Here is a 144179-nt window from a genome sequence, read left to right as displayed (position 1 = left end):
ATTTTTACAATAATTATTTTGTGCTACATTTGTATGCACATTCTAAACCTTTACCCGCTTTTATGTGTTTTTCAAAATTTTCAATTTATAAAGTACAATTGTAACTGTCGGTCGGCCATGCACATTGGAAATTATATAAAAAAGGTAAATTTCCTTAGCTATACTAAATAGAGTTAAATTCCCAATAATAGTATCAACAAATTTACATAATGTATAATAGGTAAGCCTGTAATCATGATAGTATTAGAACCGGTTCTCGGCCATGCTGAAAAATTATGTCTAGCACGTAGTAGGGTTGGGCCGGATATCCGGTGAGGCCGGATATCCGGCCGGATATCCGGCCATTTTCAATATCCGGCCGGATACCGGATATTGAAACTATCCGGCCGGATATCCGGCTATAACTTTTTTTATATTTTACACCAAAAATCTCTGCTGTTTAAAATTTTAAATGGCTATAATTTTCTTATTATTGAAGATAGAAGAACATTTTTTGAATATGTTTATCTTTATGCAAATTTCATTATATGAAATCTCAAAAGTTTATTAATAAATATTTTTTGTTACTTTAATATCTGGTAATTTAGCCGGTTATCCGGCCGGATATCCGGTAATTTGGCCGGATAACCGGATATTTGCCGGATATCCGGCGTTGGCCGGATATCCGGCCGGATACCGGATACCGGATATCCGGCATTTAAAATCAGCCGGATATCCGGTATCCGGTATCCGGCCAAAAAAGTATCCGGCCCAACCCTAGCACGTAGTATATCAAGTTTTCTTCAAATATAATACGATGCGAGAAATAACTATTATCTTATATCTAAATAAATAGAAAAGAGAAGGAGAAGTGAGAGAGAGAGAGTGAGAGAGAGAGAGAGAGAGGGAGAGAGAGAGAGAGAGAGAGAGAGAGAGAGAGAGAGAGAGAGAGAGAAAGAGAGATTATGTATATGATATGGTAAGATTTGGAAACCTTAATTACCTAAGATTAAATGCAATGTCAAGAAAACAAGGATCATACTCTACATATGAGTAAGAAAGAAAGAAAATAGGAAAAAGTTTCAAATGAGGTAAAAACAGGCGGGAGGTCAACAGATAAAAATTCGAGGTCCGTCTGAAACAAACGCCCCCCAACCTAGTTAGTTATTATGAGGGCACGATCATTTAACAAAGTTCAGATGCTTGTCTTAATAGTGTTTGTATTTGATATTTTTTTAGCTTTGCAGGGTTAGGCAATGGACTACGCAGGGTTATAGCCCAGGGGCCGGAAATAAGAGATAAGATAATCTGAAAATAAGACGAAACACCCCTTATGAGGTGATGTCAACAAACCGATAATACCCATCCATTCTTTTTTTTTTTGTAAAGTATTTTATGTCTTTGGTAAATGAAAATTGTTGATAACAGGTTGATAAGTGATGAAGCATAAAATAATATATATCCAGATTTTTAACAATCTTGCTTAATTACTGACTTTCCATAATTTATAACTTATTGCCATATCACTGTATCCCTTAAAAAGCATACTTGGATATATTTCATTGATTTAAATGCAAGGTGGAAGGAAGGAGATTTTGCATATAACAGAGTTTTACAATATATAACTAGATGGAGTTTTAAACAAGGAATACATCTAATGTGCTCATATTTTGATTTGCTACAGAAGATCTAATTACAAAAGATCCAACTCTATGAAAGATCTGACTCTAAAAAAGATCTAATTCTACAAAAGACCTAACTTACAAAAGATCTAGCAATAAAAAATTTAATTTTACAAGGTCTAATGTTACAAAAGATCTAACCATACAAAAGACCTTATGTAGCATCAGACCTTTTGTAAATTAGGCCTTATGTTATTAGATCTTTTGTAGCAACGCCGTTTTAATTCCTTATCTTAAAAAGAATAAGCACTAAGCAGTCTTTGATTTTTATTGATAAAAGTGAAGCAAATAAGGAAACAGGTTGTTCTGTTGTAATAATATTTATGAATAAAAAGAATATATTAGTTGACCGATAATTTAGAAGAAAAAAAGATACATCAAATAATGTAATTATTTATGAGGAACAATAGGAAAAATAAAGTATAAATCTAAGAAGCCTAAAACTCTATTTTTGTAAAGCATATTTTGTCAGATCAGATTATTGCACTTTAACTAAACTTTTTTTACTCTTTAATCCCTTTAAAATTATACTGTTTGTAGACTGCTTAGCCAATCAATAACTTTAGTATGTCCGTCTGAATATTCTAACAGGCAATCACACTTAGTTCGTCAATACAACAAAAAATAAATTTAGAGCACAAAGTCGATAGGAAAAAAAATTCTATGCTTATGACAATTTAATAAAAATAAGAACCTAGTAAAAGTGTCTGACTCTGATTATGACGTAAAAAAATTAGCCAATGATAAAATAAAATACAGTGTATACTGGCCTCTAATTGGCTAATTTTTTTTACGTCATAATCAGAGTCAGACATTATTACTAGGTTCAAAAATAAAATAAATTTATCATGATGTAGTTATATATTAGTCCTTTTACATATTCTGGTAAGATTAAACCTTTGCAGTTGCACCTTAATTGAAAAAGAAATTCCATTTGGCATGACGTAAGTATTTCATCAATACTGATCTTGCAATGAAAACCTTTCATTTCAACGGAGTTTAGTGAATATAAATCTTCATTACAGGTGCAAAAAGTACAATCTAATCTAAAATTAAAGCTCAAAATCTCAAACAAGGTACTGCAACTACCAATTTTAAGGAGGTGAGTTGCTTTAATGCCTGCTGTTGATGAATATAACCCTATCTAGTGGTTGATATAAAATGTAAGCTACAGATTGGCAAAGCATAGAATGGCAGCTGTGCCGTAAATGTAAAAACAGTTGATCTCTTATATATCTTTATCAAATGGTATCTTATCTCCTGTAAAAAGTTCTAGATGCATTAAAATAAACATCTTAAAACTAGAGAGGGTGAGGGGGGGGGGGGCGTTCACCCACCATATAATTTTAGGTGTAAAAAAGAGGTTGAAATTATTCTGATTTCTATGATAAATATTAAAATTGATTTAAACTTATATGAAGATTTAAAAAAAACCTGATCGGTCTAGTAATTAAAAAATCTTTTAGTACAGATAGACTCAGACACAAATTGAGACATCCTACCTCTTTTATGAAAGGATATATATTCAATGCTATAACTGGGTTACAATCGTGTTTTTACAATAAGAGAGAAAACAATATCAAACTTTTACACATCCAATAAATTTTTAGATATATTGTTCCAACTTTGTAACTCTACAAATATAACTTCCCTTATTTGCTAGCTATGATTTAGGTGTAACCTTTAAATAAGATGTAATCTGTATAGATTATGAGCCTATAGTGTTGTTTAAGTAACAACATGAGACTATGATTATGCTCTTATTAGTAGCTGTGTTTAATGCCCTAGGAAAATGGGGATATATGTCACCGCTTTTGGCCTACCTATTCTATTACGTCATAAGGGAAAGAGAAAGGGAGGGGGGAAATAAATCACCCAGAAAATAGATGGGGTATAAGGTATTTCCTGGCGTCAGTGGAATAGGTAGGCCAAAAGCAGTGACATCTATCCCCATTTTGCTAGGGCCCTATGGATAGCTACCTTTTATTACTAGAAGAGTGTTTCATAAGGGAGGGAGGTTACATCGGACTGTAAATTACGCTAGTACCCGAATTTTGATAAAAAAAAAAAACTTTTGGACACTATTATTGAATTTTGATTGGTTCCTATTAATAAGTGTAAAACTATTCAACCAACAGCTTTTATCAATTGATTCGGTTTATAATCATTGGGGATGTATAATGTATATTTAATTATCGTCCATTGTCTTTTCACTTAGGATCCCTGGTGTTTTATAATAAATATTAGATTTTAGGTGTATAGTCCCTTTCGTGGCAACGCCTCTTAAGAGGCGTTTCTTCGTATTTTAACAGAAATTTTTCTCCTATTTCTAGCACCTGCGGGGAGCTCTAATCTTGCAGGGCCAATTGCATAACCCTGCGGGGCATTCACCTAACCTAACCTAAAATAAACTCTAAAAAGCTACTATGAAATTACGTCAAATCGCCACTTAAGAGGCGTTGCCACGAAAGTAGTAATACTATGAACGTGACATACAAGTTATATAACTTTTAGACATTAGTTTTCTCTGGTGGAAACATTATTTCCTTTATATGATCATGAACATTGCTGTCCTTGTTACTTTTGTAAATTGTATAAATGTTACAATCAGTATAAAAATATAGAAAAGATAAACAAACAACAAAACTTTATCTTGCAAATTTTGGCGTTATATGTTGTCTTGGAAAGAGGAAGGAAAAAGAAAGAGAGAGGGAGAGAGAGAGAGAGAGAGAGAGAGAGAGAGAGAGAGAGAGAGAGAGAGAGAGAGAGAGAGAGAGAGAGAGAGAGAGAGAAAGAGATAGAGAGAGAGAGAGAGAGAGAGAATGAGAGAGAGAGAGAGAGAGAGAGAGAGAAAGAGAGAGAGAGAGAGAAAGAAAGAGAGAGATGGAAAGAAAGGAAGAAAAAAGAGAGAGAAAGACAAAAAATTAAGGATAAAAGCGAACCAAAAGAACAAGAAAAAAAGTTAAGGGAAAAAAAGAGATATAGAGTGCTCGAGAAAGAGAGTACTGAGTATAAGAGAAAGAGCGAAAGAAAATAAAAGAGAGAAAGAGGAAGTGAACGAGATAATTCAAATAATATATATTTTTACAGATGAATAACAAAAATTATAGGAAAGGTCATGGGGAAAAAGATGTGAAAATCTGGGTAAAAAATATACTTATTTACACAAACAAATTAATATTACCTTGTTGTAGCTCCACTTTCTAATGAAAATAAATGCTCTTGTTTTATTTGTGTGTCCCGATTATGTGAACATTATTGCCCCCAGGGGTAATCTTATTCAATCAAAAGTATTGATATTAAACCAATAATATGTAGTACGGTTCGGAATCCGCCTTTTTTCATACTTCTCAGTTAAGCCACATCTGTTTAATTTCAAGGGCTGCCGTACAGGGAAATAGAGGGATAAGACAACTGCTGATAAATTTATGTATATCCTCAACAATGATAAACAAAATTAACCTTTCTGTAGAGTAAAATTAGTGGTTGAAACGTTCGTACACTCAACTTAATTAACCTACTAATCATAGTTTATTTAAGTCACAAAAGTTGTTAAGGCAACGAGTAAGAAAACGTTATTTTAAAACTTTAGGGACTAGTGCATTAAACAGTCTATTGTCCACTCTCTCTCTGGCAGCCGAGCTATTAAAAAAAAATTCATATTGAAACTGGGTATAAAAGTTTAGTTCCTTGATCTTGAAATGATATAAAGAACTCAAATAAGCTTATCTATAATACAAAGTAGCTTAATGCCTGTCCGTCTGTTTGTCCATTCCTAAAGATCTCGGTAACCACTCAACCGATCGGATTCTACTCTTCGGGGAATATACCTACTGGTCCTGTGGTGGTTTAAGCCTAACCCCCCAAAAAATAAAAAAATCCCTTCCCATTTTTTTATAATTATTTGAAATTGGTGGTGGCAGCTACACTAATACTTTTTTTAAATTCTCTCTTGGGGCAAAGTCTCTAGAGGCTTGGGTCGAAGCCGCTAGTAAAGATATAAATGTTGTCAAAAGACCTATTTTTGCATAATCGTTTCTTACTATTATTTAGTAAATAGTGTGTCCAGTAAGATTTATAAAATGACTAGAACTACAGCTATACTTTTTTTGAAAATGTTTTAGGGTTCGTGTAGCTTATCGTTGTACAAATCTCTGTAATTTTTTTTGGGAAAGGTTACAGTCTAATCTTAAATCTAACAATTTAATAACAAGATATTTTATTTTTGAATGCTTTTTAGAAATTACATAACACACTCTTCAAAGAACAGGAAATTTGACGTGCATACGTAATATAATATTAAACAAAATAGCTAAATAAGCCAAATTTAACTTAATCTGTCATTGTCATGTGTTAGAGGGTTTAAAGGTTCGATAATTGAATAACAAGGACATTTATTTCCAAAAAGCAGTCCAGCATATATGATATAGACACACATTTTATTACATATACAAACCTAAATAAAATCAAACACTCAACCAATAGGATTTTATGGTCAAATATACTTAAGGGAATCAAAACACAAAAGGTAAATTTTAGCTTCAAATAAATATCTATTAGGAAAGTTTTTTATAGTGCCTTTAAAAAATTACTTCATACTGGCCTATCATTGTATAGTATGTATGACGTCATTTTTTTAAAGGCACTCTAAAGAGCTTCATTTAACTAGAAAAAGCATACCTTTATGTTCTCAGTTTAGATGAGAAGGTATGCCTGCCCATATAGATAATGGGACTGACGTTCATGCAGCATTTCTTAGTTATTGAGTAACAGCATTAAAGAAATGAAAACTTAAAACTCGTTTACTTAAAGTAACCATAATATTGAAAGATTTTATGTTTATGTCATAATGATTTTTTATATGGTTTATGGATCATGTTGATCTTGTGGCATAATGTTGATACAAAGAAACATTCAAAAACGGCAAAAACTTTTGCTTCTAAATAACATGTTTGTATAAACGTTACAGGAAATTGATTTGAAAGTAAATCTTTATTTTGGGATATTTATGGACGAACAATATTCTTAACTAAAGACAGGCAATTTCCCCCAATGTGCCTGGTCAAGCACTTAAAATACCCCCCCTTTCTACTTTTGAAATAAATCGAAAATAAGAAATGGGATGGTTTTTAGTTTGTTTGTCTATTATTTTAGGTTCTATTGGGTAGAAGTTAGTCCTGCAGGAAATGGGCACCATAGGTATAAGCCCCGCAGGGGTAAGGGATATGTCAAAAACTACCCCTCCCCCAACTCTTATTTTCAATGAATTTAAAAAGGGGTGCGGGGGGTTAAAGATCAATGGGCACTTTGAGTAAGTACTAGATCTAAACCGTAATAATAAAACATGTCTAGCAAAATTCCTTCAAAATTATCATCAGAAATGTTTTTTATAGAATACCTTTCTTCTAGTTGACTTAGGTCTTCAATCCCAATAAAACAGAATCCTATATCTTTTTTTTATTTTCCAAAATTAAAAGTGATTAAACATTTAAAGTAATTATAAATATGGAAACCATGCTTCTTAATACAAAATTAATTAAAATAGTGATTGTACATTAAATTGGCATCCCTGTTTGAAGTCTCATATTTGGTAACTACGATTCTCAATTCAAATGGCAACCAGTTCTAAACCCTATCAAATATTTTGACACGAAACCAATATTAAAAGTGGTTAAACAATTAAAGTTCTGAATACAAGAGTCAACCAGATGTGCTGAATTTTAATTTCCAAATGTGTACGCAGTTTCCGCGGTGTTTCCTCATCCTCATCTTAATATTTACTACTAGCTAAAAAAGCTTCAAACTTTCAAAATTTTGAACGTATAAACAATGTTTAAATAATGTTTAAAATTTTGATTTTTTTTGGAAGTTTGAAGCTTTTTTTGCTAGTAGTAAAAATTTAGATAGGATGAGGAAACACCGCGGAAACTGCGTCACATTTGGAAATTAAAATTCAGCACATCGTCAACCATAATTCTAAACCCTATTAATTGATTTGACAAAAAAAAATAATATTACTGTTGAATCCATTTTTATAGAAGCAGAAATAAAATCTATGATTACGGTTTTGACCCTCTAAAAAACGTAATCTACCATTCCACTTTCCTCTCTCTTGGTAATGATATCATCAACGCCGATACGATTTTTGAAATGTACCATTCCACTTTCAATAGAGGCAAAACTGGAATGGTACATTTCTGTTTACATATCAGCGTATTCATAAACATTGATTTCCTTATTTAAATCGACATAATAGTAATGGCATATTCTAGTTATTATTCTTATTTTACATAAAAAATTTAATTATAAATAGTATTTTATACATTCCTACGATTACGTAATTTAAAAATAGTATGTACGATTTCAATTATGTCAATGTTGAAAGTATAAACCACCATTTCAGTTTCGCGTCTCTTGAAAGTGGAATGGTACACTTCAAAAATCGCATCGGCATTGATGATATCATCACCAAGAGAGGCAAAATTGGATTGGTAGATTACAAAAATCATATCGGCGTTGATGATATCATCACCAAGAGAGGGGAAAGTTGAATGGTAGATTACTTTTTTTAGAGAGTCAAAACCGTAATCATCGATTATATTACTGCTTCTATAAAAATGGATTCAACTCCCTACCTGTATTATTATAATAAATTTGTCATCTGGAAATTCCGATTTTAAATACAAATGGCAACTCTGGTTCTAAACCCTATTGAATGTTTTGACACAAAACCAATACATATCTCTTCAACATGGAAAATCCATCTGAAAACAGTTTTTTAATAGCATCTATCTTTTTTCTCGGAAAATCCACGAGATTTATGACACTTGAATTGATCCTTATAAAAGTAAAAGGAAGTATGTCTGTATTTGGTAAAGAATCTCGTTAACCGCTGAACTGATAAGATTTCCATTCGAATAAAAGCTTATTTGTGGTCCCAGGAAAAGATTATAACTTTTTTTAAAAGGGGAAGAATACCTCCAAAGAGAAATCATCTAGTGAAACATGGCCCCTTTCAAAGAAAATTGTCTTTACTTTTTATTTTAAAAACTAAAATTAAAAGTGAAATGAGTGACTTACCCCTTTGCCATTTTCCTCAAGTACCCCTAAAAATCCACTAGTACTAAAAGAATTGCTGTATAATATGCCAACATCCATAAAAGCGAAGATCATTTTTGTAAGGGTGATAATATCACCCCTAGAGATAGTTTACTACCCTACCCTCACCCCCCCCCCCCCCATAAAAATTCTGAAACTGAAAGAAATTGAATTTGTTTCCTGAAAACATCAATAAAGAAATAAAAAGTTACCTAAAGTAAAGTTTATGTTTTAAATACTGGTCCAACTCCTATTTTTGATATAAAGTGAAAATATCTACAGTAAATAGAGCTGATATAATTGATATCTTAGAATAGATGAATGATTCTGTGATGGGACATTATGTATTCACAAGAATATAGCTTAAAACCATGGTGGGACAACAAATAGGGACATATTGCTTGAAAACAGATCCAGATGTTTAGTTTCAAATAGAATTTGTTTAGTAAAGTACACTGTAACCCACGGCAATAACTTATTTAGCGTTCCTGCTTGCTGTTGAGGAGGTGTCAGTTTCGATTCTGGACCACAATGCGTTATTCTAGGGAAGTACTGCTTCTATATCTGTGGTTACACAAGGGTGGGATTCCTTGGCACACAAACAGTCGCAACTAATTACCCTGCACATATAGGACTTTTAGACAAAGGTCGCACAATCATAGGGTTTGTTGTCTGTTTAATTTTACTTCACCTAATATCCTTTGGTTTGTGTAAGAGTATCTCAGAAGATTCTCTGAGTCATCTAGATTAACACTTAAAATCGAAATGGAACCCCGCTCAATGAGGTGAGATAAGAAAAGTTGTATTGTAGAGAAAAAATAAAAAATGAAAAAATTATCTATGATATAAAGTTTATTGTTTATCCCATACCGCACAAGAAATAGGAGTATTGAAGCTTACGGGCTTTAGACTGTTTTATAATATTATTCATGCATTTTGTATAAAAAAACTGATGGAACGGTATTAGGTCAACAAATAACTTAGGAGTGAAAAGATGGGTTGATTATCTGAGGGTAATCACTCCCCCACCTTTCCATGTCCTTGTTTTGGCACTGTATTTCAAAGGAGTTTTGATCTTGTCTGTTGTAAATTTTATCCATTCACAAAATAGCTAAATAACATAGTTAGGTTAGTTTAAGTTTTACTATCAACGATCTAATATAGCTTGTGTAGGTAATAACCACGCAGTGGTTAAACTAACGCTAGGTTTAGGCTTCCTATAGTAGGGGCTAGGGGCATAATAACAGTTTTTCAGTACACTCTAATGTAGAGTAAGGTTTGTTTTTGTCTATTGTAAAGATCTCGGAAATTGATGGTCCAAATTGGTTATACTTTTAAGGTAATCTTTAAAAGTTTCTTGAATGGTTTTAAGCTATTCTCCTGATCTAGGAGAATAGTGAAATTATATTGACAGGCCAACAAATAATTCTTATAGTATTGCCTCGCTGCTATTAATTGATACGCTTGACTACTCATAGATGCAAATGATTTCTTATGGAATTTCCATATTTTTTAGTTTATGCCATTAGATGAGTAAATCGCCTGGGTTTTCCTTCTAGAGTTAAGAATATGGATATATATCATAGAAAACGTCAAGAAAACATAGACCTACACGACGTCCGCTGGAGGAATGGATATAGACTATATGGATATTGTGACAAGTGAATATTTGTCGTCATTATAGGATGATATTATAGTCATAAATTATTGGTCAATACGTTCCTCCATGGTCAGGGGAGGAGTTGGAGTGAGTCATAGGTTATATTAGCCATCTGGGAGAAATATTTTAACATGGCTGAGAGGATCTCTCAAAATGATAAGCTACTGCTTATAATGGTTGTGAAATAAAGATCTGGTTGTCTGCGATTAAAAAAAAAAAGTTATATATACAATATAACTATATATAATATATATACTGATTGGCATTAGAAAAAGGGACCCATTAATGAAATAGCGTCTTATTTTCTAGTTCAAATCAAATTTTTTTAACATCCTTTTGGATTTTTTGAATATTTGTCACAAATTTTGCAATTTATAATTTCAAATGAAGTTACATAAAACAGTTAGTAATATACAGGTCTTTATAAAAGTAATATCTCATTTTATAAATTATTAATGTTTTTCCGTCTGAATCTTAAGATCTCAATAACTACTGAACTGATTGGGTTCTCTTTTTCAGGCAAGCATGGATAGGTCCTGTGATAGCTTTAGGCTACTTAATTTTCAAATATAAGTCTTTGGATGGTTTCAAGCTATTTCATAGCCCTTCTGTTCCTTATAATACAGGGCACCTAGATGCTAGGGGCATAGCTTTAAGTAAACAAGGATGACAACATCCATAAAAGCGAAGCACTGAAACGGTAGGACAAACGGACATTAACACTTGAAAAGTGTTATAACTGAATAATCCGAATATAAATGTATAAGAGTCGATGCAAAATTGTAAGTAAATTTGTTGAAAAACTGCTTGATACAGGATAATGTTTATGGACATACTTACATTTTTAGGACTTGATTATAGAGTTACTTCGCTTATAACATTGTACTTTATTGTCCCAGGAATCAATATACCAAAATTAAGATCAATCGGATGATTAGATCACATAAAAATTTGTTGTTAAAAAAGTAAAAAAATCAACATGTTTAAAATTGACGTACGGAGATTTTGGTAATGATTATAGAGTTGCTACGCTTTATAAATCGTACCTAAATACTAAAGGAATCACCATGCAAAGTTTGAAATTGATAGGACAATTCTAACATGCCTAAACTAACGAAAAAAGCTACCCGTTAAGGACGTACGGACGGACCGACCCTAATTATAGAAAAGCTTCGCTTTTAAAAAGAGATAGGATGTGTTTGGTCTCAAATATCTGTCTAACCGCCCGACTATTATGACATAATCTTTCAAAAACTTAGTTTTTTTTATAATCATTAGAATGAGAAATTATTTTTATTTATTATATGAAATAATTTCAGAAATCTTATACAATGAGAAACTTAAGCTTTGCAAGGTAAATTTGATTCTTTGATATAATCCGATATAATAAGACAATGAAAAGTAAGTTTTTGTATAAACATAATAAATAAATTATTTACTTAAATCTATTGGTTAAAAAGTTTCGACACTACTACATTGTTTGTAAGTAAATTTTGGGAACCAGAAAAATTTGCAGTCCAATTCCTCTTCTCTGGTATAGTTTAGATAATTATCATTAATTTTAAAAATTTAAATTCAGCATTATTTTGTGTGTTTTGATAAGCGAAACAATGCCAGCAAAATTCTTGGGGCTAGCATATGAAGCAAAGCCGTTTAATGATGAAATAAATGCAGCACAAGCCGCGGGACCTATCAACATTACTTCTGGAGTAGTAAGTTTTTTTTACTCTTAAGAGTGATTTCATTTAGTTTGATCTTATGTGTTTTGATATGCAAAACAATGACAGCCAAATTCTTGGAGCTGCAGGCAGAGCCATTAGGTATAAAGGATGTTACAACACCAACACCACCATTAATTGGCGGGGGTTCTAACAACAGTACTTCTGGAGTTGTAAGTTTTTTTTGTAAAGTAGAGAAGCTGATATAAGAGCGATTATGTCTGTCTGTCTGTTTGTATTGCTTCCCTTTATTTTATTTGTCCTGTTGCTCCGTTCTAAAATTGGCCTACTTAATTGTTTTAGCTTATTTTTAAAATATTTTCCCTATATCAGCTTCCAGACTATAAAAGGGTTTCATGATCGGGCAAAGGCATTATTAATTCAATATGTGATTGAATGCGGAAAATAGCTTAATAATAAATATAGAATAAAGCGCAGTTTACACATATATTATAGCCTGAAACCGTCCATAAAACTATTCAAAGTGACGTTTCATAGTAGTAATATTTTAGGATATCATATCTAAATTAATTTCACTATATGCAAAATTTTCAAAAATTTAAAAATCATTTTTTGTTCAGGTTGGATCTTCAACATTTTCTGGGTAACTTTTATTATACAATCACTGTTTTGTCTAAAATCAGCACAGCTTTTTTAGTTCAATTATAGAGCTTTAATAAAAGTTTACATAAAAAGTAGTTACGGTGCAAAAGACGGCAGATTTTAAATAAAATGATTAAACTAACTAATGCAAATATATTATATATTTTTCTCTTTTTTCTCTTACCTGCCATAAAAGATAGGCGGCTGAAATTTTTCATTAAGATTTTCCTTACAACTAATTTGGTTCATTTTTGTGTAAAACTTGTTTTGTGCAGTAACTAAAGGAAAGTGGATAAAAAGAGAGAGAGGCGGGGCTTTTGCCTTTTTTGGGCAAAGTTCCTAAAGCATGAACGCAACCTCACTAATTTCTTGACTTTTTTAGGACCTGTATGACAAACTGTGAAGACATCAAGGGAAAGTGAGTATTTCAAAATTAGTAATTATACAAGGTTCCAGGGATGACAGTATGAATCAGTATAAGATTAATATGGCATTATTTTGATCAAACTCTTAAATCCGAAATTGGTGAAAATTTGGATTAAAGCTCGGACTAATCCAAAATCGGTATCCGTTTCAGATAAATCTGACAATATTGTAACAATACGAACAGAATCATTTCTAATCCGATTTTCTGGAAAGTGCCTCGAATTGCCATCCCTACTAGGTTTATTACATTAAGTGACCTTTGAATTGGATCATTTTTGAGTATAGAAAAGGTGCTTTCCCTCCTAGAGGACACAAACCCTCTCCACTTTACTTTTAAAATAAATTTAAAATAAGAGGGGGGGGGGTATAATTTTGTTTCTTTTTGTCTAAATTTTACGTGATACACAGACCATTATTCTTAAGGTTTAGTCCTTTAGTTTTGTGTTATTTGACCCCAAATAAATTTTGATACACTACTTATTAGCTATACAATAATACATGTTCTTTTTCCTAGTTGTTGTAAATTGACAAGAAAAGGAAGATTTTTGAGATGTTTACCTCCATGTTTTAAATTAACACCTTCTTTCAACTAACAAGTTAATTTAAACTTGTTGAAAGACAAAATTAAAAAAAATGCTTTGTTTTATAAAGCTTTTTTTACATTATAGTGTAACGATATGTGTTTTTATCATTTATTTCTATACCAATAAAATATTATTATATTTTTATTTGTTGTTTTATCATAAATTCAAAAGAGTTATTGCTAAGTCTTTGTCTATTCTTTAGGCGTTCGACAGCAGTTAGATCCATTAGGATATTTTTTTTTATACAAATTTACCACTGTACTACTAGAGGAAAGTACTGGCCCATAAATGTGAGGACTAAAGTGGCAACCTAAACTGACAACAAAATTTTCCCTGTCATAATATGCACAATGCACAGCACATATATTATATCCATTATCATGCACTACAATATTGGGAATGGTAATCACCCCTTTACCCCCCTCCCTTGGACGTCCCTAATTTCGGTACTAACCCCCCTCCACTTCTTGTGCTGTAATTATTATTGCTTATTGGAACATTGTACATTGGTAAATTACTAAAATTCTAATGTAAATTTGAAAAAAATATGTATTCTCAAGTTTCAATTGAAACTATTACGTCTACAAAATCATTTATGATGTCAAATTCATATCTCACATTGCTACATACAGAGGCAACTAATAGTGCCTAATAAAAATGACGTCATACAACTAGGGTTGGGCCGGATACCGGATATACGGCTGATTTCAAATGCCGGATATCCGGTATCCGGCAAATATTCGGTTATCCGGCCAAATTACCGGATATCCGGCCGGATAACCGGCCAAATTACCAGATATTAAAGTAGCAAAAAAATAATTTCTTCATAAACTGTTGTTTTATTATATAAAACTAGCGGCTTCGCCCCTAGCCTCTAGGGGCTCTGCCTCAAGAGGTGATCAAAAAAAAATTAAGATGAAATTCGTAAAAGGACCAAGGAAATCTCCTGCAAAAAAAAGGACCAAGGAAATCTTCTGCAATAATAAAAAAAAATGGGGGGGGGGGTGATTTTTTTGTTTTTGGGGGGGTTGGGGATCACAGGACCAGTAGGTATAATCCCTGAAAAGTAGAGCCCAATCGGTTCAGCGGTTACTGAGATCTTAAGCTTCAGACGGACAGACAGACGGACAGACATCGTTCTACTTTGTATTAAAGATAAAGCATAAAACTTAAAAATTAAGTAACTATTAAATGATGTTTCTTCTTAGCAAATAATCTAATGAACTCTTACTACCCTCAATCTGTAATATTAACCCCTAACGGTTGAAGGATGGGCGGGGAGGTTGCGTTGAACGCCCGCTCCTTCCCCCTCTCTGTTTTTTTCTATCCCATTTTCTGTGTATAAAAGGTAGAGGGCTATAATTGAGTGACTTTCAAAAATGGGTATGACACATAACTGAGAGTTGGGATTTTTTAATACCTCCTTCCTGGTGGGCACAGGATGCCAGCAAACCTAGTAAGGTCATTCAGGTAAAAAGTAAATATTTTTGAAGTAAATTATTTTTTACTTTAAGAAAACATTTCATGTTATCTAATACTAAAATATCTTATAGTCGTACATCCTCATATGAAATAAAGGTGTTTAAGTTAATTTCAGATTCCAGGTATAATCCTGCAAGTCCTGAACCTCCAGGTCTCCAGAAATCTTTAATCGGTTCATGTGACCGCAATTATTGACTTGAAGACTTCAAATTTTAAACTTTTTATATATCTTTATGACATATTACAATTTGATAAAATTTGCTGTTTATCTGCCAACCGTCGGTTTGCGGCTGGTAGCTGCAAAGTACTGCTGCCATTGCCAAAATTTATAATTTGAGATTTCTAATATAAAATATACATAAAGATAAACATATTCAAAAAACATTGTTCTTCTAGCTTCAGTAATAAGTAAATTACAGCCAGTAAATTAGATTATATTGCCGGATATCCGGCCGGATAGTTTCAATATCCGGTATCCGGCCGGATATTGAAGTGGCCGGATATCCGGCCACACCGGATATCCGGCCCAACCCTACATACAACACAGATGGCCAATGATAGGTCAGTATACATTTTAATTGACCGATGGTAAAATGTAGACCGGCCTATAATTGATCATTTGTATTGTATGACATGACTTCATTTTATGATTTTTTATTAGACATCAGCTGCTTCCTATTCATATTTATAATCAATTTGAATTAAAGTTCGATATACCTCAAAGTACATAGTCAAGCACAGAAATCCCCCCAAGACTGTTTTGATTAAAAAATTAAATTGAAAACTAGAGGGATGGGGGGTATTTTTCTGTTGTTCTTTATGCTAAGTTCGGTTAGGTTATATTGATAAGTGTATGGACGCAGGAGTATGGCACCGCAGGTATAAACCCTGCAGGCATAGCTCCTTAACCCTTAACAGTCGGGCCCCTTGCCGCACCTTAATCAGTCGGGGGGGGGGGGGGGGGGGCGTTCAACGCCCCCCTCATTATCTCAGTTCCTATTAGAGCTAGAGGGCTAAAAATTTTTGTGCAAGTCCCCTGTGTTATGGTGAATTTCCGACCTTAAGTAAGTCAAGGTCAATTTCCGCTTCCTTCACCCTTTTATTTAACAACCTTTGTTTTTAGGTCCTTTTTTACTTAAAAATTTCAAACGGCTGTAATTTTTTTATTTTTAAAGCTAGAAGAAAAATTTTTTTGCAGAAAATGTTTATTTTATTTAAATTTTATATTTGAAATATCAAAACATAAGTTTCAGCGGCCGCAGCTGTGCTTGGCAGCTGCCAGCCGCCGCAGTCGGCGGGAAAACTGCGGCGGATCTTTATGAAATTTTAATACATTATGTAGACATGTAAGAAAAGCTTAAGTTTAAAATTTGAAGTCAAAAATTGCGGCCACAGGAACATTTTAAAGATTTCTGGAGACCTGGAGGATCAGGACCTGCAGGATCATACCTGGAACCTAAAATTGACTTGAACACCTGTATTTAATATGAGGATGTACTACTAGAGGATATTTTAGTATTTTGGTAAGATAAAATGCTTTGTTTAAATCAAAAACAAAGTTTTGTTCTTTACCTGGATGACCCTGCCAGGTTTGCTGGCATCCTGTGCCCGCCAGGATGGAGATATTCAAAAAATTCCAACTCTCAGTTATGTGTCATACCTATACTTAAAAAGTCATGCAGTTTGGGCTCTTTATCTTTCACACACAGAAAATGAGATAGAAAAAACCGGATGGGGGGGCGTTCAACGCCCCCCCCCCCCCGACCGTTAAGGGTTAAGCAGGAAAAAGTAATGCATTTTTAACGCAGAGAAGAACATGTATGCTTTTTATTTTATTTAAAGATAAAAAAAGAAAAGTTATGATAAATATTGACTTATTACTACAATATGTTTACTCATTGCATCTATGAATAATGTTTTTAAAGATAAAATATGTCAATAAATATTACAGCATAAAGTTTTAGTTTTATCTATTTTCGCTTTAATTTTAACAGGACATCCTTTGAGAAGCGCAGCTTCTCGGCAAGGAAGGTGTCTGTAAGTCCGTTTGTTCTTCCCAGTACTTTATATTTTTAAATCATCTTATTTGCAACACTACCTTGATTATCATGCAGGACTCTTTACAAAAATGAGTACATACAATCTTAATATGATCTTATTACTTTAAGAAGTAAATGTTCTACTGCATCGACTCTCCATTTTAGGGAATTTTTACATAGGTACTTGAATGGTTTGGGCTGTTTTATTTTTAGATTTAAGACTTTTTTGGTTTTACTTTTTAACTGTTACTCCTAACCTTTTTGCACACATATACCCTAGAAGAAAAGGGCGAAACCGCATAGCATGTAATATTTACATAAAACTAGACTTTTCATGTATTTCTATAGATATGTGTTCTTATTTCACCCAAAGATATAGCTGCTTAACAGGTGGACATGACTGTCCTTGTCTGTATATAGCTTAAACCATGTTACTAATGAAAGTATTATTTCTTCTCTATAACTAGGTTCGTTCTTATGTCCACCTAAATTAGGACCACTGGCCAATAGACTAATTTTAAGGCCGCCTCTTTATGATAGACTAGCGTCTAGGGGAACTTGAGGCGGGGGGAGTTAAATTTCATAACTATTTTTTTAGATTTTATTTCAGATTTAAGAAAAAAATTTTGACGTGGAAATTTTTATTTTTTTTGGAGGGTATTTTTTTCTAGGGGTGATTTCTCTTGAGAGGGTGATGGTACCCTCCCCAAAAATAATTATAAACCTTCCCAGGACCAATGAGAAGCTACCCTGTAAAGGAGAACCTGATTGGTTCAGCGGTTAGCGATATCCTTTGGTCCAGACAAACAGAAAGACATCCTGTTACTTTATTATGGTAAGGATAGTCAAATATAATTCTTACAATATTTTCAGTGAGTGTAGCGAAGTATCTTGCTAACCACTAACACAAAATAGTTATCCTTTAATTTAGAGTTTTTTATAGGTCTAGGGAAGGTTTAATGTACCTAATAATGGAAATCGCCCCAAGAAAAAAAATATATTTACATTTTTCTTTTTGGAACTTATATTGACAGATATATATTTGTCTTTTTGACATAAATCCGTGTAAAATCTTCAACTTAAAATTTAAGAGTTTTTGACTAAATTTTGTTTAAATTCCTTTTTTCATGAATTTGTGAGTTTCACCTTTATGTATGTTATCATTATTGTTGCATTTTTTAGCTTGATTAATATTTTCTTGCTAAAAATATCTGCCTAAGCTCTCTTATCTATATATTTACACTTAAAACGAAAAATAGTTTAGTTTTTGGGATTAAAAAGTAGTTTAAAATTAGTTGTACTTATAATGTTGAAGTTAATTGTTTTAGCTGCCACCCTTGTAAGTATTTTAGAATTTAAATATTTTATAGGATTTAAAGATTGTATACAAATATCTCTAACCAAAACACAAAAATGTATATGTCTTACTGAAAGAAAAAAAATTATCTTGCAAATAAAAAGCAGTTTGCCATAAAGTACCTTTGTGGGCACAGTCCCACTTATTTTGATATAAATTGAAAACAAGAAAGGATGATAGGGGGTAGTTCTGCTTTTGTTATGACATGTTAGGTTAGACCCTGAAGGGTAAGAACCATTTATTAAATATAAAGAAGAAAAACCTGCCTCCCCCCCCCCCCCCACCCCAGTTCTTTTACAGAAAAAAAGGATGCTTCTGAGCTGAAAAAGACAAACATCGGATCATGGAAAGAAAACGAAGTTTCGTGTTTCATCATATTTTCACAATATCTATTTCTATTCTATTTCTAGCACCTGCGGAGGGCTCTGACCCTGCGGGGCAAGCATTAAAACTTAGCAAACCTAACCTGACCTAAAATAACCTTTCAAAAACTACTGTGAAAATGCGATGAAACCCGCAACCCGCAACATCTTTTCTATTAGGACTAATTTTCATGAATATGAAATATAAATTTTAAATTTTGTTGAACTATTGAACTTTTTCTGAATATTTGGTTTACACAGGCTTGCATGGTGGACGGTCATGGCAGACTGATGCAGCCTCCTAGCAGAGCCTCACAGTGGAGGATGGGATTTGACAACCCCAAAGATTATAATGATAACCAGGGATTCTGTGGCGGCAAAGATGTAAGTTTATATCGTGGCTCGGCATCGTCGCTCTCTTGAGTTTAAATTTCCTGCTGCCAAGCTCTGGTAATTATGAAATTCTTTTAGATTTTTGAATTATGCCACCAATTAGAAGATTTCAGAAGAGGGGTTTTTAAGGACGTCCAAGGGGGGGGGGGTAAAGTGGTGATTACCCTTCCCCCCTATTTAAAATTTACCCCAACCCCGGGGGTAGGCACCCCCAACCATTCAGGAGGGGGTATTTACCCTTCCCCCCCAAATTTTTTTTTGGTGGAAATACCCTCTCAAAATAAATATTCCTTAACAAAAGAAATTTTAGCTCGCTTCGCGCGCATTTTTACTACTAAATATTTCATAATTTTCAAATTATTTTAAATTTTGTAAATTTTTTTTGGGGGGAGGGTAAAAAAATTTACCCCTGCCAACAAATTTCAGGAGGGGTAATTACCTTAACCCCCCCCCAAAAAAAAAAAAAAAAAAAACGTGGACGCCGGGTGGGGTTTTACACACACCCCTGACAAAGTTAATGTGGAAGGATATAGTATTCTCCCCACTCTAAACAAAGAAGAGTAAAGTATTATAATTGGCATGTATATTATATGAAGATGAAAAAATCACTAAACCTACTAGTTGTTTTCTTATTATAGTGTTTGACACATATACATATTTGTTTTAGCACCAGCATCTGGAAATGGATGGAAAGTGTGGCATTTGTGGGGATCCTTATGATGGACCCTGGGACCATCAGGTAAAAAAGGATTTGAATTAAGAGATTTGCTTTGAAAATTAAAATGAGCAAAATGTAGATTTTAAACTCCTTTATTGCAAGATATTTACATACAATATTATTTGTGATAGCCTTTTTTACATTAGGTAAGTTTAGGTAAATAAGCTTTCAAAAAGACCTGCAGAGCTATAAACCTGCAGCCTGCAAGTTTAAGAGCAAAAAAATCTCATGGTATATGTTTTGTTTACCCCATCCTCTTTGAACCTACTGGATTAACGGCCCGACCAATAAAAGCGGGGGAAATTGCAACCTAAATTTACAACAAATTTTCTCCTGTTATACCATCCACGTATATTCTATATCCATTAATAGAATGCATTTTTAGGCTCCTGGGGGCATATATGCAAACGGAAATATTGTTGGTGAATACACACAGGTATTGTTGATAAATATACTTCGATCCCCGAGAGTAAGAGAGATTGATAATCCCTGCTTTCTTACTCCCCAAAACTATAATTAATAAAAGTCAGAACTTTTTGAAGTATTAGTTTATTGTCCATAGTAAATTGCATACTTTGTTTAAATCAATCAATAATAAATATATTTTGATCATATTGTTAAGGGCAAATATTATGGGTTAGTGCGTTTTTCTTCTATGTGTGTCTCGCTGTTTGTGGTTATTCGTTTCCTACTTTTATCCCACTAGCCATGGCGCTCCGAGTATCAAGGGGCTCTAAATTTGATGGGGGAGTAAGAGTGAGAAGAAAAAAAATTATAATACCCAAAAACACCCTTCCGTAAATTGGACAACCTAATTGATTCAGCGCTTAGTCATATTTTAATGAACAAAGAACAACCTTATCTTATTATAAAAAACAAAAAAATCAGCCGCCATTTAAAAAAAAATATTTAAAATAGTGGTGGAGTGGGGGATCTCCAGGTAATAAAAGATGTAATTATACCTCTTTGGGGAAAAAAGCCCCTAGAGGCTATGGGCAAAGTCGCTAGTATTATATAAAGTAATAAGTTTTTTGGGTTAATTTCAAGATATTAATTTCTACTGAACTGACTGGAATCACTATTTTTGGTAAACTTCACATAGGTTCAGTGATGGATTTAGGCTATTTCATTTTCAGATTTAAGTCTTGGGACCGTTCTAAGAAATTTTTCTAGCTTCTTTGAATTTAGGGCCCCTAAAATGGTAGAGTCCCAGTCACTAGTGATTTATACTTTTGTTATCAGGGATCATGGATAGATGTTGCTGTGGATATAACCACCAATCATTTGTTATCAGGGATCATGGATAGATGTTGCTGTGGATATAACCACCAATCATTTGTTATCAGGGATCATGGATAGATGTTGCTGTGGATATAACCACCAATCATTTTGTTATCAGGGATCATGGATAGATGTTGCTGTGGATATAACCACCAATCATTTTGTTATCAGGGATCATGGATAGATGTTGCTGTGGATATAACCACCAATCATTTTGTTATCAGGGATCATTGATAGATGTTGCTGTGGATATAACCACCAATCATTTTGTTATCAGGGATCATGGATAGATGTTGCTGTGGATATAACCACCAATCATTTTGTTATCAGGGATCATGGATAGATGTTGCTGTGGATATAACCACCAATCATTTTGTTATCAGGGATCATTGATAGACGTTGCTGTGGATATAACCACCAATCATTTGTTATCAGGGATCATGGATAGATGTTGCTGTGGATATAACCACCAATCATTTTGTTATCAGGGATCATGGATAGATGTTGCTGTGGATATAACCACCAATCATTTGTTATCAGGGATCATGGATAGATGTTGCTGTGGATATAACCACCAATCATTTTGTTATCAGGGATCATGGATAGATGTTGCTGTGGATATAACCACCAATCATTTTGTTATCAGGGATCATTGATAGACGTTGCTGTGGATATAACCACCAATCATTTGTTATCAGGGATCATGGATAGATGTTGCTGTGGATATAACCACCAATCATTTTGTTATCAGGGATCTTGGATAGATATTGCTGTGGATATAACCACTTATCATTTTGTTATCAGGGATCATGGATAGATGTTGCTTTGGATATAACCACCAATAATTTGTTATCAGGGATCATGGATAGATGTTGCAGTGGATATAACCACCAATCATTTTGTTATCAGGGATCATGGATAGATGTTGCTGTGGATATAACCACCAATCATTTTGTTATCAGGGATCATGGATAGATGTTGCTGTGGATATAACCACCAATCATTTTGTTATCAGGGATCATGGATAGATGTTGCAGTGGATATAACCACCAATCATTTTGTTATCAGGGATCATGGATAGATGTTGCTGTGGATATAACCACCAATCATTTGGGATACTTCATGTTTAGAATCTGTCCTAATAATGATATTACACAGGCAAATAAAAACATGTTGTTGTTGTTTTTTATCAATCCTTATATAAAAGTAACAGGATGTCTATCCGTCTATTTGTTCCACTGGATATCACCTAAAAACAAAGGTTGTTAAATAAAAGGGTGAAGGAAGCGGAAATTGACTTTGACCTACTTAAAGTCGGAAATCCATTATCAAACAGGAGACTTGCACAAAACGCCCCCCCCCCCCCTCCCGATTAAGGTCCGGCAAGGGGCCCGACCGTTATGGGTTAAAAACGAAGTTTTTTTTTACATCTAGAGTTTGTCCGAGAGTTCACCTGTAGGTCCCTAACTAAACTATTGATCCATAATTCATGCATGTTTGAACTAACATTTCTAAAGCAATAGCCACTCTATAATCATTCTATTATAACTTCTTATATGCTTTCCTTAAAAATACAAAAGAAACCTTAAAAATAACAAACTTGATTATTAAAACTACATGTTTTTTTTATTTGAATAAAAGGACCCGGAACAAGATTGCTTTGATAAGTGAGTAATTTTATTTTTTAAATTTGATAAAAACTCTATAAATTTTCCATATCAAACCAATAGTATTTTTTCTTTACAAGAAAATCTCTTTATGTCATTTATATATTTTTAAATACAGATTGAGATATGAAAAAGTATACAACTGGTGTAAAAACAAACATTTTTTATAAAATAAAAGAGAAATGATTCTTATTTGAATTTATTGAAAATAAATGTTGGATTTTCACTTTTATATATCTTTTAATAGAGGCTATTCAAACAAATTAAATTGTAAATCATTTGTAAGCATTTGTAAAAGAAAATGAAAGTCTCTATATGTCTTTTATGCTTAAAAATAAGGAAATATATGACCAAAAAGGAAGAAACGTTGAAAAGTATACTAACTACTCTGATAAAAATGGCATGTTCCCTTAAAGTACCAGTTGAGCACTAAACCTCCCCCCCCCCTTATTTAAAAAAAAATTGAAAATAAGGGAAGTGATCTATTTTATGTATTTGTTAGTTTATTACCTTGGGTCAGGTTAGGTTAGATTATATTGGTTACTGGGAAGCCCCGAAGGGTTAGAGAACCAACCTCATTTGCAATTAATTTTAAAAGTGTGGGAAAGGTGGATGTTTTAAGTGCTCATCAGTCACTTTAAGGGAAAGCACACAAAGATTTTGCTGAGAGAATGTTCAGGAATACTTTATACTACAGAAAGATATGCTATGTACAGACTGTAACGGACTTTTGAACGAACAAACATATAAACTATAGAGGAGCTTTGTTAAAAAAAAAAATTCAATTTTTATTATAAAATTAACTGTTTTATTTTTCAGCCATGTTCTACAAACAGATTCAGGATCTGATAAATTTTACGTTACTGAATGGAGAAGGTACCATATTTTACCCTATTCTGGGAGGCGCCTGAAAAAAATATTTGTCCAGAGGGGGAAGGAAGGGGGGGGGGGGAGTTGGGTGATTTATCATAAAAGTTAGGGTTTATTATGTCTTTTAATTGACTGTAATATTAAGCTAAGTTATAGCATAAAATACAAATTATTTAAAGTTACATAATTTTTACATTTTTAAGACCAATTAAATACATTCTTAGAGATTTTGGGTAAATTAATTTAGTAATGTAGGGCATTCTCCTCTTTAATACCAATGTCCAAAGACCACTAAAATTACACAAAAAACGTGATTTGTCTTAGCAATCCAAATTAATATCCATTTGACACTTGATTTTAAGATCTTTTATAAAAGAGGGTTAGTATCCGGTTTGATTCTGTTTTTTTAGAGGGTATTGGAATACAAGTGTAGAGCTACCTATGGATATGGTGTGTGAGCAATGCATCCTGCAGTGGACCTATACTGCTGGCAATGACTGGGGTACCTGTGACAATGGAACTGAAGCCCTTGGCTGTGGCCCCCAGGTATTAGGTTTAGGTTTAAGGTATATTTATTAGCATAATATATGCATATTTAGGTAGTCAAAATATTTTTCAGAAAAAAAAATAATTTTTACTTTTAATTTTATAACAAATTGAAGTACACAGTTATTTGTTTATCATTTCACTTTAATGGAAGGTAGCAAAAAACAATTTTAAAAAATAAAGCTTTTGTTTCTTATGCTTATTTTAGTTTAGGTTAGCAGATTTAGTTATCATTGCAGGGGCTAGAACCATTTTTTGTTCAAAAAGTATCTTACAAAGTTTAATTAAAACGAACAAGCTAATATTGTTTGATTCACTTCGACAAGAGAATACTGAAGATGGGTAATTTATGAAACTGAAATAAGAGTTGACCAATTGTAATCAGGAGAAGATAGTTTATTTTATTTTTCATTGAACCAATTCTTTAAATAACTTAACTAATACATATTTCAGGAGACTTTCCGCGCCTGTGCTGACATTAAGATAACAAGTGATCTGCCTGTTAAATTTGATCATCATGATGATAACCTAAATGATCAAACAGATTCCCATCAACTTAGATTCAAAAAGCTTATCTAAATACATATTTTAGCTAAATATCCAAATTATATATTTAAAATTTAACTCTAATTTATTTGAAAGAAATATTTAATAAATGTAGAAAATATTTCTTTTTTTGAAAAGCTATTCTTTACGAATTTTAATTTTATAAATTCATCTTTTTTTATTTCATCCGTCACCGTAATTTTACTAAATATTCTTATATAAATGACACTTTATAAATAGGGTATGTCCGTCCGACCCTTCATTTGTCTTAATGTTATCCTGTCACAACTTAAAAGTACTTCACATAAGGTTTCGTGATTTTTATTTATCCTTATAATAAAGTAACAAGATGTGTGTCTGTGTGTTTGTACCGAAGGTTCTCTGTAACCACTGAACCGATCGGGTTCTCCTTAACAGGGTAGCTTCTCATAGGTCCCAGGAAGGTTTATCACTATTTTCTTGAGGGGTGGGACACCCCCAACCCCCCCAAAAATGAAAAATCCCCCCCCCCCAAAAAAAAAACTTTTTCTTTTAAAATCTAAAATAAGAAATTGGGTTATCAAATTCCACCCTCCTTTTCTCAAGTGCCCCTAGAGGCCTCTAGGGGCGTAGCCGCTAGTATGCTTTAATTGCATTTAATTTAATTTTTACTTCTAATTTTTAACTTTTAACAGTTTACTGTTATTTTTTGCATCCAAACTACTGCAAACTTCCAATGCTGCGCTACCTATTGATAAGAAATGTAAAACTATTACATAACCTAGCAAGACATTGTTAAATATAAAATATACCTCAGCCAGTTTGTCAATACTTTTACTTCAGTGGCGTATACTCAGGATACTGGTGATACTAAATAAGATTTTTATTGAGTCCATTGAGTCAAAAGCGAAGATTTTTTTAGATTGCATTGCTGTTTGTCCATTTTAAACACTTCTACATCAATATTTTACATGAAAGAACTACCTATTGATTTGATTTTTGAAATGAATATTACTTAGCAACTTAATGTGTAACAAAAAAAATGTAAATTATAGGTATTTAATGCCATGATTGATAATAACATGAAAGCACGAAGAACAATCATGTTTACGTTCTCAAGTTTAAAAAAATTATGTTTCCCTTCTAAAATGTTGGACGGTTCCCTTAGACGTTACCAAATATTTATTGGTTAAGTTTTCAAATAAAATAAGATGTTATGTCGATTCTACTATGAGTTAACAGTGGGGTTCAATACATCTTACTCATGGTCTGTATAGCCATGATTTTTTGTGTCTTTTTCTTCTTTGTCCCTCAATTTAGCAGCATATATCCCTCTTTTTTTCTGACATACAAAAAAAAGACTAACTTAAAGTCGAAAAAATATTTTAGCTCTATTTCATTGAATATTTGAAGGAGAGTTAAATTTTAGGTTACTTTAGACATAATTGATCACTCTCTCGTATTTACTTTTCGCCTCAATTATCCTCAATTCTCTAATTTTGATTTTAATAACGTTTTATTATTTGTTGGCCTATCAAATTTAGAGACTTTTATTGAATTTTGTTTGGTTGGTTCATTCAAGTTTCAATCTTTAATTTTAACCTTAAAAAGTGGTAATTTTGTGTATCATCATTGAGTATGTGAAGTGGGGACAAACCTTGCTCGTAGGTTTGTGCCGTGTATCCCGTCATGAATCGAACCAGGGCTCTAACCTGGCCCTAATACTAATTTACCGGCCATTGTTTTTCTCTATGTATTAACCCTTTAGATCCCTGTTAAAAACACAATCAGAAAATCAGTTATAAATAAGCTGCTCTACTATTTTTTTTGGTAAAATTACTTTTAAATTAAGAAAGACAGTCTTTAAAAATTATAAAAGGAGTATTGGAAAAAGTTATTGTTTATATAAATTCAAAGATTTTAATAAGAAAAAGTTTATTGGTGCGACTATCTAACATCCAATTCACCAATTATTTTTTCATAGAACCATTTTTGTACTCTGATATAAAAATTTACATCTTCTTAAAACTGCGTCTGATTATTCATTTAGAGTTATCTGAAAAAAAAGAGTGAGACAGATAGATTTTCAAAGGAAGAAATCTATAAAAGTTTTCAGTGTAAATAATTTGATGCTGAATAAAATTTCTCAAAATTCTTGGCGGAGTTTAGACGAAATTTAAAATCATTATATCAGGGGAAATTGGATAGTTATATGTGTTCCCGACTGAACTATCTCTGTGGGGCTTTTTTAACCCTAACTTATCTTGCGCTTTTAGCGGACTATGGAATATTGTCTCTAGATCTAAGGGGGGTGGGGGGGGGGGGGACAAACTCCACTTTCAATTTCAGATTTAAGAACAAAAAAACATTTATTTTTTTTGCGGGGGAGGTAATTTTCAGGACCTATGAGAACATACGCTACATTGTAAAGGAGAACAATATCGGTTTAGCTTTTAGCAAGATCCTGTTACTTTTATATAAGAGTCCTCTAGGGGCACTCGTGGCGGAGGAAGCTTGAATTTAATAACCATTTTTTTTATTTTATATTTTATTTTAGATTTTCACTTTAAGTTTCAAAAAGAAAATTAGAGGGTGAAGATAACCTCTCAAAAAAATAGTTATAAACCTTCCTGGACCTGTGAGAAGCTACCCTGTAATGGAGAACCCGATCGGTTCAGCGGTTAGCGAGAACCTTCGGTACAGACAAACAGACATCCTGTTAATTTATTATAAGGATTACAAAACGTAAATATTTAATTTTTGACAAATGTATAAATTTCTTTTTCTGTGAGTAATAATATTCATTGGTAGAAATGGGACAGCATTAAATTTCAATCTTTATTTGAATCGGCTCATTTTACATTTAAAGCTAGAGACAGCAATTACTTTATATTACAAACAAGGGTGACAACATCAATAAAAGCAAAGCTCTAACATTAGAAAGTAGGACTAACAATAATAAACATTTGCAGGACAGAACTTGAGAATCATAATACTAAATTATGAGTCTAAAAAAATGTATGTAAATTTGTTGCAAAATGCAGCATTTTTTAAATGGACCTACGGACTTTCTGGCAGGGACGTAAAAGGTGGGAGGGGGCGTAAAGAGTTAATAACACCCCCCCCCCCCTTAAAAAAAGCTCGGAAATCCATAATTTCTGGTTAAAATCATAGAGATTTTTAATGCTTTGCTGAACGTTATATGAGTAATCACGCAAAGTTTGAAACCTAAAGGACAATTATAATATGCCTTAATAAACAGTATATATCCGTTTAGTACGGACAGACTTCGATTTTAAAGGGACTGTGAACGTAATTTTTTCTCATCTTAATATCAAATCTTGACATTATCTCATTCATAATATCTCACAGATAGAGCAAAACGTGCTTTTGTTTGCTTAAAAAACGGCTTTTTCCGACGATTTTTATAAGGTAAAGGGAAAGGAAAAAATTTTCCGTATTATTTAAAATGTGCATTAAATTGCTTTTTTGTCCCATTATAGCTAAAATTAAACTTTTTCACAGAGTTCCTGATTTTTCCTAACGGTTAAGCTGACTTTTAACATAATCCTTGCTTTAAACTTATGTATAGTTACTTAGAAATTGATAAAATAAGCAATATTTTTTATTGAAAACCAAATACAATAACAAAGCTAGAAACAGGTTTTTTAATTAGTATCCAATTAACTTTATATGGCCCATCTCTCGCCCACCTTTATTTACAAATTTGTAAATAATAAAGACGCAATATTTCTTTATAAACAGTCTGATAAAAGTGTAAACTAATTCTCCAAAGTGAGTTATTTATTGTCCAACACAATAAAAAAGGATATTATTATTTTAAATAACCTATGAGATTCAACCCTTTGTAGACAGTGAGTTATTTTTTTTTGTCAATAATACGAATTTAAAATAGGTCTTTATTAACTAATTACTACGTTATAAAAACTAATTGGCAATTTTATATCATAAAACAAATCCTTAACAGTAAGTAAATTGTTTCAACTATATATGACAAGTTAAATATCCCTACAAACATTATAAGAAACAAAAACGTTCAGATTTTCCCTGTTTTTTCCTTTTTCCCTCCCAAAATACCATAAAATCAAGGCATTATTCCTGGATGTTTTTGTTAATAGGACGTTTTTAGTTGATCAGTGTAGTGAAATGTGCTTAGAAAATGTTAAGATTTGATAATCAGATGAGAAATTTTTACGTTCACACTCCCTTTAACTAGTTTTGTAATATATTTACAGCCAATTTTCATATAAACAATGAAGGTTTAGTATTCACTACAAAAAGGATTTGAAACTTGGATTGATTGTTTATTATATACTAGTTGCTTTGCCCCAAGAGGTAATAAAAAAAAATAAATAAAAAATTGGAGCTGCAATTACTAATTTCGAACTGATTAAAAAAATTTAGATTTTTTTTTTGGTGTGTCCCATCCCCCAAGAAAATAGCCAAAAACCACCACAGGACCAGTAGTTATATTCCCCGAAGAGTAAAATCCAATCAGTTCAGTGGTTACCGAGATCTTAAGGGACAGACGGACGGACAGACATCATTCTACTTTGTATTATAGATTACATTTTGTTTAACAACACCCTTATTTATATTTTGTTAAAAGCGAAGCTTTTCAATGATTACTTTAGTTCCGTCCGTCCATCCGGGAAAGTTAGCTATTTTCGTTAATTTAAACAGGTTAGGATTGTCCTGTTAATTTCAAACTTTGCATGATGATTCCTATAACAATTGAGTATGATTAAGAAAGAGTAGCAGCTCTATGATTGATACCAGAAAGTTTTACGTCTATTTAAAAATGCTGAATCTTTTACTTTAAAAACAAATTTAAATTTTACAATTGCCGTATTCATCTGATTTTTGGAATACGGATTTACTTAAAATTTAGTTTAGGCTTATGCATTAATATTCTGCTTATTCAGTTCTGACATTCTACAATTGTTAATGTTCGTTTCTCTTACCGTTTCAGAGATTCACTTTTATGGATGCTATCATCCTTGTTAATGTATGGATAGAGTTTGGGAACAATTTGAAATAAGTACTCTTCACTGCATTTCACTATGTGTCTGTATGCAGGTGAGACATACCTTTCACATGTTATTTTCCCTCTCGCAAAAAGGTGTTTTATTTTTGCAAAAAGCTAAATAAAATGTGTGTGTAATGCTTTGAGACAAGCTGATATACTTTGCCATATTAATTTGCGAAAGTCTGAAAATATTTAAAACAGTTTATAGAATTAGAAAGTGACGATTTCACCCTAATTTATGCATCTCTTGCAAGTTACTGGATATGAAAAATTAACTTAAATAAAAGCCCGCGCAAATTAATAAATCTTGCATTGTTTAAAGTTACTTTACATTGTGCTTTAAATCTCATTTCTTCACATTTCCTGATAAATGATAAATTATAATGTACATATTGTCCAACAAGAAAAGGGCAAATAAAAAATAAAATTGTACTTTTCACAAGATGCCTGTAGAGATTTAAGATAAGGGTAGTAGTTTTTTTTCTATATAAAACCAATCTCCTCTCCTCTTACTGGATGAACGAACTAACCAATAAATGAACTCCATATCAGCAACCTAAATTTTCCCTTTTCTACATAACCACGTGATATTGATCATTTTGTGAGAGGCAGCACTTTGCATGGTATGTATAATAATTAGTGCATTGATACTTGTCTCTGAATATTGTACAAGAGCTAATTGCATAATTTCAAGATGTGACACTGTTGTACTGAAATTGTTAGTGTTATTAACAATTTCAACAATTGGAAACAAAAATGCTCGGTCCCGCTACAAAAGACATTTATTTAGAGTCATAAAAAGGTTTCGTGATTTTCTAATGTGTATCATATCATTTTCTTCCCCTTCTGTGTCTTTAAATGACCACAAAACATCTGCTCCATGACACATTTTGTCTGTTTCTCCATGCATGAGTTTTGTGCTTCATCACTTATGAATGTTGTCATCCTTGTTCAAAATGACTTTTTGTATTTCATAAGATCAAACAAAAAAGTACGAAAATTTTGATCTTTAATCTGCTCTTTTAGTATTCGCTTTTATAGATGGTTTTTTCTATAAAAAAAGAACATATTTTATAAGGTAATCATTTATTAATTTTTGCAATATAACCATTTTTCCCACAAGCATATACACATCTGGGGGTTAAACTCAAACAGTTCACATAAGAATCTACCTAAAATTAAAAAGAAATGAATTAGTCTTCAATCACTGCAGATTGTTCAAAAATATCGGCAAATTAAATCTGGCAGCTGAGTATGTTCTAGACCCTTAGCTGCGGTTTTATTTATTAAGGCAACCTATGATGTTATAACTATTACCGCGGTTGCTGTTTTGGATTGTTTAAAAAATGCGGTTCTTTTTCTACTTTGGTGGTTTTTAAACCTGCTAAGTATTTTCAAAAAAAACCTAGGCGAAAACAACTTAAATGGCATGTCCTAAATGAAAGAAAAAGTGAACTGTAATAAAGATGATAGACAGAGGGGTAACTTATGTTGTAATACTAATTTTACTTTAATTATTTTTATGAAAAAAAGACTTACTTTCACTGATTTAGTTAAAGAATAAACACCATCTTCTCCTCTTTTCTAATAATACAAGGTGAAATTAGTTAAGAGGAGGGTAGGTTTCTGGTAGAATCCGTAAAGGTGTATGTTTTAAGGCTTAAAAATAGTAGTAGAACGATAATATTCACTCAATATGTATATTTCTTATTGAAAAGAACAATAGACAATTTTTTTTTTCAAAGTTCACATAAATTTTTATTGTTCTACCACTGATTTTAACTTATAACACAAAACCTTTACGGATTCTACCTGAAACCTACCCCTCTCTTTTATAAAAGAGGAAGTATGTCAGTGTGTCTGTCTGAAGAAAATTTATCTTGGGACCTACAAATGTAGGTTAGTAAGATGTATGAATATCTGTCTGTCCCTAATAAAAGATTAACATATGGACTAAGTTTCTTAATTGCATGAAATTTAAACAGGGTGTCTTCCTTATCTTTTGGGTTAGTGTTTCGTCAATTTTCCCATAGAAATAGTTCACTGAAAATAAATCTCCCCACGACAATTATGTAAATAGCTCTCTAAAACATAAAAACCATTTTACCAAAAGTAAATGGAATATGCTAGGGTTAAACAAAAATTAATATAAAGTGTATCTTGCTGTACTTATAATTGTCATCAAAATTTAATTTCAATAAATAAAAAACTTACCCAAAAGTTGACTTTTGCATCCCATCCCGCAGTTATCAGTGTTTTATCTGAAGGGTCCATACTTATACAGTTAACTATCATATCATGGTCCTGAACATATAAAGATGACTCAAGCTAAAATAAATCTAAATTACGGTATATTTAACCAATGGCCGATAAATTGTTGTACATCCCCAATGATGAAACACAAAATCACACCTTCTGTAGATTGAAATTAGTGGTTGAAATGTTTGAACATTCAACCCAACTCTGTAGGGGAGACCTACATTTAAAGATGAGTAAAAAATACTATTACACGTACGTTATGCTTTCTTGCCCCAAAGAAAAAAAACATAGATGAAAAGAACACTAATACCAATTTTTCCTCATAGAGGTCGTTGACAATTATACCTAGCACAGGAATATCTGGAGCCACTTGCTGAATTTAAATCTTGTGATTTTTGAAGTTCTTTGATACTGAAACTCACTTACTTTTAATGTTTGTATCTTGGTTCTTTCATTACCATCCTTATTACTCCATATATCTACCTAAACATGAATAAAATGCTTTATTAGCATCGATTTTGCTTTATTTTTAAGACGAATTCATAAGTGTGCTATGTACCTGCATTCCATTCCTGTTTACAATGGCAATTTTTGAATCATCCTTGTTGGCGACTACGGGGCATCTTCCAGCTAGATTACCTACATAAAAAATATCCTTTTCTAACAGCAGGGATATGAAAATTATCTCTACCAAAAAAGTTTCACTGCTTGATAAGGTTCATTGTTTTGGGTGAGGGCATAGAATAACTCTCCCAAGAAAAATGAACCCTGTTAAAAGTACACTCGTCCTTACAACTTTTTATAATCTTTATCGATCTAGTTTTTAAAAAATATTAGCTTTATTCGGGAGGGGGGGGGGGGTACTTAAAAATATTAAAACACCGTAAGTTTTGTAAACAATTTCCCTAATTATACTTAGGTTGTATTACTTTCAGGGATCCCCCGTCCTACAAATAACTTTGATCTCCATAAAGAAAAAGGTAATTTTGTTTATCATTATTAGAAGTGTACCTAAAAATAATAATTTTACCTTTTACTTGCACACATCGAGCCTCAAGACTGGCTTTCTAAAGTAATAAAATTTTAAATATAATTTTGGACCATAAAAAAGTATCCAATTAATTTTTTTATTGTAAAACTAAGCTGAATGCATTAAAAAGTCACTCTATAATTGTTAATTTTAATTTCATTGCGCTCTGTTTTTATGAATGTCTAAGTAAAGCTATATGCAATTTAATCTTTATTTATTGAAAAAAATATTTTAAGACTATACCTGGGGTAAAGAAGCAATAACAATATCATTATCCCTTCCAGAATATATCAGGCTTTCATCTTCATTAACGTATAAACACCAAATTTCTAAACAAAACAAGTCATGTGACAGCCAAAGTGTATGTACCAGGGCTCAGGTACCATGCATTAAGCATCGATTAATCCAATAATTACAAATACAATTTTTTGCCGGCTAACATGTGGCTCCTAAGAGCTGGCAAGTAGTTTTGTAGACATTAGATCTGTTCATGAAAATACCCTTTTTCGAATTTCAATCTTCTGCTAACCTAAAAAGTTACTTTGGGGGCCTAGAAATATTTGTACAAAATTTCAGCTCTCTATCTCTACTGGCGACCTAGCGCCAGGCATGTAAAATATCAACAGATAACGGTAGCACGGCGGTTTTAACAATATCTCAGTAATGTGCAGGTTTTCAGCTCTTCTGCATATTTCAATTTAAACACATAAGGCCAAAGATATTTTATCCAAAAAATCTTTTGTTATTGTCCCTTTTTTTCACTGTATATAGTTACAACTTATTAAGATATTATTCTCAGTTAAAAAAAAATTGGCGCTTCCAGCACCAAAACAGGCAGTTAAACTTCTGAACCCCTACTTAACCCCGGACAGACCCCCCCTCTATCTTGGCTCCTGTTACAGATAGAGACGTAAAACTTTTTTCTGGTTGTTCATGTGTATTTTTAGAGAATTACTTTTTCTAGTCATAGCGGTCAGACCGCTCCTTATCCGCTTTTTAGCGTCCAGTCGCTAAATATTAAAACAGCTGTAGAGCGGCCAATTTTAAAGCTAAGAAAACCAAATTTTATGACAAACTATTATTTTTTATAATAAAAAAATACCTTTTCTGACCATCGCCGAAAAACGACAAATAACGGAAACCGCCAATTTTGGCGGTAAAACAGCAGTTGGCGGCGCTAAATAATATTTTTATCTGTTTATAGTTAAAACTTATTAAGATATTATTCTCAGTTTAAAAAAAAATTGGCGCTTCCAGCACCCAAACCGGCAAAAACAGGCAGTTAAACTTCTGTATCCCTACATAACCCCATAACAGACCCCCCTCTATCTCGGCTCCTGTTACAGATAGAGACGTAAAACTTTTTTCTGTTGGTTCATGTGTATTTTTAGAGAAAATTACTTTTTCTAGTCATAGCGGTCAGACTGCTCCTTATCCGCTTTTTAGCAGCCAGCCGCTAAATATTAAAAAAGCTGTAGAGCGGCCAATTTTAAAGCTAGGAAAACCAAATTTTATGAGGAGCAATTATTTTTCATAACAAAAAAATGCTTTTTCTGACCATTGCCAAATAAGGACAAATAACGGAAACCGCCAATTTCGGCGGTAAAACGGCGGTTGGCGGCGCTAGTTTTATCTGTTTATGATCACAATAAAGACTACATACAAAAATTGGCTGGTCTAGAGCTGTTTTAGAATTCCACTACTGGCAGCTTAAAAACGGCAAAACTACAGGTAGGAAATAAAAAATCAGTTAAAAATCGGTCAAGGAGTGGCCAAACGGTCATGGCCTTACTATTTACGGAAGTTTATTATTACTCAAGAATTAATATATATTTATAAAAAAATTTAATTGATTTGAAGCTTACATGGACTGCCGCCACTGGCTGCGGTCAGCTGGAAACAACAGCTGATTTTAAAAAAAATTTAATATGTCATGTAGGCATGTAAGATAAGCTTAATTTTACAATTTTAAGTCCATTAGTAAAAAATAAATACACTGGAGCCATTCAAAGTTATTTGAAGACTAGGAGGATTATATCCTGCTGGATCATACCTGGACACCTAATTTTCATCTTATTTTTTACTAAGGTTGATTAAATATTACAAAAGTAATTACAAGAGAGTTGTCCTTACTTCTGATCTTAGAGCTTTGTCTTTATGGATGTTGTCATCCTATTTTTTGTCTGTATTTAATCACTTATTAATGTTGTCATCATTGTCATATTATTTGATAAAAATATTAATGCTTTAAAAATAAAATTTATAGAGAAGATCATCTTGATGTTTTTAATAATTAGATTTGTATATTTTGATTTTGTTGTTAACCCTTTGTAGACAAATTGATAATATTTCTAAATGTTATTTTTTTTTAATTGTCTGCGTCTGGCATCTGACTAAAATAAAAATCTATTACATTAGTTTAAACAATTAACTGTCTTGACCCTTTCCAGACCTTAATCAGCCAATTTTTGTATGTAGTCTTTTATTGTGATCATAAACAGATAAAAATATTAATTGGCGCCGCCAACCACCATTTTACCGCCGAAATTGGCGGTTTCCGTTATTTGTCGTTTTTTGGCGATGGTCAGAAAAAGCATTTTTTTTGTTATGAAAAATAATTGCTAGTCATAAAATTTGGTTTTCCTAGCTTTAAAATTGGCCGCTCTACAGCTTTTTTTTAACTGACAATAATATCTTAATAAGTTGTAACTATAAACAGATAAAAATATTATTTAGCGCCGCCAACCGCTGTTTTACCGCCAAAATTGGCGGTTTCCGTTATTTGTCGTTTTTCGGCGATGGTCAAAAAAGGTATTTTTTTATTATAAAAAATAATAGTTTGTCATAAAATTTGGGTTTCTTAGCTTTAAAATTGGCCGTTAAAAAATAATAGTTTGTCATAAAATTTGGTTTTCTTAGCTTTAAAATTGGCCGTTTTACCGCCAAAATTGGCGGTTTCCGTTATTTGTCGTTTTTCGGCAATGGTCAAAAAAGGTATTTTTTTATTATAAAAAATAATAGTTTGTCATAAAATTTGGTTTTCTTAGCTTTAAAATTGGCCACTCTACAGCTGTTTTAATATTTAGCGGCTGGACGCTAAAAAGCGGATAAGGAGCGGTCTGACCGCTATGACTAGAAAAAGTAATTCTCTAAATTTACACATGAACACCCAGAAAAAAGTTTTACATCTCTATCTGTAACAGGAGCCGAGATAGAGGGGGGGTCTGTCAGGGGGTTAAGTAGGGGTTCAGAAGTTTAACTGCCTGTTTTTGCCGGTTTTGGTGCTGGAAGCGCCAATTTTTTTTTAACTGAGAATAATATCTTAATAAGTTGTAACTATATACAGTGAAAAAAGGGACAAAAAAAGATATTTTTTAGGCCTTTTCAAAAGGCAGTTTTGAAATCCCGTTATTTCAAAAAAAAAATTAAAATGCTTAGAGAATGGCTTGGAAGGTGAATTTAGGTGTTCTGCATATTTCAACTTAAACACATAAGGCCTAAGATATGACATCCCAAAAATCTTTTGTCAAAGTCTACTCTACACCTAGCGCTGGCGATTTCATTTTTCACAGGTATAAAATGCATGATTTTAGAAAACTGACTGGCGCTAGGTCTAGAGTAGACTTTAACAAAAGATTTTTTGGATAAAATATCTTTGGCCTTATGTGTTTAAATTGAAATATGCATAAGAGCTGAAAACCTGCACATTACTGAGATATTGTTAAAACCGCCGTGCTACCGTTATCTGTTGATATTTTACATGCCTGGCGCTAGGTCGCCAGTAGAGATAGAGAGCTGAAATTTTGTACATATATTTCTAGGCCCCTAAAGTAACTTTTTAGGTTAGCAGAAGATTGAAATTCGAAAAAGGGTATTTTCATGAAAAGATCTAGTAGACATCTATTCAATTTGTAAATTTTGCATCTGTAGCTGCAAGCTACACCAATATTATAATAAAAAAAATAGCGGTTAAAACAATCAAATCTAAACTTAGAAACTATTAAGTAGGCATAAAAAAGTATTTTACAATTTACCTGTAAAATATTCTTGTTTTAATTCTAATTTTAAATCTGCAGTCCACCTAAACATATAAACTTTAACTTTAAATTTTTTTTGTCACTTCAATAGAAAAAAAACTCTATCCATTGCAGGTTTTCGTCTATTTTTTGAGAAGTGTGTAAACCTACCAAAAAGAAATATCAAATACAAATATTTACATTTTTTCTTCAGTACTTTGTGAAGATGATTTAAGTCCCTCCACAGATTATGACGTCATACGATAGAATAGCCAATGAGAGGCCAGCATAAATTTTACCATTGGTGTATACTGGCTTCTTATTGGCTATTCTATCGTATGACGTCATAATCTGTGGAGGGACTTTAATCATCTTCGTACTTTTTACATCCACCACCCCCTTCCTTCCCTAAAAAAATGCTAGTTTTAAAAACATTAATACTCAACTTAACAGATCCTATTGACTTATGCATAGTTTTTAAATATACTGACCTCCTAATAATATATATCCTTATTTCTCGTATTCATTTAAATCCGGTGGATAGGAACCGGTTCTCATCCATACGAAAAAACTATGTCTAGCATCGTATTATATCCAGTTTTCTACGAATATAGAAATGTACAATCATAAGATTAAAACCAGTTTTTTTAGCCCGCGCCTTCGGCATCTCGGGGCTAAAAAAACTAGTTTTAATCTTATAATTGTACATTCTATATCCGCGGAAAGCCGTTTATAATACGATGAAAGAAATAACTGTTACTTACCTACAAATAGAACCTAATTCATCGCCAGCATATAAATGATCCCCTCTCCAAAATAATTTCCTAAACAGAAAATAATCCTTTTAGTTATGGCACGGATCAATTAAAGGGTAAACACATAAACCAGCATTTTTCTAATTTCTAAACAAATGGGCATACAAACGTCAATTTTAAAGATTAAAGAAGGTGTATCAACTTTTTTTTTATAGCTAGCCGGTTCTTTCAGTAAGTAGTAGATGTAAAATTTTTCATAGAATTCAGATATGCAATCGGTTTTTTTGTAGACCTCTTATTTTTTAAGTAATTTAAGTTTTTTAAAAAAATAATTAAGTCGGTTTTAAGGTACTAAAACGCAACAAAATAAAAGAAGAAAATGGCCAGTAAGAACAAAAATAGTAAGATCTTTAATTTGACACCTTACTTTTAAAATTCTGTTGAGTAATTATTGAAAAAATCTATTTTTTTAACCTCGGTTTAATAAAAACTTTAGACCTGAATATTTTCTCAAACAGACATAAAAAACATGGGTTCATATATACCTTTAGAATCAGAAAAATATTACGAATCCATTGTAAGCAAAATTGAAAAAAAGTAAAAAAATATAAAAATTAAAAAATGGCCAATTGTATTTTTTGTTCTGGCAAAACTATCGTCTTCCCTTTTTTACCCCCTCTTTACCCCCTCTATACCCCCTTCCCATTTTTATACTCAATTCAAAAGTTAAGACGTTGCCTGTACAATATAATATTTTCATATAATTCCTTTTTTTGTAGTTTATATACTATATTGTAAACTTTTTTTTTCAATTTTGCTTACAATGGATTCGTAATATTTTTCTGATTCTAAAGGTATATATGAACCCATATTTTTTTACTTGTGAAATGATAAAATTGAGTTCAAAGTTTTTATTCTCGTGGGTTTAAAAAAATCGATTTTTTCAATAATTACCTGACAGAATTGAAAAAGTAAGGTGTCAAATTAAAGATCTTACTATTTTTGTTCATAATGGCCATTTTCTTCCTTTTTTTTGTTGCATTTTAGTACCTTAAAATCGACTTAATTTTTTTTTTAAACTTAAATTACTTAAAAAATAAGAGGTCTACAAAAAAACCGATTGCATATCTGAATTCTATGAAAAATTTTACATCTACTACTTACTAAAAGGACCGGCTAGCTATAAAAAAAAAAGTTGATACAACTTCTTTTAAAAAATTGGTAAGCAAAATAGGTAAATGACTATTAGATTATTCAATAAAATCGCCGCTAGTCTCAATTACAGACTCTACCCGCCCCCTGAAGCGCTCAAAGGCCCTGGTCCCCATGTCAATGTCAAACCTAACAAATTTCTTCTTGATAGTGGCAATGAGTGAGGTTAAGTTTATTATAGGTCTCAGACTTTTGTCTGTTTATGGGGAGGAATAAAATTTTAGAAGAAATTTACTTTTTCATTTTGAATCTAAAATATGAGGTGTATAGGTCTACCTCCCTGAAAATTAGTTATTACCATGGAAAAGATTTTCTAATCATCCATACAAGTGATTACCTGACATTAGCAGGTGAGTCCTCTAAACTACCAACCTCTCCAACTCCTGGCAAACCTTGTCCCTTTCCAGATGGACCCTAGAATAATGATGATAGTAGAAAGAAAGTAGTTGGTAAAGTAGGCAGGGATCTAAAGGGATAAGACAATAACCGATAAATTGATTTACATCCCAAATGATAATATTCAGAACTGCCAATTATACCATTTGTACAACCAATAATTAAAATTCAATAAAGGTACCAACGAATTAGAAAATGATTTTATAAAACTTTGGAGACCGCTGAATGTCCCCTCCATCCCTGGTAATAGGATCAAAAACAAAAGGAAAATTAAAATCGAGGTAAACTTAAGGAAATATGAAAAAACGTAAAATTAAGTCAAAATTACTTTTGAAAAACACCAGCATAGTTATCAGAGAAAACATATATATGTAAAGCTTTGGATAAATTTGACTCTTTCTTAATAATCTATGGCACTTATACAATAAAAAAACAAACCGTTTGAGTAGCTGAATTTATTAATTGGGCATGTTTTGATTGCAAATCTATTCTCCATTGTAATATCTGACCATCTAATGAACAGCTGTATATGTCTAAATACAAGAATATTAATAGTCATAAGCTTATAAGATGTTTCTGAATATTTTTTGATCCTTTAGCCTCAGTGAAATGTCGTCGTTTGCAAACAATTATCAAAAAAAGAACTTAAGCTTTGAAATTTAATGATAGTGCAGTAAAACATTTTTTTAGATTTAAAAATGAAGAGTACACTGTAATCCTAAATTCCTAATATAAATACTCGTACGGGTTTTATCTAAATCTTTAGATTTTAATAAATAAAGAAATAGTTATTACAGAAGAATAATTACACTAAAGATTGTAAAATTACTACAGTAATATATTACCTCCATTATTAGGATTAACAGCTAGGTCATATACAACTTGCTCATGAGCTTTCCAACTGAAGACTGCGTTTAGATCTACAGTATACACCTAAAGGTATATAAACAAGGATGACAACATCCATAAAAGCGAAGCACTGAATCGGTAGGACAAACGGACATTAACACTTGTATGGTATCTGAACTGAATAATCAGAATTTAAAAGTATTAGAGTCGAAGCAAAATTGTAAGTAAAATTGTTGAAAAAAACTAATGTTTATGGACATACTTACACTTTTGGACTTGATTATAGAGTTGCTTCGCTTATAATATTGTTCGTTGTTGTCCCAGGAATCAATATACCAAAAATCAGATCAAACGGATAATTAGAACACTTGAAAATTTGTTGTTAAAAAAGTAGAAAAATCAACATTTTAAAATGAATGTACGGACATTCTGGTAATGATTATAGAGTTGCTACGCTTTCTAAATCGTGCCCAACTACTACAGGAATCATCATGCAAAGTTTGAAATCGATAGGACAATTCTAACATGCCTAAATTAACGAATAAAAGCTATCTATCTCGGACGGACGTACGGACGGACGGACGTACGGACGGACGTACGGACGGACGGACGGACCGACCCTAATTATAGAAAAGCTTCGCTTTTAAAAATTTGAAGAAAGACATATCTTAAATGGAACCCAATTTTACAAATGAGATACCCTTTTTTCGAAAAACAAGGATTTCCCTTTTTTTTAGCGAAACTTGTCTATAATTAGGATATGTCCGTCCGTCCGTACCGGATAGCTCTTATCATCAATTTAAGTATGTTGTAATTGAATTCAAACTTTGTCAGAATGACCGTTCGTCTATTTAAAACATGTTGATTTGTCACTTGTTTGACAACAATTTTTTATGTGATATAATTATTCTATTTATCCGGTTTTTGGAATACTAATTCTTAGGACAAGAAAGTACAACATAAGAGCATAGCATCTCATTATCTAGTCATAACTGTCATTAATGGTGCCTGTTTTTTAAACAATGTTATACTTTTTTACTCGTACTTTGTATCTTACCGACTTATATAACAGTGCAGTGTTATGCATCCTTTTTAACATCTCTAGTACGATACAGTGGGATATAGACACTAACATAAGTTTACCTTTATATGACCATGGTCGCCTCCAGTGTAAATATATCCATTATGAAAAACACAGCTTATAATATCACAAGTGTGTAGCTCTTCTGTGCAGATTTTATCTAACATTTTACTTCAAATCTTAAATAATTTTGTCTCTCTTTTACTTGTGCGGTGATTACTTTATTTTGTTTACTTGAACTTGTTGTAAACTTAGATATTATAGAAAGAATTTATTATATGTTTTTGGCTTTTTTTATGGAGATTAAAGACAAATTATCCTGAAAGGCTTATAACATTTTAATATTTTTTTGGCAAAACCATAAGTTTTACCAGCTTGTTAACATTATTTTAGTTATTACTTTACAGTTTGACTTTTTCATAGCAGTCAATATAAAATTTAAAAGATATTCATATATGAAAATTTATTCATTACTCACATAATAACAAATTATCTTGTGTTAAAAAGAAATAATAAAAAAATATCCAATTTTAGATAACTTCACATTCAAATAACTTAAGATATTTGGGCCTTAAAATAATGATTTGTCTCGCCTAGAAAATGTAAACACATAACAAGAAAATACTACTAAAACATTCTCGATTCTTTCATTTTATACCCAGAGACACTAATAGATATAACAGAATAGATATACATTGGGCTTACTGTATACTAATATATGATCACATATCTCTTTAATATTTTTATTAAGCAAAGATAAATCTGAACTTAATTTGAAGTTATGGAAGTATTAAAGATATTTTTATAAAAGATGTAGGATGTATATTTTGTTTCTGTTTTTCTATTATTTGTCCATTGGACTGATTAATCCTTCTATCGGCTTCATTATTTTTTTTTATTATTTTACACGCCCCCCTGCCCCCCCCCCCCCCTGTTAAATATAATTATTTTAATTATATTGTTAAAGTATTTGGAATCAAATCGTAAATCTATTTTTAATATCTATTCTCAAAACTAAAAGCACTTTCGTCTTTTCTAGTTATTTCTTAAGGAATATAACTGCACATTAAGATACTAACTAAATAATAGAGTCTAATGTAATCTCACTTCAAATAACATCTGAAGACCCGAGTAATCCATATGGGCAGCGCGCCAATTTTTTCTATAGATTTTGCTTACGTTATTTCATTTTCATAATAAGTTCGAGATTTTTCCTCTGCTTTCGATTTGCTTCTAAAATTTATCTAATTATTATATACAACAGGCTAAATGTATTTAATATAAAATATCCAGGGTAGGCAGCCGCGCGTCAGCCGCCTCTAAGCCTCAGAGAATTGTCAACCTTTTACAATTTTAAAATTCAGTTGGAAGTCGAAACCTGACCCAACCATGACAATCCCTCTTTTGAAAAAAAAGTTTTTATAGCATCCAAACGGTTTAACTTGAGGTTGGTCGCGACTGACGTGCGGTTGTCGATTCCCTAAAAAAGTACATGGGCGTCATCTTAGAATTTTATTTCAATTTTGATTTCTCTTTGGAGGTTATAAATAGATGCCCTGTAAAGGAGAACAATATCGGTGGTTGGCGAGATCCTTCAATACAGACAGAAAGACATCATTTTACTTTTATATAAAGAAGATAAAATTCTACATGTGTCTAAATATTACATTTAAATCATTTAGTTAAGCAACATAATTTTTTCTATGCAAAAATGAGAAAAGGATAGGTGGGGTGTTATCCCCCCCCCCCCCTTTCCATTCTCACCAGATTGTCTTAGACAAACATCATAATTTTATGGAGAGTTCATTCCTTCCATTGCATAAAAATAAAATAAACGGAATACACTATTTCTTCTTTTTTTCTCGAAAAAAATCACGAAACCTATTGTTCATTTAATAAATTATCACTCCTGACATTTCAGTGCAGCTATTCTTTGAATAGAACAGCGTTTATCATTCGTCTTGATTGATGGGACGTATCTCTCCCTTTTATCTTAGCCTCTGATATAGATAGAGGCCTAAAAAAGTTTATGTGTTTCCCTGTCTTATAAAAAAAAACCATTTTAACACTTTATACGAAGAGGTAAGGAATATGAAAATAACCTAAAACCATTCCAAGACTTAAATCTAAAAAATTAGATAGCCTAAAACTATGTAAGAACCCGGGTAAAGCTTCTATAAAATTGAGTAGTCTATAAGTTTAGCATTTATCGTAATCTTAAGCTACAGACAAAAAGGGTTGTGGGGAAAAAGGTGGGTCCGGCTTTCTGGCATATCTCAAATTTGGCGAACTTAAAACTTTGCAACGCCTAGATAGAAATTATTTTTTTCTATTTAGAATATTTACATTCTATATTTAAATGCACTAAAAATTATTAAAGGATTATTATTTTGTATATCAAAAACATTAATTTGATTTTAAAAATTAGCGGTTGTATCGGAGACAACTTCGCAGGAAACTAAATAACATTCGTGTTACATCTAGGATTACTTTAGAGTTTAAGTTTTAGTAGCGAATTTACTCTATGTTTAACCCTAAACAGTCGTTACCCTTTCTGGACCTTAATAGGTTTGGGGGGGGGGGGGCGTTGAAGTTCCCCCCTATTAAACAAACATCGTGTTATTTTCTTATGAGGATGGCTAAATATTCTTTTTAAAAGCAAAGCTTTTCTATAATTAGGGTCGGTCCGTCCGTCCGTCCGTAACGGATAGCTTTTTTCGTTAATTTAGGCATGTTAGAATTGTCCTATCAATTTCAAATTTTGAATGGTAATTCCTTTAATAGTTAGGTACGATTTAGAAAGCGTAGCAACTCTATAACCATTACCAAAATGTCCGTACGTCCATTTTAAACATGTTGATTTTTTTACTTTTTTAACAACATTTTTTTTGTGATCTAATCATCCGATTGATCTGATTTTTGGTGTATTAATTCCTGGGACAACAAACTATAATGTTATAAGCGAAGCAACTCTATAATCAAGTCCTAAAAATATAAGTATGTCCATAAACATTATCCTGTATTAAGCAGTTTTTTAACAAATTAAATGTTGACAAAGAATTTTAGCCTTCTATCTTAAATGGCAGCTTAGAAAATCACATTTTCCCAAAAGTATTATTGTGTGACAGACTGATGGACTGATGGACAGACTGACAGACAGATGGACAGACATCTCAATATCTCTAAAATTAAGCTCAGAGCCTAAAGTTTTAATGTTTGTGGGGTCTTTTGCTCAACTAGCTCCTAAAAGGAAATTCCCAATATGAATTCTGTATTGATTACTTAGTACGGTTATGTTAAGAAAGTTTTCTGCAAAAAATCATCCCAATATTTCTAAAAATAAGCTCAGAACTTAATTTTTTAGTGTTTGGGGGTCTTATGCTCCACTAGCCCCTAGAAGGAAAGTCTCAAAATGAAATCTGTAATGATTACTTAATTGGTTATGTTAAGAAAGTTTTCTGGAAAAAAAATCATCTCAATATCTTTAAAAATAAGCTCAGATTTAAAATGTTAGTGTTTGGGGGGTCTTTTGCTCCAATAGCCTCTAGAGGGAAAGTTCCAAAATGAAATCTATAATGATTACTTAGTACGGTTATGTTAAAAGGTTTACTACAAAAAAAATCATCTCAATATCTTTAAAAATAAGCTCAGAACCTAAATTTCAGTGTTTTGGGGTCTTTTGCTCCACTAGCCCCTAGAAGGAATGTTCTAAAATGAAATCTGTAATGATTACTTAGTTTGGTTATGTTAAAAAAGTTTTCTGAAAAAAAAATCATATCAATATCTTTAAAAATAAGCTTAGAACTAAAATTTCTACTGTTTGGGAGTCTTTTGCTCCACTAGCCCCTAGAGGGAAAGTCTCAAAATGAAATCTGTAATGTTTACTTAGTTTGGTTATGTTAAAAAAGTTTTCTGGAAAAAAAAATCATCTCAATATCTCTAAAAATAAGCTCAGAACCTAAATTTTTAGTGTTTGGGGGGTTCTTTTGCCACACTAGCCCCAAGAGGGAAAGTCACAAAATTAAATTTTTAAAGTTTTATGGGTAGATCCAGCCATGTAAGAGAGCTTACAAAAAGAATTAGGTTGATAACTAGAAAAACAAGCCAGGGCAAAATTTGCTATTGAATTTCATTTCCTATAAGAGTACTAACTTCCCCCCTCCCCCCTTATTTCATTTTTTTTGCCAGCCGCTAAATATTAAAACTGCTTTAGAGCGGCCAATTCTAAAGCTATGATAACCAAATTTTAGGATGAACTCTTAGTTTACATAACAAAAAAATATTTTTCTGACCATCGCCGAAAAACGGCAAATAACGGAAACCGCCATTTTCGGCGTTTACGGCGGTTGCCGACGCCAATTAAGTTTTTTATATGTTTATGATTACAGTAATAGACTACATACAAAATTGGCTGGTCTATAGCTGTTTTGCTCCACTAGCCCCTAGAGGGAAAGTCCCAGGATGAAATCTGTAAGTGTACAAACTCCCACCTTAAATTTTTTTATGGAATATGGATATGATTATACATGAATTATAATAAAATTAACAAAATTTACCTATTATTGCCCTTTGGCGCATATCTTATTACAGACTTCCTCATTTGGCAACATCCATATAAGAAAACCTCTGAAATGTAGGACAAACGAACATAAACACTTGTAGCGTATCAGAACTTAATAAGAAGAATACTAAACACAGGTCTAAAAAAAATTTGAAGTAAAGTAAATTTGTTGCAATCTTCTTTAATACAGGAGAATTTTTAAGGACATTTTCAACTTATTTATAGAGATCATTTGCTTATAACAATGTACCTTGTTGTAATAGGAATCAGAATCCCAAAAATTTGCTGAATAAATAAAAAATCATCATGTTTTAGATGTACTTTCTAGTAACAATTATAAAGTTGCTACAATTCAAAAACCATACTTAATTATTATAGGAATCATTATACAAAGTTTGAAATTAATAGGACAATTCTAACCTGTTTAATTTAACCAGAAGAGCTAACTCTGCCAGAATAATAAACTTACATACAGACAGACAGACTTTAATTATATAAAAGCTTTGCTTTTAAAAAGCTGATATGAATTTACTCACTAACAGAATAATACTGATTAATTTTCCAATATTTTTCTCAACCAGAGTACACTTGAACAGAATATATTTGTTTTATTTTTGAATCTTTAACCATTTGAGGGTGAGGAGAAAGTTGAATGGCAGGAAAATGTTGGCAAATAAACTAATTTTTAAAAGCAAATCTACACTGCAACTCACTTTGTTTTTTCTCCCTGTTAATCTATCACTCTGTTTGAAATCCTATAAGGAAAATACCTAAAAAATATAAAAAATTAAAAATAAATGTAGTAAAAAAGTTACATTAACCCTTTACAGTCGGGCCCCTTGCCGCACCTTAATTGGTCAGGGGGGGGGGGCGTTCAACGCCCCCCTTATTATCTCAGTTCCTGTCAGAGCTAGAGGGCTAATTTTTTTTGTGCAAGTCCCCTGTTTGATAATGAATTTCCGACCTTTTATAAGTCTAAGTCAATTTTCGCTTCCTTCACCCTTTTATTTAACAACCTTTGTTTTTAGGTCTTTTTTTACTTAAAAATTTCAAACGGCTGTAATTTTCTTATTTTTGAAGCTAGAAGAAAATTTTTTTTCCAGAAAATGTTTATCTTTATGTAAATTTTACATTAGAAATATCAAAATATAAATTTCTGCGGCCGCAGCTGTACTTGGCAGCTGCAAGCCGTTGCAGTCGGCGGTCGGCGGAAAAACGGCGGATCTTCATGAAATTTTAATATGTAATGTAGACATGTAAGAAAAGCATAAGTTTAAAATTTGAAGTCTCTAAGTAAACAATTGCGGCCACAGGAGCCTTTTAAAGATTTCTGGAGACCTGCTCTTTACCTGGATGACCCTGCCAGGTTTGCTGGCATCCTGTGCCCGCAAGGATGGAGATATTCAAAAAATTCCAACTCTCAGTTATGTGTCATACCCATACTTAAAAAGTCACGCAGTTTGGGCTCTTTATCTTTCACACACAGAAAATGAGATAGAAAAAACAGGATGGAAAAAATGAAAAATGAGATAGAAAAAACAGGATAGAAAAAAAACGCCCCCACCCCCAGACCGTTAAGGGTTGACAGACATCTAAATTATTGATAAAATTCGCCAACAATTTCAAGATCCATATTTCAACTCCATTTATCCCTGCAAACATAATTTACATTGATGCGAATACATTCAAACACATGCGACGCATGTGAATTAATTGATACTTTATCTAAAGTCGCTTGTAATAAAAGATTTAAATATTCTATGTATATAAAATACATTAATATACAGATTTTTTCTTGTTTAAATTTTAATTATTGGTGGTGTTTAAACCACTTTTTTGAACAACGCCCCCATAAAACGTTTCCATGTATAAATTGAAGAAAAGTACTTTAAGCTATTAAGTACATTGATAAAGTATTTTTTTTCTTCATAGTATTTAAATTAATTTTTGAAACAAACTTAGAAAAAAAGCTTTTGAGATTTTAATAATCATTAATTAATTCTTTAAAAAAAAAATTAATTTAAATATCTGAAAATTTGCCGTTAGTTCTTAGTTGGTATAAAATAAAATAATTTAGAGTAGCGGGGCTACTCTATTACTATTAATATTACAGAAATTTTAAATGAGTAGTAAGTAAATATCATAATATTAGCACCAGTTTTGTTAGCTCAGGCATTTGGAACCTTGTTTTCACTTATTATCCACGGAAAGATGTCTATAATACGATGTGGTAAATTACTCAGCTAAATTTATTTAGGATCTACAATATTTTGATATACATGATACAAAATATATTTTTTTTATTTAATGAAAAAAATATATTTCTTTTATTTCATGAAAAAAACATTTTCTACTTTTCATCCCTTTTGTCCTTGTTAACTTTGTACAGCAGAGAAAGAGTGGGCAATGACAATAGTCCCCAAAGCTTTAAATAACGTTTTCTTATTTATTAGCTTAACAATTTTGGGGATTGAGTCAATTTGAATTGGTTGCATCAACACTTTTGTTCACACTTTTTAACCACAAATTTTAATCTACATAAGGGGTTATTCTAAGTATCATCATCGGGGATGTATATTAATTTATCAGCCATTGTCTTATCCCTTTAGATCCATTACACTCACTACTGTATACCCCTTCTAATTTAATTTGCTTTTGTGTATTGATAAAACAATATGCTTACGTGATAATATGCGGAAATGACCGCACACCGTTGAATTGGTCTTTTCCCCCCCAACTAATTTGTTTCACTACGCCTCCCACTGTATAAAAGTAGTCAGTAAATAAGAACGATAAATCATGAGATATTTGATCATGCACCTCATGCGTGGACCCACCATATTCCCCACAACCACAAAAAGCACTTACTACTTTTTATAATAGGATGAAAACCTTATGTTTCTCAAGGAATTTAAACGGACAAACCAACAAATACGTATTATGAAGAATGGTATTGCTCCTAAAAATAAGTTTTATTAATTTGACTGAAATTTCATTTAATCCAGTTTAATCTTTTCTAGTGGACAACAGTTGGATTATAACCAGGGATATATCCATAGGACAATGGGCGATAAATTATTCTTCTCCTGAAATATATAAATATCATTCTAATAAAGTGGGTTTGTAAAAAGTTAAAAGCTTTTATATAGTGATTGTAATCTTTGAACGCTTTTAACGTTAATATCACATCACTGTTGATCGCTTTAGTAACATTTCTATAATTCGAAATATTCGTCTGTCCATCTGTCTGATTTTTGTACTTTGTTGCTAATGGCTCTTGTTATCCTTGTTGACATTCCTGTTTATTTCTACGTTACCCCTTTCTTTTCGATTTTTAAATTATCTTTAACCTCGTTTACCCTTTTTTGTGTTTGTCTGTCCTACTGTTTTGTAATGCTCGGGTGGTATATTGTCTATATACAAAGTAAAATGATGTCGTCCGTCTGTCTGTCTGTCTGTCCGTCCTTCTGTCGCGAAGCCGCAAAATTTTATATAAAGAATTAAAAAATATTGGTCTATTTTTCTGTTTACTCATTTTTCTTTCTCTAACTCCCTCAATAATTGACCGTACATTTTGATTTGAATTTAGAATAGCTTCGCTAATATTGGACGTAGCCGGCCTTTGATATCTTTCCCATATCATCCACATTTCCTTTTTAATTTTTTCTTTTATACATTAGCATGTTGTTTTGACCAGTCTTATTGTGTATGCAACCGGAGAGAGAGGGGGAAATGGGGTGTTTATTATACAAGTCCCCAAAGTTTTATAATAACTTTTTCATATTCGTTAGCTTAACAACTTTTTGGACTTTGGTGAGTTTTAATTGGTTACTTCATTAAGTTGAGTGTTTAACGTTTTGCCCACTTATTTTAATCAACAGAAGGGATAATTTTGTGTATCATCATTAAGGATGTACATGAATTATCTGCCATTGTATTGTATACCTTTATATCCCTGGTATATAAGGTTAAGATTACAATTTACATGTAGTGTAAAAAGAGTTTGCCTCAAAGCACTAAAGTGGGCTGAACTTTTGAGTACAATAAATACAATTAATTAAAACTTTTTAAAGCCAAGCTTATTTAAAAGCTCTTATTGTTAATTTTATAATGTTAGAATTATCAATTTCAAACCTGACACTATGATACCTTTAAAAATCTAAGACTATCTAGCAATTAAAATGCTCAATAATCAAATATTGGAGCTTCGTAAATGTTCAAAAAGCTTTTATCTTACTTTGGTTTAAAGATTTTTTTAAAAATTAAGGTTTTCATGTGTTTTCCTATGTTACTTTAAGCGATACTAGTGGCTACACCTCTAGCAGCATCTATAGACAGTGGACACTTAAGGTGGGGTAAAGTTTCCCCCCCCCCCCTCCAATTTTCATTTTGAGTTTTAAAATGAAAAAAGTAGGAGGGTGAAGATATCTTCTCCCAAAACAGATAAAAAACCTTCCTGGATCTATAAGAAGCTTCACTGTATATGAGAACTTTATTTGTTCAGCGGTTAGCGATATTTTTTAGATGTCTGAATACTTGCTTCGCTACTTATAAACATAATTGTCCTATTTAGTTACACGATATCTGCGCTACAAATCTTACAGCGTACAGATATATCAATACAGCGCACGTATATTTGATAAAAACAGATTCTTTTTGAATGTACCATCACAAATAAAGGAATAGTCTTTCTCGTATTCATTCGAATCCGGTGGATAGGAACCGGTTCTCATCCATACGAAAAAAACTATGTCTAGCATCGTATTATAAACCGCTTTCTACGAATATAAAAATGTACAATCATAAGATTAAAACCAGTTTTTTTAGCCCGTGCCTTTGGTACCTCGGGGCTAAAAAAATGGTTTTAATCTTATGATTGTACATTCTATATCTGCGAAAAGCTGTTTATAATACGATGCGAGAAATAACTATTCCAGTATGGCTTAGAAACCGATTAATATCCGTTGGATTAGGACTGGTTCTCATCCAAACTGCCAAACTGTAAAGTTATGTCTAGTATCGTATTATACCCTTTCGTATCTCGGAGCTAAAAAAATTGTTTAATCCTATGATAGTACATATTTATATCATCAGAAATCTGTTTATAATACGATTAATGACTATTCCATTATGGGCTCGAAACCGCTTAACATCCGCTTAATTAGAACCGGTTCTTCGCTCAACTGAAAAATCATATATAGCCCGGAAAATTGTTTATGATACGCTGGAATAAAAAAAAACTATTCTATCATCATTTTATTGTAGTGATTTTACTTCAGACAGACACAGAAACTTTGCAACAGATTTTAATGGACGATTTGCGATCCACGAGCACTCTTGTAAATTCAACATTCTTTAAAATTTTCTATTCATATGTAAATCTTCCAAGAATGCCTAATTTTTGTGTTTATCAACAACCTTTTAAACCCTAAAAAGTAGCAATGTTTTTTGTCCCTAGCTGCCTGCAGCTATGGAATTTGATCAAAAGTGTGGCAAAAAAGTAATCATTGTAGTATATGGATTGATAGGGCTTTTAGCTTTGCTACTTTTTGTCTCGTATTTGATTTAATGTATTGTTTCTTTTCTTATCAAAACGAATCAATGTTTTATTTATTCAAATTGCTTATTTAATATCAACAAGTGACTATAATATTTTTACTATAACATGGCGTTTTGATAGATGCAGGTGTTGTTATTAACCATATAATTACAATTTAAATACATCCCCAACGATGCTAAACAAAATTACTCCTTTTTAGATAACAAAAATGTCTAAGAAAAATTTGATTCTGATTATTTGAAAGTTAAAAATGTATCTTAAATTGTATGTATTATCCAAAGTGTATTAATTTATTTAAACTTAATATATTCATGTTAATGATATTTTATAAATAAAAGCTTTTGTGTGTTATCGCTTCCACATATAATCACATCTGCAAATGTAGTAATTAGCTGAAATTGCAAAGATTTGGAGTTTTAATAGGATAAGAGTCAAGCAAAGATATATACAATATACATATATATAATAATTGTGCTGTATTAATAGTTCTAGGGCTCGTTAAAAATGTGATCATTATGTCGTAAGTGAAGACACGAGATAAACTTATTCTGTTAGATTCAATGACCTTTTAAGTGATTGGCATCACATTAGTTAATTATTAGACAAATTATTTGTAGAATAGATATAAAACATGTTTGTCTGTCGGTGTGTGAGTGTGGCCGTAGGAATTGACAGATCTAGTCCGATTCGATTCTCCTAAATCTATGTCCCATGGAGGTTATTATTAGATCTAACTAAAGAACAACTTGTGGGTTTCACTGATAGTGCATAGTCGAGCACAGAAACCATCGTCTCCTATTTTGAAATTAAATAAAAGTAAGTGTAGATGGAGGGGCGGGGGGTAGTTTTTCATTTGTTAGTTCTCCTTTAGTTTAGGTTATATTAGGTACAACGTAGCCCCACAGGGTTAGATCACTGCAGGTATAGGCACGGGGTTATGGACTCCTATAGAGAAAAAAATTAATATCCCCTTATTTTTAATACATAAAAAATACGGGTGGGGGAACAGCAACAACACATTATTTGCATCTTGAGAAAATATTGTCTTATTACCGTTGTGTTTATGAATTAACTTTAAGGATTACTCTAATATAACTCTATGTAGTAACCAAAGTCTTATTTCTTCTTCCCCTTAGGGAATTTTAACTCCCCATGTAACATACTCATTTATTTCACAGATATGAGGGATATGTCGTCTTAAATTTACTCAACTGTTCATTAAGTTAAAATTTCACAACCTAAAAGGAAAATTCATAAATAAAACCTAAAACCAACTAAGGACCTATGTGAGGCCTCCCTTAAAAAGAGAATTTAATCAGCACATTGGTTAGCGATATCGTTACGGTTAGGGGACAAGTTTATTCAAGTTTCTTTTTATACAAACCTTTTAAAATTGGACTTAAAGTTGATTTTTTCATGTAAAATAATTTAACTTGTGATTGCTATTTACAAAAATAATATATCCTTTTTCCGTGAGGCGCGTATCATTTACGTAAATGGTCGTAAGCAACATATTTAACAGTTAGGGAGTTGAATCCATATTTATAGAAGCAAGAATATAATCTATGATTATGGTTTTGACCCTCTAAAACTGTAATCTACCTTTCCACTTTCCCCTCTCTTGGTAAAGATATCTTCAACGCCGATACGATTTTTGAAATGTAAGATTCTACTTTCCCCTCTCTTGGTGAAGATATCTTCAACACCGATACGATTTTTGACATTTAAGATTCTACTTTCCCCTCTCTTGGTGAAGATATCTTCACCAAGAGAGGGGAAAGTGGAAGGGTAGATTGCAGTTTTAGAGGGTCCAAACCATAATCATAGATTATATTTCTGCTTCTATAAAAATCGATTCAACTCCCTAACTATTTAAGTAGATGGATTATTTTCACGGATACAAGGAAAGCACAATAGAAGATTAAATATATTGATTAATTTAAAATTTACTATCGCATTTAAAATAAAAGTTGAGTTTTTCCATTGAGATTTCGCTAATCAATGAACTAAATGAGTTTTACAATAGAGGAAAGTAGCACACAGGTTTTAGGATAGTTTTAGGCAAATTTTTTTCTAGATATAAGAAGGTTTAAGATATTTTCTGGCCCTCTCATATTCTCGTTCAAACACAGAGCCCCTAAATGCTATTGGCAAAGTCAAGTTCATATCTCTACTTAAATTTCCTCTCTATTTTTATCGTAGCGGCTACGCCCCTAGAGGCCTCTATGGGCACATGAGGAGGGGAGAGTTGAATTTGATAACACATTTTTTTATTAAAAAGACTTTTTTTTTGGGGGGGGGAGGGGGAGATTTTATTTCTAGGGGCGATTGCTCTTGGGATTTCTCCCTGAAAATAGTTATAAACCATCCAAGGACTTATGAGAAGCTAACCTGTAAATTAGAACCATATTAGTTCAGAGGTTCAGTGCAAGATTCTTCGATATCAACAGAAAAACAGACAGATACACAAACATCCTTTTACTTTATTATAAGGATTCAATAAGGTGTTAAGTTAAAATTTATGAGCTATTGACCTATCATTGTATCCCAGGGTAATATACACATTCAAGCAACAAAATTTCCACCTCATAAATGGTAAAACTCAGGGGGGAAGGGAGGGAACATTGGACTATAAATTAAATTCGTCTTCAAAGTTTTAAAACACCTGCTCTTATTCGATGACTCTAAAATTTGGTACTTTTCAAAATTTTGATTGGATTGAATAAACTAGCAAAACGGAGATGGGCGATTCAGTGCTCTGTAGGCACTTTAAGGGAAAGAACACTTGAGATAAAGACATATTCAAGTTATATGATCCTGTCAAAAATGTCAACATTCTGCCTCCATTCGATAATTGTCGACAAAATTTCAGTAATAAAAGTATCATCATTGATCCTTAATAGCGACTGTAATAAGCAGTGGACATGCTGACATATTATTGAAAAAGACATAATGCTATTCTAGTGACATTTTAATCTTGACATATACAGAAGACACTGAAGGTGTACAAAATCAATCCAGATTTCTAAATATGTTTAGGCCAGCAAATGAAAGATCGTGTTTATGAACCAACCCACAATATTTTTAATCCTGTTAAATTAAAGTAGTACGCTTTTTTATTCCAGAAGTTAGCGAAGGATCTTGCTAACCTCTGGACTAATATGGGTTTCCTCTACAGTGAAGATTCTTAAAGGTCTCAAGATGGTTTTAAGCTATTTTATTTTTGTAAAAAAAAGTCTGGTTATGGTTTACCGTTTAAGGCTATGTTTCTGTCCTTTCATAACCCTTCGAAAATAGAGCCACAGCCGCTTGTGAATAATAAGATATTCTTTTAAAAAAAGAATTATTGCGTTGAAACTTATTTGGGTGGTGAAACTTATTCGGTGTGACATGACTTGTAATTTACAATACTTTCATATCTTTAAATGCGAAGTTTTTCTGCATTTTTGCCTGGGAGTCTGAACGGATAGCTTTAATTATTTCATGTTATATTCATCCATTAAGAATTCCGTAAAAAGTTACATATAATCTGAAGGAAATAAAATCTCAAATTTTTGTATGACTATTATAGTAACTTGACAAAAGCGCTTTTACTTTTTGTGTGGTAATGTTCGATAATCATAATTAATGGCGTGCAAAAAAAAATTTAAGGGGCATGTGACTTTTATAATAAATAACTTCTTGGCCTTTAAAGGGGCATTTATACCTCTACAAGAAGGACACACAGGAAGGACAAACAGGAGGGTATATTCACCTCTTACTTTACTTTGTCAGGGGTAGTAGCACACAGACAACGGAGGCGAGCAGACGTCTTCATGTTTTTCCTGTGAAGATTGATTTTTTTTTCAATCTTACCCTTACAGTCAGCTTATTGCAAACATGGGTTGAAAATGTATGGGTACCCAAACCAATTCGTGTGTTGTGAACATTTACCATCAAACAAAAAAATCTGCAATATACAACAAAAACAGTGAAGCCACCTTTTTTTGGCCTGCAAAAAAAATTCCTTCAAATAAAGCTTGTAAAATGATATTATCATCCCTCTGCCTCCTTTCATCCCCAAGATACAAGATGACCCAAGTTAACCGCTGCGCTGTACAACACACCAAACATTCACAATGGGAATTTCTAGGAACTAAACAAATTATGCTGAGGATACAGATTTGTTGGTTGCTACTCATTATTTATCCTCTCGCTACTACTCAGGCTATTGGTGTCTGCCATTAATTAAAATGAGTAAAAGGCATCCTTTATTGGATGTATTGCGTCGGGCTGCAGACGACATGTTATCGTTTCTGGCATCTTCAATTTTAATTTTCCGCCAAAATAGTATGACAGATGAAAACAGCATTGTACAAACTGTAAATAGAAACAATAGCAAAGCAATGGTTTATACATCTTCAATTAATGTTTCAATTTAGTGAAAAATTTCTGTCTAAGATATTGAGTAGAAACTGTAACAAACTGCAAAGTATAAAGATATCTGTGTATCTAATTATTATCAATCTATGTAACACTCCTAACAGTTGAATATTATTGATGTTTTATCATTATTGTTGTGTTTATATTATTCACCTGTTCTATCTATTTGCATTATATGTGCTATCATGTTTTTAACTATATTATAACATTGTGTCCACAGTTTGTCCACTGTGAGTTTCTATCTATAGACAATGAGAACGTTATTAAATGACATATATCATTAACTTTTAACATGTATGTATAACTTCTCGGCGTTACTAACCCCTTAGCTATTTAATATTTGGTGTTGTATTAAATAACTATTAATTATTGCACAGTAATTTTATGTTTATGTAGAATGTTCATGATTTTTATTTTAATATGTATGATATTTTTTGCAAAAGTTGAAATATATCATTTTAAAACAAAACTTTGTCAGGGGTCAGCCATTTCTAACTATATGCACCCCGGAATAAGGTATAGCCAACAAGCGAAACAAATTTGAAAGGATATTTTGGAGGCAGATAAAAAGGTAGTCAATTCTACTATGTGTCGCCCCCCAGCGACAACTGAACATCGAATTAATTTGTTGTAGATTAGCTTTTCAACTAAAAATATGAAAAATAAATACATTAAAGAATAATTATAAAACTACATTAAATACATAATTTATTCAAATAATCATCAAAAGTTACACATAATTATAATAATGAAAAAATAATAATGGCAAAGTGTTAAGTTTTATGTAAGAGGTATGGACTAATTACATAACATGATGTTTATTACAAAATTTGTAGCAGCCGCGCCCCTTGGGGCATCTAAAAAAACTTTAAAGATGGGATAAGAGCCACAATTCTAAATTTAGTTTTTAAAAGTTTTAAAAAATTCTATGGCTGTTTTATATTGAGAAGGTGGAAGTGCCCTTCTTTAAAATAGATAAAACTCTTCCCAAGATCTTTGAGTAGATTCACTTTAAAGGAGAACCATATTGATCCAGCGACACACCGACGAACAATGAGACAAACAGATATACATCATATTACTTTTATACAAGGATTAAGTCACATAATATGAATAAATGATAAATATAAATAAATAAAAACCCTCAGTACATTATTGTTGTAGTTTATGAAGTAAAATAACGAAGCTCAAAGGGTGGGGATATAAAAAGTAATATGTTATAACATTTGTAAAATTATTTTAGATGCATAACATAATAATAATCTAACTACAATTTTCTTCTTTACTTTTACAAACTCGAATATTTTAATTAGTTATTTTACATAGTTTATAAATACAAATAAATTAGGTAAATTATAACTGTATTCTGTATCAATAAATAAAGGGGTTTTACAGTGATGTTATTAAAATCATTTTAAATTATGTTGGGGTGTGCAAAGGTATTTTTAAGGGAGCGTGGGTTTCTTGTAACGTATATCACTTTTTCACTTTTTTTTTATTTTCATTTTTGCTTAGTATATCACTATTTCACTTGATCAAACAATATTTGTATTCAAATAACAGCAAAGCCTTGAATTTTGAACATAATTTTAATTCCTCAATGGTAAGCATTAACAATTTGAACATTTTATTTGTATTTTTGTAATACAAGTGTAATATGTTGGTATGTCTGTACTTATCTAGAATGGGTTTTGAATGGTAAAGGCATGACGAAACCAAAAATGACTAGAAAACACTTTTCATTTGAATAATATTTAAAATATACTAAGTTTAGTTTTACTTGAAGCTATTTTACTATTAAAATAAATTGTTTATTATTATTGGATAAAATGTTCAAATTTTTAGTGGTTAACAATTATGTGCCTTTAATTTTACATTAAACTTGTATTGTATATACTTTAACTGTGTTTTATTTTATTGGGGTATTGTCTATTTGTGTTTGTATGTATGTTTGTAAACCCGCTATATACATATTAATTTAAATACTTTACATTGATTTTCATAAAATAAATTATAATAACATATGCTTCGCTCCTAGCATCTAGGGGGAGGAAGGGCAGTAACAAAGCCTAAAACCATCCATAGACTTGAAAATAATTAACGACTTTAGATAATGTTATTCTAAAACTACTTTTAAATGTAATAATAATGCCCTTTCCCATACAAAATATTATAATTTAATCAAGGAATAAGAATTTGTATCATATTTTTGATGGTTTTAATGTAATTGTTATTGAATTGTTATTAATTGTTGGATCATCATCTTTCCGTTTTCATATCTTTCATTTCATGAACTTCAACCTAAAATAAATCTTTCATTTAAATCTTATAGTAAAGTAACTGGATGTCTGTCTGTCTGTACTGAAGTATCCAGCAAACCGCTGCACCGATATGGTTCTTCTTGACAGGTAGAACGCGTAGCCACTAGTATGTATTAAAACAAGGATGACAAAATCTGTAATAGCGAAGCTTATTATTGAAAAGCATAGGGCCATTTCCTCACTAGTATCAGGGGCTATTAACCGCCAAGTTTGATGGCATCTTGATGGCGGAATGGTGAAATCCCAAATTACTACATGTGTTTACTAACTTCAAGAAATCAATTAGATACAGCCATCAACCCCCCCCCCCCCCCCCCCACCACAACATTGTTTAATCATATTTAATCAAATATCAAGTTTTAAATATGTATAGTGTAATTGTAACGACTCTAAGAAGTAAAGATATATATACCTTTTCAATTTGTTTTGCTGTCTCAACGAACAAATTCTCCCGCGACTGGTTACTCTCCAGCACCGCAATCCGCAGCTTGTCCCGCGACTGCATCCGTTTGGCGGCCTCGTGCGGGTGCAGGGCATTGTTGTTATTCTCGATACCTCCCTCTCCGGCCTCTGCATCGCTCTCCGTTCCGTTGGGGTCGTTGGAGGACTGGGTGCGCAGCCGACGGTTGTAGTTGCTGTACGTTCGCATCACTGCTTTGGGCGAGTCAGGCACTTCCAGCTCATTTGACATAGCCCTGAAATATTATAGATAGATAGACATATTATATAGGTCTATAGATAGATAGATAGAAATGTTAAAAATCTACACAACGGCAAAATCCGTGGTACTTCTAATGTATGTAGTTCGCAATTAACAAAGCACCAAATTCTGTACAATGAATTGACTGCTATTGTTATAACATGATAAATAGTTTAATTTAATGTATTAGTTATTTATACAACATACATAGATAGATATGTTTTATATTTCCTTATGTAGTTGCACAACCTTATAAGTCAAGCTTTTCATTTCAAATGACAAATTTAATTAAATATATAAAAGTTGTCATTTCATATTTTTATCGAAATTTAATATAAAATTGCCTACAGTACAGTTTATCTTTGATTAATTAAATTAGCTGCAAATTACAGCACTATAATATCATATCATACCAAATTTTATGGATTGCCTTTATAAAGTTAAGTAGCAAAGCTAGTCGTTAGTTCATTTTCTCTGTACGTTTTTGTATGTCAGTTCGTAACGGTATGGATTTTCTCGGATGTGGTAGATTTCTGATTTTGTTAAGAAACTCCCTACCAAAGATCATCTGAATACAATTTACTTGGTCCGTTGGTCTTGCTACAGAAGACAAATATATCTTATTATATGCTATTTGTCTATATCGAAGGATCTAACTAACCGCTGAACCGACATGGTTTTCCTTAACTGTGAAGCTTCTTATAGGTTCCAGTAAAGGTATTTAACTATTTTGGAAAACAATTTCTCCACTCTCCCGATAAAAAATTATTCATAAAATCTTTCTCTCTTCTTTTTTTATACTGAACATCTACTCTATAACTCACTTTGACCTTCCATTAAATTTTGTTCCTCGCTACGTATTTATATTTTCATCCTTGTTTCAGCAATAATTCCTGTGATCCATTTGAAAATTTGGTTTGCTATATTTGTGATGGCCAGGCAAAATATAAGAGAATATTTTTGCTACATTGTGCTCTTGGATAAAACTTTTCTATAAAGTAGTAGGTTTTCTTGTTTCTTTGTTTAATAGGATTTTACTAACTTATTTAATAATAAGCTTCACATTGCCCTAGAGATGGTTTTAGGCTATTTAATTTATAGTTTAAAGAGTTAGAAAGGTATCATCTTAATCAGTTAGATATTTCATTTTATATTACAAATTCAGTGACCCAAAAAAAAATCCAAAAATAATTAAATTTGATGTAAAATTTTACATTGTATGTAATTAATTTTATTGTTATAGAGCTAATTTATGAACATTTCATGTTGCCAAATAATATTGAAAATCAACAGACTATTGACCTTGTGGTCAAAGCAACCGTTACAGGACTCGGCAGCTGCAGTTTACATTTTTAAAGTATATGCGACAACATCAATTGCTGTGTTAGGCTTAAAGTTGCACATTTATTTAATAATTTAATAATCTATAATACAAAGTAGAATGATGTCTGCCTGCCCGTCCGTCTGTCTGTCTGTCCGTCTGTCCCTTAAGATCTCGGTAACCACTAAACCGATCGGATTCTACTCTACAGGGAATATACCTACTGGTCCTGTGGTGGTTTTAGGCTATTTTCTTGGGGGGGTGGGACACCCCCAACCCCCCAAAAAACAAAAATCCCCCCATAATTTTTATTTAAATTATTTAAAATAGTGGTGGAGTTGGGGTTTTCCAGGTAATAAAAGATGTAATACCTCTTGGGGCAAAGCCCCTAGAGGCTAGGGGCGAAGCCACTAGTAATTTACGATTAAAAATAAAATAACATCACGATAATTCCTAATTTGACCAAAATTGCAACCAATATCAAATTTGCAGATCGTGATTTTATCCGTAACCAAAATTTGCATCGAACAATAAAGTATTAAATTAATTTGCCTCCCCTCCCCTTTATCTCTCTCTCTCTTACCTCTCTCATTATCTGTCTTTCTCTCTTTCTCTTCTTAATACCTTCCCCTTCCTGCGTTCTTGTCTTTTAAAGATTTTTTTTAACACAATTAAGAAACGGAGGGGGTGTTACTTTGTCAGCGTTTTATTATAACGACTTAACTTTTTAAATAGCAAAAAATCTAATTTATTGAAAACGAAAAAAATATCTTTAAATTAAACTATTGGTAGCATTATTTTAGGCATTTTTTGCCCTTGTCTTTATAATCGGTGTCTTAACGTGCAATAATGCTTATATTTGGTAGATTTTAAAAATATTCTCCAAACCTTCTATCCGTATTGCTCCTTGTGTTGCCTTGTAGGCCTAATAATAATCTATGTGGTATTGTTTTACACTTTTTGCTAATTTAGCCACTCTGTAAATAATTTTATTTTGTTATATTTTGATTAAATTGCAATATCTTATTTAAAACTAAATAATTATTATACCTATAGTTAAAACAAAATAAAAGGTTTAAAATCAAATCAATCTTTGGTATTATACTCTTAGAAATATTCTTTTTTATTTTAAAAATTTGTATAACCCTCCCTTCCACCTCCCGACATAACTATGAACTCTGGCCGCGGCGCTCGGCACCCTTGCCTGCCTAGCCGCAGCGCTCGGCTCCCTAGCCTAAAACCTAACCTAACCTAAAATAGTTGTTCTGTCGGGGGGGGGGGGGGTAGGGGGTAAAGGATGAAGGATGAAGATGATTAAAGTCCATCCACAGATTATGACGTCATGCGATAGAATAACCAATGAGAGGCCAGCATAGATTTCACCATTGGTCAATTACAATTACAGTGTATACTGGCCTCTCATTGGCTATTCTATCGTATGACGTCATAATCTGTGTTATCTGTGTTGGAAATGTGTTATCTTGTTTTGACCATATTTCAAGATTTGAGAATGTAATAAGGATTAAAATAATCTTGTACCAATTAAAATACCAAGCCAAAATAAATTATAAAATTACAGGCAAGGTTCTAAATGAAGACCAACAAGTACAGTTAAGTTCAAATGCAGCAATGACACAAGCTTAATTTATAGACAATAATTATCTATCTACTTTATTTATTAATTTCAACTATATAAAAGTTAAAAATTGTATTCTTTGGCATTACTTATTAGTAAATAATTGTCAATTTAACTTTGTGTGATAGCTATTATCCCCTTTCTATGTCTTTCTTTTTTGGCTTGCTATTGCTGCACTACTCATAGAGGCTTTTTATAATTATAATCTCTCGTGATTAAAGTCATTGAGATTATCTTTCTTTATCTAACAAAAAAAATGTTTCAAATATGCTTCAATCCTATCTTATATTTATAAAGGAAAGCAAGACCGAAACGATCATGAATGCGTAAATGTATAAATTTAAAAGAGAGACAGACAGATAGAATAGAATTTTAAAAAGTATGTTTCAACTTTTACATAATAACTATTATATACAGTATACACTGATATGGTCTAAGAAACTATTCAACTATTTCCAAATTTAAGAAATAAGAAAATACCAAAGATCTTAAGGAATTAAACGATGTACCATAAAGAATTAAAAATATTACTCCTTCTGTTTATTAAAGTTGTTGGCGGAAAAGTTTGGACACTGCCGGTTTGTACAACTAAGTTTTTTGAAGCCAAAGAATAAGAGAATGTGTTTTTGAAAGCCTGAAGATCAGTATCATTAACAATCCAATGTCCCCTCCCTCCCTTAAAAATACGGAATGAGAATGATTTTCACAAAGCTTAATGAAGTCTTAGAAGAATGAAATCATTTTCTGTGAATGATAATTCTTGTGTGAGAATTATTAACACTTTATTCACTTCTATGTTTTGTTTTATACAAGAAGAGGGGGGGGGGGGGGTGGTATAGAAATCTGTAAAATACAATAACAAATTCGTCCATAAGTAGTTCAATAAAGTAAACCAAGCAATAATTTTGGTGTATTTATTGATGTAATTATTTTAAAGTTCCTGCAGTTTGTGAGATTTTCCGCTACAGATATATTACCATGCAAAATCAAAATTAGATATAGTTTTAACAAATTTGGTCTTGTTCTCATAACGATCACAAGAAAGTTCAAAATTTATGGTAGCTGCACATCTTACTAAGAATCATACTCGTAACAAGGTGGACAACATAAAAAAGTAGCGAAGCACAAAAAAATCATAAGACGAGTGATTTATAGAACAAAAAATAAGAGAAAAAAATATTTTAATAATCACAAAACCTTTACAAGTGCTTATATATATATATCTTAATGCATGACAGTCAGACTAAAGGACTGTGTAAACAACTATGTAGGCTATGATTATTTTCATATCGTATCTTCAGAGAAATTCTGCCTTCTATCTTGAATAGTAGCTGCGAAAATCAGATACTCTCCATAGCGTTACGGACTGACAGACGAACAAACAAAGCAAATAATTGCAACACATAAAATGGTCAAATACATGCAAGACCAACCAACCAACAATTTAAAAATAAAGAATGTCCCTAAGGTCTTGTACATATTTTCATTATCATTCCGTTGCCGATGTGAAGAACTTTTCTTGTTAAATTAATCATTCTTTTTGCCAGTAATATTTAAATATATTTGAATAGCCATGATTAATGATATCAAATAAATCTTGGAACTTTCCTTAAACATCACTTGGAACACTTTTGACCAACCCCCTTCTTTATATTTAAATATTTTTATTTTTTTAAAGGTTAGGTTTGGTTTAATTAGTTTTAGAAAATCCATAAAGGGCTAATGGTACGCATTGTTTAAGCATATAAAAAGTGTTTTAAAAATCGCTACAAATAAGAAATAGGGATAATAAAATGGCCGTTTATCCATTTAAAGGATTGATCCAAAATCTCATAAAGCATTTCAATGACTACATAAATAAAAAGCTATTGGTTTAGCTGTTTTTTTTTCTTTAAGTGATAACATCACAATTGCAATAGACAACCAACCCTTTGATTTTACTACTGAAAGTATTAATATTCTCCGAAAGTTAGATTCAAATTGGTCCAGTGGTTAGCAGTAACCTAAGCAGACGGAAATACAGAAGGACAAACAGACGGACAGAAAGACGGATATAAATTTGGATAAAAAGACAGTAGGTCGGACAAAAAGACAAACAGAAAGACGGAGAGACGGACATACATATGGATAAAAAGACTGTAGGTCGGACAAACAGACAAACAGAAAGACGGAGGGACGGACATACATATGGATAAAAAGACAGTAGGTCGGACAAACAGAAAGACGAAGAGACGGACATACATATGGATAAAAAGACTGTAGGTCGGACAAACAAAAAGACGGAAAGACGGACATACATATGGATAAAAAGACTGTAGGTCGGACAAACAGACAAACAGAAAGACGGAGGGACGGACATACATATGGATAAAAAGACTGTAGGTCGGACAAACAGAAAGACGGAGAGACGGACATACATATGGATAAAAAGACTGTAGGTCGGACAAACAGAAAGACGGAGAGACGGACATACAATACATATGGACAAAAAGACTTACGGTCGGACAAACAGACACACAGAAAGATGGAGAGACGTCGTTCTACTTTATAAAAAAAGTTGTGTAAAAACTCATCAAACCAAGATATAAATCTCTATTCTTAATCTTTGGTATTCGTGTGCCGTAAAGATAGTTGAAGAAATATTATAATGAATCATTGCACAGACATTTACAAGGCGTTTATTTATCATTCAAGCGGATTAATCTTACAGCATATGTCGAGTTTTTAATCTTTAATCAATATAAATTAATGGTGGCAACATATTTGATAATTATTTCGAATAAAGCTAATATCAATTTAATAATAGGAAGAAAAATTAAATTAAATATAATAAAGGTGCTTTCACTTATAATCATGAATAGACTACTGACCCCCACCCCCTTTCCTCTCTAGATTATTTTCAATCTAGCCTTTACGGGGAAGGGAAGGGCTTTTTTTTTACATATTTTATTTGGTTTAGACATGCCCATGGGTGTTTTAATTTATACGCAGTCTTCGCGTAATATCAATAGTTACAAGCACAAAGCAAAATTAGTTTTTAAGAACAAAACTTTATTTTGCAAATTCATTTTCTTTAAGTAAACGTAAAATAATGTAAACCCTAATTTAAGTTGAAATGATTTGTATGAGTAGACACTGAACTATTGTGGGGGTTTTATCCTTTACGCAACAAGATTAATTTTTTATCAAAACCAAAAGGATAGATCATTATATCGTCATAGTTATTAACTACCTAAATTTAAAATAACTTCAATAAAATAAAAAGAATCAAACTGTCTTAAAAACATAAAATCTTTTTAGTTACGCTTTTGTATAAATTGCACCCTAAAACATAAACAATAATCGAATGATAACTTGCTAATTTTATGCAGACATTACACAAATTCTATAATGCATTTAAAGAATTCCAAACTCTGGTTGTTTCCCTTAAATTGGCTAGTCGAGCACAGACCTCACACCTGATATTTTATAATAAATAAAAGACCCGCAGGTATTAGTCAATAACAAAAATATCCCTTCCAACTTATTTTTAAAAATGGAGGGTGAGGGGGAAGGTTTCGTATGACTTTTAATTTTAATATTAAAAAACTTGCAAAAAATTCAAAAGTATAACATTTTTGCGGTAAGGATAGGGCACCTCTCCTTGTGGTCGTGTCCGCCCATTTCATGCTAAAATAATTGGCAGAGCCAGTCAGGGCCTGTGTGCAAAAAACGCCTGGGCACATTTTCATAAAAGTCACTGAAAAAAGGCGTATTCAACCACTTTTCAGTTTGGGGTCTTTAATCATCACCCTAGTTAATCTTTTGTGCTGTTATTATGTCAACAAAAGAGCGAAAAGAGCAGTAGTACAATTCTAATAACAATATTGCACAGCAGCACTTGATAATATGTCAGTTATGAACACCTTAACTAAATACCATAAACGACATAAAGCATTATGAACACAATGTTTAGAGGTTTAGCTGGGAATTTTGTATTTGTCTATCTAATTCTGTTATTTAATAAAAAGCTTCATCTTGGAATTAGTAATGTTAAAGTCAGCTAAAATTCTGAAGAAAAATGTTTAGAATTGCAAAGCTTCTCTATCATTAACGTTATTTATCCATCGTCCAGTCCGTCAGTCAGCTCAATTTTGCTATACTTCTGACCAATAAACACATATTCATTGACTTAATGTCCGCCTTCTGTCTATTGTAATAAGTAATTTTTTGCAGTATGAGTTTCGTTAAATGTGTAAATATGGACATTGTTATCCTTGTTTATTTAAAAAACGTTAAAAACTATTTTTGAAGAACAATCTATTAAGATATATAACGGTGTAAATGGCTTCAGTTTTCTTGATGAATACTATTTAAAGCATAAAATATTGCTATATATTTAAGCTTATTTTGATAAAGCCTCATCATTTGCCAAAAAACTACAGCGTGCTTATACCTAAATACGCCTACATTATTATAATTAATCGGGGATCTTAAGGGATAAGACAATGGAACATAAATTGATATACATATCCATTAATACACAAAATTATCCTTTCTACTTAAACTTATTGGTAAAAAAGTTTGGACCCTATCAGTAGATATAAATCAATCAAAATTTAATGAAAATACTGGAAGTTTTGCAACCAACAAATAAGAAAACGTGGTTTTAAATTTTACTGAAACAATTGCAATGATAAAATATTGTATATAAATTAAGCGAACTTATGTAGAAAAGATTAAAAACTTTTATATTTATGCATAATTCTATTATCTATGACGTTGGCAGGCATACTCGTATTCATAATTCACAATATTCACCAGATGATAAAGTGATGAAAATACCAGAAAAAAAAATATATGTTCGGAAATTTTACAGTAATAACTGTCAGGTAAACTATGGAAAGACAATACAAATTTAACTATTGAATAAGTAAATCTAACATAGCTAGACAGATATGTGTGTGTGTATGTGTTGTATTATCTCTGAAACTGAAGACTGATTTAGAGGCAAAAACCATAGAGAATACCATCTTCTTTTGAATCCGTCAATGACAATTTCCTGGCATTACGTCAAGTGTATTCTGTTAAAAGTATTAAGTTTTGGACTCGAACTAAAAACCCTCATGATTAAAAGAAGCTCTATTTTATCTCTACTATTTGAGCATGCAGTTTCCTCAGTGTCTAGTTTTATTAAAAAAGGAAACGCCCTTTTTGCTGCAGATATTTATGATTTGCTGAAAAATATTTTAAGTTTTAAAAATGATTTTAAAACTATCATTGAAAAGTTCAATACAAAATTTTTATGTAACTGCTAGTCTAAGCATATGACACAATTAAACTTAAAAATTGAATTAGCTGAGTGAATTTTTAATTGTCATTGTAAGATCTTTTAAGAAGCTAGTCTTTGGAAGGTTTTAGGCTATTTGTGGGGTACGAGTGAAGGACCAGATCAATTAAACTAAGGAACGTGGTACTTAAAAATATCCGCACATTAAAACATTTGCAAAAAATATGATCGAAAGTTTTTTATCAAAAAATGATATATCTACCTAATTTTTTTTTAATTTTGGAAAAAAATAGCTCAAAATGCAACAATTCTATGAAAAATCATATTGAATTGGTAAAAAGCAGTCCAGACGTATCAATACGTATTTCGTTCACGGTCATAACTTTTCAGGAAAAAAGACAAAACATATATAATTTTTTCTTTTACATAAAAAACCAGGACAAAATCAGTAAGCTAGAGATTTGTTTGCCGAACAGCTTCTATTTAACTTAAACTTTCATTTATTTGGTTATTTTATGATGATGTTTCTTAATTTAGTTTCCAAATACTTTAAAAACTTCATTATCTTTATCCCAAAAACTGCATAATATAAAAATGTAAACTATCAACATTTTAAATTAAAATCTTCTTTGCCCTCCCTGTAAATATATAAAATCATATGACTAAAAAGCATTTTAATAATATAGCAAGCTTAATGTTATTTCATATTTAAAGTTTAATAAATGTTTTTGGCATACATGAATATATATTTAGTAATTATTTCTGCAATATAAACATTCTGTAGGTTTAGACGATTAGTAATAAATGATTGAACATTTAAAACTTCTGAACAAGTAAAAAATAATATTTTGTCTTTAAGTTTAATCAAAATAATTAGATGATTATTCAAACTTCTATATCTGATAGTACAAATAGAAAAAAATTTCAGCTTTTTAGTAAAATATTTATGTAAATTTTATTTGCAATTTCTAATTGTGCACATTGCCATTTATTAGCACTAACTGACAACTGCACAAATTTTACATGGAAATGGATAGAGAGTTCAGTAATTTAAACTTAAAATGAATACACATATGGATTGGTTGTTTGTAGAATTTTTCACGTTTTCTTTCAAAGTGCCTAGTCGAACTCCGCACCCCCTCTAACTTATATTGAAACAAATATTTTTATTTATTTTAACTGTAGGCTATGATAAAAAGGAAAATGGGTTGAGTGCAGGTATAGCCAACCACACGCAGGAGTTATGTTTAGGGAAAAAAATACAATTCCTTCCTTATTTCTAATTTATTTAAGAGGTGGGGTTCTGTACTATACTCGATAATCATTAATTCAAAAGTTTAAAAAAAAATTGCATCCCTTTATCCTTATACTAAAGTAACAGGATGTTTGTCTGTGTGTCTGTCTGTGTGTCTGTTTGTGTGTCTGTCTGTGTGTCTGTAACGAAGGATCTTGCTAACCGCTGAACCGATCGGGTTCTCCTTAACAGGGTAGCTTCTCATAGGTCCCGGGAAGGTTTATAACTATTTTCTTAGGGGTTGGGACACCCTTAACCCCCCCAAAAAGGAAAAATCCCCCCCCCCCAAAAAAAATAATCAATTTTTTTAACTAAAATTAAAAATAAGGGGGGGGGGGCACCCCCCCTAAAAAAAATTTTCGCCCCCCCCCCAAATTTTTTTTTTATTTTTTCTTTTAAAATCTAACATAAGAAATTGAATTATTAAATTCGACTCTCTCCTCCTCAAGTGCCCCTAGAGGCCTCTAGGGGCGTAGCCGCTAGTTTCTGATATTTTAGCAAGTGCAGCAATAAATGCAACCAACTGATATGCAAAACTTTTAGAGGGATAAATGGTATATAGTAAATCAATTAGTTAAGTTAATTATTATGATATACTTGTCTATATCAGTAACATGTAATCTAATAATAAGTGTTATAGTTTCTTAATAACCAATTTAAAGGCTTGTATTAGGCTTTAAAAAAAATTCAACTTTGAAACTTAACGAATACATATTCACTGATATAAATAAATGAGTAGAATAAGTAAATAAAAATGCATTGAAATGCCCCACTGATCAAACTAGTTACTATTAACACAATGCCTTTATGTGCTCATTTAAAAAACCAACTGTAGATTTAATATTGCACTAAACTGATTGAGCCATGCATCATTGCATAAGGCAAAGTATATATGTAATGTGATAAGACGGGCAAGAATGAAAAAAATCAGAGCCCAATAATAATATTTCTTCTACTCACCCATTATTTGAAATAAAAAATAACTTCTTACTACAATTGTCAGTTGGACAAACAGACAACTTTATTGAGTTTCTTTGATTAAGAAAATGTATAATCCGCCGGGAAGTAGGTGACATTCAACGGTAAATTATAAAATCTTTTTTCATTAGTTCAAGATCCGAGTATCAAAACTTTTCAACCACTAATTTTAAGCTTCTAAAGGGGTAATTTAACATATCAATATATCGTCCATTGCTTTATCCATTAAACTCCCTGAAATAAATCTACTAATCTGATAATATCCAAGGTTATTAACATCTCAACGATAAAGAGCAATAAATTGTTCAATAAATCATATGGATAGATAAATCTTTTAGCTTTATATTTTAATTTTTTTTGTTTGACGGTTAAGATCTTGCAAACCGCTGAGCTGATTGAGTTCTCAATTTAGGCAAAGCTTCAAATAGTTAGGGGAGGGGGGGGGGGGTTGCTTTGAGGCTATTTTAATGTCGTTTTTTCCATAGTTACTTGTATATAATAAAGCAACAAGAAAACTGTATAAGCAAAATGTTATAAGCAGAGAATTCTATAATCTTTGAAAATTTAAGGAATTATTGGAATAGCTGATTGGCTAAAAAGTTAATTGCTCCAACTGTTAATCTAGAAATTGGGCCCATGTCAGGGTGGGCTTCAACTCCGGGATCAAGGTATAGTTTGTTTATCAAGCTCAGTGTTTTATTCAATTTTCTCTGATAAAAGTCAAGCATCTATTTGTCTCATTTCTGGATTTGTCAGAAAATTACATAATAACAAAGAAACCGACGGAGACCAAGGAAGTCTAAGCTTTTTATTTTTGAAGAGTAAAACTTCAATGTAAAGGACATTTGTTTTCCCCAAAAATTTCACCCTGAAAATAATTGGAGGGGTGGGTGGGAGTATTAACATTGAACACCCTAATCTTTTTCTGGAGGGTTAATTAAAATCCAACATTTTGTGTAAAAATTAAAAAAAGAGTAGGTACATTAAGTCGGTAAATAGATATTGGCCAATACATTAAGCTGCACCCCATCCTTCTGTAGTGGCCAGACAGGTTTTAGGCTAGTTGCTCTCCTTCTAAATAAATATTTCTTGTTTAAGATGCAAACTAATTGCTAATGTTGATATTTAGTTATTGTATAGCAATGTAAAGTAGTATAAGTTGCTGCTTTAATAGTGACTCGTAATACACTTTGTCTATCCGAATGTTGTCACAGGACTCATATCCAGCTTCACTGCACTCTCAACAATCCGTTACTACCGAAGGCAGAACAGAGCTGGATCTTTAAATAATTTCGCGCGGGGTGGTTTAAATCACCATTGAAATGATTTAAAGATCCAGCTCTGTAAAAATTTTCCTATCCAATATCTCCCTGAAAAAGTGGTCAACAAAAAAAGTGCATTTAAAAATCGGGATCTCCATCAGTCGATATGTTTCTTTGAATTATCCAGAGATAATGGAATGGATAAATAAAAAAAATATTTGAATTACAGAATGATTTTAAAATAAAATTACTTCATTTTAGTAATTACAGTTTAGAAAATTAAATTTGTTCGAAAATCCCCCCCCCCAAAAAAAAAAAATATTTTTTACATATTTTTTAAGTAGTTCATATTTACTTTGGACATTGAACTTAATTAAAATTGTAACCTAAGTTTAAAAATACGTTATCCGTTATCTTACTCGTTTGCTAAAAATTTTGTTACACTTTTATTGAATTTTGATTGGTTGGTAGCAGTGTCCTATTTTTTAACCAATAATTTTGATCATCGGAAGGAGAAATTCACATTATCCTCATTTGGAATGTATACCAATTTATCATTCATTGTCTTATCCCTTAATATCCCTAGTTTATTATACATTTTTATATTGCTTTCCAATTCAACGAATCTCAATTTTCATTTAGAGTGGGGAGTGAGAAGGGGGGGCGGGGATTTTAAAATGGGGCAACAGCCGTAGTAGACGTTGACTAGATTAAGATGGAGGTTAAGATATTTGAAAAGGTCACAAGATTAGGCATTTATGATTCAGAACAAAACAAGAACGAATGTTGCACAGGAAAACAAACAAATTATTTAAAACCAACGGCTGCTCACTTAGCCTCAAAGGCCTCTGTATTTGAACGGGTAAAAAGAGCAGAAAAATATCGTGTAACCATCCAAAGACTTAAATCGAAAAAAAAAAAATTGCGTAAAAGCTTTCACTCATAATCATGAATAGACTACTGACCCCCACCCCCTTTCCTCTCTAGATTATTTTCAATTTAGCCTTTACGGGGAAGGGAAGGAGCTCTAATGCTGCAAGGTCAGAGATTACTACCCCTACAGGGATCTGTTAATCTAATACAACCCAAAAATACTTTACATATTTTTGGGGGTTTATACAATATACATGCAAAGCCAATGGGTGTTTTAATTTAAACACAGTCTTCGCGTAATATCAATAGTTACAAGCACAAAGCAAAATTAGTTTTTATGGACAAAACTTTATTTTGCAAATTCATTTTCTTTAAGTAAACGTAAAATAATGTAAACCCTAATTTAAGTTGAAATGATTTGTATGAGTAGACACTGAACTATTGTGGGGGTTTTATCCTTTACGCAACAAGATAAATTTTTTATCAAATCCAAAAAAGGATAGATTATTATATTATATTATATTATATATATTTCATAGTTATTAACTACCTAAATTTAAAATAACTTCAACAAAATAAGAAGAATCAAACTGTCTGAAAAATATAAAATCTTTTTAGTTAGGCTTTTGTATAAATTATCCACTAAAACATAAACAATAATCAAATAATGATAACTTGCTAATTTTATGCAGACATTACACAAATTCTATAATGCATTTAAAGAATTCCAAACTCTGGTTGTTTCCCTTAAATTAGCTAGTCGAGCACACACCTCCCACCTGATATTTTAGAACAAATAAAAGGGTGGTTAGTGTTATTTATTAACCCACAAGGTAAAGGTACCTCATGTATAAGCCATGTAGAAATATGGCAACCCGCAGGTGTTTGTCAATAACAAAAATACCCCTTCCAACTATTTAAAAATTATTTTTTTTAAATGGAGGGTGAGGGGGGGGGATTCGTATGACTTAGAAAATTTTAATATTTAAATACTTGCAAAAATTTAAAAGTATAACATTTTTGCGGAAAGGATAGGGCACCTCTCCTTGTGGTCGTGTCCGCCCATTTCATGCTAAAATAATTGGCAGAGCCAGTCAGGGCCTGTGTGCAAAAAACGCCTGGGCACATTTTCATAAAAGTCACTGAAAAAAGGCGTATTCAACCACTTTTCAGTTTGGGGTCTTTAATCATCTCCCTAGTTAATCTTTTGTGCTGTTATTTTGTCAACAAAAGAGCGAAACTTAGCAGTAATACAATTTTAATAACAATGTTGCACATCAGAACTTGATAATATGTCAGTTATGATCACCTGAACTAAATACCATAAACGACATAAAGCATTATGAACACAATGTTTAAAGGTTTAGCTGGGAATTTTGTATTTGTCTATCTAGTTCTATTATTTAAAAAATAGCTACATCTTGGAAAATGTTATTAATAGCAAAGCTTCTCTATAACTCACTTTGTCTGTCCATCAGTCAGTCCGTCAGACAGCTCAATTTGGTATTCTGACCAATGAACATATATTCAATAACTCATTGTCCGCCTTCTGTCTATTGTAATAAGTATTTTTTTGCAGTATGAGTTTCGTTAAATGTGTAAATATGGACATTGTTATCCTTGTTTATTTAAAAAAGATAAAAACTCTTTTTGAAGAACAATCTATTTAGATATATAACGGTGTAAATGGCTTCAGTTTTCTTGATGAATATTATTTAAAGCATAAATTATTGCTATATATTTAAGCTTATTTTGATAAAGCCTCATCATTTGCCAAAAAACTACAGCTTGCTTATACCTAAATACGCCTACATTATTATAATTAATCGGGGATCTTAAGGGATAAGACAATGGAACATAAATTGATATACATATCCATTAATACACAAAATTATCCTTTCTACTTAAACTTATTGGTAAAAAAGTTTGGACCCTATCAGTAGATATAAATCAATCAAAATTTAATGAAAATACTGGAAGTTTTGCAACCAACAAATAAGAAAACGTGGTTTTAAATTTTACTGAAACAATTGCAATGATAAAATATTGTATATAAATTAAGCGAACTTATGTAGAAAAGATTAAAAACTTTTATATTTATGCATAATTCTATTATCTATGACGTTGGCAGGCATACTCGTGTTCATAATTCACAATATTCACCAGATGATAAAGTGATGAAAATACCAGAAAAAAAAATATATGTTCGGAAATTTTACAGTAATAACTGTCAGGTAAACTATGGAAAGACAATACAAATTTAACTATTGAATAAGTAAATCTAACATAGCTAGACAGATATGTGTGTGTGTATGTGTTGTATTATCTCTGAAACTGAAGACTGATTTAGAGGCAAAAACCATAGAGAATACCATCTTCTTTTGAATCCGTCAATGACAATTTACTGGCATTACGTCAAGTGTATTCTGTTAAAAGTATTAAGTTTTGGACTCGAACTAAAAACCCTCATGATTAAAAGAAGCTCTATTTTATCTCTACTATTTGAGCATGCAGTTTCCTCAGTGTCTAGTTTTATTAAAAAAGGAAACGCCCTTTTTGCTGCAGATATTTATGATTTGCTGAAAAATATTTTAAGTTTTAAAAATGATTTTAAAACTATCATTGAAAAGTTCAATACAAAATTTTTATGTAACTGCTAGTCTAAGCATATGACACAATTAAACTTAAAAATTGAATTAGCTGAGTGAATTTTTAATTGTCATTGTAAGATCTTTTAAGAAGCTAGTCTTTGGAAGGTTTTAGGCTATTTGTGGGGTACGAGTGAAGGACCAGATCAATTAAACTAAGGAATGTGGTACTTAAAAATATCCGCACATTAAAACATTTGCAAAAAATATGATCGAAAGTTTTTTATCAAAAAATGATATATCTACCTAATTTTTTTTTAATTTTGGAAAAAAATAGCTCAAAATGCAACAATTCTATGAAAAATCATATTGAATTGGTAAAAAGCAGTCCAGACGTATCAATACGTATTTCGTTCACGGTCATAACTTTTCAGGAAAAAAGACAAAACATATATAATTTTTTCTTTTACATAAAAAACCAGGACAAAATCAGTAAGCTAGAGATTTGTTTGCCGAACAGCTTCTATTTAACTTAAGATTTCATTTATTTTGTTATTTTATGATGATGTTTCTTAAATTTGTTTCCAAATACTTTAAGAACTTCATTATCTTTATCCCAATAACTGCATAATATAAAAATGTAAACTATCAACATTTTAAATTAAAATCTTCTTTGCCATCCCTGTAAAGATATAATATTATATGACTAAAAAGCATGTTAATAAAATAGCAAGCTTAATGTTATTTCATATTTAAAGTTTAATAAATGTTTTTGGCATAAATGAATAGATATTTAGTAATTATTTCTGCAATATAAACATTCTGTAGGTTTAGACGATTAGTAATAAATTATTATACATTTAAAACTTCTGAACAAGTAAAAACTAATATTTTGTCTTTAAGTTTAATCAAAATAATTAGATGATTATTCCAACTTCTGTATCTGATAGTACAGATAGAAAAAAAATTCAGCTTTTTAGTAAAATATTTATGTAAATTTTATTTGCAATTTCTAATTGTGCACATTGCCATTTATTAGCACTAACTGACAACTGCAAATTTTACATGGAAATGGATAGTGTTCAGTAATTTAAACTTAAAATGAATACACCTATGGATTGGTTGTTTGTAAAATTTGTCACGTTTTCTTTCAAAGTGCTTAGTCGAACTCCGCACCCCCTCTAACTTATATTAAAACAAATATTTTTATTTATTTTAACTGTAGGCTATGATAAAAAGGGAAATGGTTGAGTGCAGGTATAGCCAACCACACGCAGGAGTTATGTTTAGGGAAAAAAATACAATTCCTTCCTTATTTCCAATTTATTTAAGTGGTGGGGTTCTGCACTATACTCGATAATCATTTTGATGAAAAGCACTTTATAACACATTAATTCAAAAGTTTAAAAAAAAATTGCATCCCTATATTTCTGATATTTTAGCAAGTGCAGCAATAGATGCAACCAACTGATATGCAAAACTTTTAGAGGGATAAATGGTATATAGTAAATCTATTTCAGTTTAGTTAATTATTATGATATACTTGTCTATATCAGTAACATGTTATCTAATATAAATAAGTGTTTTTGTTTCTTAATAACTAATTTAAAGGCTTGTATTTAGCTTTATAAAAGAATTCAACTTTGAAACTTAACGAATATATATTCACTGATATAAATAAATGAGTAGAATAAGTTAATAAAAATGCATTGAAATGCCCCACTGATCAAACTAGTTACTATTAACACAATGCCTTTATGTGCTCATTTAAAAAACCAACTGTAGATTTAATATTGCACTAAACTGATTGGGCCATGCATCATTGCATAAGGCAAAGTATATATGTAATGTGATAAGACGGGCAAGAATGAAAAAAATCAGAGCTCAATAATAATATCTCTTCTACTCACCCATTATTTGAAATAAAAAAATAACTTCTTACTACAATTGTCAGTTGGACAAACAGACAAATTTATTGAGTTTCTTTTATTAAGAAAATGTATAATCCACCGGGAAGTATGTGACATTCAACGGTAAATTATAAAATCTTTTTTCATTAGTTCAATATCCGAATATCAAAAATTTTCAACCACTAATTTAAAGCTTCTAAAGGGGTAATTTAACATATCAATATACCGTCCATTGCCTTATCCATTAAACTCCATGACAATAAATCTACGAATCTGATAATATCCAAGGTTATTAACATCTCAATGATAAAGAGCAATAAATTGTTCAATAAATCATGTAGATAGATAGATCTTTTTCTTTCTGTTAGCTTTATATTTTAATTTTTTTTGTTTGACGGTTAAGATCTTGCAAACCGCTGAGCCGATTGAGTTCTCAATTTAAGCAAAGCTTCAAATAGTTAGGGGAGGGGGGGGGGTGCTTTGAGGCTATTTTAATGTCGTTTTTCCCATAGTTACAGAGGCGCGGCCGCTTGTATAATATATACTAAAGCAACAAGAAAACTGTAACAGGAAAATGTTATAACAAGATAATTCTATAAACTATGAAAATTGAAGGAATTATTGGAATAGCTTATTGGCTAAAAAGTTAATTGCTCCAACTGTTAATCTAGAAATTGGGCCCATGTCAGGGTGGGCTTCAACTCAGGGATCGAGGTATAGTTTCTTTATCAAGTTCAGTGTTTTATTTAATATTTTCTGATTCAAGTCAAGCATCTATTCATCTCATTTCTGGATTTGTCAGAAAGTTACATGATAATAAAGAAACCGACGGAGACCAAGGAAGTCTAAGCTTTTTATTTTTGAAGAGTAAAACTTCAATGTAAGGGACATTTGCTTCCTCCCCAAAAGTTTCACCCCGAGGATGAAATTAATTGGAGGGGTTGGGGGGGGGGGGGGGAGGATTGACATTAAGCACCCTTAACATTTTCTTGAGAATTAATTAAAATCTTACATTTTGTGTAAAAATTAAAAAAAAAGAGTAGGTACATTAAGTCGGTAAATGGAAATTGGCCAATACATTAAGCTGCACCCCATCCTTCTGTAGTGGCCAGACAGGTTTTAGGCTAGTTGCTCTCCTTCTAAATAGATATTTCTTGTTTAAGATGCAAACTAATTGCTAATGTTGATATTTAGTTATTGTATAAGAAATAAAAAGTAGTACAAGTTGCAGCTTTAATAGTGACTCGTATTATAATTTGTCTATCCGAACGCTGCCACAGGACTAATATCCAGCTTCACTATACTTCCTCTCAACAATCCATTACTACCGAAGGCAGAACTGTAATAGTTTTCCTATCCAATATCTCCCTGAAAAAGTGGTCAACAAAAAAAGTGCATTTAAAAATTTGGATCTCCATCAGTCGATATGTTTCTTTGAATTCTCCAGAGATATTGGAATGGATAAATATAAAAAAAATATTTAAATTACAGAATGATTTTATAATAGAATTACTTCATTTTAGTAATTACAGTTTAGAAAATTAAATTTGTTTGAAAATCCACCCCCCCCCTAAAAAAAAGATATTTTTTACATAATTTTTAAGCAAATTATATTTACTTTGGACATTGAACTTTAATTAAAATTCTGACCTAAGTTTAAAAATACGTTATCTTACTCGTTGGCTCAAAATTTTTGGACACTTTTATTGAATTTTGATTGGTTGGTAGCAGTGTCCTATTTTTTAACCAATAATTTTGATCATCGGAAGGAGAAATTCACATTATCCTCATTTGGGATGTATACCAATTTATCGTCCATTGTCTTATCCCTTAATATCCCTAGTTTATTATACATTTTTATATTGCTTTCCAATTCAACGAATCTCAATTTTCATTAAGAGTGGGGAGTGAGAAGGGGGGGGGGGGATTTTAAAATGGGGCAACAGCCGTAGTAGACGTTGACTAGATTGAGATGGAGGTTAAGATATTTGAAAAGGTCACAAGATTAGGCATTTATGATTCAGATCAAAACAAGAACAATTTTGTCTGAATCTTTCACACTTAGCGGTTGCGCAATTAGTCTCAAGGGCCTCTGTATTTGAACGAGTAAAAAGAGCGGAAAATATCGTCAAACCATCCCAAGACTATAATCGAAAAATAAAATTGCCTAAAAACAACCCCGTACTTATGTGAAGCTTCTTTAAAACGGAGAACCCAAACGGTTTAGTGGTTAGTGAGATCTTAAGGTAAAGACAAAATACCGTACAATTTTATAATATGAAATTCATGCATTTAAAAAAGTTTACAGAAGTAAAAGAAGTATCGATCGAGCAATGGATTACAATTTTAACTCAAGATTTGCAAACAAAAATTGTGTCATCAATTATAGGCCAATGGAGTATTACTTGCTGATACCAAATCAAAGTGTAGTTTTGCAACGAATAATATAGAGGGGGCGAAGGGGGATGTGGTAGTATTGTAAATTTGGCATATTTTCTAAGTTGCCAAATTTTTGAGAGAAAAATTCTTTTGATTGCAAATTGCCGGTCAATTTTTATATACCCTAAAATCTAAATATTTGTTAGAGTTCTATAGAGTTCAAACTATTTATTCCTTAGTAATCACTTGCAGGCGAATACAAAGTAGCTACGTATAACAACATCCATAACGAACTTTAACACTTGCAGAGTGTCTGAACTGAATATCCAGAATATGAAAATTGTAAGTAAATTTGTTCCAAATCTTCAAATCTTCAAAATCAGATGAATTGGATAATTTTAACAGACAGAAAATTGTTGTTAAAAAAAGTAAAAAGTTTTAAATACTTTCTTTATACGATTATTATCTTGATACGCTTTCTAAATAATACCTAACATAATCATAATGCAAAGTTTGAAATTGATAGGACAATTCTAACATGCCTAAATAAAACGGACAGGAACGACCTTAATTATAGAAAAGCCTCGCTCTTGAAAATAGGTTATTGGTAACCCTGAAGTGAGCACTATGTAGTTATGATCAAGTGAGGTTACTTCAAGATGGATTATATATCGGTGGTAAAACTAAATTGCTTCACAACAATTTTAACTTCATACATTTAATGTGTAGTCAAATTATCACCGACAACGAACACTGATAACTTGTACATTTTGTAGGAAAATATTAGGCGTATTTATTCAATGTGTCTGCAGATTATTACCCCCCATTTGTTTAAAAGCATTAGATGTTATTAATATTTATAAAGCCAATTAGCGAATGTGAGATGATAATTAAATCTTTGGTTGACGCAATGTCTAAATAGTTCTATTGTATCAAAGGTGCAAATGTTAATGTAGTGAGTGAAAGAAAAGTTCACGAACAACTCATAACTAACATTCATATTAGTAACTCAATAGCATGGCGGCCTATTCTAAAACAAATTTAAGAGAGTGACAGGTTTCAAGCTTTTAAGTCGGTGTGACTTAAACCCTTTTTCGTAATATTTTTAATCCTTTTCATAGCACCTTATATTTAAATTAAACAAATCATTTATTTTTTGTGATTTCTATTTCATTAAAGTGTCAAATGTACAAATTGGGCATTGCTGACAGAACGACCAATACAAATGGCTACTTTCTTTATTCCTCCCGTTTTGCTACCCACCTCCACATGTGACATATCTCGTTTTTATTTATTTTGCCAAAAAGTTTCGTTGTTTTGGGACATTATCTTTCTGCTTTTAAAATTTTTTTTTTATGAATTAACCCCAGAGATTTATATGTGAATAAGACTACTTTATTTTATAGAATTACTATTGATTTTATCTATTTAATTTTATTTATTTAATCTTAATATAAACTACTAAAAAACTTCTTTGAAAACGTTGCATTTTAATGCCTTATACATGGAAGGTTAAAAAGCGCAAACCATAACAAATTTAGGTCATACAATTTATCTTTTTAGGTTACAGTATTTATCTATCCATTTATATAACAGAGGGGAGGTCATGTAATTTATCAAATAAAACTGTATACATACACCTAAGATAAATAGAAACATTAAATTATAATTTAAAATACGTGTACAATAGTGGAGTGCACAGGACTTTGCCATTGGAGAGAGGAGTATTATTTTATATTCAGGAGGGTGGACAATGACATCCTCCTCTGTACCTCTAAACTGTATTTAAGAATTTGGACGCCCTAGTTAAGTGCAAAGTTTAGGAAGAAAATACAGAAATTAAATTTCCCCTAATATTAGCTTACAGTATGGTTTCTCAGGAAGGAACTAGACAGTTTAAAGTTTATTACATTAGTCCCTAAAGTTTTATGATAACGTTTTATTATTTGCAAGCTTTAGAACTTTTAAGACTTTTATTGAATTTTGATAATTTGTTCACTAAGTTTAGTGTCAAAACGTTTAAACCACTAATTGTAATCTTGAAACAGACTGGGTAATTTTGTGTATAAACATTGGGGATGTACATTAATTCATCGACCATTGTCTTGTACCTTGAGAAAACTAATAATTTCTACACGTCACTGATCCTGTTATTAATTAAAATAATTAAAGCATATAACTTACTTTGTAACATTGTGCATTTGATCCGCTATTCCCTTGAGCCCAACTCTAACAAGTTTCTTTCTGTCCTTGCCTTTAGACAATCTCATACACAGTTTCCTAAATAAAAAAGTTAACAGAAAAAGATATGCCTATTGTAGTAAAAATGCTAACTGTCCTTTCATTTACAGACTGCAACATACGAATAGAAATTGAAAAAATCTTAATAAAAGCTGCTAAAATTTTAGAAATTTTATACAATGACAAACAGACGCTACTTCGAAACAACAAAGTTATCATATTGGCGAAGATACAGATATACAGACAAACGGACAGACATATATCCATATATTCTATACACAAAACCTAAATATTTGATATAATTGTATATAGTATGTTTCTTCTTTTTTAATTTATCTTATAACATCGGCTTTCCAATACACAAATTATTTTTTTTTGTATTATAAAAAAACTGCCTCAGAGACCCAACTAAGCGAACAGCTTCTAGTTCTTATACATCCCCCCCCCCCCCCCATTCATATTGTAAATGGACCCCTCTGAGGTAAAATACAAATTTCAACCTGAAATTTAAAGCATCACGATTCAAGTCTTTTATCATTTACTAGCGGCTTCGCCCCTAGCCTCTAGGGGCTTTGCCCTAAGAGGTGATAAAAAAAAAATCAAGGCGAAATTCGTAAAAGGACCAGGGAAATCTTCAGCAAAAAAAAAGAACCAAGGAAATCTTCTGCAAAAAAAAAGGACCAAGGAAATGTTCTGCAAAAAAAAAGATCAAGGAAATGTTCTGCAAAAAAAAGGACCAAGGAAATGTTCTGCAAAAAAAAATGACCAAGGAAATGTTCTGCAAAAAAAATGGGGGGGGACTTTTTGTTTTTTCGGGGGTTGGGGTTGTCCCACCCCCAAAGAAAATAGCCTAATACCACCACAGGACCAGTATGTATATTCCCTGAAGAGTAGAATCCGATCGGTTCAGTGGTTACCGAGATCTTAAGCTTCAGATGGACGGACGGACGGACAGATAGACAGACAGACAGACATCAAGCTACTTTGTATTATAGATTTAAATTAGTCACACATTTTAAACAAAGTTGAATAAAAACATACATTTTTTTGAATAAATCTAAACAGATCACAACAGGTTAAATTGTTGGATTTGTATTAATTTTTTTTACAATGGAGAATCCTTTTAATATCTAAAATGTTAGGGTTAAAGTATGAATAATCTTTTCAGATGAATTTCATATAAAAATTACAGTTCTATAACAGGTCTGGTAAACAAAAATTCTGAAGTGTTGCAATTATTTAAACAAACTCTAATCCCAGGCGTAGACTGAATTTAAATTGACAGTTGTGCTCAGGGCTCGGCAGCCGCGCCTCAGCCGCCTCTAAGGCTCAGTGAAATAAACCTTTATAAAAATCAGCCTGAAAGACTAACCCAAATATAGCAATTAAATATATTTTTTTTAAAAATGTCAAAGCTTCCAAACAGGTATAAATTGAGGCTTAGTTGCGGCTGCCAAGCCGTAGTTTTGGTTATATTAATAAATACTTTGACCTTTTCTTAAATACAAGTTTATGAGGAGTACCATGTTGGGTGATAAATTTAAATACATCCACATTGATGATTAACAAAATTGCCCCTTTTGTGAATTAAGAAGATTGGTTAAAATGTGTGGACATTACTAGTTGGGTATCAATCAATTAATATCCTACAGTGTGTTTTTTTATGAGAACTTGTTTGAAAGCAATTTTACCCCACTTATAGTTATCAGAATTTAATGATTAACGGCTTATTTTCTTCGTTCTTTATAACCATTTTTAAAACATCAAAAAAATACCCTTTGCAAGAAAAAAATTGGATTTTCAGTAGTCCACTTTGGGGGGCCAGTACTCCCTCCCTGGTTGAGATATGGCTATCAAACTTTAATATGTTCTAGTACATGTCCCCAAAAGTATCTGAATCAATTTTTAATTCTGTATCTCAACTTTGAAGCGTTTTGCAGCCATTCTTGCAAAGGGTAGAAGATTTGAGCATGAGAAAAATGCGCTAAAAACATTTTTAGATGTTGACACCTAGGTTTTGATCTTTTAATTTTACTCTACTTTTTTAATAAAAACTGAAATACTTTTTTGATGTTCTATAAATGGTTATAAAAAACGAAGAAAATAAGCCATTAATCATTAAATTCTGATAACTATAAGTGGGGTAAAATTGCTTTAAAAAAAGTTCTCATAAAAAAACACACTGTATAAAGGTACTCATAATACATTATTAAACTTTGGGTACAAGTGTAAATTGCAGTCCAATGATATCTTCCTTAGGCTTTTTTAAGCGCATCAGAGATAAAGATATAAGTGACAAGAAATTAATTGTACTACTGGGATAAGTTTGTAGAAAAGAGAATAAGGATTGAATGACATATTTAAAGACAAAAAATGGTTTAAATTAGCCGTGATCCCTCCTCCTCCCAGGCAAAATTCAGGAAGGTATATGCAATATACATCCTAGGTGCCGAACCCTACAAACTCTATGATACACCCTCCTAGGTAGCTAAGAAAGGTGTCAAGTGAAAAAAGTTACAAAAAAGTCCATCACCAAGAATCACTCAACTAAATTGTAAGTAGTTAAAATGAGATTCAGGATATGCATTTAATTTAGTTAGCATCTTGAATGTGTGCTTGCATGTTAGCATAAAAAGACAATTGGGGTAGAAATTAATTCATCCTCAATTGCTTCATTATCATTATCCCAATATCTCTGATTTAAAATAAAATTATGTGATGCGCAACTTTGTCTAATTGAATTTAATATTTGCGATGACTGTGCAATATAATTGAGAATAGAAGATTAGAAAAATTGGATATAGAATACATGGATATTGTGAGGGATAAAATATTTCTCCCAGCTGGCTAATATAACGATACTCCACCCAACCTCCCCTTTTATGACTTTTCCCTATACCCTTTCCTGACAACGGAGGAATATATTGACCTATACCTTAGGACTATACTAGCAACCTAAGTTGACTACAAAAATTCCCTTGTCACAATATTCACATATATGTATATTCTTAGAAAAAATAACGCTTTTCAAATAACTTATGGCTTCGTCTCTGCACTTCAATAGCTCTGGTATGACTTAAGAATATAAATACCTGAACACAAGTCCTACCACAATCATGAGTATGAGAGATACAATAACTAGGATGGTATGATAAGAATATAAATACCTGAACACAAGTCCAACCACAATCATGAGTATGAGAGATACAATAACTAGGATGGTATCACTGTGCATCAGATGGTACATCTTGTCAGAGGGAGAGTCTTCATCATTTACCTGAAAAAAAAGAAAATCATTATATTGGTATTGTTAAGTCCAATAGTTATTCGAATTGAATTTTAAAGATATTATATAGAACTATTTGCTTCACCACTAGCCGCTAGGAAGGGAGGTAGGGTGTCATTACAATAACCCAAAATCACCCCTAGATATTCATAAAACTTCTCTTAAAAGTACAACCAATTTAGACCTGTATTTTCTGAAATCTTTAGCTTGAGACAAAAAAAAAACCTTTTTATTTTATGGATTCACCCCTAGTCTCTAGGGGCTTCGTCTCAATATGTTACAGCAAAGTTGCAACACATTTTACCCTTTATTGTAGTTTTTTTTGGGTGGGGGGACTAGTATGTACATAGTCATACATACCTTGAGAAGAACTAAGTTGTCGGTCTAGCGGTTACAGAGATTTTAAGCTTCAGACAGACAAACATTGTATACAAAATTGTGTAAAAATAATCCAATTGAAAAAAATAATTTAAAATGTAATTAAAGAATATAATTACAATTTCGAACAAAAATAAAACTAGCATTGTCCACCGTCTTTTTAAAAGTTTTCCCTTGTTTTTCAGCAACTATACGCTTTTGCTTCCCACCTTTATATAAGTTTAATTATTGTACAGGGATACATAATTATTCTTAATTGCTTTGTAAATTACTTCATTTTGTCACTCTTTGTCCTCTCAATAACACTCTATAACTCCAGTATGTCCGTACGTCAATATTAATCTCCCCAGTCAGAGTCGAGAGGTTTAGAATATCCCCCATCCTCCAAATTTTCTATTTCCTTTTATTTTATTTATAATTTAAATCTAAATCAAAATGTCCTTTTGTTTCTAGTTATATAATTCTAAAAATAAAATCTTTTTCCTATTTCTTAAGATGCTAAAGAAGTACAATTATATGGCCGCTTTGAAGTCAGTAAGACGATGCTAACTGCCTTTCCCAACGTTTTTTGATAGAGCTTTTAGGACAGTCAGACATACCCAAATTGTAGAAAAGTTCATCTTTTAAAGCAATATATTTTACTTTGGCCAGTCACCCAGTGTTTATGTTTTAAAATAAAATATATTCAATCAAGATTACAAAATTACTACAGTAATTATTTTTTTTATGTTTGTCCTTGCAATGTGTTTGAATTCATAACTTTTACTGTAGTAGACAACAATGTACTTTTCATTATAAAATATAAAAGATGATCTTTTTTTTGAAAACACCAAACTTAATATGTAAAATTTGTTTTGCTTCTTTCAAAACATAAAAATCAGTTAATCAACAAAAAGATTGACATTTAAAAACTCAAAAGAATTTGGTAAAAAAATTGTCGTATTCCTTAATGTGTCTGTTGAGCTATGAAACCCCCTATCTACTTTATTTCTGAAACAAATTAAATAAAAAAGGAGAACAGGGATGGTTTTCGTTTATTTGTTAATTACTTTAGGTTTGGAAATGTTACATTGGTAACTCGGTATCCCTTAACCCTTAACAGTCGGGCCCCTTTGCCGCACCTTAATCGGTCGGGGGGGGGGGGGGGGGTCGTTTAAAGCCCCCCCCCCTATTATCTCTGTTCCTATTAGAGCTAGAGGGCTAAATTTTTTTGTGCAAGTCCCCAGTTTGATAATAAATTTCCGACCTTTTATAAATCAAAGTCAATTTTCGCTTCCTTCACCCTTTTATTGAACTACCTTTGTTTTTAGGTCCCTTTTTACTTACAAATTTTAAACGGCTGTAATTTTTTTATTTTTGAAGCTAGAAGAACATTTTTTTCTAGAAAATGTTTATCTTTATGTAAATTCTATATTATAAATATTAAAATATAAATTTTAGCGGCCGCAGCTGTACTTGTACCGTTAAGGGTTAAGGGTTAGGTCACTCTAGGAGTAAGATTCGTAAACATAAGAAATAAACGGAAAAAAAGGGGGGAGGAGTCAGTGCTTAAAAGGCACTTTGAGGAAAAGCACCCAAAAAAAAGGATAGATATTTTCTATCAATGTAACGCAGAGAAGAAAATTGAGTAGCGCACGAATTATTGAAAGATTTCATTAATTTGTTGGCTCTGTGCCAAATTTTATTATTTGATATTTAAAAAGCTGTATACGTTGTCAAAATTATATAGCTTTAAAGTGTAGTCAATAATAATGAAGATAGGACAGCAATAAGCAAAAGGCTTTGCTTCTAAAAATAATCTTATCCAAGATTTTAAGAGTACTTATCCTATTAAATAAAGTATTAAGATTCTTTATCTGAAGCTTTCATTGCATTTCCAAGGGACCTAGGATGGTATTAGGCTATTATGTTTTTAGATTTAGGCCTTCGGATGGAATTTGTTTTTTGTCCCCCTTAAAAGATAGCGCCCCTAGAGTTTTTAATAAGGCTACAACATTATCATATCAACTATCTATCTATCTTGAATGAAAAAATATGATCTTATCTAACGGTAAAGGACAAATGAAGTCAACTTATAGTAAAACAAAATGTAGTTGATTGGCCGTAAAATAGGCTTACTTCTTAATCCTCTAAAATGCTTAGATAGCTCTTTATCTGTTGTGTATGTATTTTACTTAGTAGTGCAGCTATTCTATTTACGTTTGTTCAACAGTCATATTTATAGGAACAATTATAGCAGAACCAATTTCATAAAACTAATAATAACCCAATACCCTAATTTACTAATTTACTATAAGTTTAGCATAGATCTTGGGATGGTTTTTGGCTATTTTTCTGGCACATGCGTTTCCTTCAGATTCACAGCCACTAGGGACGCAGCCGCTAGTTACAACATAAACACTTTCTGTAAGTCCCTTTCGCCCAGGTTTCTTGGAGAAGCCCTTAGTTATGAAGTAAACACGCTATAAATTCTTTTCTATGGTTACTTTCGATGCTTTAGACAAGTCCAAATAAATTTGTACTTGTTATACTGAGGCAAACAATATCGTATCACTAATGTACTGTGAATATTATCAGTAATTTAAATCGCGCAATTTATTTTATTTTATCTTTATTAGTTGATAGTAAAACAGATATACAAAGACAATACTCAGCTGTATCAAACGTTTTAAAAACTGTATCCAAAATAAAGAATTTGTAATTATTCTTCAATTAGAATACCTTACCCTTTAATTGCGGGATTCTTCTCCAATTTTTAGTGATTATCTGGACAATCCAGGTCATCATCCGCTTGTAATGGGATGCGATACTCTATCACCCAAGAATAATAGATTAAGTAACATCCATCAGACAACCAAACCTTTGATTGCACGACCTTTGTCTGAGAAGTCGTAACTGTACATGGTAACTAGTTCCGCTTGTTTAAGGGCCAAGGCATCCCCCCTACTCGAGCTATTTATGTCGCGAAACTATCAACTCCCCGAAGGAAGCTCTACGTGTTGTGCCACGGTGTTAATAACAGATAGAAGGAGAAATAAATACTTTAAACAAAAACTATTAAAATTTAATAAATTGTTAATTTTAATAAAACGATGTCATTCTTGTAATCGTTAATGTTATTTGTTAATTTTTTGTATTGCCTAAAAAGTAATATTTATTAATAAATGATAGAGGGAGCAGTTAAATTAGCACTTAATCTAGAATTGCGTTAGCACGATTAATATCTACTATGAGTTACTTAATGCCATAGACACTTAAAAAAAATATGCTGCTATACAATATTATTTTTTTCTACTTCTTATTCAACAATTCTTGTCAATAAATTTGCAAGAAAATTAAATTAAGTAATGTATTTTTAAGTATAAATATTTTTTAAAAATTTATTTTTTCGGTTAAACCAATCTGAATGTCTTACAAGTCCAAAAACACTTTTAGGCAGACCGACAAACAGGATGTGTAGTAGAGTAGCTTTGCTACTAAAAATAACAGGGCATTATGACTTAAGCCATAAAATATATTCTTAATTGGTCCAACACAGAAATAAACCTTTTTTTTTGGCCATAAAGATACATTAAATGTTGAGCGAGAGAGAGAGAGAGAGAGAGAGAGATATGGGCTGAGGAGATAAACATCAAGCCAATGACAGAAAGCTTTAGTTCAGTGTAAAATATACTCTTCCCAACCTATCCGGCCAGTTGAACTTAAAACTATTAAGTTGACATATAATGGTTGATATTATGTCAACGAAATTTTATAAAGGAATTCAGTGTCATTTTTATTACAATTACATAAACATAAGATCTGTTTGTCGGATATTTTTGTATACATCATGTCCAATCTGAATCCAAACTACTAGTCACAAAGTTTAACTAGTAAGATTATAAACAGTGAACAATATAATAGAATAAAGTTAAGGTAATTAAGAAAGAATATTAAGCATTGTTCTAATAGTTAATGATATTAAGTCTAATTTTTGGTCATTTAAACAGGGAGATAGGAGACAAAAATTAATTCATCCTACCTACCAAAGTCATTAAGCCCATTACCCCCTTCCATCCCCTCCACTCCTACAATAACAAACTAACCAGTAAATGAGGTCAATGTTAGCAACCTAAATTGACAAAAAAATCTATATCCATTACCTTAGTGAGTGAGATACTTAAATTCATCACCACTTACTAAGACAGAAAATAACAGAGGGAGAGCGTATAATATACACTGGGCTGTTGATTATACAAGTCGCGAAAGGTTTATAATAACGTTAACTTATTCGTTGCCTTACAAGTTTGGGGACTTTTAATGAATTTTGTTGGTTGGTTTATTAAATTGAGGTGCATAAGTTTCAACCACTAATTGTAATCTACAGAAGGAATAATTTTGTGTAATAACATTAGGGATGTACATGAATTAGTCGACCATTGTCTTATCCCTTTAGATCCCTATAAAATAATACCCTTTTCATATAGTGACTCCGCTACTCCAAAAGCAGGGGAAACATTTAGTAATATTTTATAGGGACAAAAACAATATTTCACGATAACCATAATTTATGAGACACCAGCGTCTTAAATCTCGGGGATATAGGGATAGATTAATGGGCTTAAACTTCATTTTACTCGTGCAGTACCCTAGCGGCGACTCCCCTTGGATCCAGGGGCGTCCAAGCTTTTTTTTTTTTGGGGGGGGAATGAAAAAATTTTTGGGGGTGCCTACGGCACTTCCAAATTCGTTTGAGGAGGGGGGGGGGGGGGTAATCCTCACTTTAACCCCCCCCCCCCCCCTTAGACGTCTATGCTTGGATCTATTGGTTAGAAAAATATTTTTGATCATATCAAATTAGCCTAAAACCATCAAAGAACCTATGTAAAGCTTTCGTAAAAAAAAGATAACCCAATTGGATCAGTAATTAGTAAGATCTTTAGAAAATAAGCTTTATAAAATAGAATATATAAGGTTGAGATGATGTTTGATCGTTCAAAACAAATTTAATTTTACTGGCCTCTCCCTCACTGATTTAGTGTACAGAAAATACAGAATGACTTTTTTTCTGGAAAAAACATAGAAGTTTTTTTTTAGATTCGAAGCTACTCTATGTGTTTGGTTGTTAACAAATTGTTCAAATATAGTTGTTAAAACGTAAGCTCCATAAAACAATAGACTAATGGATTAAAAACACAACACAAGTTGCTACTTTCAGAAATTATTAATCTTAAAGAATTTTAGATACAAAAAAAGACTTTTAAAAAAATTTAAATTATATTTTTCTTTAACTTTTTGTAAAAATATTCTATCTCTTTCTCCTCTTCTTTTTTTTCATTCTTACATCAATTAGACTTTATTTAGATTTTAAAAATCTAAAATCTTTTTTAAACTGAAGTATACTGTATATACAGAACACAGACAGAAACTCACACACACACACACACACACACACACACACAGACTGACAGACCGCTTGTTACTTTATCTGTGTGTATGTAGACTGTATAACTACTACTACAAAATTGCTTGACATTTAAGACCAGTCTATTGAGAGGATGTTTATTCATACTCGCAAATGTATTAAAATAGCTAATAGTAAAAATAACCTCAAATTATTTTCAAGGGGGTACTTTACGCTAGGATTAGATTTAGAGGTTATCATATTTATATGTATACATAGATTATTATATTTGTGGTTCGGATACCTTTTATTTTTAATGATCTCAAAAAAAGTCTTTTTTTTGCAAGTGTGATAAAACACCTATTGAGATTTAGTACAGAAGAATTTTATTTAGAATTGTTGCAGTTACTACATTCTGTATAAACACAGGAATGTTATTGTTGGGGGTACTTTAAGAAAATAAAAACAATATATAATTGGCTATTTGCTATTTTTCTGACTAGCAGCTAACTGGCCCATAACTTGTTTAAATGTAGTTTTGAAAACAAAAAGGGGTGATTTCTCTTGGGAGGGTGGTGGTACCCTCCGCCAAAATAGTTTTAAACCTTCCAAGGTCTTTCATGTAAAGGAGAACCAAATCGGTTCAGTGGTTAACGAGGACCTTCGGTAAACACAGTCAGACAGACAGACAGAAACACAGAGATCCTTTTACTATATTATACGGATAATCATATAAAAGTGAAATCATAGATTTTCATAGATCCTGTAAAACGAAATGTTTTATAAATTTTTGAACATTCTAGAAAATTTATATACATGGTATCAGTAAGAACAGTTGGATGTTTCTAAATGTTTAAGAAATAAATGCAGTGCTAACATCTTTCATTTGAGTTGAATTTTTCCTTTTTTGTATGTATTTTGAAACAAATATATTAATATATATCTACTATATAAAAATTGCTTAATGATATACCTAAATATATATCCAAAATAGATATGCCAGACTTTAGAGTTAAATGAACTTTACAAATTAAAAATAGAAATAATAACAAAAGCTACCTTAGAAAACAGGAATAAGGAGATATTAGTATGGAAAAAAATGAATTAAAGCTATAATGTTGTTAGATATGGTTATCTGCCAACCCCTACAAAAATTGAATGGGTGTCTGTTTGAGTGTCGACCGATAGGGTTGTCTTTTACAGTAAAGCCTCGTACTGGTATATGGATTGTGCATAGCTATTTAGGGGGAAATCTCCACCAGACAAAATAACCAAAAAATATAATTTCTAATTTTCAAGTCTAAAATTTGAAGTGGATGGTCGACAACCCCCCTCTCCCCCCCCCCCCCCCTGTAATTGGTAAGCTATTATCCTTACACCCCTGATGAGCATAACTAAACATAACTAAGCATGCATTTTTTAATAGTTTTAAATATGGATAAAGACATGGAAAACCGTTAATTTTTAATAAACGTTTGATTCTGATTTTGGAATTATTTTGATGTTTGTAAGTATTTAGAAGATTTAAAAATATGATAGGTTATAGAAGGGTTTCTATATTAGAGTAAAACACTAAAGGGAGAAAGGGTTAAAAAACTATATCTCCCCATCGCAATCGTCTTGTGCAACCTTCCTATTGGATCATTGAAAATCAACCAATGGTATCGCTTATATTAACACAGCTAAGTAGCAGAAAATTATTTAGAAGCAGACGAAAGAGGTCTTTGAAAATGAAGGGAGGTAGTTGTCTGTATACAAATCTATACTATAGATCTGTTGTTTCTATTCTCCCATTCGATTTAATTTCATAATTTTTACCTTCATATCACCCTACAAACAAGTTTTTTACATCGCCCATAACATTTAACCAACAATTTTGTAAATAATTTTCAGAATATATGTGAGTGTTTTGAGAGATAGTTATGTTTATGCTAATGGTTTCAGAGAACTCTTTATGTTCTTTTGTTCAACAATTATATTCAGAAATAAATTTCAACACGAAAAAGAAATAAAATTTACTACTAAATGAATAAAAGTCTAAGATATCTTGATAATGAACTTTTTTAACTTTTTTATCGTTTGATACATAATAAATGGTATGCAAAAAAATCGGAGCTTCTTAAAATTAAAATTGCGTGGCTTGTGTAAATAGTAGAAACAAGTTCATAATAATTCTAAGGATATACATATCATTCTTCTGCTTTTAACACAAGCCGCGCAATATTAACTTTAAAAAGTTCCCCATTTTTTGCACACCCTTTATTTTGGATCCTTGGAGGACTAGGAGAAACAGAATCATACCTGGAACTTGTATTTGGCTACACTTATGATTTTTTTATTTTTTGGAAAAAATATAAAATAATTACGGTTACAATGAAGTTAATTGTTTTTAGTTGAAGAGTATTGTCTCTCTTATTTAATTGTGAACTAGTTTCTCTGTGTATAATTTGAGAGTAATGCATCTCACAGAGATTACATCTCTCTGCCGGTTAGCATAGTAGACGAAAACTTATAGAACTGTCAACAGGAGCTGCGTGCATAGAATATTTCAAAAACATGAGGTAAAGTATAACAACGAATTTAAATAGAGGTAGATAATAAATGTTGAGGAATGGTATAGAATTATAAGATATTACAGGTATAGTCCCTTTCGTGGCTACGCCTCTTACGGAGCGTTTCGTAGTATTTTCACAATGTCCTTTGCTAGTTTATTTTAGGTTAGGTTAGGTTTTATTATGTTAGGTGATTGCCACGCAGGTCTAAAATACGAATAAACGCCTCTTAAGAGACGTTGCCTCGAAAAGGACTATACCCGATATTTCTCTTAACCGGTTTTAATCCAGCGGACATTAATCGGTTCTCATCCATACTAAAGACAATTTTCGATCCACTAATACGAAAATAAAAATTAAAAAAATAATCTCATAATTTTCATTTTACTATTCGAGGAAAGCTGTTTGTAATAAGATGCGTTAATAAACTAATAAAAAATACTAATTTGAAAATCCTTCTGATAGCTCTACTTTAACTCTATGTAGCGCTTCGTTTGAGCGGGATGAAAATGATTTTTGCTATCATAAGCTAAGATAAACAATATCACAGATACATACTGCCATTGTCATCCAAACAAACACAAGATAAATATATTTTACATTACTTGTCAAGTAAATATACAAAATAACAATGATACTAAAATTTAAAAAGCATAGCGCAAATTAGATAATATGTTAGTAGTCTAAACTTTTCTAGTAACGTTAGATAATAGTTATTTCTCGCATCGTATTATAAACGGCTTTGTACATATAATTGTATTATAATCATAATTCTAATTATAATTGTACATTTTTATATTCGTAGAAAGCTGGATAAAATACGATGCTAGTCATAGTTTTTTCGTATGGATGAGAACCGGTTCCTATCCACCGGATTCGAATGAATACGAAAAAGTAAAATAAAATAGTCATATATTTATCGTAAAGCATATTTTTGCTGATTTTTGTTATTGAAATCAAGAATTATCTAGGAACTACAGGTATGAAAAGCTTTTATGTATAGGCCTATATGATGTTATGCTCTAAACCATAATAGAATGTCCATTTCAAATAGTTTTATTAGCTTTTATGATACTCTCAAGCTGTTACTGAGAAAAGGTATATTTAAATAATTCAATTACTTACTAGTGGTTGTTTCAAAGGGTATTAATTTTTCTTGGAAAGGCAGAGCTACCCTCCCCTAAAATAGTTATAAATCTTTCTTGGACCAATGAGAAGCGTCAATGTAAAGGATAACTATATCGGTTCAGTGGTAAGCGACATTTTCAGTACAATCAGACAGACAGATAAACATCATGTTAATTTTATATAATGATATATCATCTTCAACGTTTAAAATTGTTTTATTATTTAAAAATTAGATCCATATTCTTTTACCCATGAATAAGGCCATATTGGTTAGACAATTTTATTTGATAATGGTCTAAATGTTTCATGAGCTTGTCTATAACTTTGGATAATGGGTTCCTAGTTTAAAAGTAATATTTTTTCCAGTATGGCTTTAAAACCGACTAATATCTGCTGGATTAGAACCGGTTCTCAGCCATAATGAAAAATCAAGTATTATATCGTATTATACATTTAAATAGAGAGGTTAATTTTTTTAAAGAAAAAAAGAAACAGTAAATGAGAGAAATAAAGATAGATGAAGAAAAAAGAAATAATTATAAGGATTGGAGGTAAAAGTATGAAAATATATACGTACTAATTATTTGAAAAAAACAAATTATAGGAAATAACAAAAGTAACAGGATGTATATGTGTCTGTCTTTACTGAAGGAAATCACCACCCTCCTAAGATAAATAGCCCCTAGAAAAAAAGAACCCCATCAAAATTGTTTTGCCTTTTCTTTTTTAGACTAAAATTTTAAATGATGGGTTTGAGTCAATTTCCCCTTTCAACCATTTCAAGTGCCTTTAGAGGCCTCTAGGGGCGTAGCCGATAGTAAAAAATAAAGAGATACTGCTGTAATATCTTGTTATGTAATATTTGATAATAAAGTATAAAGATATCAATCTTGTATGATGAAAAGTAATGAACAGTTAACATTTTATCAGTTTTGATAGATCATTATAAAGTCGGATGCTTAAATTCTACATTTTTAAAGGATTATAGAGATGGATTCTTTAAAAAATATATTTCGGGGATGGGGTGTAAAAAAGGTTTAAGACATTTGTAATATGCTGCTTAATTAAACATGAATATACTCATATTCCACACCAAACAACTAAATCAAAGCTGACCATAAATATGATTTTATTCCTGTTGAAATTTAAATCATCCTTTAATATGACAACATCCATAAGTAGCGAAGCACATAAAAATCATGGATAAAAAACCTGCTAAAAAGCTCGTTTCCCTATATTTAAGAAAAAAAATAAAAATAGTCCAAAACCTGTTGAAACATAGTCCCACCGCCATGGATATTTATTAGTTACTTATGCTCATTAATGCTGTGAATGTTGACAATAATTTTCAGCCATCTATCTTAAATAGCAGCCGAGAAAATCAAATTTCCTCCATATAGCATTACGTACTGACGGATTAACAGAGACAGACATAGTAAATTATAGAATAGCTTTGCTACTAAATATGTTGTATATGCATATAACTCTCTGGTTTATCCTAATTTGAAACTAGTTAAATAAAGCTTAACATTTTCATACAGCTACCCAAATATGGAACAACTCTATATTAAGAACAAATAAAGTATTCAATATATTCAGCTACAAAAATATGAATAGCACAAGAAAAGAGATACGGAAAGTATCATGTGTGACGTCATAAAAATACGTCTTAACAGAATGGATAAGAGGAAAAGTGGGAAAGGACACCCCTAAAAAAGAGATGGATTTAGACATATATTTATGACGTCACACATGACACTTTTCGTATCTTCAAAACTTGTATTAAATAATACGTATTTTAAGTAATGATAAAACAAGGACAATTATGTTTGTTGGAAGAAACAACAATAAATGAAAAATGTAAAAATCAAATTTAATTTGTTGTTTTGTTTAAACAACTGAAATTTGGATTTAGATTTTTTGCATTAATTTTTGCATATGAATACTTTATGATAGCCATACAATTATTGTTACTTTTTTAGAAGCGCTGTTATTCTACTAAGGCAATTTCTGTACATTCAATTGACTGGCATTAATTTTTTTATTAATATAGCTTACAGCTTTCAAATTATGCAGTAGAGAAAATCTATATGGCAGATATTTTAAAAACAAATTGTAATTTCAAATTTCTAGATTTTTTTAAAACAGGAAATAAAATTGCCAATTCTACAACCGTATATTGAAATGTAACTTTTAAAATATGAAATAAAACTTTTATAATTGATTTAAATGGTTTGTAAACATAATGATTGATCTAAGGATCTTTTTAAAAATCATAACCAATTTAGAAAAAAAGTAATATGATACTTGTATTTTAACACTCCTTCTCTAATTCATCTAAAATTCGCTAAGCTACATTTGCTTGTGGAGAACCTGTAGAAATACAAAAAAACCATAGAGTAGCTGCGCTCATAAAGATATATATTTGTTACAAAACACGATACAATCTAATTAGGTAAATTGACACGGCAATCGTGTTTATTTATATTTGTCATTTCCTCTTTTAAATTAGTTTTAACACACTTGTTACTTGCTATTTATATTTAATAGCGGTTACGCCCCTAAAGGCCTCTAGGGGAACTTGAGAAGAGAAAAGTTGAATTCCAACGGCAAATTGTAAAAGAAAAAGTTTTAAAAAATTGTGCGGTTTCTATGTAGCGTTCAAGTCTCTACGAATATTTAAAACAATTTTGATTTTCTTTGTGATTTCTCTTGGGAGGGTGGTTGTACCCTCCCCCAAAATAGTTTTAAACCTTACCAGGACCTATTAGAAGCTACCCTGGTAAGGAGAACTCGATCGATTCAGCTGTTTGTGAGATCCTTAGGTACAAACAGACACACAGACAGACAAACACACATCCTATTACTTTATTATAAGGATTGCTTTACTGTAATTATAATTGTTTTTTCAGTAAAAAGTTTTCAACTTAAATTAAAAAAAGATTTAATTTGTTTACTAAAAGTTGCCACATTTATATGCCAGACAATTCAAATAAAACACAGGCAAAAGGTCAGACAGGCAACAATAGGACAGATAAGCTTATAGAGTAGGTTCGCTGCTTAAATGGTGTTTTGTTTTATTTAGATTTTGCATCAAAATATTAATTTAATGTAAGCCTAGTATTTTTTAAAATATACATAGCTTATGTAAATGAAAGTTGTCATTTAGCATATTTTTCTTTTTTGTAGCACTTTAAAGAATAGAAGGGTTACAAAATCAGTAATTGAGAATATATCATGTATCTTGTGGTGAACAATACACACGGATCTAGAGGGATAAGACAATATCCGATAAATTGATGTACAACCTAAATGAGTATAAACAAAATACCCCTTTTTTAGATTACAATTAGTGGTTACAACACTTAACTTAATGAACAACCTATACAAAATCAATAAAAGTTCCAAAAGAAGCCAAAGAATAAGAAAACTTTATTATAGAACTTTGGGGACAAGTGCAATAAATAGCCAAATGTCCCCTCCCTCCCTCCCTGAAAAAATGTGTTAATTTTGTTTTTGCCCCACCGTGCGCTGTAAAAAAAAAAACTTACCCCATGATCGTGTGAAGGAACTAGTGAGTTGTGATGGGTGTACGTTTCCCCATTCTCCATCTTGTGTTCATGCAGGGGTCCCTGGCCATGTGGGGTGGGGGGCAGGTCACTAGCACTGGTAAAAATACATCAAAGTTGCAAAAAAGAAGCATTTAATAGTACCTACTAAAGGGCAATTAAAATGTATACTGACTTGGTGATTTAGTCTGTGTATTGGCCAATCATTGGTCATTTGTATTGTATGACGTAATTTTTATTGGCACAAAAACAAATAAGTGTGATGATAATTTTAAGGTATGTAAGGTTAAGTGAAGCCTTTCTTGACTATATTGTCATAGGACTCTATGAATTGGTCAAAATACAAACATAAAATATGGCAATTTTTGATGCTTCCCTTTCAATATGTTGATATAGCTCATGAAGATGTTTATGAATATCATTATGGTTCAGATGTTCGTCCAGATGCTCAATGTGCACATGTCCTGCCTCCGTGACCTCATGCATGGGTGGGGTTAGCTCAGTTGAAGGATGGACATCCATATCATGAACCCCTTCTTGGGTGCTGAGCCCAGCAGAAGTTGTGCTGGCAATTTCACTCATTTTTATAATTCACTTGTTTTTATTTAAAAACTACCAAAAATGCGGGATTCAACTTTTCACAAATTTTAAATTATTTTTTAAATCACGTATTTTTCACTGTATTGGCAATTTGAGAAATTTTGGTGGTAGTAATTTTGTATAAAATATAAACATTATCAGTCATTATTTAATTAAACATCTGAAATATAAAAATATATTCAAATAATAGGAATTTAGAGTTTAAATGTTTTATTTTAGTTTTGAATATTTAAAGTCAGCATGATGATTTAGTTTCCTATTGCAATTACTGCATAAAGTTGCTTACATAAACATCATTGTTTCATTTTAATTAATGGTCATTCTAACATACTTCTTGAAATTAAGATTTGTAAAATAGTACCTACTTATTAAATAATGTGTCAATGAGCAAAACGGTATTTTTAACATTTTCTGTTCTTTAACTAGCAAACTAAAAAAATTAAACAAACTATTGTTACAAAACCTAGACGCATTAAGAGTTTGGCAAGCCAAACATTATATAACTTGCTTTGGGTATAAAAAGAAAAACTTGGATTTAAAATAAAAATTCAATATTATCATCACCTATTTTAATTTATAATTTTCTAATAAAAATATATTTTTATGCACATATTTTTTTTTCTATCTTGCACACTTAAAACTGTGGTAAAGTAAGCACTATCTCACACAGAGAGAGGGGACAATGACCTGTTTATTAGACTAGTCCCCAAAGTTTTATAATATGGTATTCTAATTCGTTGGCTCAACAACTTTGGGAACTTTAGTGAATTTTGATAAGTTGAGTGTTCAAACGTTTCAACTACTAAATTCAATCTACTGAAGGGGTAATTTTGTGTTTATTCATTGGGGATGTGTGTACATCCATTTATAGGCCATTTTCTTATCCCTTTAGATCCCTGACTGTCTCAGCAAATCTAAAAATAACAAACTGATTAACATTTGCAAAAAACAAAAAAAAGAATGAATGTTAAAAGTGCACTGTCAAGATAGCCTTACATATTCGCACATTGTCTATTTGCGGTTTGCTAATCATTTTTGCACGGATTTAATCATTTCAAATACAAATAAACTGTAAAATTAACCAAACTTAATTTAGATATTTAAGACAATATTGTTAACTTTAAATAGGTTATGAAATTAGATAGGTTCATCTAATAGATGGTTTTAACCTATTTTAGAAATAAATAATCTTCGTATGACCAGTAGCTAATATTCCCTGAAAAAAGAACAGAGCCAAATCTTTCGAACGGTTTGTGAGATCTTAAGCTTCATACAGACGGACATCATTCCTATTTATATCAATCCAAAATAAGGACATTTACATTAATGCAATACTATAGTTGCTATACTTATATATATAGCATTGTTAAACAAGTCATTGAAAAAGCAAACAAAGCTAGTTTGTCATAATGAAACATTAAAAATCAGGCTTTTTGTTGACCTATAAAAATTCTCTAAACATAAAGTCCCGTGTGTCGTAATGGTTTTTAAACCGTTCCAGTAAAGAACCAACCCAAAATAAAATTAAGAAGTTTCATTATAAGGCAAACCTTAATGATTTTAGTAGTGTAGATACTCTATACCAAGAGTATTTCTATACATCATTAATATTATAATCATAGTCTGAAACTGAAAAAACATATATTAATTGTTTATTGACGATTTAAGAAATTTGCCAAATCTTTTTAATAATTTAATGATTTAAACTAAAAATTAGATTTTAAAATTCACCTTAACTGTTTTTCAATATTGAAATGTTATTGTTATTCTACCTATGGACAAAGATATTCTTGTTATCTAATGAACTTAAGCGTGTTTTTGGATTATAACATTCATTTTGAAAAAGTAATTATGAGAATATGATTTTCAACCTTTAATATAGATACTCATTTGAAAAACTTACATTTATAAGATAACTTAAAGATAGATTAAATTCAAATTATCGTTCTATTTATTTACATTTATAAAAAAATTAATATACTATGTAGTCAGCTTATACTAAGATTGTTTATACAATATACAGTGCAAAAAAACAAGCAACCAGCTCCTTCATCTATATTTTTTTGCAATGCGCTTACATCCAGCTATCTTGATGAGAAGCTATTTAACTGATTGAATCAATCTGTTACTCAATTTCTTTAAATCTAATCCAATTTAACCCTAAGGCAGTAACATCTTATTGGGATTATTTAAAATGCACAAAAGTATAGTATAATATGTTCGTAGGTCTGTCATGCCTTGTGTTCTGTTTAGCTCATACTTTCTTTGATTATTAATAGAAAAGACTAATGTAGATATTTTAAAGAATGTTTTCTACTTGTATTGCTATTTTATTGACAGTTTTCCGAGAATAGTAAATAAAAAAAGTTTAGAAATAATTTCAGTTTCGTCTAGCATGGCTTAGAACTGGTTTTATTCAAAAAGGTATGTATTGGTTTCAAAGCCATACTGGAACATATATACAAGTCCTAATTTGTAAAAATATTTGTGTATTTGCTACAAAAAAAAAACTAATTAAAGGCCTAATAAAAGCCACAATTAGATATGTGCGTGGTTTTACAACATACACGCACAATATTATAGTTAAGAGAGAGGCAGTATTCTGAAAATTGTACATTTTATTTGTAATTATTTAAATTTGTCATTTATATACCTACACAAACGAAATAGTTGAATAGTTAATGACGTCATAAAATGAGGGATGAGGAGAGGAGGAGTGGGAAAGAAAACCCCTAAAAAAGAGATGGATAATCACTTGTTTTTATGACGTAACATGCTGATTTTTTGAGGGACTTTCTTCGTCTTCGAAATAGTTCGATAATTAAAAAAAAATATCTTATTGTAAAACGAGATACCAACAAATATTTTGTGTAAAATGATAGAAACGGACTAATATCCGGTTGATTAGAACCGGTTCTCAGCCATACTAAAAACCTATGTATAGCATCTTTTTCTCATTATATTCAGTTTTCTACAAATATAAAAATGTAAAATCATAAGATTAAAATTAGTTTTTAATCTCGGGGCTAAAACAAATTTATATCTGCGGAAAGCTGTTTATAAAACGATTCGAGTTATAACTCTTCTTAAGTCTTGAGTAAAATTAGTAATCTAAAAAAGAAATACAATCGCAAAAGCTTTAAATGTAGACTATTTATTTTTTGCAGCGCAGCTACCATATTACTTAAGCATGTCAGTACGCCCGTCCGAATGTATATTTAACTATTTGACTATATTCATCATTAATATCTAAACGATAGACTTTGTATAATATTTATATGTAGATTCCTATAATAATTAGGAATAACTAAGCAAATTTTTTATCTGCTTTTTATTCACTTTGAAAAAAGTTTCCACACTATTATTATACCAATTGTCCTTGTTCTTTTATTGAGCAAGAAACCGCCCTGGTAAATTGAGATATTAATGCTCTTTTAGATTTGACACACGTCACTTTATACATCAGAGCTTCCTAGAAAGCAAAGTACTTTCATATTTTAAGTCCACTTTCCTATATAGGCCTATTTATACAAATATGTGTATGAATTTCTTTTTACACCCACTAAGAAAACATTATAGAATTAAGTCTAAAATGTAGAATTAATTATTTTGGTTAAAAGTCACATTAAGGGATTTATTGACAAAAAGTAAAAATATTAATAACAAATATGGTTTGCTACTTGTTGAATTAATTTTAATTTTTACTTTTAAATTTGACTTTTAAATTAATATTTTCCTACAATTGTATTGAACCTTATTTTGAATTCTAATATAATGTTATCTTATTTTATCCAATTACACAGTCTGAGTCAGACCTGCTTTATAAACCAAACTAAAAGTAGAAAATGAATGCTGTACAGCAACAAACCAAGTCAAAATTTTTTGCTGTTGTTTAAGTTTCATTTCATTTACTTTGCGCCTTACGCATCTAGGGGCTCCCTGTTCGGAGGGTTAAGTAAGAACAGATAAAATAAGTCTAAAACCATCCCAAAACTTACATTTAAAAATATAACAACCATTCTGTATAATTCTTAAAAATGAAAGTAGACAGTTAATTAGTAGCTATTCTGTATAATTCTTAAAAATAAAAGTACACAATTAATTAGTAACTAGGCTACCATATGGACAAAATTATCCTTGTATTGAATAAATCTCTTACTTTTCTTATGGACGTATATGTCTAGAAGACTAATGAGGGCTCATTTGCAATTGTCAAAGGATAAAAAGCACTCAGCTGTCCCAGTGTTTATACAAACATGTATTTTTCCTAAATCTTATTTGCAGCAATGTCAAATTTAGGATAAATTAACATGTAATAGCTGTAAAAAAACTTAAAATGGTAATCTTCTGAAATAGAAAGAAAATATTTCATTTGCTAGTAATTTCAGACTGAAATTATTTTCAGAAATATACTGAAAAAAATTTTGATTCTACATATTATAATATAAAATTGATGATATTAAAATTGCTTTTATATTTTATATATATTTATGATATTGTTATTATACTTTGCTGAATGATGAAAGCACTAATATTAAGTCTCAAGAAAGACTAGGGGGAAGGGGGGAAGCTCTAATAACAAAATAATTAGACAACAGATAAAAAGGTTTTTAGGGTGATGGCAAACGTTCTAAAATGTACTTATTTAAAAAAAAAGTATTTTGGTTTACTAAATTAATAAATAACGCTCCTGTTTATTGTTGATTTGTTATTGCCGAGCCACTTATGATATTATTATCCTTTTCAAAACACCTGAAATGCCACTCTCATTAACTTTATCAAGTTATTATGATATGCATAAATGATATCTATAATCTTGTAATATAATTACCAAATCATAAATAAAAGCTTAATATGTATCTTAATCAAAATTAAGCCATATAATTTGAAAATATTTCTTTTATAAATTGTAAAGTTACTAATAGTTTATGTATAAGTTTATTGAAAGTACCTTTACTCATTAATGTCATTTTTATTGTCTAAACCCTTATGAGCACTAAAATCGTCCCCCCATATTTCTTAATGAAATTAAAAGTAGAAGTGGGGGTGGGAAGATCTGTGCTTTATTTCTTCTTAACTTCATATCTAAATAAAGCCTTTGTCATATTGATTACTTTGGTAACATACTAAAAAAATACCAAATTCCATAGAAATATTTAACAATGATTTATTATAAATCAACTAAAACGTGATAAGATAAGAATACAAAGTTGATCGCAAGTATATGAAAAAAGAAAAAAAATATTATTTTAAATTCTATTTCCTAAATAAGGGGTTGAAGTTTTCAGTGCTCTCTAGGCATTTTCAGGGAAATCACTAAATCACAGCTATAAGATTAAATGGTTGTAAATTTGTAATTGTTGCATTACTGGTATATTAAAAGTTCGATGAAAATATTAAAGAGATGCTACTCATCTTAATTTTCATTTTGATATAAATAATATGATGTACAATACATTTCATCAACATTATATTTAATGGTCAACCATAAAAATAACAAGAAAAATATTTCCCATTAGTAGTATAGCGCAAGAACAGCAAACTTACAGTATTTTGATTAAAGAAAAAAAAAACATTTATGAAAATATGAAACCAATTTTTTTGCGCTAGTTGTGTAGGAAGCTGCATAAAAGAATAACTGTTTAACCGTCTGGCGAAGGGACGTACAGTCATACTATGAATTAATAGTAGTTGCGCTAAGTACTTATGAAATGCAAAACACGGATTATCACAGAGATAAGACCATAGGCAATGAATTAATTTGCATCCCCATATTATGATAATACCAACTTACTCCTTCTGTAAATTAAACTATTGGTGAACAATTTTGACACTGCTAGTTAGGACCAATCAATAACATTTTTACAAAAATTGTCCAGAGTGTTTATAATACTTCAGGAACCAGAATAATTTACAGTCCCTTGTCCCCTCCTGCCATGAATTAACCCTGAAAAACAGATTCATTAGAGTATAATTAAGTAGGAAAGATAGAAGACAGAGAAATAAGACAGATATAGAAAAAGTAAGAGATGTGGAAGGAAGAAAAAGAGAAAAGATAGATACAAAGAGAGTAAAAGAGGATAAGATTTTATTATTATGAGTCAAATTAAATATCTTGAAAGGTGTAACTCTTTCAAATACATTGTGGACATAGAATAATCTATTTTGAAGATATTTATGCCTTGCATTTATGTAATTATACCAACAGCTGCGCCCTTAGCATTTAGGGGCTCTATATTAGAAGGGCAGAAAAATAGCCTAAATCCATACCCTGACTTAAAAAAAATTAAATAGCCCTAAACCGTCTCAGAGCCTATAAGAGGCTTCACTGTACAGAAGAACCATATCGGTCCAGCGAGATCCTACGCTACAGGCTAAAGAAGATTATTACTTTATATTATAGGATAATGCTACCCATTGCAATTTTTCTAATACTTATGTAATTAAAGAAAAAGATTATAGTATTACTGTGGAAATAATGATCTGAATTAGCTCATTAATCCAAATGATATACAACTTTTATTCAGGAAAAAAGTAAGAAATTTATTTGACTAAAATTATATTTTGCTTGCCAAAATAGTTTTTTTTTTTTTTAAGAAACAAAATCTTGAAAACGATTGCCTTATTTTTAATGAGTTGTTTCATTCTATTTTGTAGTGCTCTTCAATCCCATCAGATATATGGCTAAAGAAAGACATCTAAACACATTAATAAAAAATTGTGAAGTTATAGGAATCACTTTTAATAGTATTTACTTTTCCCTAAATCCTTGATTTTATCACTACACAGGGATAACGGTGTGCAAAAACTAAGGATTATAGGGAAATAAGAACAGACAATAGATTAATTTCCAGAAAAAAAAATTAAACAAAATTCTGCATAAAAATAGTATTCATTGAGTAAACCATATTCTTGTCCATTCTTTCAAAAAATACCTTTCTTTTTCACACAAAGTTTAAAGTGATAAAACTATTAATATATTTTCATATATATATGTATAATAAGTAAATGCATATTTCTATATAAAGGTTTCGTGATTATGTCCTTCTTTCTATTATTTATGACAACTGAACATTTGCTTTATAACTCGCTTTATATGGTTGTCCGTCCATCTATAATTTTTTGTGCTATGCAATTTATGGATGTTGTCATCCTTATATTTGCGAAAAATTTAAATCTACAAAAAGTTTTACTCCAACTGAAGCCATTGTTACTTGCAAAGATTTAAAGGTATGATAGGCTAATAAATTCAACTTTTCTTATTTCACTAACACTATCTCTACTAAGCATAGTGTGAATACAAAAATTTTAAAGCCATTTTTTTAAATTCATTTTCATCCACTTTGCAAAATAAGTTGAGCCTTTATATCCATCATCGATACATCCCTCTAAAAAAGTGAAGGAGGGTGTCAAATTTAAGTCACACCCTCCTTTTAGTTAAGGGTTAAGGTGAAACAAATGTAAGCGCTTCTCGTGCCAATTTACCAACATAATTTTTTTTGAATTGAGTATGTTGATTATGCAGGGGGTTGGATACCCCCTGACAATAAAATAACACATCTTTTATTGTCTGATTTAAACCCCAATCAGATTAGGTTTGGGGGGGGGGGGGGATGCAAAAATCATAAGTGGTCTGGCAAAACCCTGTGCACAGTTGTTTTATTTTTTTAAACAAGCATTTTAAAGCAATTTATTAAAAGCATATCTAAAGTTGTAATTATTTTTTGACATTACTGTTTGAACATATACTGTCAAGAATTAGATAAAGTCCCTTCATACTTAATTAACTAAAACAGTGCAACGAGTTTAAATAATGAAATGTAACACAAAATGACAATATAAAACAGATAAAGTAATTTAAAAATACACTTTAAAAACCCGATATATGTTATATGTATGTATTTTTTTTTGAGCCGTGACATTTAAAGATAAAAGGTTGAAATTTTTATTGTTTTATTATTCTTTTTATATCTCTTTTTCCTTATCTCTAAATCTACATCTCTCCCTTTCTTTCTTTTCTTTCTTACCTTTCATTTCTCTCCCTCCCTTTCTCTCTTTCCCTTCTTCTCTTAGCCACTCTTTCTTTGAATGTAGATTGAATCAGGATTTAGAAATAATTATGGGGTATGGAGTAAATCTTTTCTATAGGGCAAAAATCTTATTGTTCTTCTTTTGACGGCAAAATTTAATGGAATCGATGAAAAATTTCCTATATTTGTACAGTAAAAATTAATGTACTTAGACTAATTTATACTTATTAATGCTTTAAGCTGCTCATAATGAACTTTCGACCAAGTCGCTATTATAAACAGGGAGGGCAGTAAATATTCTACAACCATCCGGGACCTATGTGAGGCTTCCTAAAAATAGAGAACATAATCTGTTCAGTGGTGATTAAGATCTTGATAAATAAAATACCATAATAACTTATAATTTACTAGAGGCTGGCCACCTATCATCTAAGCGCACTGTATTGAAGAGGGCTGCCATATAGCTTAAAACTATCCAAAGACTTAAACTGAAAATGAAATAGCCTGAAACCATCAAGGGACCTAACAAGAGAACCCAATCAGTCAATTGGTTATTGACATCTTAAGCTTTAGATAAATACCCGTACTGCTTTATATAAAACTCTGCTATAATACAGGATATTTTCCGGCAAGAAAACAGTATTTTAGCTACAGTACATTACTTTGAAATAAACCTTGGACACTAATTTTTATAATATTTGTAGAGAGAAGGTGTATAAAATGCATTTGAAGATCTAAGCAAAACATACAAATTACACATCCATTAAAAGTTTATGTTGTTCATAATCCACAGAAGAGTACAGTTGCGACGTGATAGAACGACGTACGAACGTACGCGCAATTGTAATGAGAAGCTGCACTATTAAAAAGCAGGGAGTAAGGGAGGGGACAATGGGCAATCAATTCAATTAAAGAGTTATCGCTGAAAGACTATGAAATCCAGAATAATCCGGAAAATATAAAGGAAATTGTAAAGGGAGAGGCAGAAAACTATGAAATAAGAAAAGAGTTCAAAGAAAAAAGTATTCATTTGAAAATTAGATTACAAGCACATCAGACTGACATAATCATTCTGTAATTAATAACTATAAAAATCTCCCTGGAACCCATTCAACCCATCGCCCAATAACCCAAAATTTAATTGGGTTCTTAGAATGGTTATTAAACAAATATCACAATAAAGTTTTTATCTATGAAATGATATTTTCTGAAGAGAAAAAAATTGTTAAGACCTGCCACATCATAACAAATTAAGTTTATCGATACTTTTCTGCTAGATATTCAAAACTAACACACGAGTTGCGGCATTGGTTGCGCAAGTACCCAAAGTCAGCCAGAACCTGCTAAATTATTGTACATTCCCTTTAGGCCAGTACCCAATGTCTGAGACTCGAAAAAAATGATTATTCGATCCATTGTCCCCTCCCTTACTGTCTGATTAAAAAGAGTAACAATTTTAATTAACCGAGAACCTAAGAAAGAATCCATAAATCATGGGTTACAAACATGGCTCCTAATTTATTCTAACTATTAAATAAATACCCAGAATCCCATATATTTCAAGTGAAGCACCAATTCCCCCCGTCCCCGCATTTAATTTTTTCAATACTTATTTCTTAAATTGAAAAGACATCGACTGCAAATACTTGAATAAAAAATTACAGGTTTATTGCCCCTACGGGGACAAAGGTCTGAACCAAGAAAAGTTGGAATGAATATGTTTATTTTTATTGTCAATTTTATGGACAAACCCCAAACTGTCTCTTTTTGAGAAAGACGATTCCAGTGACGTCATATACGTTTCGGGAAAGAAAAAGGGAAGGGGGGAAGAAAATCTCTTCAAAAGAGATGGGAGAAAAGGGAAGAGATTTTCTTCCCCTCTCTTCAAAAGAGATGAGAGAAAAGGGAAGGGATTTTCTTCCCCTCTTCCCTAAACGTATATGACGTCACTGGAATCGTGTTTCTCAAAGTAGGTCAGTTTGGAGTTCGTCCAATTTTTGTAAAATCGGTAGGTAAAGCTCTTAACAGAGCATACCCAATCTTAATTTGTCTCCAAAATGCCCTTTTTGAATAATAAAAATTTTGTATTGGGGTTGTATTGGTAAGCCATTTGAAGGCTAATGGATAACTCCAAATACCCTTACCAATTGGTGTAATGGTAGGGCAAGCCATATACAAAAGAGGTCGACTGTCATTTACACAACTGCTAAAAGATTAAAAAATTGGGCACTTGTCAAATTTAAATTTAGAAAATCTTCTCTACAATTTCTGTATATGGTACAAAATACATAATTAGTTGATTTGGCAGGAAAGAGAAAGCGTCATAAAAAATTTCCATAATCATTTATGAAATTTTAAATCGAGATTATTTTAAATGTGAAAGTGTGAAACTCATTTCCAAATTTATTACAAATTTTATCGTATCTATTTTGTTTCACAAAAATAGGAATCTTAATAGATATTTCTCTCATCGTATTATAAGCAGCTTTCCACGGATATAAAATGTACAATTACAAGATTAAAACCAGTTTGTTTTATCCCAAAGATGCCAGTTTCGAATGAATAGGAGAATATATCTTAGTTTTATAAATCCTTGAAGTGCTGACAAAAATCTACCACAAGAGAATTATTAGTTGGTATATTGCCGGCACCGCCATAAAAACATCCATATTTCACAATTTGTCACAGGGCATGTAAATAGATATTTTTCAAGAGTTGTTAAGTAGTGATACAAAAAGTTATGTTTATTTTTAAAAACTATTTGATGAATAATCTTTAAAATAAAAATTAAAATTGTCTAACGACTGTAAGACAGCAATGTCATCAATTAAAAACATTGCAAAATTATACTTGTATGAAAACTTTATAACGTCCATAAACAGCTTTTATAACTAAAACAATTATGTCCATACGCAGGGCACTAACAGCAGACTAAGTAAATGTCAGATAAACAAAAGAAAACAGCATCTAGTTACTTTGCATTCGAAGAGAAAGAGCAAAAAAAGTAGCATAAAACCATCTTAAGACTAAGGGACTTAAATTTAAAAATACCCATCCCAGGCCCTATTTAAAGTTTTCCTTAAATAGAGAATTCAATCGGTTTATCATTCAGAAATCTCAAACAGCAGACAAAAAACCTTAATACTTTATATCATAGGATAGGATACTACGCCGACACCGTGATCTTAAAATACGCTGATGCAGATATGTCCCTATTCATAGGCGTCCAAGGGGGGGGGTAATGGGCCATTTGGCACCCCCAAACGATTTTGGGGGTGCCGTAGGCACCCCCAAAATTTTGTGAACAATACCCCCCCCAAAAAAAAATTACCCCTACCTTGGGGGTGCCGTAGGCACCCCCAACGATTTTGGGGGGGGTATTTACCCCCCCCCAAAATAAATGTTCTTTAAAAAAAATTTTTTGGGGGGGGTAAATTGAATGTTCTTTAAAAAAAAATTTTACTGTCCAACCAGTTAAAACAGTTCTTAACCATGATAACAAAAAATTTAATAGTTTGATCATGTTTTATTTGCTTGGGCCTTTATAAGGGCTAAAACCATCCCGGGGATCTATGATGTAATTGTAAAGCACTGAAGATTCCATAAAATAGATCCCTAACTAAATTAAATATTTCATTAAATAATGAAAAAGAATTTCTATAGGCGATTTCTTTTGGGAGGATGTCAGGGTGTCTCAAAAAAAACTAGTTATAAAACTTACCAGGACCTATAAGACGCTTCACTTTAAAGTAAAATCATATTGGTTCATTGGTTAGTGAGTTAATTATTGTATTTTTATGTTCTAAAGAATGAGATACTACTATATATTTGAATAGTAGTGGCGCCCTTAGCATCTAAGAACTCGTGTTTTCTAAAGGGTAAAAAGGGAGGAGAAAAATAGCCTAAAACCACTCAAAGGATTGACCTATAATAATGTGGAACCATCATGGGATCTATGTGAAGCTTTCCTAAAAAGGAGAACTCAGTATTAAAAGTAATAAAATCTGAAGCTATAGTCAAATAAACATTACTTACTACTTTATGTTATAAGATAGTACTTATTATTAACTTAATAGATTAGGTAGGTGCTTTTTTTACATAATTAAATTACCCCCCCCAAAAATTTTACCCCCGGGGTAAATTAGTTTGGGGAGGGGTAATTACCCCCCCAACAGATTTGGGGGGAGTATTTACCCCCCTCCAACAGACTTTAGGGGGGGTAATTACCCCCCCCAATCAAATTTTATCCCCGGGGTAAAAATTTTGGGGGGGGTAAAAAAAATTTTCGGCGCGCTTCGCGCGCCATTTTACCCCCCCCAAACACGAATTACCCCCCCCCCTAAAATTTTTTACCCCCCCCAAAAAAAAAAGCTTGGACTCCCCTGTCCCTATTGTTATTAATCTACAATAAGTCTGTTATTTTAAGCTGTTTACATGAAAATAAGTAATAATGGAGTAGCTGCGTTTCTTAAAAAGATGAAGAATAAAAGATTACAAAAATTCTTTTGTTATGATAGTTAAAGGGTTTTATGTAAATTGTCTGCATATCGTTATCTTATAATCTCTACCAGGGAGCCCAGGGAAAGGACAATTGCCAGCAATAGCAAGTGGACTACAAACACTAATTCAAGGTTATATTAAATATTAAGGAAAAAGAGAGTACCCTCGGCTGATGGGCTGCAGGGGCAAAAAGTTATTTGTAAATTAGATAGGAAACTTTTTACTTTTAGTCCTTATAGTACTTTGATTTATTGAAGAACGGGTGGGGGGTTATAATTTAGTTTATTTTTCAGTCATTGTCATTTCCCTTTAACCCTGAATTTATTTGCCGCAAAGATTTATTCTCATATTCAAACAGCATCCAACAATTCAACATCTAATTCAGATAAAGTGATAAGACTGTTATATTTTTTTCTATTCTTTTAAGAATTCTTTGTAATTTACTAATTTTGGCTAGTTTAAAGCAGATATATCTAGGATTAGACAATCTGTATATTCTACAACTATCAGGAATTTCACAACAATGAATGATAAATTGATGTACATACATTACCAAATGATGAATAGTTTAAATACTAATTTTTTTTAACCAACTGATAAAATTTAAAAAAAGTACCCAAAGTTTATTAGCCAGCGACAAAGTTAAGGCAGTTAAACTCTTTTGAGTCCCTACCTAAAACCTTCCCAAGAACATAATGCAACTAGTTTTGTATTGTAATACAAAACAGTTATTAATGGCATCTTTTGGATTTAAACTTACTAAACATAATGAAAAATTGTGACACATTACAAACTTTCCCGATTTTGTATTACTTTTGAGGAACATGATTCCAGTTACGTCATATTTTTCTTTCCCGAAAAAGGGAAGGGGGAAAGAAAAAAAAGGGAAGGGGGGAAGAAAAAAGAGATGGGAGAAAAGGGGGTTTTCCCCATCTCTTTTGAAGAGATTTTCTTCCCCCCTTCCCTTTTTTCTTCCCCCCTTCCCTTTTTTCTTCCCCCCTTCCCTTTTTTCTTCCCCCTTCCCTTTTTTTTCTTTCCCCCTTCCCTTTTTCGGGAAAGAAAAATATGACGTAACTGGAATCATGTTCCTCAAAAGTAATACAAAATCGGGAAAGTTTGTAATGTGTCAAAAATTTTTAAAAATAAAAACTTTTTTTTATCATTTTCTAAAAAAGTTACATTTCTTTTTAGATTGATTAGATTACTTTGACATGCAATATATTTTATTTTATCTTTTAACTGATAAACTTATTTCTTTACATATAGTTTATCAAAACATTAAACATTTTAACCTTTCTTTAGGAGGTTGAACAAAATTCATTTATGGCAAACTAATTGATGATAAAAATCATTTGATAATATGGAATAGTTATTTCTCGCATCGTATTATAAACAGCTTCGGCACCTTGGGGCTAAAAAAACTAGTTTTAATCTTATAATTGTACATTTTTATATTCGTAGAAAGCTGGATATAATACGATGCTAGACATAGTTTTTTCGTATGGATGAGAACCGGTTCCTATCCACCGGATTCGAATGAAAACGAGAAATAGATATTACTACATTTATTCGTCTTTTTATTCCACACCAAATCTGAATTTTAATTTGCAAAATGAAAGGAAAATAATTGGCAAACAAGAATGACTAGAACCATGAAACAGTGCATATTGTCCAATAAAAAATTACGTCATACAATACAAATGACCAACATTGTAATTGACCAATGGTAAGTTGTATACTGGCCTATCATTGGATATTTCTATTGTACGACGTCATTTTTATTCTATACGCTGTTTCTAGAACCATATCAAGAGCATCACAAAAACTATTAAAAATTGTTTTCAATGCCTAACCCCTGCAGGATGCATTAACCATGCGGAGCCTATACATGCGGTGCCATTTACCACCTTATTAATAGTCTTATAACTCTTCACAGATATTCTATCTTAAATATCTGCAAAGAAATAATTGCTATTGACCTATAGAGTAGAATTGCTAAAAAACAGTGGCCAGTTATTTTTGGCTCTTTATGCAGTTCTAGTCGGATTGGCGTTTATATAAAATTGTTAATCTTCTAAATATAAAAATTCAATTAATACATGTTGAAGTTTTTTTTAAACAAGAATAATCATTGTTTACACAAGGCCTCGTCCTCGGATGGTTTCAGGCTTTAATTGTTTTATTTTCTATTCAAGACTTGGGATGGTTTTAGATCATTTTAGGCACCCTCGCTCCACTCATGGAATATACTTATCCTAGCTTAGAAAAAAAAGAGAAAAAAAAGTTACAGACTCGCCACAAGTTCATTACCAATCAATCAATACAATAAAACCGACCCAAAAAGTAGACTTGTCATTAATATAAAGCCTTCTTATAAAAACCTTTTTAACCAGGGCGCCGGCGAACGAGTTGATACTTAAATTTTCTATATAGTTATGCCTGATTTAATAACATATTAGGAGTAAGGTATAGAAACTAATTCACATTTTTTACTTGTTGTTAAATTCTAACAAACATTTTATGACTATTTTGAGGTATTTTCTTATGGTACATTGTTGAAACATTTTTTATTCTGAAATGAATGAATAGATGAATTAATCTTGTTAAATGATGATTGTTTACACTTTGATTAATAATGTCTGCAATTTTTCTAGTTGGGTAGATAAATATTATTCTATCTTATAGCCAAGGTATTCTTCCCGTATTCTAACTGAGAAAGCAGCAGTAGGAACCATTTAAAATTATTTAGATAAGAAGGTGTTGGGCAAGATTCGAACCTATAACCTAACCAGGAAAGAGCTGATACGCCGCGTGTTACACCACTATCTATCGTGGATAATTTTAGTATATATCAATGGTTTCTTGTTAAGCTTTATAGTCAGATATATCACTATACATTACTATAATATAGGATATGAAATATCATTTTTATTGACCCAAATGTAATTTATTGTTTATGATATGTAGGTTGATTTATCTTGAAGTTCTAAGATATGATTGTTTCTTGCAAAGTAGACCACATAGGTCCAAAGGTGTATGAAATCTTGAGGGACAGAGAAGAAAACATAATACAGTAAACCTTATTTATTTTTTTTGTATGAAGCTTAAGATGTTAATAACTACTGATCTGTTTGAATTCTTATTTTTATACCCCTTACTGCCCCTAGATGCTAGTGGCGAATCTGCTAGTTTAGATATAAATCAATTAAAACTTTTGCAACGCTTAAATTTAGATTTTTAGTTGTGATAAATTAAAAAGAGAAAAAGGGGTCTTTACAAAGGGGAGGAGTTTGAATTTTCCCAGGGGGTGGGTAAATTAAAACTGCAATATAATTTAAGCAGTATCCACTTTTTCTAAATAAAATCAAACACCACCATTTCAATTTACTGAATATTACATATTCTAAAATTTTTGTACTTATTTGCTCTATGACTATGCACAGGTTATTGAAATTCCCCTATCTCATAATATATAACTTGTATAAAGGTCATTCTATTTCAAGAAATTAACATATATAAAGCTTCTTTGGAAAGAATATCTCAAACTGTATAGCTATTTGCAAGATTTTACAGGATAGACATATGGATATGCACCAAAGATACATAAGAAGCGTAAATGTTGCGAAATATTGAAAATTATTAAAATCTTATAATTTTTTTTGCAAAGTCGAATTAAGGATATTACATAAAAAAAAATTGCAAATTTGCCTAAATTAGGATATTTATACAAATCACTTCCTTTACACAGCAGCAGATTTTTACGGTTTAAGAAAAGTTTTAAGATATTATCATAATAGAACTTTAGCATACTGAAACCTAATAAGTTAATGTAATTTTTAGCAACTAAATAACTTAAGAAATAATGTTTAATCAGGCCACAACAAATTTGCTTTGTGGTGCAGTGTTATGTCTTTTTCGGGTAAAATGACAATATGTTATGGTGCTCTTAGAATTTGTTGAAAGTCGGTGCTTTAAAAATATGCGGTCACGTGTAGAAACAAGGACAACTATATCCATTACCACTATTCTAGACAACTAAATATGTTAATTGCTTTGTTTGAAACGATTTTTTTCTTCAATTTTATACCGCCTTTTTCTCATAGATGTACCAAACAATTGCTTACAATTTAATGGGCAAGTTAAGTATTGGTCCTTAGCATATGTCCCTCCCTCCTCAAAATTACTCATTATCAAACAAAAATTATCTTGGGAGAGAAAGGGGTAGCCTGCACTCCCTTTAGAGGTTAAAACTATTAAAAAAATAACCTTCACCTTGTACAATAACAATAAACAATTTAATAACTTACATTTACAATGAAACCGGAAATTAAAAATATATTTAACAGAACCAAAAAAACCCAAATATCGAGTATTTTTATTTTTGTTCTAATTTGAACAGGAAACAATACACACTTTTCCTCAACAGTTTAGCGGATTTAAAACCAACACGCAACAAGCGGTCAATGGATCCTATAAATATACATATTTGCTGAATCAAAACTGGTTTTACCTAAATTGTATCTGTTCCTTCTTCAGGATTATAGAATTTCAAAGATTTTAACCAAAAATGTGCGATGATTTGACTTTAAAATAGCATTTAATCTTAATGTTCATGGCTTATTAATATAAGTTTGTCATATTTGTTGAGGTTTTAAAACAATATTTCTATAGACAATTCAACACTGCATATTTAGGATTTATAACAATGGTTATTTTATGCATTATGAGTGATATAAAAAGTACTTTTTAATTATTAATTCTAATTGTTTAGATCCTTTGCCGTTTATTACACAAAAGTAAATATTTTTGTTCTAAACCATTTTACATTTTATATGGATAAAACAATTGATATAATGAACAAGGATGACAACATCCATAAAAGCGAAGCAATAAAACGGTAGAACAAACGGACATAAACACTTGTATAGTGTCAGAACTCAATAATCAGAATATAAAAGTACAAGAGTCGAAGCAAAATTGTAAGTAAATTTGTTAAAAAATCTGCTTGATACAGGATAATGTTTATGGACATACTTACATTTTTAGGACTTGATTATAGAGTTGCATCGCTTATAATATTGTACTTTGTTGTCCCAGGAATCTATATACCAAAAATCAGATCAAACGAAGAATTAGATCACATAAAAATTTGTTGTTAAAAAAGTTGTTAAGTTATCAACATGTTTTAAATGAACGTATGGACATTCTGGTAATGATTATAGAGTTGCTACGCTTTATAATCGTACCAAACTACTACAGGAATGACCATGCAAAGTTTGAAATCAATAGGCACAATCGCTTTTTTTTATATTGAGCTAGTATATCTTAATTAAACACCAAAAATATTGTCTTGTGTATTTAAGATTATTTAGCAATTGAAAACAATTATTATTTAATTTTGTATCTTATTTAAGACATGGCAAAACCTTTTTCAAAATGTGATCATAATCTAAATAGGTCAAAGATTTTGGTACTTGTTGATCTATAATTATATTTTTTTTAAACAAGACTCTTTCAAGATAAAGAATAAAGGATAGAAGCATATACATACAACAAGTATCTTTAATAATGCAGGATTTTACGTTAACAAACTAATAAATGTTAGTCTTTAGGTTAGATTAGAAAACCTTTACATCTCATTTCTGCTGCTTGATTTTAATTTCCTTTAAAATCAATCAGCAGAAATGAGATGTAAAGGTTTTCTATATTTATTGTTCGTCTGTCTGTCCATAAAGGATAGATCTTATCGTTAATTTAGGCATTTTATAATTGTCCTATTGATTTTGTACTTGGCATGGTTGGTTATTTCTGTAGTAATAGTAAGGTACAATTTAGAAAGCATAGCAATTCTACAATCGTTGTCTATTTACAAAAAGTTGATTTGAAACATTTTTATATTCCTACTACAAAAAGGTAGAGTGTTATAAACAAAGCATATAAAAATGTAGGAATGTCCATAAACAGAATCCTATATTTTGCAACAAATTTACTTACATTTTTTTAGACTTATACATATACATATATGTATATTTGCTTATTCAGTTATGACACTTTACAATTGTTAATGTTTTTTTGTCCTACCCTTTCAAAGATTCACTTTTATGGAAATTGTCATCCTAGTTATTTAATGTATAATCAACTATTAAGTTGTTAACTAATTTGACTAGGTATACTTATTAATAACAGTCCTTTGATATAATCAATTAAAGGCCTAATGTCTTCAACAATCTAGTGTTTATGTGGTTAATAACTTAATACTATCGTGTCTTTTTTACATACAAAATTCGAGTGTCAATGCTAATTGTTTCTATATAAACAAGGATGACAACATCTATAAAAGCGAAGCTATGAAACCGTAGGACAAACTGACATTATCATTGTGCAGTTTTAGAAGCTAATAATCAGAATATAAAGTTATAAAAGTCGGAACAAATGTGTAAGTAAATTTGTTTAATTGTTTGTAATTAAAAAAGCTGTTTAAATACAGGATAATGTTAAAGGACATAATTACATTTTAGGACTTGATTATAAAGATGCTTTGCTTTAAACATTGAACTTTGTTGTCCTAGGAATCAGTATTTCAAAAATCAGATCAATTAGATAAATTTTACACATATAAATTTGTTGATAAAAAAAGTTAAAATCAACATATTAAAAATGAGCGTATGGACATTCTGGTAATGATTATAGAATTGATACGCTTTCTAAACCGTATCTAATTAGTACAGTAATAACCTTGCAAAGTTTGAAATCGATAGGAAAATTCTAACATGTCCAAGTTAATGAAAAAGGTAATTGTTCCACCTAAAAAGCTAACTGTTACTGACGGACGGACAGACTAACCGACCCAAATTGTAGAAAAGCTTCAATTTTAAAAAAAAATATATGTTGTAAATCAATTGTGCCAGTATTTTTAGTTAAATGATATGTTTATTTTTTATTACTGTTTTTACTTTCTAAGTTAAAAATTTCAAGGTAATTTGAAGAAAAACAAGCATTAATTAAAGTCAAAGGTTACCCCGTCGACAATTTTATAAGTTATAATTAATCTACAAAAAAAGGTTTTTAAAACAACTACTGCTTTCATGTATTAAGGGTAATATACAGCATATATATTTTACATCAAAGGCCATTTTAAAGTCATATCATCAAACATTTTTTGTTAAAATCTTTGAAATTCTATAATCGCGAAGAAGGAACAGATACAATTTAGGTAAAACCAGTTTTGATTCAGCAAATGTGTCTATTTATAGGATCCATTGGCCGCTAGTTGCGTGTCGGTTTTAAATCCGCTAAACTGTTGAGGAAAAGCGTGAATAGGTGGTGGCCGGATTTCATGCAAAATTTTAAAAAAACTTTTTGTTAAGCAAACTTTTAAGTTGAAAAAATCATTTTGACTATGAAACGACCAAGACATTTTACACTTATTTACGGCTTATAATTGTTCTGAATTGCTTTAAGCTTTTTTAAAACATCTAAGCTTTGGAATGGTTTTAAGCTGTTTTTCCGCTTAATCCTTATCTCATATTATGATGAGTCCCTAGATGCTACTTATGGATTTTGTCATTCTTGTTTATATTTGTAAACACACACAGAGATTGAATTGTCTAGTGTTGAATGTTTATGGATGTAATGCACAAAAATTGTTTGCAAAAACTTGCAAACAGTGCATGGGTATTACACTGCAAAGTTAACTTTTTGAGAAAATGGACAATGATGTCTGAAATAAATTACGGGGTCCTAACCTGCAGCTCTGCCTTAACCTTGCGGGGCTACCCAGCACCAATATAACCTAACATGCTTATGTTGTTTATAAGTACATAAAATTCTGACCTGAAAATCGATCAGGAGGGAGTTTAAAACCTTTTCGGGACAAGAAATTTGGGAGGATTTTTCCTTTATTTTAATTAATCAGGGTGGTGGGCTGAATTACTGCGTAGTGACTGTAATATCTAGTCTCAGCAGCAGCAGAGAAAAGGAGTATACTAGCTTAAGAACTTCAATACATCCAATCAAACATACTGACTAATACTTTTAAAGAATATTGGCTTCAAGTATATTAGCTGAACTAAACCTTAGCCTACATTGAAATGCATATGCCACTATAGCGCTAACTCAACTATTAAAGGATTAAAGGTTAACAGTATGAAATTTCTAACTTTAAAAAGATAAAAGGTTTTTAAGTAACGCCGCTGCTATATGATACGTTTATGTTGCCAGTGACAAGAATATAAAAATAATTTTTTTCAAGATTTAAAACTTTTTTTTAACAAGCTTTATATTGGTTTGTTTGGTTTTAAGCTGTTACGAAAGAAGCCCAAGAGGCTTAAAGCAAATCCTTTATTGTGCACAAAAAACAAGATCTACTGCTAAGTTGTCCTAACGAATTTAATCTTTGGATGATGAATCCTGAAATATTTAGGTGCCATTTATATTTGTTCATTTCATATTTTTTTATATATTTGAAATCAACCAATAGTTAAGTCATTTGTACATCTAATTTCTTAAGATTACCTTTTATTAATGTTTGCATTCTTTTTTTAAAAGCGAAGCTTTTCTGTAAATAGGGTTGGTCCGTACCTCCGTCCGTCCGTCCGAGACAGATAGCTTTTTTTCGTTAATTTAGGCATGTTAGAATTGTCCTATCGATTTAAAACTTTGCATGGTGATTCCTGTAGTAGTTAGGTACGATTTAGAAAGCGTAGCAACACTATAATTATTTCCAAAATGTACGTACGTCCATTTTAAACAAGTTGATTTTCCTACTTTTTTAACAACAAATTTTTATGTTATCTAATTATCTGTTTTATCTGATTTTTGGTATACTGATTCCTGGGACAACAAAGTACAATATTATAAGTGAAGCAACTCTATAATCAAGTCTTAAAAATGTAAGTATGTCCTGACACTATACAAGTGTTAATGTCCGTTTGTCCTACCGTTTCAGTGCTTCGCTTTTATGGATGTTGTCATCCTTGTTTCAATAAAATCTGAAGTGATTAGAAAGATGCAGATAGAGGGTAATTATCACAACAATTAAAATTATTTCAGCTTAACCTTTCTTCTAGTAATTACTAAATATGATGTTAAATTCAACGAAGCCTGACCAAATCAATAAGCATACACAGTTCTCTGAATATGCTTAATATGAGTAGTACCGCAGCTTATATATAATTAGGGTAACCCCATACGTCCTTGAGTTGGCTATAACACTGCGGGGCTTTCATGATTAATACCACTCGGGAAAGTTAATAATAACTTACTTCATAGCACTTTCCATGTCACTCACAACATCCCAACTAATACAGACAATAAACCCTTTTAGCTGCACGATCTTTGTCGGAAAGTGCTAACTATGCACGTTGATGAGCTGTGCCGACTTTCAGCATAGGACTCTCCCTACCTCTTATTATCAATGTTGCTCAAGATCCAACGGTCAATTATAACCCTTAACCTACATAACCTATCCTTGCTTCAAGTAACATTTTGTTTTTAGAAAGTATTTTGGTGGTCCATTAAAAGTTTGAGAGAAATTGTCTTTGGAATTAATAGTTCTTGTTTGTTTTTGAAGATTACATGTAGAAAATATCATTAACTAATTTCAAATAATATATTCTTTATGATTTTTAAATGACAGTGTTAGTGGTTTCCCTTAAAGTGACGAGTGAACTTTAACCCCCACTTTCATTTAAAATAAATAGATAAGAAAGGAAGATTTCATCATTCGTTATATGTTAGTGTTTTACCTTAGGCAAGGCTAGGTTATACGGTTAGGTTGCTTTTGGAATAACCTAGCTGGGTTAGGGCAACGTATAAACTGGCGCCTCAGTGTTATGGTCCTTTGCTGGGTTATGCATGAAGAAAAAAATATTACCCTCTATAATTCCAAATAGCGGCTACGCCCTAGCATCCAAAGAGGCAGATAGGGGCTAGAAAAATTGCTTAAAACCTTCCCTATGTTAAAAAATGTAGATAGAATTGCCTAAAACCATCCCAGGAGCAATGTGAAGCTTACCTTAAAAAGAGAACTCAACCAGTTTGTTAGTTGTTGAGATACTAAGCTTCAGATAAAAAACATTACTTTATACAATAGGATTTATTGCTGATTTTTCATTTTTTGTGAAAAATATAAATTTAAAGAAAATTAAACACTTTATTGTTCAGATTAACAATAGCATTTAATTATTTTTTCAATTGTTAACTACTAGTTGTTTTAAAACAATTTTGTTTTTATAGTAAATTAGTAGATATAGAAAGCATAGATGACCAACCTTTAATATGACCAATAGAATCATTGCATAAGAACAATATTTATCTTTTTTATATTCAAACCATATAAAAGGTCATAAGATATGAATAGTTAAATTTCCTAGGGTAAAGCCAGGGAGGTAGGAGACATAGGGCTGTTTAATACACTAGTCCCCAAAGTTTTATGATAATGTTTTCTTATTAGTTAGCAACAACATTGAAGACTTTTATTAAAATTTATAAGTTGGTTCATTAAGTTAGGTTTTCAATAATTTTACCACTAATTGTAATCAACAGACGGGATAATTTTGAGTGTCATCATTGGGGATATACATTATTTTATCAGCTATTGTCCTATCTCTTCAGATCCCTGGGATAAAGCTGCTAGATATTTATTTTATGTTAGAACTATTATATTGTGTCTTATTTAGTATTTACCATCTAGGATAAGACCTATATCTATTAGTAACTGTGTGTATTTTTGCAGCAACAATTTATTACAACAAGACTATTTTTTCACCAGTAATATTGATACATTCTTATAAATGATGTTTTCTTTGTTGATAACAATGAGAGTCTAGAGGGAAATAAATTCTAATCTTTCCTTTTTAAAGGAATGCAAAATATTCGATTTTATGTGTTGCAAAATTGATTGAATCAAAATTTTTATAAATGTATGAATAGATTTCAAAAATTCTACCATAATGTCTAATCATCATAAGAATCTTAATTCCAAAAATCAAATGAAGTAAAACAGGTGCACAAATAGCTACCTAGTGTTTCAACCATAGGTGTGTATGTAAAGATTTGATTAGCGCAAGTGCAAATTATTTTAAGTATCTTTGTGCAGAAGGTTTCTATAAAAGGGTAAGAGACACTTAGGCCAGAGATTTTAAACTATATAGATCATGCTTATGTTTTTCAATTAAATATTTTGTATATATGTTCTTGGTATTTTACTTAAGATAAATTTAAAGTAAACTAACCTTTCACCTTTATAATTTTTTATAAATAATCTTATAAAATTTTATTTTGATTGTGCTCAAATATAGGCAAAGTCATTCTTGCTGTTTTGTAACCACACTTATTTTTCTAACTAACTAGATTAAGTATGCTTTAGTTAGTGATACAAATATAATATTATTACATTTATCTTTTTAACCACTTAAACTTAACAAGCTCTGACTTATTTCATAGGATGCTGTAAATCAAAGACTTTAATGGTTAATTTATAGTGTAATTACAACCCTTGACATAGGAAACACGTTGAATATCCTCAAAGTTCGTAGTCGACATTAAAACCCCTCACCCCCTTATTTAGAAGTATATTACAAAAATTAGACGGTGAGGGTAATTTTTTGTTCATTTGTTTATTACTTAAGTTCAGGTTAGGTTAGGTTAGGTTACATTTGGTAAGAGGTAATGGCCCCGCAGGGATTATATTTTAGAAAAAAACACCCTTTCCTTTATTTTTAATTTATCTCAACGTTCAATAAGCTCATTAGAAGAAAACACATAAACAATTGTATAAACAGAAGGTAAAAAAGCATAATAGTTGTTAAAATCTAATGTTAAAATTGTTCTAATACGTTATTTTATTTAATAAATAGACTAAAAACAGACAGACAAACAAGTGTAACATTGTAAGTGGCTTTGCTGGTAAAATTTAATAAGCAACCATTTAATTTCAGCTAGAATAATGAGAGCTCTAAGATATGCATTTCAATTTTAAACTCAATGATCTAACTTCAGAATAAAGGGTGTGCTAAAAAAAAGTTGAAACAGAAATGTTATTTTATTTTCTTTATTTGTTTTTGTCTCTCCGTTGTGATCTAGCTAACCAAAAAATGATTTAATTTTCCTTTTAAAGAAATCTTCATAGATGGTTTTAGGCTATTTCATTAATAAATCAAAGTCTAGGGATTGTTCTTGGCTATTTTCTAGATCCCTTTCTTTCCGAAAACAGGAATATAGACTCAGAGACCTACATTATAGTTGGTAAAGAAAAAATCCCTGTAACAAAGAAGATTTGACTTAAACGTGTCCTAAAAGATGGGTAGCTGGGTATTGGTCTTGGGGCAGGTAAAAGGCCACCCATTCATTAACAAGTACTTTGTATGACTTAGCAGTTTACTCAACTGCTATTTGTGATAAATCTGTTAAATTTATTAGCTTCTACTCTATAACACAGTTGTTTGATTATCTAATAGTTGCCATTTTTGTTCGTAGTATAATTTCAACAATTCTAAGGAGTTTAATTTCTTATGAACTATTTATAAACTCAGCCTGTATGTACATTTGTATGCACATAATTGTTGGATTTGAAAATAGTGCAAATCCCTCCAAACCATTCATTACCATTCTACAAATCTGAATTCATCAATTTATGCATTTTTGAATTATTTTTTTTCTCGGTGGATTTTACCAAACAAAATATGTTTGATGTTGATTTAAAATTAGGTTATGCCAATTATAAGTTACAAGATCCCCTAAAGAATAATACCCCTTAGTAGATATGGTCCACGTAGTGTTAGAAAAAAAGTTCTAGGTTATGCAACTTTATATCTATATCAAGTGGATCAAAAACCCACCATTACATGCACACATACACACACACACACACGCATTGTATATACATACACATACATACACACACACACACACACACACACATATTACATGCACACATACACACACACATTGTATATACATACACATACATACACACACACACACACACACACACACATATTACATGCACACATACACACACACATTGCATATACATACACATACATACACACACACACACACACACACACATATATTACATGTACACATACACACACACATTGTATATACATACACATACATACACACACACACACACATATTACATGTACCATTAAAAACTAAATCCTTTTAAGTTCTTTTGAAATATTAAAATGCATGTCATTCAAATGTTATTGCAATTCTAAACAAAGTCGTTATTGGCATCTTAGCAGATTGTGTGTGTGTTTGTGAATTTGTAGGTGTGTGTTTGAGTGAGTGTGTGTGTGATAAAGTGTTCTCAGAGGTAAAGGGGAAAATAAATTAAAACACAATTGTTCAAATTTTTATGCAGCGAAAACATAAGACGTGCAAATGGTGAAAAACCGATGTTTTCCCTCAAAGTGCATAGTGAGGAAAGAACCCCCCCCCCCCTCCTTATTTTAAATATAAAATAGATATGTAAAGTTGGAGAGGGGTAGTTTAAGCCTGTGGAAAGCAAAAGCTGCAGAGAAAATAGAAATAAATAGAAAAATAGTAATAAAAAACGAGAACCGTGGCATGTTTTTTTTACGGAACAACATAATTTTGCTTATTTAATTTTACATATACTTTTACTCCTGCTATGTTTGTATGTAAAAAATGTTGATAGATACATTAACATAAATTGCCAATGGCCCAGCTGACCCAACTAAAAGGTTTTTTCATCAACAAATTATTTGATTTATAGATAGATGAATAGATAAGTACATGTGTAAATGGATGGATAGATAGATAGTAAATAGGAAATTAATGTGATTTATTTATAGATTACCGTGTTATTCAAGTAAAATCATTTCTTTCTGTCTTTGTGTGTGTGTGTGTGTAGCAAAGGATCCCGGTAACCGCTGAACCGACAGTTACACTTATCATAGGTTCAAAAATGGTTAAAATTTATTTTGGGAGTTGTAACCTTAAACTCCAAAGAGAAATCACCCCTAGAAAAAAATGACCCACACCCATTTTTTTTTCAAATCTTAAAATAAAACTAAAATTTAAAAAAGGTGGGTCTATTCCCCCCCCCCCTTCCATTTTGTCAGGAGCCCCTAAAAGCCTCTAAAGGCGTAGCCAATAGTGAATTTATAGATAGATAGGTGGATAGACAGATTTTTGAATGAAAAGAATAATTATGAATATAAAATGATGATGATGTTAAAATGTCAAAATCCTTGAAAAGAGATATTCAAATACAGATTAGTTAAGGGAAACTCTTTAGTTTTATCAATTTAATAAACACGGATAATATGATTTACATCAGCAAAGCAAAAGTAAAATTCGATATTAATTTGATACTTTACTAATTAGATTAAAGTTTTACTTTTATTGTCGTTTCTATAGATTTGCTACTACATGCCTTCTTGTTCTAGGATGCCTTAGGCAATCTAATCCAAATTTTTAAAACGTCTGTAGGTTTCAGATATAAATTTTCGGTTTAAATTTCTCTTTATAAAAATAAGAAGTAGAAATAAAACATTACGAATTTCCTTTTAAATTGTTTCTTTGTCTGATTTGATTATTTGAATATTTGTTAACATATTATTATACAATGCATATTAAACCGTGTCGACAGATATCAGGGAGAAATATATAGTTGTCGACAAATACCAGGGGGTTTAGATAGTTTATAGAGCCCTGTTAACAAAGTATCATTATATTAACAATGATGACAACATCCATAAAAGCGAAGCACTTAAACGGTAGAACAAACGGACATTAACACTTGTATAGTGTCAGAACTGAATAATCAGAATATAAATGTATAAGAGTCAAAGCAAAATTGTAAGTAAATTTGTTGAAAAACTGCTTGATACAGGATGATGTTTATGGACATACTTACATTTTTAGGACATGATTTTAATTTAGAGCTGCTTCGCTTATAACATTATACTTTGTTGTCCCAGGAATCAATATATTAAAATTCAGATCAATCAGATGATTAGATTCATAAAAATTTGTTGTTAAAAAAAGTAAAAAAATCAACATGTTTAAAATGGACGTACGGACATTATTTTGGTAATGATTATAGAGTTGCTACGCTTTCTTAATCGTACCTAACTACAAAAGGAATTACCATGCAAAGTTTGAAATCGATAGGACAATTCTAACATGCCTAAATTTACGAAAAAAGCTATCCGTTACGGACGTAGGGACGGACGGACCGACCCTAATTATAGAAAAGCTTCGCTTTTAAAAATATTGTTGTTTTACCTCGAAGTTATTTTTTCAATAAATGTTACCTTAACACTAACCCTTGGAGGGACCACAAAACCTACAGGGCTGCCCAGTATCCAATATAACCTAACCTTACCCAAAGTGATACACAAACACAGGAAAACTATACCCTTCCCCCTTGTTTAAATAAAATAGTAAAAGAGGAATCCGCCAAATTATTTACTAAAACATATTTCAGAACATTAAAGAAAACTCAATTTCTTTCTTTTTTTAAAAAAAAATATACGTATTCATTTGGTAATTTAGTTAATCAAATTAAATTAAAAAAAAAACAGTTATCAAAGCTTTAATTATTTGAGGCATAAGCTTAGAAAGTAATAATATAATGATAAAATAATCAGATAAAATAAAACAAGGACAATTATATCAATTTTAGCAAAGCATTCTAGAAATTTTTGGATATAAAGTTCTAATAAGTTTAATAAGTGTTTCAAAATTGAAAATATACATCCTAAGAGGATAATACCGATATTTTTTACATAATTATTGTGATTTAAAAGCCACACAGCAAAATATTTGATAAAAAATTACTTGTATATGTGATAAGCTATTTAATCAACTGACAGACACACGGACTAACCAACAAACAAGCCTCATAGAGAAGCGTCGCTCTAGAGAAAAAAACAAAGATTTAATTAAGTTTATGAAGCATGACTTTGAACGGGAAAATGTCATTCGAGTTGAAAGAGATATGAAAAAGAATTGATTAGTTATGTAAAAAATCCGCTAATTTTGGAATAATAAAAAAACGTTACATTTTGTATAAAAGTGTTTTAAAATGTCAGATTTTAGGTTTTTAATTTGCATTTAAGTATAATTTAACATTACTAAACAAAGATGATTGTCAACTACATTTCCGAACAATTTGGAAATGAAAATTGGAAAAAAAATATTGTGTAGATGAAAAATCCCAAAATTAGGCCAAAAGTAACACAATGTATGAACAATCCTAATACTTTATTGGTTAGAAAAGTGTAATCATTTTGCAATTTTCTTTTCATTTCATTCATACAATCAAATATAAATAATTGATTTTCTAGGATAATGCTTTTACTTTTTGAAATAAAAATGTTTAAATATTTAGTCACTTGCGTTAAAAGTTAACCAAGCATAATTTTTGCTAGTAATCTTTTTTGAATTGGAATTAGCCATCTAGAGGTTAATAAATCTATTGCTTAGAACAAGGCTACTAACAGCTGGGTGCTTAGACATGCCTGTTGGATATTTATTTAACTTTTATTTTTTATTATTTTTGAAACTACTCATGTGAGGAATTGTAAAGTTCATACTAGTTTTTGCTGCTGTATAAAATATGAATATTATTTAGAAATAATTATAGGTTTGGAAAATCATCAGAATGTGACTGTTTTATAATTTTATTTCATATTGTGATTCTTATTTTATTAATTTATAATTGTAATAATGAAAACTTTGTAATTTGTTATTGTATTTATGACAAACTTTGAAAAGCTAATATACAGATTAATTTGTTATTTATTTGTTCTGACGGCCACAAGAAAAATTTAAGTCTAAGAACTGATGCTTGCCCTTAACAAGGGCTCGGCAGACTTGCGTCCGCCCCGACTTAATTTCAAATTAAAACCGTTTGGGTGCCTTGACATTTTTGTTGAAAAGAGGCATTTGGGCCAGATTAAGACTTCTCGAAGTTTTTTTAAATTGTAAAAGGTTTATTTCCCTGAGGCTTACAGGCGGTTAATGCGCGGCTGCCAAGCCCTGCCCTTATCCCTAAGTAACTTGAAAGTTGAATACTTTAATTGATAAAAATGCAATGTTTATGATATTTCTAAAAAAGATTCTATCAAAGGAAAACCTGACTACATAATTGGATTATATTTGTTCCATTCAAAATAATTCTAAATAATTCTATGGTGATTCAAAATTTTCAAAAATCATAAAAAATAACTGCATGAAGAACGCCTCTCCCCTCTGTCTTATTACGTTATTTTTTTTCAAAATTGTGGGGGGGGTCTGTTGTCGTAGGCCCAGTGATTTTTTTTACAATTTGCGGAAAGCTGTCTATAATGCGAGAAGAAAATTACTATTATTTTATTTGATGTTTTGAGGCACCGATTTAATATGAAAATCTCCATTCATTGGTTCTCATGTACAGAGTGTGCCACTTAAATTGTCCCTTGCTAAAATTTTCATAATATGAAATGAAATGAAATGAAATGAAATGAAATGAAATGAAATATTTATTTTATGACACATAGTAAAATAGGCATACATATATACATGACATAAATAATCACAAACAAGCAGTAAAATTGAGCATGATTAATTAATTACAGTATAATAACAAGGTTAATAATATCCACATAAGACAAAAAAGTTAATATACGTGTCAAAGGACTAAATAATCTCTCTCGAGGTGATATTAGATAGCCTTTGCAAATATCATAGAAAAATAAGCTAAAAGGTAGTGTGAATCTTTTTATTAAAACGAGAAAGTAAACATTTTATAAGGGTATATTACAGGGATATGAATAGAGAAAGGATTTGCAGACGGAAAAGGTAGGATGATTGTGTGAGTGTGTGTGAGTTCATATTAATGATTAAAATACTTATAATTAAGTAAAGAATGGAGAATTGATTAATCTAAGGCTTGTAAAACAGACAACATAGAGGTTTTACATTCTTAGGTGGCAAGAACGACAAAGTAGTCTATTACATGTTATATCTATTCTTGAGAGAATACATTTTTTAAGCTGCTTCTTAAATTGATTTAGGTTTAAGGCATTTTTTATATTGTCACGGTCATTAAAACTATTCCATGTATTAGGTAGAGAACAAAGAGGAAGCCTCTCTACTAAGTTGATTCTGGAAAAAGGAACAGTGAGATTATTATTGTTCCTCAAATTATAGTTACCATTTAATTCCCCCCTTCTTGACCACATATTATTAAAAGACCTGGGCAACAAGTTATTTATGTACTCATAAATAAATTTTAATTTAAAATAAAGTGATAAAGATTCAAAGGGTAAAATATTGAGCTCTTTAAATAAAGGTCGAGAATGACTATAATAAGTTGCTTAATATTATGTCTGTAGCTTAAAATATCACTAACCACTGAACCTATTGGGTTTTATTTGCATTTTATAGAACTTTCCCAGGGTCGTCGTGGTTTTAGGCAATTCTATTTTCGATTTAAGTCTTGGAATGGTTTTAGACATTGCTTTTTTAACATTTCAAATACATCAACATTAATTGAGGTTCAGACAGCTTTTTTGGGGTTTTAACTTTAAATGAGGTTTTAATTTCACAACTTGAATTTAGCAAACTGCCAAATTTTGAAAACCATGCTAAAGCTAAACTATTTTTCGTAATTCATAATATTAAAGTTTTCAAAACATAGACAATTTATGTGGGACACCCTGTATCAGTATGTATATAATACATATAAGTGTATATAATAATGTTTAACTTCTCTCGCAGTTTCAAGTCTACAATTTAGAATGATTTGGAATGTAAACTAGGTATTTTAATGCAGGGAATTAAAGGGATAAGACAATGGCCAATAAATTGATGTTGTTACACAAAATTACAACTTGTGTAGATTAAAATTAGGGGTTAAAATTTTTTATCACTCAACTTAATAATAAACCAACTACTCAAAATTAAATAAAAGTCCCCAAGGTTGTTAAGCCAACGAATAAGAAAACGTTATAATAAGACTTTGGGGACTAGTGTACTAAATAGTCCAATGTCCCCTCCCTCCCTGATTTTAATGTATTATATGTAGTGCCTATATTCAAATGTTCCTACATTATAGAGAGATAACAAAAAACATTTTAAGATAAAACTGTATCCGTTCTGAAAACACGGGTATCGTGAAAAAGAGTATAGGAAGATTGTCCAGAGAATTGGTAGGAGGTGTCAACAACCACCTAAAATTGAATTTATGAAGGCCTGCCATTCTTTTTTTCCATCCCATAATGGTTTCACAAACACTTGGTGAATCGCTTTGCAAGCCACTAGTATATAGGACCAAATAATAATAATACTAAAATATGAAGCTAAAAAGCCTTGAGTTTGTTTGAATAACTACCCTATATTTATATTTTATGGGGTAAATGGATTAAAGGCTAATTTAGGGTCCGGTTTTGTACAGTACATACTTTGTATACTTTTCTAAAGTTTTTTTTAAAAGTTATATTTACTTAAAAAATAGAAGCCCTTCATAGTACCTATGAAAATGACGTCAAGTTAGAAAAGGCACTAAACAGAGTTTCAAAAAAGAGATTTAAAACCAGTATTTTAATGGTTATTGTACATTCCCGATCTATTAGGTATCGATAATCGGTAAATGTGGTATATTTCAAACATAATATTTTTGGAAACTATCAACCTTTGTGCGTTTATTTTATCAACATAAGGCTATTATGTAGCCATTAAGTATGAAAAGAAAACTTCTTAAATACAATGATATTCAGATATTTTAGAAGACAATTTTTTTTGTCAAATATTGCCAATAATATTTTTCTCTACAACATTCGAACACCAATGTTGAAATCTAAGTGTAAGAAATTACTATGATATCCACTCAAAAACTACACATTCTATAAAATTATAGATACCACCCCTCCTGCCCAAGATCTTAAGTGTTTAACCCTCGTAATGAAAAGTATTGAATCCGCAAATATAGATAGGTAGGTATGCATTTCAACATAAGCATACAAAAAAATCATTACACATATTCACATAATTTTATGCATGGTTTGGCACTTTCCTAACCTGGGTTGGCCGTTGCAAAAGCTGAAAATACCAATACTAGTAATCACCTCATAAATGGTTAAATATCCCAAAATGCTCAATCACACATTTATATAGAAGTTGCATGTTATCATATGGTAATTTCAACTAAGTTTAATTTGTATACCCTTATTTTTTATGAAACATGACAATGTAAATAAGAGCGTAATAATATTTAAGTCAATAAAATGATTGGTGACTTCAACGATATAAAGAGAAACATCGCAAATTTTGAAAAACTATTAGTTTGATTACCTGCAAAAGATGAAAAACGAATACATTTTTACCTAACAAATAACAATGTATTTTTAATAAAATTTTCTTTAAATTAAGATAGTTGTCATGTAAAATTGTTTTTTTTTTCATCTGCAAAGATCAAACATTTTAGGTTCCTGCACTGAAGCTGACAAACCCCAAACTGTCCCAGTTTTGAGCAAGACGATTCCTGTGACGTCATATAAAAAGGGAAGGGGGGAAGAAAATCTCTTCCCTTTTCTCCCATCTCTTTTGAAGAGATTTTCTTCCCCCCTTCCCTTTTTCTTTCCCGAAACGTATATGACTGGGACAGTTTGGGGTTTGTCACTGAAGCTTATTATAATGCCTAAAATAAATGGCGTCAAATTGGCCTACCCTTGGTCAATAAAAATATATACTGGCCTGCCATTGGTAATTTAGTCTGTGTATTGGCCTATCATTGTTCATTTGTATTGTATGACGTAATTTTTTAGGCACTATAAAGAGCTTTTCATGCACTCCACTATCGCAAAATTTCGTTCGAGTCCATACAATTTTTAAAATCTTTAGGAAAGTTCCTAAATGTACCATGATTGTAGGGGACATTGGGCTATTTTTTACACAAAAAAATAATTATGATAACATTTACTTATTCGTTGGCTTAACAACTTTGGGGACATTTATTGCATTTTGATTGGTTGGTTTATCAAGTTGAGTATCCAAACGTTTCAACCACTAATTGTAATCTACAGAAAAGATAACTTTGTATATCTTCATTGGGGATGTACATCAAATTATTGGCCATTATCTTATCCCTTTAGATCCCTGCAAATATACCCATTCAGGTTAAGTTTCAAAAGTGATTTGTGACGTGTTTTACTGTAACTTGTAAATATTGTTTCTATAGTTGTAAAACTTTTTTTAGCCTGAGGATAGGTAAATTAAGAAACTGCATTGTTTATACTAATGCACACAAGAACAATTTTATTCAAATCATTGCACGGCACAACCAACAAACTGATTGGATTAACAATTAACAATTATTTTATTAAGATTAACATTGTGTATTTCTGTGTTTAACAAAGTACATCGGTAACCACTGAACTGATATGGTTCTTATTTAAGGATATTTCAACCCTCTCAAGAGAAATCTCCCCTAGAAAAAAAAGTTATTTAGTCGAATCACCCCCTTTCCTTTCTAAACCTAGGATCTATAATAATAGTATAATAAAATTACCACTTAAGAAAACATAAACCTACGTATTTACCCACTGCTATTGCAAATAGTTCTTTTCAAAGCTGTTTTTATTCTTTTAAAGATAAGATTGACCTACTACCAACAATCAGTCATAAAAATAAGTAAGAGTTGCCACAAAGCAGCTAGAAAATAAAAATGCCTAGCTTTCGTAACATTTATTCCCAAGGCTTTCTATACAATTTTAACCAAGGACGTCCAAGGGGGGGGGGGGTAAAGGGGTGGTTACCCCCCTTCCCCAACCGTGCCGTAGGCATCCCCAACCATTTAAGAGGGGGTAATTACTCCCCCCAAACATTTTTTTTTGGGGTGGGGGGTAAATACCCTCTCTAAAAGATATTTATTGTAGGAATCTCATTTAACATTTAACCCCCCCCCCAAAAAAAAAAATACCCCCCCCTCAAAATAAAAAAGCTTGGACGCCCCTGGTTTTAACATTTGCTGACTTAAATACTATAGGAACATTTTTTGAATCCTGATTGGATGGCATAATAACTAGAAGTGTCTAAACTTCCCAACCAATTATTTCAATTTAAGTACAGAAAATATAACTTTATTTATCATCATGGGGTTAACCCTTACAGATCGGGGGGGGAGGGTCATATTGACCCCCCCCCCCCTCTTTTTTTTCAATGTCATTTTTTTTGTAGGTAAGATAGAGAGTTGTGACTTCATGACTTTTTAAGTTTAGTAATTATACGTCGGCAAGAGTTGATTTTATTAGGATATCTGGTCGGTGTCGGTCGTGGTGTCCGGTCAAAGTCGGTTGGGTAGCACCAAAATAAAAAAAAAATTGTAAATAAATCTTAATTTCTACATTATGACTTTGTATATAAGGTAGAAGCCTAAATTTTTTTTGGTGAATACTGAGATATCAATGACCTTATGAGAAAAGTGGTGTTATGACCGTTTGACCGCACCCTGACCGACTTTATGACCGATTTTTGTCCGGCTTTTACTACAGACATATATCATGAATATCGTGGCTTCTATTACAGCTAGAGACCTATAAATTTTTTTGGTAAATCCTTGAGCAATAATAAACAGATAAAAATATTAATTGGCGCCGCCAACCGCCTTTTTACCGCCGTTACCGCCGAAAAAAACGGTTTCCGTTATTTGCCGTTTTTTGGCGATGATCAGAAAAAGTAATTTTTTTGTTATGAAAAATAAAAGTTCGTCCTAAAATTTGGTCATCCTAGCTGCAAAATTGGCCGCTCTACAGCTGTTTTAAAATTTAGCGGCTGGCCGCTAAAAAGCGGCTAAGGAGCGGCCTGGCCGCTATGACTAGAAAAAGTAATTTTCTCTAAAAATACACATGAACTACCAGAAAAAAATTTTACGTCTTTATCTGTAACAGAAGCCGAGATAGAGGGGGGGGTCAATATGACCCCCCCCCCCCGATCTATTAAGGTGGGAATAGGGGCCCGATCTGTAAGGGTTAAGTACCTGTTACACATACGATCATCCATTGTCTAATTCCTTAAGATCCTAACTACAGATTAAATTCTAAAGCCGTTAAGAGCAACAGAAAAATGAAAAAACCCTGCTGTAAAATATAAACATTATGTAAACAGATAAAAAGACTGTATCCTATTAAAGTTGTATTGTTATAGTTCTACAAAGATATTATTACTAAAAATTGCATTGTGTAAATGATAAAGTGTCCAAGTCTTCACTGTAAAAAGAGCTTCCCTGAAAAACTAATGTGTTGTTATTGTGTCAACACAAGTGTCTTGTCTTAATGACATAATCGGAATAGGTATCTATAATACAAAGTAGCTTGGTGTATGTCCGTCTATCTGTCCATCTGTCCGTCCCTTAAGATCTCAATATACTGGTCCTGTGGTGGTTTAAGGCTATTTTCTCGGGGGGTGGGACACCCCCAACCCCCAAAAAATAAAATAAATCCCCATCAATTTTATATTTTTGATGATGCAGATGATACCAACTATTTGGTGCTGCACCACATGTACTACATTTTTTTAAGTACCTCTTGGGGCAAAGCCCCTAGAGGATAGGGGCGAAGCCGCTTGTATAAGTATAAAAGGTTAATTGGCGGTTTCCCTAGTCGAGCACATTCCTCTCCCCCCTCGATTTATCTAAAAATAAATTTAAAAATTACGGTGCATTTCTGTGCTCGCTAGGTATTTTGAGGGAAAGCACTGGTTTATTCTAGTAATACTAATTGTTAAACAAAAATTAGTTCTTGAAATGATATTAACAATATTTCATATTCACGAACAATTTACATAAAAGAAAACAATGTGCCCGAAATAAACAGATAGAGTATAGATTGATGCAAGCATGTTTTGTTATTCGTTGGTTTTAACTTTGGTTGTCTAGGTTCGTTTTCTTACAAAGTAACAGTGTCAAAAAGTCAACAAAAGTTATTTCTATCTCTCCTTATTTTTGTTGATTAGAATAGTTTAACATATTTTTGTACCAAAAGTTAATATAAGGAAAATGATTGAAAAATTTGACGAAAATATTAATTTAAAAATAATAAAAGTAAATAGTCGTGACACAGTGGGGTCTGATTAAAACCACACACATACAAACAAGGATGACAACATCCATAAAAGCGAAGGTCCGAAACGGTAGGACAAAAGGGCATTAACACTTGTTTGGTGTCAGAACTGAATAATCAGAATATAAATGTACAAGAGTCGAAGCAAAATTGTAAGTAAATATGTTGAAAAATTGTTTGATGCAGGAAAATGTTTAAGGACATACTTACATAGGACTTGATTACAGAGTTGCTTTGCTTATGATATTGTACTTTTTTGTCCCAGGAATCAGTATACCAAAAATCAGATCAATCGGATAATTAGATCACATAAAAATTTGTTGTAAAAAAAGGGAAAATGGACGTACGGACATTCTGGTAACGATCATAGAGTTGCTACGATTTCTAAATTGTACCTAACTACTACAGGGATCACCAAGCAAAATTTGAAGTCGATAGGAAAATTGTAACGTGTCTAAATTAACGAAAAAGCTATCCGTTACGGACGGACGGTCCAACCTTAATTATGAAAAGCTTCGCTTGTAAAAAGCACGACTTTTCAAACCGATCAAAAACGATGATATTAAAATTCCATAAAAATATGGAAATTTTTAGCCTAACCGTTTTTTGCTACTGAGACTTCACATAGTTTTTTTCAATACTGAATTTTTTAAAGTGCGAAGCTCTTCTAAAAATTTTTTCTTTCACGCATCTGTGACCAAATGTAATAGAAAGAGTAGCTAGTTACTACAGTTAGGGAGTTGAATCCATTTTTATAAAAGCAGAAATATAATCTATGATTATGGTTTGGACCCTCTAAAACTGTAATCTACCTTTCCACTCTCCCCTCTCTTGGTGAAAATATCTTCAACGCCGATACGATTTTTGAAATTTAAGATTCCACTTTTGCCTCACTTGGTGAAGATATCTTCAATGCCGATACGATTTTTGAAATGTAAGATTCCACTTTCCCCTCTCTTGGTGAAGATATCTTCAACGCCGATACAATTTTTGAAATTTAAGATTCCACTTTTGTCTCTCTTGGTGAAGATATCTTCAACGCCGATACGATTTTTGAAATTTAAGATTCCACTTTTGCCTCACTTGGTGAAGATATCTTCAATGCCGATACGATTTTTGAAATGTAAGATTTCACTTTCCCCTCTCTTGTTGAAGATATCTTCAACGCCGATACAATTTTTGAAATTTAAGATTCCACTTTTGTCTCTCTTGGTGAAGATATCTTCAACAAGAGAGACAAAAGTGGAATCTTATATTTCAAAAATCGTATCGGCGTTGAAGATATCTTCAACAAGAGAGGGGAAAGTAGAAGGGTAGAATACAGTTTTAGAGGGTCCAAACCATAATCATAGATTATATTTCTGCTTCTATAAAAATGGATTCAACTCCCTAACTGTACTACATAGAGAACAGATTTGTTTATATATTTGATTCGCTTTTATAGATTTTGACATCCTTTTTATTTTGTATAATTTATGTATGTATAAAACGTTCAGAAATATATACATACATATATCAACTTTAATATATAAACAGTATAAAAATTCCATTTTCCATTCCGTTAGTTTTTAATGATAATTATAAACTTTTGATTTTACTGGATGTTCTATAAAACCATGTTATTTGAAGTGACAAAGAAAGTTTTATTTCTTTTATTAGCCTATCCCTGTTTTTATAAGCCATAAAATGTTTTATGTTTATGCATAAATTTGCAGTTAAAAATGTTTATCAAAAGCTTAATGTTTAAAAATTGACAAAATGTGAGCCTACGCACCAAAAATACATTTATACTCCCTTTTTAGCAGTGAAGCTACTTTATGATTACTAATATACGTCCGTTTTTACTTGTGAGTAACTTTAGAGTTAAAGTTTAGTTAACGTTTTTATTTGTTTCGTAAAATGAAACGTCTAAAAAACAATGTAATACTAATAGCTAGACAGACAAACAATGTTAAATTTTTAAAGATTGCAATTTTTCTTATATCAAACATATTTTTATTATCTGCTTGGCGGATTTTTACTTTTAAATTTTACGAATTTTGTTAATATCTTAAATTTGGTAAATCATCAATAACAATTTAAGAGAATCCCTCTTGGTTCTTTGTATTTTTATTTCAGTCGAAAAAAAATCAAATTATTTCAACCGCCGTCGTGCCGGTTTTTTGCCGTTAACACGGCGATTGCAATAGCAAATCTTTAATTTTCCTTAATTAAATTATTGGTATTGTATACATGCTTATTGGTGAATCTTAAATGCTGTAAAATTACATTATATAACATAAAAATGGTATAAAAAAGCTTGATTACAGTGAAATATGAAAATTTACTACAAATTTTCCTAATTGCTCAACAACTCGTGGGAAATAAAAAAATATAGAGAAAGAACACTTTTTCATTTTTTTTTGGTTTTAAAACATTCTGATTCTAGAAGTATAAACGATTTAAGAATTAAGTATTAGTTTGTAACTGCTTTTTAGGCATTTAAAAAGAAATGAAATTTGAAATGTCTTCAAATAACCTTGACTCGAAGTTTTAGGCAAGTCCAACAAAGGGATTGTACACTCTATTTCAACTTTCCTGAAGTAAAGATTAAAGCCATTAATTCATTAATATTTGAAACAAAAATTATGGATGGATATCCGGAAAAAAATAAACTTGATTGCAGTTTCATAAAAAAACAGTAAACAAAAAAATCCCGAAACCTCGTAAGATTTATGACGTGAAAATCTAGAAATCGATCTAGCACCTCAGCAAATTAGCAAATCTTAATGAAACTTTGCGGGGATATGTGAATTGTGAACTTATTTAATTCCTACAGCCGTCTATCTCAAATAGGAGTAAAGAAAATCATGAAAACCAAAAAATCTAGGAATCGAACTGGCAACCCCAACCAATAAGCAAATCACGATAAAACTTAATAAAAATATGCAGAATAAGAAAGTATTCAATCCCTGAAAATTTAAGCCGTCAATGTTGAAAACTGAATCGATCTAGCACCCCAACCAACTAAGGAATCTAAAAGAAACTTAGTGAAAATATGAAGACTGTTAACATAATTAATCCCTGCAAATTTCAGCTTTCTATCTTTTATAGGAGAAAATCATGTTACCCCTTTCTGTCTCAGACGGACGGACGGACAATTCGAATTATAGAGTACATGCGCTACAAAAAAAAGCAGATTCTAGTGGAGAGAAAGTAATGCATGGTTGCGGATTTACCAGGGCTTGAAAGGGATAAGACAATGGAAGATAAATTGATTTACATTCCAATCAATGTTAATTAAACTTTATATAGATTGAAATTATTGGTGGAAAAGTTTGGACACTGCTGTTTGTAGTAAACCCAATCATGATCAAATAAAAGTTATCAAAGATTAATAAGTCGAGCCCTTAAATTCTGTAAGATTTAAAACCTTAAGTACTTTCCTTCCTCAAATTTATGAAAGCGTAACTATTCTATGATTTATGTCTTTACGCATGAAACAGTTGGGTATTAAATTTTTAGATAATATAGAATTGTCTGATAGATATAACTCAGGAATAAGGTATAACCAACAAGCAAAACAAATCTAAAATAATATTTGGGGGGCAAATGGAGAGGTCGTCAATTTTACGATGTGTTGCCCCCCCAACGACAGCTGAAAAACACGTATATGTTTCGTGATTTTCTTCCGAATTAATTTCGTTATTGGTATGAGCTGGATATAACTAGTAAGTAAGTAAAGACTAGTAAGTTTTAGAGCATTATAGTAATATCCTCTAAAATCATTTTAAGGCGGTTTCCTTCTTAGGGCCTATTCGAGCACAGAACCCATTCAACTTTTATTTTGAAATAAATTAAAATCAAGGAAGAGTATTAGTTCTTTGTTTTTTTTACCTTAGGGCAATTTAATTTTACTACATATAGGGTACTCGCTACAATATTTGAGGAAAAGCCCCTATCTTTAAACTAATTATTTTCTAGAAAGTAAAGTTAGGATTTTTAAAAGTTATATTTGATTGTAACCCATGAACATTGCTGTTCATGATGCTGCGCAAAATGGTACAAAAAAAATGACGTCATACTATAAAGTTATCCAATGAAAGGCCAGTATACATTGTAATTGACCAATGGTAAAATATATACTCGCCTCTCATTGGTTATTTTATCATATGACGTCAATTTTTTTGTACCATTTTGCGCAGCATCCTGTTCATAATGATATCATCCTTGTGTTATGTTTCTTTATTCCTTTACATTTAATAAAATATCCAGTATGCTCTAACACAAAGCTAGCTCAAGCTAGTATAGGCTTTTAGCTTACATACATAGGGGCAAAATTAAAGCAATATAAGCAGTATGAAGCAGTCAAAACAGCCTTAAATCTTACTTTTAGCAATGATCTACAAATTATTTGTTGAAATTAATTAGTTAATACAAAGATAGTTAATGAACTCCGTTATTTAAGTAAGGTAACTTTTATTGATAAAGATTAAAGAGTAATGTAGTGACTAACAAACAGACCTGACCTAGAGTAGCTGTACTATTATTAATATTCTGACACAATCTAAATTGCTATTTATACTAAAATCTATAACTTTAATAATACAATAATACAAACGAAACCTGATGAAAATTACCTTTAAACAAATTACATTTCACATATAATTTAACAAGCTTGAAAACACACATAAAAATTAAACAAAATTATTTGCTTTCTTTTAATTTTCTGGATTTTTAAATTGAAAGTAATATGTTTATGTATAATAGGTGCCTTTTTGTAATAAATATGATATTTAATAAAAGATAGATATTTCCATTTTTTTATTTAATTAATATAATTAAATTAGGCGTTAAGGCTTTGATTGTCTAAAAGTTTCGCTTTAAATGTTACTAAAGGCATATAAGCATGACAGGATTTCTCAAAAATATATCACCATCAGTCAAATTAACAAATTTGTTGCTAGACTACTCTTAACAATGGATATATTCTTTATTCATAAACTATGTTGTTTATATAAGTTTAATATTGATAAAGCAACGATGACAACATCCATAAAGCAAAGCTTAACAAATCAGAAGTGAAATAAAAGTCCATTATTATCTTAGTATGACGTCATTCGGGATACTTCGGCTAATTTTTTTTTATTTTATCCCCTTTTTTATGGGCACTATAAAAAGCTTCAATGTGATTACTGCGCTACTTATGGAAATGTCCTTGTTAAAACAAAAAGAATTAGAATTAGAACAGTGTACAATTTTAAGTACCATTTTAATTGAAAAGACTTAGATTTGAAAAAAATTGTTATTGATAAAAATAATTGCTTTACAAATAAAACTCGTATTGGTGTAAAATTGTTTGAACAGATGAAGCAAAATGATATAAAACAAGGATGACAACATCCATAAACGCAAAGCTCTTAAACAGTAGAACAAACGAACATTAACAATTGTAGAACTAAATAAGCAAAATATGATAATTTATCAGTCTAAACAGAACTGAAAGTAAATTTGTTGCAACTCTGCTGAAATACAGGATACTGTTTATGTTTAAGGATATATTTGTATTTTTAGTACTTGATTATAGAGATGCTTTTCTTGTAGCTTTGTACCTTGTTGTAATGGGATTTCTTATAATGGGATAATTATAAAATTTGTAAAAATCAGCATGTTCTAAATTTACGTTCGAACTTTCTGGTAACGATTATAGAGTTAATGCGCTTTCCAAATCCTAAATTAGTGTTAATTGAATCATCATGCAATGTTTGAAATCGATAGGATAATTCTAACATGTTAAAATTGACGAAAAGAGCTAACCATTCAGGACGGATAGACAGGCCTAATTATAGAAAAAGCTTCGCTTTTAAAAATACGTGTCAAAAAGAAAAATGATTTTGTGAGTGAGATGACAATTTAAATTTATCAGAAGCGTGACTTTTCTAATTTCAGGTTGTTTGTCGTCCAATCAAAAAAGGTCAGAACATCGATTTTGGTTTCGATATATATATTTTCTCGTATTAATTAGAATCCGGTGGATAGGAACCGGTTCTCACCCATTCGAAAAAACTATGTCTAGCATGCAATATATCCAGCTTTCTACGAATATAAAAACGGTGGTTCCTAGAATGACTGGGCACAATTTGAAAAAATAGCATTTGCTATTAAAAGCAAATAAGATTAATTTAATTATATTTCATTTTCACCAATTTAACAAAAACTGTTTAATTTCTTTCAGATGTATGTTTTAAGTAAAAGGTTGCCACATTCTTTAGACTGTTTATCTCATTTTTCAGCTTTGCTCCGAAGGACAAAGCTGTTCTTGTTATTAATAGTTATTATTGTACCCCTCTGGAGTGTAGCCAAAGTATACCCTGGTCATGTAGTATCAAAGACATTTATGTCTTTAAGTAACGCAGCAATAACAAAATAACAATATTTGTAATAAAGAAAAATAATTATAGCATATTTTGCATCTACAATTAGGGAATAATTTTAAGAAAAGCTGTGTTTTTTAAAATAATCTTTGGTTTTCTCATAAAAGAGATAATGGTTATTTTGGTTAAAAAATCATTAGTTATTTTAGCTGTCTGTTTTATCTCAAAATATATATTTACAATATACTATATGTATATTGTATATGTATAGTTTTACATTAATTCTTTAAGTAGCAAAACAATATGGCCTTTGGTGTAGGGTATGATATTAATTCCGTCCATATATCAGAGTATCTTGTCATCAGTACCGCATATCATTACGACAGCGTACAATGTTCAAATGCATAAATATATTAGATTTTCTCCCCCCAACCTGTAAAAAAACCTAAAACTGCACTGAAAGTTTTTTTTTGTTAATCGCGCCATAGATCAAAGCTTGGACGTAGTTTTACGAACCTGGTATTTTTTTTACAATTTACACCCAAAATAAAAGTTTTAAAAAAAGTAAATTACCCCCCTTTCATCCTCCTTTTTCTTAAAATTACACTTCCCTTTCCTTCCATCTTTTTATAAAACATTATTGCTTACTATTGTTTAATGAACATATGCTATTGTACTAAACAATTGCGCTCGTAATAATAAGCGACATTGGAGGCTCACCTCAGTTAAGCCATATTAGACAGGTTCGAGAAAAAGAGAGAAAAATGAGAACAATTTGTTTCTACAATGTTCAGATTCTTTGCTATTTCAGCATGAAACTTTAATTTAATTATTTTTATTTTATTTTTTAAAAAATAATCTTAAAGAAAGACAAATCCATACATCAGATATTTGTAGAAAAGACATAAATTAATATTAGTTCAAAATTTGTTGATTTGTACGAGCATCGAACTTTTTTTTGTTACTTTGGCTGTGTGAATGTACCCTGTCCGGTTAACAAGGATGAGATCTTTCCTAAAAAAGTATATCAATTAGATCTTATCAGAAATAAAATAATGAAGAAGCTACTCTTAAATATGTTGAAAATTCTATACGGCATAATTATTAATTGGGTTAATAATAAAAAAAAATCACTAGATTTAAAGGGGGCATGTGATAACTTATAATACACTATCTAATGCGCCCCTAGCTTCTAGGGGCTCTTTATTGGAACAGGAAGGTGAAAAGGGAATAAATGGAATTAACAAAACTGATGGTAAAGGTTTTAGGTTATTTTACGGGGGAAGGTGGGGATGTGATGGACAACCTAATTACCTCTTGGGGCGCAGCCAATAGTTGTATTGACGAACAGAACACTATGAAAGAAAATATCTGCTTTAAAAATGCCTGAAATATCCTTAGGGCTAGGTTACTAGAACAGTAGAACAAGTGAAAAGTCATAGAAAAATATATAGTTAGAATACTTCATGTGTTTGAAGGTTCTTTAAAATTTTATATATTATACATGGTCATAGAATTAAAATATCTAGTTTTTATGCAACTTATCATAATGGAAAAAACCAGAGAATTTTAAAGGTTTCATTTTTGAACTTTTAAGTACATCTTACTGAATCAAAAGATTAATTTATAAATGCCTTTTTAAGAATATGTAAATATGTAATTTTTGCAAATTGTTCTGTGAATGCAATATGGGGATAATTTTCTGTGTAAAAACTTGGTCATTGAGTGGCATTGTGGTATATATTCAGTGATTTTAATTGTTTTCGTCATTTCCTTTTGAAAGGTCCTTTGTAAAATATAATTTTAAACATAAATACAAGATTCAAATAAAGTCAAATCTGTAACGTCATTCCACATCTCTGGTTAATATGAGGCATACAAAATTTATGCTTCGGGGGTAAATTTGTGAAAATCCAGTCTACTATGATATGTTCATACACTCTCGCTCATGTTTTTTATTCAGTCTTGAAGTTTCAAGGTAATAAGATAGCTGTAATTACTTGTTCGATCGATTAATTATATTTAGGAAAGCCTACCATATCAATCCGAATATAGGCTATTTTTTAGATGGGTTTGGCAATCCCCATACGATCAGGCCGCAAAATATCCCTACCCCGATAAAAAAAATACAATATTATCATTTCTTGATATTTAAGTTTTTATGTTTGATATAAAATGTAGCATGTCTGTAAATAAAAACTGTTTGTTTTCTAAATGTGTACAATTTAAAATTCACCATGGATCTGCATTTCAAACATCAAATATGAATTTATTTGTCTGCTTAAAAATATTGATATTGGAAACCTATACTTTAAAGAAGTATACAGTTTTTAGTTCAGACATGTTTTTATCTGCCATGAGAAGGTTTTAGGCTATTTTCTACAACACAACCTCCTGAATTTGAAGCCCTGAGAAGCTTGGGGTGAGTGAAGTCACTAGTTATGATAAGTAAATCAAAAATGAGGGCTTGTCAGCTGCAACAGCACTCTGCCAGCCGCAGTCAAAAATTTGAATTTTGAGTTGAGTTGCTCGCAGTTGAAGCAGCTAGCTGCTGGTGCGGCTTTGATTTGTTCATAGCCGCCAAATTTGAATTAAGCTACTCACAACCTGTGTGACTTTAATCGATTTTTATCATGTGTCAAATCAACAACATATTTTTTAGGGACATTAATATTATCTTATTTTATAAACAAAAAGCAGTAAGGTTTTGAATCTGTAATAAAAGATTTTTAAAATTGCTGTATTTCAAATTCAGAAGTCCTAGTAAGTTTTAGATAATTTTCCTTATTACATTGATGATAGAGGCAACGGCGCTTGTGTTTGAAATTATATTATTCTAAAAATTAATTTACTTTAGTTACTCTAGACATTATATAATTAAGTCAAACATATAACATATGTTATACTTCCTACAAATACCAAAGGGCTAATAATTAAATTGTCTTTCTGTTTTAAAAAGTTACAAATTAATAATAAAACTAAATAAAGACACGCATTTTAATAGGCAGAAAAGTAAGGAACAAGTAAAAGAAAACAAAACAAAACAAGGATGACAACATCCATAAGTAGCAAAGCACAAAAATTCGTGGATGGGACTGACTGTCATTGTTGTTTTCTTAAACGACGGGAAATTTAATTTTGATATCTTTAACTGAAAAAAATTTGAAAATCGGACTAAAAACACCAAAGATATGGGGGAAAATGTTTAAACTATAAAATAGCCAAAAACTTGCAAAAAGGCAGTCTGATCTTCATAGTGTTTTCTCCAAACGACGGAAAATTTAATTTCGATATCTTTAACTGAAAAATTTTTGAAAATCGGACCATAAACATTAAAGATATGGGGGAAAATGTGGAAAATAAAAAA

At 31.2% G+C, this 144179-nt stretch overlaps 4 protein-coding genes across 6 annotated transcripts; 2 read left to right on the top strand and 2 right to left on the bottom strand.

The window, feature by feature from the left end:
- Positions 1 to 11697: 11697 nt before the first annotated feature.
- On the top strand, positions 11698 to 13894 carry LOC145319579 (uncharacterized). 2 transcript variants are annotated; one of them, XM_080161782.1, is made up of 5 exons: positions 11698 to 11773; positions 11999 to 12131; positions 12719 to 12741; positions 13123 to 13158; positions 13681 to 13894. In XM_080161782.1, the coding sequence occupies exons 1-5, from the start codon at positions 11751 to 11753 to the stop codon at positions 13757 to 13759; spliced, it is 294 nt and encodes a 97-aa protein (XP_080017908.1). In that variant the 5' UTR covers positions 11698 to 11750; the 3' UTR covers positions 13760 to 13894. The 2 variants fall into 2 exon arrangements, with proteins under 2 accessions (XP_080017908.1, XP_080017907.1); XM_080161781.1 differs by lacking the exon at positions 11999 to 12131 and adding an exon at positions 12169 to 12310 and having other exon boundaries at positions 11705 to 11773.
- A 4512-nt stretch (positions 13895 to 18406) lies between these two features.
- Positions 18407 to 25134, top strand: LOC145319577 (uncharacterized). The gene is made up of 9 exons (XM_080161780.1): positions 18407 to 18610; positions 19252 to 19374; positions 20051 to 20122; positions 20487 to 20537; positions 22451 to 22540; positions 23024 to 23049; positions 23869 to 23925; positions 24330 to 24465; positions 24919 to 25134. Exons 1-9 carry the CDS (start codon positions 18578 to 18580, stop codon positions 25042 to 25044), a joined length of 714 nt encoding a protein of 237 aa, XP_080017906.1. The 5' UTR covers positions 18407 to 18577; the 3' UTR covers positions 25045 to 25134.
- Positions 25135 to 31109: 5975 nt separating this feature from the next.
- Positions 31110 to 42251, bottom strand: LOC145320354 (uncharacterized). Of its 2 annotated transcripts, none has more exons than XM_080162770.1 (13): positions 41701 to 42251; positions 40554 to 40641; positions 40147 to 40241; positions 39650 to 39726; positions 38110 to 38169; positions 37364 to 37410; positions 33573 to 33658; positions 33330 to 33366; positions 32859 to 32938; positions 32726 to 32782; positions 32255 to 32344; positions 31576 to 31624; positions 31110 to 31208 (listed from the first exon to the last, which is right to left on the bottom strand). In XM_080162770.1, the coding sequence occupies exons 1-13, from the start codon at positions 41803 to 41805 to the stop codon at positions 31123 to 31125; spliced, it is 957 nt and encodes a 318-aa protein (XP_080018896.1). In that variant the 5' UTR covers positions 41806 to 42251; the 3' UTR covers positions 31110 to 31122. The 2 variants fall into 2 exon arrangements, with proteins under 2 accessions (XP_080018896.1, XP_080018895.1); XM_080162769.1 differs by having other exon boundaries at positions 31110 to 31212; positions 31580 to 31624.
- A 14621-nt stretch (positions 42252 to 56872) lies between these two features.
- On the bottom strand, positions 56873 to 98005 carry LOC145319576 (uncharacterized). The gene is made up of 6 exons (XM_080161779.1): positions 97628 to 98005; positions 97232 to 97348; positions 84121 to 84230; positions 80897 to 80992; positions 58915 to 59197; positions 56873 to 58482 (listed from the first exon to the last, which is right to left on the bottom strand). The coding sequence occupies exons 1-6, from the start codon at positions 97829 to 97831 to the stop codon at positions 58441 to 58443; spliced, it is 852 nt and encodes a 283-aa protein (XP_080017905.1). The 5' UTR covers positions 97832 to 98005; the 3' UTR covers positions 56873 to 58440.
- Between the last annotated feature and the right edge of the window lie 46174 nt (positions 98006 to 144179).

This window comes from Acartia tonsa, chromosome 5 (assembly GCF_053477335.1).
Source record: "Acartia tonsa isolate MP-2025a chromosome 5, ASM5347733v1, whole genome shotgun sequence".
In the NCBI taxonomy this organism is placed as follows: domain Eukaryota; kingdom Metazoa; phylum Arthropoda; class Copepoda; order Calanoida; family Acartiidae; genus Acartia; species Acartia tonsa.
This window is presented reverse-complemented; position numbering and strand designations above follow the sequence as displayed.

What these genes read in the sequence shown, in the direction of transcription:
- LOC145319579 (XM_080161781.1), top strand. Translation starts at nt 11,751, where the DNA reads ATGAGAAACTTAAGCTTTGCAAG. An exon ending in AGAAACTTAAGCTTTGCAAG is followed by an intron (nt 11,774 to 12,168) that starts GTAAATTTGATT and finishes GATTTCATTTAG; the next exon opens with TTTGATCTTATGTGTTTTGA. An exon ending in ACAACAGTACTTCTGGAGTT is followed by an intron (nt 12,311 to 12,718) that starts GTAAGTTTTTTT and finishes TTTTTTGTTCAG; the next exon opens with GTTGGATCTTCAACATTTTC.
- LOC145319577 (XM_080161780.1), top strand. Translation starts at nt 18,578, where the DNA reads ATGTTGAAGTTAATTGTTTTAGCTGCCACCCTT. An exon ending in TTGTTTTAGCTGCCACCCTT is followed by an intron (nt 18,611 to 19,251) that starts GTAAGTATTTTA and finishes TGGTTTACACAG; the next exon opens with GCTTGCATGGTGGACGGTCA. An exon ending in GAACAAGATTGCTTTGATAA is followed by an intron (nt 23,050 to 23,868) that starts GTGAGTAATTTT and finishes TTTATTTTTCAG; the next exon opens with CCATGTTCTACAAACAGATT.
- LOC145320354 (XM_080162770.1), bottom strand. Translation starts at nt 41,805, where the DNA reads ATGTTAGATAAAATCTGCACAGAAGAGCTACACACTTGTGATATTATA. An exon ending in TAAATTCAGCTACTCAAACG is followed by an intron (nt 39,727 to 40,146) that starts GTTTGTTTTTTT and finishes TCATTATTCTAG; the next exon opens with GGTCCATCTGGAAAGGGACA. An exon ending in GAATTAGGTTCTATTTGTAG is followed by an intron (nt 37,411 to 38,109) that starts GTAAGTAACAGT and finishes TTATATGTTTAG; the next exon opens with GTGGACTGCAGATTTAAAAT.
- LOC145319576 (XM_080161779.1), bottom strand. Translation starts at nt 97,831, where the DNA reads ATGAGTGAAATTGCCAGCACAACTTCTGCTGGGCTCAGCACCCAAGAA. An exon ending in CAAATGCACAATGTTACAAA is followed by an intron (nt 59,198 to 80,896) that starts GTAAGTTATATG and finishes ATAATATTTCAG; the next exon opens with GGCTATGTCAAATGAGCTGG. An exon ending in CAGCAAAACAAATTGAAAAG is followed by an intron (nt 58,483 to 58,914) that starts GTATATATATCT and finishes GATTTATTTTAG; the next exon opens with GTTGAAGTTCATGAAATGAA.